This window comes from Neofelis nebulosa, chromosome 10, assembly GCF_028018385.1.
Source record: "Neofelis nebulosa isolate mNeoNeb1 chromosome 10, mNeoNeb1.pri, whole genome shotgun sequence".
Taxonomy (NCBI): Eukaryota; Metazoa; Chordata; class Mammalia; order Carnivora; family Felidae; genus Neofelis; species Neofelis nebulosa.
The window spans coordinates 19,353,693-19,497,871 of NC_080791.1; the positions used below are offsets into that span (position 1 = coordinate 19,353,693).

Consider the following 144,179-nt stretch of genomic DNA (forward strand, 5'->3'; position numbering starts at 1 on the left):
TTGGATTGACTTTCATGCTTCTGGGTTTCTGCGGTTCCTTTAGCCCCTTCCACCCCAGTAATAGTTAATTTCAAAGGCTTCAGCATTGTATTGAGTCCAACCTATTCAGTGAGTTTCTGTCCTGTCCTTAAAGATCTATGGGAAAAATAAATTCTATAACCTTCTTCTACGCCTAACAACTTTTACAGTGAGTAAATTCTGTACAATCTGAATTCCTTGATTGTGAAAAAATGTCCCCGGGGCCACCCATTGGGAGGCCTCCCATACACTTACTAATCCAACACAGCTTAGAGGCCTTGACAGATCCAGCAGGGCTGGTTAGACACCCCCCTTATGAATATGCAAAGACAATCTTTCACTTACAAAAGAAACTGATATAGCCATTATGGCCTGTGGTTAATCAAACCTCCATTCACTTCCCTCTGCTTTGAGAACCGTCATCAAGAAAACGTGTTGCTAAGCAAACTTAGCAGTAAGGACCTGGTTCCCGTAAAAATGATTGCCCAGAGGCCAGCCTGCTTAGAAGTAAGGATCCTGGGTTTGTTTCTTTTTTCTTTTTCTTTTTTTTTTTTTTTTTCAGCCTCTAATTTGATTTCCTATAAAATCTAAGCTCATCATTCAGTTAAAGAAAGATTTGAAAGTTGCTCACACATTCTTCATTTTAACAAGTTAGAGTTTACACACACACCAATTCACATGCACACACACACTCACTCACACCAGGTCCTTCCACTTGCTTCTGTAACTGCTTCTTGGAAAACATCCAAGCTGAGGCCAAGGAAATGCATAATAGAGAAGCTGCTGACTTTCCAAGCATCTGGTGAATTCACAACTTTCATTGAGCCTTACATAATGTATCATCAATATTCATTCTTTCATAGACATCTATCTTAGTCATTCCCACCTCCCCCGGGGAAACACGGTCAAGAGAAAACATACAGGACACTCTATCACAAATCCTTAACGAACAGCACACAGGAGCAGAAACTCACTTCTTAGTTTTGCAACTCATTTTCAGTGTAACCTTAAAATATCACTTAAAACTACGTTTTGCCATGGGTTCCGTAGCCCCAGACCAGAGAATAACACTTTCTGTGACACCGAGGTGAATCTTTTAAGCCTACCCACGCAATAGTGTAGTATCTTGGGTACTGGATTATCGGGTTCTCCCTAGGTTAGTCAAAACCTCTGTCTTGTGGCGTCTAGGTACTTATTTCCTCTACGAGGTGGTGGACCGGTGGTCTCAACTTCCTATTCCAGGCAGCAATTGCACGTTTCTGCTTGCACAAGGATTCAGAGAGACGTGATGGAGCCCACGCATTTGGAAATGAGATTCTGCCAAAATTGTCTTGGGAAAAATTGGTACAGTGGAGGCTGGGTCCGTTATAGAGTATGTCATATGATGCTCACATTTAATTGCTTATCCCAAATAACACTGCTTCTACCCTTCCCAGGCTTTTCCATATAATAAACGAATAAGAATGATATGTCTGCCCTCAAATTCATTTGTTGGGGCATTAGTGTTATTCGTGCATTAGATTATTTATAAGCGATAACGACAACTAGACTGCCCTCTAAGACTTTTAGGCTCCGCTCAACTCTGACCTTCTGTGTAATACGGGTGTCTGTATCCCTGGCATAGCATTTGGCACATGCGAGGTTCAGATTAATCAGTTTTGAGTAAATAAATAAGAAAATGGCTAATGTAGTATTTTCTATTAGTTGGATGGTGGCCATAGGTCAGGGTTTCTCAGAATATAGTCCTGCATCATCCAAAGAACTCGTCAAAACATGAGATCCCCAGCCCTACTTGAGGCTTACTGAATCCTCCCCTCTCTTGGTGGGGCCCAGGACTCTGCAATTTTAATAAACTTCCACATGATTCTTAGGCACAGGTTGGTTAGGGAGCCTCTGCTTTGCTTTTGTTGTCTCAAAAACATCATTTTTGGCTTTGCTGGAACTCTTCAGTCAACCGGAAGCAACGATGGTTCTAATGTATGAGGAAGTCTTATTCCCAAGGCTTCATGTTCCTACTTGGTTTGAAGACTCATATTTTTGATATTCCAAACACCTCTCCGGTGTTCAATCCATCTCTGATGTCAGATGCATGAAACCAGTTTCTCTTTTAATCTGTTTTGCCATCTGATTGGCATGGATTGATTAGTTAAATTTTTCCAATAAAGAGAAGCTAATGGATCTTTGACTTAAGTGATGTGTGTGTGTATGTGTGTGTGTTTTTATGTGTGTGCATTGAAATGCTGTGATTTTCTTTTGTTTTGACTTGACTCAATTAATTCATCAGCTTGCAACTAGTCAAGTGTGACTTCTTAATAGCATGGGTCATGCTTACTCCTTCAATCAACTCTCTACCTGCTTTGTCTATGTCTTATGGAAAGGGTTCTTTGGGGGGGGGGGTTATTTGTGGATTTTTATGTTCAGTCAGGGGTAAAACATGCAAAAGTACACTCTAATAAATATCTAGGTCTACATTCCGGAAGGTCATGCTCCTTGGGGGTGCCATGGCATAGCTTTATGAAGGAGCCCCGTCTAACAGTAGTTGATGGGAGTCAGAATCTCATGCAAGCCTTCAGAGCAGTTTTTCATCCAGTCTCCTCTCGCAGAATTGACACGTTTTGCACTTCTGTCAACACTGTACTTACGGCTTCCGTGACATGACTGAAACCCCCCGAGGGAAGTGAATGATGATATGTCTTTTTTTCCTTCATTCTATCCTCTGTCTCTCCCAAAAGCATTGGGAAAAAAAATCCAAGATGAGATGCTCAGTTCTATGCAGGTGACAATGCAGTCATGTGAATTACTAATTAAGTATAACTCAATTTCTCAGACCTCAAGGTCCAGAGAGTTAAAAATCAAACATGGGGAGAGGAGTACACTGAGTCCCTCTGGTGAATCTGCTGGAGCCTCAGCTCCTCCAGGACCACCTCAGGGCCTCTGGATAGTTCACTCTTCCCCCTGAAAGTCTGAGGGTCCCCTCCAATGGTGCTGATCAAGTCTCTCCCCTGCTTGATGGCCTCCATTCTGGCTGCCCTGGGATCCGTTGATTTCATTGCTGAACACCACTGTCATTGATCTTCTCTCCTCCATGAAGTCCCTGATTCTGAGTTACTTTGGTCCTTACATGGTCTGGAATACTTCAAAACTTGTACAGGGAAAGATTGGGGTGGAAAGGAAAGAGAAAAGGTAGAAGAAAGGTTCTTCCTCCCCTAGCAGTAGAATGGCTTCAATACGTCCAAACAAAATGTCTTAGAAAGCCAAGTCTCTCATTGTGCCTCTGATGTGAACATTATTTCATGTGATCGATTTTTCAGTTACTTTCATGAAACTACATCCCTCAAAGGACAAAAATTAAAATGTTGGCCACTGGTTGTCTGTCTCTCGCTTGGGGTCAGACAGCAATGTGAATTTCACCACACCCAAGGTCAGGGCTCTCTGCTTCCCATCTACTGGGGACCCTGGGCAAGAAGAGGGCAGTGACCGCCCCCTCCTAGCTGTCCTGGTTTCAGGGCCAGCCATTGGCATGACAGCACTAGCCTGTCCACTCCCTGCTTCTCCTCTATGAGACCCTGAGGGAGTAGGAGTCCAGCAGCCTGCCCAATGAGGCTCAAGTGGCCCGGAGCAGCTCCCTTCCAGACCCTTTGCTATGTACAACTTAGCCAGATGTGCCAGGGATGAAGGCAAGCCCCCTCCAGCTACCCAGCAAAATTGCCAATTAAATCAGAGAAAGTAAATTGGATCTAGTGGATGTCTCTGACTCAGCTGGCCCTAGGGAAACAGTGACTGCCAGCAGGTGGTTCAGAGCAACTCTCTGTAATATTCATTTCACGTTGCTTCAAGATATGAAAAAGACCAAGTCTACCAGCTTCTGGTGTTTGACAAAGCAGGCTGCTGTTGGATAATATTTGAACAGACAGCTGTGTCTGAGTGTGCCAGGGGAAACCTTCCCAGGCAATCGAGTAAGGTCAGCATAAATTCCTCAGACTAGCTAAGAACTGGGATGTGCCTAACCCCACGAAAACCGAGGGGCAACTTACGTGCACTGTTGGTTCTTTCATACACACGCTGGTTCATTCACTCGTCATTCATTCACTAGTCACCCGACAATTATTTATGGAACTCTCATCTGTGCCCATCTCTGTCCTCAGTGCTGGGCACACACTGTCCCCAGCACCACAAAGCCTGAAGGCCGGGCCCAATTCTGACAATGCTTGTACTTCCTCATGCATCAGTCAGAACCTTTCCTGAAAAACCTGCAGGACACAGTTCTTGCTAATATGCATCAAGATTGTGAAAAGTACTTAACTTTTTAACGGCACAATAAAGTGGCCCAACGAATGAAGCATGTATCCTCTGTATTCAACGTCAAATAGAAGCTTTGTCTAAGCCAGCAAGAGGGCCAATATCGCCTAATACTCAATCTAGTCCTTACTTCATCCCTTTGCAAAGAAGGCCTGTACAAAGTGCAAGGTGCCTGTAGCTAGAAAGAACCCAACTTGGACGGTGCCTAGAAATAACACAAAACGACAAAATCACAACCACACACAAGGCCCTCTGGATGAAGCCTTAGCCCAGCAGTAAATAAGGGCCAACAATGTCTGAATTCTGAATTAAATGTCACAAGAATGCCTTCCTGACCTCTGTCCCCTCTGGATACAGAGACACATGTCTTCGCGTATGTCTTGCTCATACGCAGTGGGTCGGCTGGAGCCTTCCCGACACTCAGCGACTGGCATATAATTCTTATCAGCTTCTTTCCGTGGTTGTTCAGAACATATCAGATTGTAAACAAACTAGAAGGGAAGGGAGGGAGAGGGGCTCTCAAGTTAAGCAGGAGATGACAGGAGAAGCTGAAAGTTGATAATGTGGTAAGAAGAACTGACATCAGACACACAACTATTCCCAGTAGTTAATGCTCTTAAAAATAGTCAAAGTTCAACCTGCTTATACTCCCCTGCTCAAATGATAAAATACTTGGGATCCAAGTTAAAAGCTTTAAGAAGATAACAAAGTGTTTTCTCCATTTTAATATATTTCCATCCAAAAATGATAAATTAAGTTCGCTTGTGTGCAAATTTCGCAAGTAGTGCTTGAAATACCACCTTCCTCTAGAATGGCAGCTTGAAAAGTTTGTTAAAGTTCTTAGATGTATATTAAACCCTTTGACCCTCATAGTAACCCCGTGAGGCAAGTAGACCAATCTTGATTGTTCCACTGTTCATCTGTCCTTTCACTGATTCTGACAGCCAATGACCATTTGTTGATTACCTCTGTTCCGGGTAGTGCGCTCCCCTAGGATCCTGTACTCCCCAGTATGGCAGCCCCCAGCCCCATGGGGCGATCAAATTAATTCAAACTACAATCCCAAGTCGGTATATGCTGGACACAAGGGTAAAGGAGAGGAGGAAAATGAGATTATGTGCTTGTCCTGGTCCAGCAGATGCTCAACATGGCTCCGTATCTTCGTGTGGGAGGTGTCCTATGACTTCCCTTCTCCTGTCGGCTGTTCTTTGTTCTATCTCCAATGTATCCCATCCACCTGCCTGTAAGGCAGCACACTGCCAAAACCAGTTAGGCAGGTGACCCTCTCTCCCTTTTCTCAATGATTTCCAAGAACCCCGCACCCACAATGGTAAGCTACTCTAATGACTCGTAAGCGGTCTACCGTTTTTATTGCCAATAACCGAAAATGTTTCCACTGAAACAATCCAGCTCTCTCCTTTCTTTGCCTTCGCCTCTAATTTTCAGACGGAAGAAGCTCAAGACAGTAAAACTCCCTTTTCTCAAAGACGAGCTACATCAACCTCCACCTCCTGCTGTGCACCTCTCTGCCGTCCACCTCCAGAACGAGATCTGTCCCTTGAAGAATGTCTGACGCACCTTCCAGGGACTACCCATGTCTTTCTTTCCACCAGGAAATCAGAGGTTGAAAACGAATGGTCTTCGGTGCCTCGGGGTTTTGAGAGGCTTGATTTCTTTTTTTAAGCAGAAAACAGGGAATCAGAATGCAGACGGAAGCATTACCAGATCCCAGCAAGAAAACACATGAAGCAATGCAGAAACTAGGACGGGTCCGATCTCACGAGGGTGCCGGAGGCAAATCCTACGAAGAATGCGGCTCATGAAAGAAATACAAAGGAAGTGACAGAAATGCGAAGAGGTGACTGTAGAGGCCAACTGTGGAGATGCTTAAAGAAATTATGGGACAGGTTGCATTAAGCCCAAAGGGAAATGTAGGCTCTGTTGTCACCATCAAAGGCTTAGCAAACATCTTCACCAGACATCAAACATTGGGGAAGCCCTGCAGCCTTAGCCAAAAAATTAAAATTAAACAGGATAAAATAAAATAAAATAAAATAAAAATCACTAAGTGTTCCCCCGTGAAGACTGGCACAGTGAATGGATGAAGGGACAGTTGTGGGTCAGCACAGCTTTTCATTTTAAAAACCCTCTTCTGGCTCGGACCTTTCCCCCTGAATGTCAAGTACTGACTGAACACTATGGCAGAACAGGCCACAGTGAAAGAGGCAAGTGGGTCCCCGCTCAGAGGGAAAGAGGATGATCTGAGGCTCAAAGCGAGGCCTGGATTCCAGAGGCCCCCATCCAGCCACAGGTGTTGAAAACCATCAAGCACGGGGCTTCTCTCTGCCTGACCCCGAATTAATACGAGCCCTGTGATGCTCCATAGCAGATGCGGCCCACAGGGGCTCATTCCGCCCTGAGTATACTTCAGTCTACCAAGATCTAACCTTCCTTCTTCCTCCCTACTTCCCAACCACTGGATTCCAGAATGCAAACCAGCTCCCTCCTGGACTGGAGTCCTGTTTGGAGCACAGGTGATTTGCTGGCTGTCGCTGGGGAGCTGGAACCCGCGAGGCAGCACTCTGACCTTAACAGGCCTGGAAGCGTCAGCCTGGGGAGTAGTGTCACTGCTTTGAGAGCCTTATTGCAATGCCCGGCTCCCAGACCGACCCCCTAAGAATACTGAGCCCAGCCTGTGTTGGACCCAAATCTGCCACCTGCCTTGATGCTGTGACTGGGTACGTTCCTACAGCTGTGTTTATTCTCCTAGACCTGGTCTACCCTCTCCCAGCCAGCTGATAACTAAGACTCTAGGAAGCTTCCCATTTTAACTGTGTGCAGATCTGAGATACCAGCACCCAATCATACACACGAATGCGGTGAAGCCTTGTAGGCCCAAGTAAAGAATTTGGATTTTATTCTAAGCGTGACTGGAGAATTTTAGGCAGACGAATGATAAGCTTTGCCACGCCTTCTAAAAACGTAACTCTGGCGGGGCGCCTGGGTGGCTCCCTCGGCGGAGCGTCCGGCTCTTGCTCTCATTCAGCTCAGGTCACGATCTCACAGTTCATGAGTTCGAGTCCCGCATCAGGCTCTGCGCCGACGGTGCGGAGACCGATTGGAATTCTCCCTCTCTCCCTCTCTCTCTGTTCCTCCCCCTTCTCTCTCTCTCTCTCTCTCTCTCTCTCTCAGAATAAATAAATAAACTTTTAAAAAAAGTAACTCTGGCTACCATGTGACGAATGGATCTTGAAGCGGTAAGAGAAGATGCGAGGTTATAAGTTAGAGGTCCAGCTAGCCCTCCAGTACTTAACTAGTATTCACATGACAGCCCAGGTGAGAAAGAGTGGTGACTGGGAGTGTGGTAGAGTGGAAACAGAAACAAAAAGGTTAGAGATGTGTTTTCAAGGCAGCTGATTAACATTCTTAAAGTTTTTTTTTAATATACTTATTTTTGAGAGAGAGAGGCAGAGAGCGAGCGCAAGAAGGGGCAGGGCAGAGAGAGGGAGACCCAGAATCCGAAGCAGGCTCCAGGCTCTGAGTTGTCGGCACAGAGCCCGACGCGGGGCTCGAACTCACGGACCATGAGATCATGACCTGAGCTGAAGTCGGACGCTCAACTGACTGAGCCACCCAGGCACCCTGATTAACATTCTTTTTTTTTTTTTTAATTTTATTTTTTATTTTTTAAAATTTACATCCAAATTAGTTAGCATATAGTGAAACAATGATTTCAGGAGTAGATTGCTTAATGCCCCTGACCCATTTAGCCCATCCCCCCTCCCACACCCCCTCCAGTAACCCTCAGTTTGTTCTCCATATTTATGAGTCTCTTCTGTTCTGTCGCCCTCCCTGTTTTTATATTATTTTTGTTTCCCTTCCCTTATGTTCCTCTGTTTTGTCTCTTAAAGTCCTCATATGAGTGAAGTCATATGATTTTTGTCTTTCTCTGACTGACTAATTTCACTTGGCATAATACCCTCCAGTTCCATCCACGTAGTTGCAAATGGCAAGATTTCATTCTTTTGGATTGCTGAGTAATACTCCATTGTATATATGTATACCACACTTTCCTTATCCATTCATCCATCGATGATTCACATCCTTATACAGATAAAAATGATGGCTGCTACCTTTGTCCATGTCAGGGGCACATGGGTTTAAACTGGAACACAGCGAGGAACTCAGTAAGACATAAGTAAACCTCATGTTCATTCAGGACTAATTAGCACCAACATATTTATCCATACGTAGACGCTGGGATTTTCTAGGGCGACTCCTCGGGAATAAAACAATTATCTAAAGTAACCTCAAAGATGTAAACTTTATCAATCCTTTCTTCCTGGGACCTAATGGTGTTCTGCTCTAGAAAGTCCTCCTTCCCTAAAGAAAACTTTCCCAGCATTAAGTGCAACAATAGAAAACTAACACACAAACCAATGCTGTGCAATGGAAGTAAGAGCATCGCAAAACATTTTGAGGGAGTCTGCCGGAGTGTGTTTCAAAAATGTATCTTGAGTGCCTACCACGAGCACATTCAAGAAGTTCCACAAAACAATATGGGTCACTGACAAAGATTCCTCCATCCATTCCCCTGAAGGAACAACCTTCGGGATAATAGGCCATATAGCCCGGAATACGTTACACTCATCGACAATATTTCCAACGTCATCACCAATTATACATCAACACAGAAGGCACCTATTAATGCTCTCATTTGAGTTCATTCAACTGCATGCAAATGGCTCAGCCAATGGAAGGATGGGTTGCCTTCTAATATGACAGTGCAGTTTCTACACCACGGGCAGAAAAATCATTCTCCTTGCTGAGGAGTTCTTCACAGAATTGTTCATTTGCCTACCCCCTTTTTCAGGGTCAATCAATCTTATATCCTTTAAAATATGGAAATATGTCATACGATTTTATCAACTGGAAGAGGTGAGTCAGGAATGGTCTGGTGGTGGCAAGCCTCATCATAGGCCCAAAGTATGTAGTTTATGTGTTACATACATGAAACGCACCAAAACCTAGAGCAGCACCCAAGACTCAGGGCACTGGTCTTACAGTGCTCCCAGATGTGTAGGGAAGTGTGTGGCCACATGTACTAATTAAAGTCTTGAAACGCAAAGTTGATTTTATACATGCGATGAAAACCCATCGTTGAATGACACTCCCAAAGAAGACTGTAAAGTAATACAAATGTGTAGCCATTGCTGCCACAGCATACGCGGAATTTCTTCAGTCCTATAATAAGAGCAAAGATCCCTTCTCGATTTGGATTGTGATTCTGTATTTATATAGGTATTTATACAAAGTATTCTTCAGGAGGAAACAATCGGGGCCCCGGCGCTATCTGCTATCTCGTGGTCCTGTCCCATTCCAACATTTTATCATTCTATCACCTTATACCATGTGTTTTGAAGATTTCGCCAAGAAATGCCACCCTTTCCCCACAACAAAATCTAAAAGAAATTCCCAAATTTGCAGTTTGAGACAGATGGCTTAGTTATGCAGTATAAGCAGCAACATCCTAACGAGATTGTTGATTTCACTTATGAAATTTGCCTCCGAACAAAGACTGATGGTCCTTGGAATTAAAAAAACAACAAAACAGTGCTACAGTAATCCCACCCGTGTATCAAATTATCAAAGGTCTTAGAAGAACAATGACAGGTACAATTGTTACATGTGTTCTTATCCCAGAGACCATCAGAGGCGAAGCCACCCTTGTGGCCTCAGATCTTTTATTTTATTTGCTTCAAGACAAAATGAAAGCAGTCTATCACCACATAGATTCCAGAAATGGGGCTTAAAAAAAAAAAAAATGTCCAGCAGGCTCCCGGAGTAGTTTCAAACACAGGAGCTACTCAGTTTCCAGGCTGGAAGCAGCATTTGTTTGCTCTTGTGGTACCCGAGAGAGGATTTATACTACCAGACCCTGCCAGCTCTCTCTTAAAAAGGTTTTCTTCTGGTCGCCGGATGATCCCCTGCTAAAAAGTAGGTAAGGGCCACGAGGTCTTCTGCCAGCATCACTTACTGGAGCCAGATACTCCAAACTAAAACTCTAATAGGTAACAGCATCAACTCCACGATCTCAAAATAAACAGAGTCTCTACAGTGACCCAGAATATATGTGACATATATAATGCCTGCAGTCTATGGAGGGGCAGCAAGCACCTGGTCCCTTTAGGTTCTATCTAGCTGGTCCAATAGATGTTTGGTACTTTTGAGGTTGATATCTAGTAAATTGATTTCTTTCTATACGTTTTTCTTTCAATAGTCCTTTCAGAGATAATGTATGCAAAATCACTGTTCTTGAAATGCCTTTATACATGCTTACTTTAGCAAGTTTTAAAATTATGCGATATGAAATTTTTTTTTAACTTTTTAATGTTTATCTATTCTTGAGAGAGAGAGGGAGAGACAAAGTGTGAGCAGGGAAGGGGCACAGAGAGAGGGAAACAGAATCTGAAAGGTTAAAAGCTTTTCCTTGCATTTCAGAAACAAGACAAGAGTGCCCATTCTCACCACTCTTTTTTTAACGTTTATTTATTTTTGAGAGATAGAGAGACAGAGTACAAGCAGCGGAGGGGCAGAGAGAGAGAGAGAGAGAGACAGAATCTGAAGCAGGCTCCAGGTTCTGAGCTGTCAGCACAGAGCCCAACATGGGGCTTGAACCCATGAACTGTGAGATCATGACCTGAGCTGAAGTCGGATGTTTAACTGACTGAGCCACCCAGGCACCCCTCCTTCTTACCACTCTTATTCAGGATAATACTAGCTAAAGCAATCAGGCAAGAAAAATAAAAAGTACCAGAATTACAAAGGAAGAAGTAAAATTATCTCTATTTGCAGATGACATAATTTTATATATAGAAAATTCTAAAGACTTACCCAAAATCTGTTAGAGCTAATCAATGAATTCAGTAAAGTTTCAGCATACAAAATTAACTCAACAAAAATTAGTAGCATCCCTCTACAATAACAATGAAATTTCTGAAAAAGCAATGGGTTCCATTTACAATAGCATAAAAAACAATAAAATATTGATGGCTTCCTGTCTTACATTGAAGTCTTTCATCCATTTTGAGTTTATTTTTGTGTATGGTGGAGAACAAACTGAGGGTTGCTGGAGGGGTTGCAGGAGGGGGGATGGGCTAAATGGGTAAGAGGCATTAAGGAATCTACTCCTGAAAGCATTGTTTCAGTATATGCTAACTAATTTGGATGTAAATTAAAAAAAAATTAAAAATAAAATTTTAAAAAACAATAAAATATTTAGTAATAAACTCAACTAAGGAGGTAAAAGATCTCTATGCTAAAAACTATAAGACATTCATGAAAGAAGTTGAAGAGTCATATAAATGGAAAAACAACCCGTGTTCATGGATTGAAAGAATTAATATTATTAAGATGTCAATAAAACCAAAAGTCATCTATAGATTCAATGCAAACCCCATCAAGATCCCAATGGCATTTTTTTCATAAGTAGAAAAAACACTCGTGAAATTTATATGGATACACAATGGCCCGAAATAGCCAAAGAAATCCTGAAAAAGAAGGGCAAAGCAGGAGATATCACACCTCCTGATTTCAAGCTATGCTATAACGCTATAGTCATCAAAACAGTATGGTACCGGCATAAAAACAAACACATAGACCAACAGAACAAAATCGAGAGCCCAGAAATAAACCCAAGCATATATGGTCAACTAATATTTGACAAAGGATCCAAGAATACTCGGTGGAGAAAAGATAATCTCCTCAATAAATGGTACTTGGATAATTGGATGTAAAAGAATGAGACTGTACCCATATCTTACATCACTCACAAAAATTAACTTGAAATGCATTAAAGACTTAAGTGTATGTCCTGAAACCATGAAACTCCTAGAAGAAAACAGGAATAAAATTCCTTGTCATTGGTCTAGGTAGTGACTTTTTAAATAGTGACACCCAAAGCACAAGCAACAAAATAAAAAATAAACAGGCGGGGCTACATCCAACTGAGAAGCTTCTACGCAGCAAAAGCAGCCATCAACAAAGTGAAAAGACAACCGATAGAATGAGAAATACTATTTGCAAACCACATACCTGGTAACAGGTTAATATCCAAAACATATAAAGAACCCATACAACTCAACAGCATAGTAACTCAATTACAAATTGGGCAAAGGACCTAAATGGACGTTTCTCCAAAGAATATACATGAAAGGCCAACAGGTACATGAAAAGCTGCTCAACATCACTAGCCCTTAGGGAAACGCAAAACCACAATGAGAATTCACCTCACACGCGTTGGAATGGCCATCGTCAAAAAGACAAGAGATAAGACATTACGGCAAAGATGTGGAAAAAAGGAAACCCTTGTACCCCACTGGTGGGAATGTAGATTGGTACAGCCACTATGGAAAACAGTATGGAGAATCTTCATCAGATTAATATCATCCAGCAACTCCACTTTGGGGAATATATCCAAAGGAAATGAGAACACTAATTTGAAAAGATATCTACACCCTCACGTTCACATAACATTATTTACAAAGCCAGGATGTGGAAACAACCTAAGTGTCCATCAATGGTTGAACAGATACAGAAGCTATGGTAGACATATACAATGGGATATTATTCAGCTATAAAAAAAAAAAAAAAAAAGGAAAGGAATCCTACCATTTGCAACAACATGGATGGACCTTGAAGGCGTTATGCTAAGTGAAACAAGTCAGACAAAGACGAATCCTCTATGATCTCATACGTGGAATTTTAAAAACAAAACCAAACTCAGAAAAAGAGTTCAAGTTTATAGTGACCAGAGGGGGAGGGGGAGTGGGAAGAGAGAGGAATGGAGGAAGGGGGTCAGAAGATACAAGCTTCTAGTTTTCAGATGAGTAAGTCCTAGGGATGTGATGCATGATGCCTATAGCTAGTGATGCTGTACTGTATACAGGAAAGTTGATAAAGACTAAAGAGGTCACCTGACAAGGAGGGTTTTGCCCCCTTTTTTCTTTTTCTTTTCTTTTTATCGTATCTATACAGAAAGGTGAATGTTAGCTGAACCTATTGTAGTAATCATTCCATAATATATGGACATCAAACCATCACGCTGTATGCCTTCAACTGATACAGTGAAGTGTGCCAATTGTTTCTTGGTAAAACTCGGGGGAGAATCCATGCTTGTGATGACTGTTTAGATGATCTCCTACAGAGCTGTGAATTCTTAACCCAGCACCTTCCAGGGCAGCCTCCTCACCCTCCTCCCCATTCCACATCCGCTCACCGGTTGTCTGCAGCTCTGGGCTGTTACTCCTGTTCTCTCTTCCTGAATTCGTCTCCTCTCACTTGCTGAATCCTCTGCAGCCTGTCAGACTCACCAAGAGCCTTGGCCTGAGCATATGTGTCTCTAACAAAATCCCATTTCATACTGATCACTGTCTATTGTTGCGTTAATTTGTCAATCACGTCTTAGATGTGTCCTCCAGCTTGGCTCTTCTGTGAAGGCATCAGATGTGTCTCCCGTCTCCCCCCACCAGTGCCTAAGCCTATACTTGGTTGATAGAACATTCCTTTCTTTTTTTTTTTTTTTTTAAGTTTATTTATTTAGTTTGAGAGAGACAGAAAAAACGAGAGCACAGGTGGGGTAGGGTCAGAGAGAGGGGAAGACGGAATCCCAAGCAAGCTCCGCACCATCACCGCAGAGCCCGATGTGGGGCTTGAACTCATGAACCGCCAGATCATGACCCGAGCCAAGATCGAGACTCCGCCCCTTGACTGACCGCACCGCCCAGGCGCCCCTAACAGACCACTTCTTAAACAACTGCTTGCAGACATGAACAAGGCTTTTATTGGCCTTACTCAAGTCCAGCCTGGCTTTCCCATTCCTGACGCCACTCCAGGCAAATACGCCCAAACGACATGCTGTGCACGAGTGAACAAGACCAACCTCTTCACGTGATTGGGAACGCAGACAAACGAGCAAAATGTGTGAGGCGAAAGACGTGTTAGGCACCCGGGGGCACAGCCACCCCAACCTCTGGGGCCACAAGAAGGTTATTTGGCAAGTCTGATGCTGACACTGAACTTTTTTTTTTTTAATTTTTTTTTTTACCGTTTTATTTATTTTTGAGACAGAGAGAGACAGAGCATGAACGGGGGAGGGGCAGAGAGAGAGGGAGACACAGAATCGGAAGCAGGCTCTAGGCTCCGAGCCGTCAGCCCAGAGCCCGACGCGACGCGGGGCTCGACCTCACGGACCGCGAGATCGTGACCTGAGCTGAAGTCGGACGCTTAACCGACTGCGCCACCCAGGCGCCCCGACACTGAACTTTTAAGGATTGTGTAGTGGTAACAACAACAAATGCTTATGGAATGTGTCCCCCCCTTCCTGGCACTTCAAACGTGCCACCTCGCGTAACCCTCTCGATAATTCTGTGAGGAAGATGCTATCGTTATCCCATTTTGCTGACAAGAAAACTGGGGGCTGAGGTAGAATAATTAAGCCCAGGGTTTTCGGTAAGCGGGACGAGGAAGACTGAAGCCCAGGCAGGCTGGCTCCCAGAGCCCACTGCTTTAACCGGTATTCCCACCTTCCTCTCAGGGAGGTTAGTCACTGAGGAGGGAGAGAAAGGACGGTCCGGGCCGAAGGCCCTGCACACGTAAAGGACACGTGAGAAGCTCAAGCAGCCTGCATAGCGAAGCTGAAGGAGCTTTCTACAAGCCTCTGACAGTTCCAGGTGAGGCTCTGGTTTCTCTGAGATGGACATTTCGTCATTTTCCAATGAAGGAACAGTGTAGCCACTCAGCCCTGGGCTGGGCCGTACAGAGGCCTTTTGTGAGCGGTGTCCGCCCTGCCCGCCTGTCCTCGTGGCCCAGTGTGGTCCCTGCTGTGCATCAGCAAGCAGATCTCTGACCTTGCCTCAGCCCCGTGGAATGAAGGGATCCAGAAAGATCCCAAGAGCTACCCTAGCTCATCTCTCTGCTTCCAGAAAGGACTTTTCTGTACTGTCAGACTCCTAGGGAAGATACCACAACTCCCTTGACCTTGACCTCCCCCTGCCATGTCAAACGACCCTTTCTATGAAGACACACTTCCTTGGGTCTAATATAATTCCTTCTTGCTCAAAAAGCCTGGCTTCTCAGCTCTGTCTTCGTGTGTGGCAGAACAGTAGGTGACCTCTGAAAAGACTGCCTCAAACACCTGTGACACGGCCACCCTTGGACCCCGGGATCTGGATTTTCCTCCTGGCCCGACCCCTTGCGAGCCGAGTGACATCTGACAAATCACTCAACCTTTCAGTGATTCACGTTCTCATCTGTAAAATGGGCACAGTCCTACTTGTCTCTGAGGACGAAATATAGACAAAAGACTTCACACAGTGCCTAACTCATCATAAACGCTTATCAAATTGGAGCCTAAAAAGTGAAAAAGCTAATCTCTTGGGCACCTGCAGGTCCGTACACAATTTGGGGACTAACAAAGCTCTGGTCAGCTTTTCCAGAAAGAACAACAACAACAACAACAACAAACAACAACAAATCAAAGGCCTGAAAATAGTGAGTACACCTGTAGCCTTCTTTTCTACCAGTATGCAGAAATATTTGTAAGGAGCAGTTACCTATCAGTTACGTGTCAGTTATAAAAGTGTTAAATAAATCCATGAAGGCAAAGAAAAAAAGAGAAAGACACAAGCACCATCCTGCTGTTGCCATGACAACGAGGCAGGTTACCTGGACAAAGATTTTGGAAGTCTCTTAAAAGAAGAGCCAGAGATGTTTCCATCTCTTTGGGGAGGGACAGAGTCTTTCTTTATCTTCCACTAAAATGCACTTGTATGCTGAATGTGTCCCAATTAACACAGGGCAACATCTGAGAGGAGCGAGGACAGGACGTTGTGAGCAAGCAGGTGGTGGGATGGAAAGAGAGTTGGCAGGGGGCTGCGAGGTAGAGGCAATATCAGTGGAAAACGCCAAGATCAAACTGCCAGGATCTGCATTGTTTCATTTAAAATGCCCAAAGAGCATTCACTCAAAAGCATCGTCCTCACCCACAAAGACCCCCAACCGCCGCAGATTAACTTTATAAGAAATTGAATCTTCACCGAGAACACTCTCGTTTCTATTAACAGTAGCGACACGAAGAAAGTGATTAAAAACTGTGGTGGGCAAGATTTTTCCCTGAAAGTCATTTTTTTCATACGTAAAGGAATAAAGAGCTTGGGACTCATGACGCGCGTCCCCCCCTCCCATCTCCTCGGGTGTTGCATACAGGTCGTGTGTCTGTGTATGTATGTGTTTCCCTCCTACGATCCGCAGTTTACACGTAACATAATAATCTTGCACACCTCTCTCTCATTTTTGAGTTAATCGATAGCATTTTTAAAGCAGCAAATAGGGGCTATTTGTAATAGTATTTCCTTTAATTGCATATTTTTCAAACACAAGACTATTAAAGTAGCTGTCCATGAAAGCACCCATTCAACTCTCCTCTGAGGTGCCCCTTCATTCTGAAAGGGCTCACTCGTCAAGCTCAATAGCATCTCTTGGCTGCCTGAGAAAAAGCACTGGAGGGAAAAAAAAAAAAAAAAAGGCAACCTATTTTCCAGATCAAAGTAATCCCTACTCCATTGCCATGGCTGCAGACGTCTCTTTCTTCTTTTCATTGACCAGACAAGGTCCTTCTCAGCGCCCTGCTTCTTTTTTTTTTTTTTTCTTTTTCTTTTTTTTTTTTTTTTTTTTTTTTTGCCTGAATTTGTTTTCTCGTTGGGAAAAGTGGTCATTAAGGTATTAGTTTAGGTTGATTGGTTCTTCAGCAACAGAAGAGGCTTCTGATGCTTTGTTATCTCTGACACGATCTCAAAACAGTGGCCTGATTATTATACAATATAGAAATCATAACTCAAGGCAGCAGGCTTCCCATTGAAACCCATGCAGTGAATGTGGGTTTGTGATTACACGCCTAACCTACTGGACTTTTCGCGGCTGCCTTTTGGGCCTGAGTGTCTGGCCACATCCCCGGACATTGCGTGGGACTTCACCTCCCTGCCCTGGCCGTTGAGCCCCCCTCCCGTGGACCCGAATCCCACCCCCCCCCCTCTAGTCGTTGAGGCCACTGAGCACTTGCCTCCATTTACTCCAACCAGTGGCGCATTCAGTAGAAAGAATGGGGAGAGGGAGAGGGATGGCTTTGATGTGTCCCAGGGCAGGAAATCACTTGGATGATTCTTCCAGGGCCACTTGGCAGCAGGTAGAGGGTGGGACAGCTGGTGGGAAGGTCGGTGGCTGGGATGTGACTGCTCAACCGTAGCGGGTTGACTGTGCTGCCCCTGCAAACTTAGAAGTTTATTCCTATCGTCTGGTAGGGGGGTAGGGATAAGGCAGAAAGATCAAAGGGCTTGGCACATACACCTGGGAAAAGGAGAATTCCAAACTATCAAATAACATGCCGGAAGCTTTCATGGACTTTTCAAGACCAACTGACCCAAGTCTTCAAGCCCAATCTGATAAGGACGTATGACTGCCAACACCCAAGAGGTGGGATGCATGGTAGTTAGCCCCACGGAGCCTGAATCCAGACTTCAAGCCTCTTTCTACTCATCTGCCAAAATACAGTTGGTAACAGGTTCGCTGTGGGGATTAATAATAATAATAATAATAATAATATGTGCCATACTCACTATGTGCCAAACACTGGGCTTGGAACCTGATACATGGTGTCTCATCTCCTGCTTATCACAAGCCTATGGAATATTTCCTATCCAACGCCCCCTCTTTCTTACAGGGAAACAGGCGTAGGAACCTGAAGTAAGTTATCCAGAGTCCTGCAGCTGGAAAGTGAAGCGGGATTCAAACCCAGTCGGCCCAAACTCCAGGGAACTATCAGCCAGTGAAGTCCTATACAAAGTATTGATTCTGGTACAAGACACTCAGCAATATTACTGAGCGTTCATTTTGCATCGCCAACATCAATTGTCAACCTCCCTCTGTGGCTTCGTCCAAATGAAGAAAAGTACGCGACGGGGCTTCGGTCAGTGAAGGCTTTACGAAAGCAAACGTAGCAAAGTTAATTACGGTGACTGGAACTGGCACACAGGATAACGGACAACATTTCTTGACTCGAAAGTTCCGTGGAGATCAATAGCGCTTGAGGCCTCCCTGGGGGAGGCGGGGGGGGGGGGGCGGGGGCGGGTCGGGAACGGGAGCTCATTTCTAAAGGCGGCGCAGCCAAGAGGTATGGCCAAAAGGTCTACAGACACTGGCGTCACGGCCGCCTCAGCTGGGTGCAGGTGGTGATGTGGACGGTGCTTCTGCATTAGCCGCAGGGAGAGGGCGAGCAGAGCCGAGGGACACAACCCAGTTAGCCATACCAGAGAACGCCTGACCACACACTCCCTGCCTCCCATACTCAGAAAATACGTTCACAGAGGCTCTAAATCTTTCCCTGTTCCTAGGTGAAGACGCCCGCAAGGAATCCGGTGTTCCTGCAATCTACAAACTCTTAGGGAAACCCAGAAAGTTTATTTAGAAGCCTCCTTTGTTCCCTTATTGGATTAGTATTTACTGAGACCCCTCTAAGTGCCAGGCACAAAGAATATAAAAAGGATCGACTAGGTCCCTGACCTGTGGCAGGAGGAGGAGTTAAGTGGTCAACACTGAAGCGGACCGTATTATGTCATTTGAGGGACCGGTGTCCAGAGAGCCCTGGGAAAGACGGCAAAGGCCAGGGGTGCCTAATTCTGATGTGAAGGTAGAAGAAAGTGGGGTGGTGGCAGGGGGTGGGATCCTGGAAGGCTTCTCAGAGGAGGTGCCGGGTAAAGACGAGGGTGAGGCAGTATGTGACTGTGGTCCTGACGACTAAATCTGGCTCCGTCCAACGTTCTTGCCTGTTGTGCGTATCAGTAAGAATCATGGGAACCCAGAGCTCCCTCAGAGGCTGTGGAGGACACACAAAATAAGTAAGAGATAGGTCCCCCCTCCCTCCGGACACTTAAGATGTGATAGCGATACAATCCCAACTTTGGCTTTACCACTCTGCAAAGCCTTCTAACGTTTCACACGCTACAGAGTAAGAGGAAGCCAAGCGTTAGCGGGAGGCCGGGAACACTCCTGAATGTGACCGCCAGCTGGCACCACGGGAACGCCTACAAAGAGCCCGGTCGCGAACATGGTTCTTAACCATCGCCTTGGAGTCAGGTCAGCTCCCCCACACGCTGTTTGAACTTGGCCAAGCCACCTAACCTCTCGGAGACTGTGTCACCTCATCTTCAAAATGGAGATCCTAACGGCTCCCCTTTCTAAGGTAGTTGTGAGGATAGTTGAGATAAAGCAAGAAAAGTGCCTGCGTCAAGGTCTACCAAGAGTAAGCTCTCAATAATAACAATAAAGTTACGGGATGCTTATGATTTATAGCTATTTACTTTTTAAATAAATGCGTTTAAGTAATATTATTCCTGAGCTGGGTGACACGGTGGATACAAATACAGCTAACGGCCACGTTTAGACTCTTAGCACGTGCCAGTCACTGTTCCGGACACTTTACGTGTTTCATTTTAATTCACTGGATTCTCACGACACCAGGAAAGGTGTTATCATCCCCAGTTTACAGGTAAGATACCTTGGCCACAGAGAAGTTAAGTAATTTGCCCAAGGCCACACGGCAAAGCCAGGATTCCAACAGATGGGAGGGTGGCTCAAGCTGTACTCCCAACCACCCTGGGGTGCTGCTTCTTGTCACAACGAATCAGACACGACCCTCGAAAAGAATGCTGGAAGGCAACCTGACGTATGGTAAGTCTCCGGAGAAGTAAAAATCATCAAAGTACCCAAAGAAGAGCTGATGAGATTGACCCAACCCAAATGGGGACATCAAGGAAAGGGAACCGTGAAGGAAAGCAGGGGCGTGCTGCGTCGTGGAAGCAAGAGGAAAAGAGTTCGGAAAGAAGCGGGTAGGCGGTGGCCGGCCACGCCAGGTACTACAGTGATGGAAAGGTGGAGGAACCTTCAGAACAACTAAGATGTAGCACAGCGAGGAGCGCAGTTAAGGGAGAGAGCAGATACCACGGAGGGCGGAGGGTAAAGCCAAATGACAAGGGACGGTAGGGAAGCGCCACCAGTCGCTGTAGACTTCCCTTTTGAAAAGGTTAGTAACAAAAGGGAGGCGAGAGAGGAATGCCAGTTCAAAGGATTTTTCCCCTCCCAGACGAGGGTCCTTTGTTTGTTATCAGAATGGAACTTACGCGTAGAGAAAGAGCGAAGGTGCGGGAGACAGTTGTGGGCAATTTATGAATGAGCGGAGAACGTGCACTGCTTCTGTGGGGTGGCTCCAGCGGGGGCTCTGGCCTCGGCCAAGAGGGACGTGCTCCTGCCTCTGATTCAAGAGGGAAGACGAGACGGAAGGAGACAGAGAGACATTTTGATATGGAGGGGCGGTGAGACAGCTCCCAGGAGCTGGTTCTAACCTTCTCGGCACGGACAGTTCTGGGGAAAGGAAGCAAGGATGTTGCTGGACGCTGTCTGGACAGCTCACGATGGAGATGCCATTTCCCCTTTTGGGCCGGCTGGCAAACTCTTACTAACCCTTCAGAACTCTGACCACCTCCTCGGGCCTCCTAGGTGCCAAGGCAGAGCCGGGGCTCGGTCACCTGCACTCATTCACTTATCCCTCCCTTACTACATTAGTCGCGCCGTCTTGTAATCAGTTTCATTTACGTCTCTCTTTTCTTTCAGTCTGAAGTCCTGGATGGTGGAGACCACATTACACTTACCTTAATTTCTCTCCCACCTAACTAGTATTAGAAGATACGCAGTAAATGGCATGTCGAACGAATAAAGACATCAGTCCATAAGCCATACATAAAAGGACTCCAATTTGGACCCAGAAAGGGAGTAACGTTTTCGAACTAGCATCCTAAATGTCTAGGTTCGTTTCAGATAGAAAACAGTCTGCTCTTGGGCAATTACCCTAACCTCTCTGCATCTAATAACCCAAGCTCTGAAAAATGGGAGCACGATACATGGAACTGTGGGCTTCATTAGTGAATGCCAGGAAAGGGCTTTTTAAGTGGCAAAGCAGATAATTACAGAAAATGCCTCTGAGGGAGAAAGATGACAAAAATGCGTCTGAGGGACAATGGAGGAGCTTTCTTCCAGGATTTCCCCCACATCTCGCTCTGACATAAGCAGCTACAGAGGACTCAGAGCCCTCTCAAAGGCCCTGCGCCCCTAGGTCCCAAGGTTATGTGTTCACCAAGCTCACGAACGGCTGTGAAAGACTATCTGTTAGAAAGCACAAGAGTCCTGCTACTCAGCACCTCCCAGCTCAGGGCCGATCTGCTCCCTACTTAACTTCCAGCTTTTTCTATTGTTCTGTCTTGTGGCTCCCGATTTCTGCCTTTCTAGAGCAGCAACAGAAGCCACTCAATGTGCTTGACCCTTGGAAACACACTCGTGCTCCCAGGAAGTATACGATCATTTATCACTGCCGTTTTCCAAGTGTTAGCTAGATAAAGAGATACCTAGGTAAGCCCTCAAAACAGCCACCAGCTTATTTGCCCAAGATGTGATACAGCCTACTCCAGGTAAGCTGCAAAAACAAGGTGACGCTGAGTAGTAAGACACGTTTGCATTCTGGGCTTTTTAAAAACAACAAATTTATGATTGACACATTTTACACTTATTTCTAAGGCCAGAGAAATAGAAGGCATAATGTATTCTGGATGGCTGGTCCTAAATGTAGAGGAACATTGCAATGGAAAAGTTTAGAGATGATAATTCTAAAACGTCTGTGTTTGAGTAATATTATAATTCCTCTCTACACACACAAAGAGGCACGTGGGCACACGCACACTCCTCTAAAATTGATTTTGCCGAAGATAAATTCATAATTAGTTTGCCCCCCAGATACCCACATTCCATATTCGTAATATGTGTGATAATAATGGGTAAAGATAGTCTAGAATTTTTAATTGTCACAGTTAATCAAAAGGTGACTATATATAGAACAGATCGGAGCTGGAAAGAATAGTAGAAGAAGAAAAAAAAAGAATGGGGGTTAGAAGTGAAGAAAAGAATGTGACACAAAAAAGAAAGATAAGAATAAGAATTTATTACGAGATTTCTGTGTCAGTCAGGGGTCCCAATTCTTTTCCAGACTGATTCTCAATCCACGTTCAGACATCTTCAGAATGGGGGCACTTCAGGTACTTCAGGTTTGAGAAAGGCCTTAAATTGGCTATGTATGTGACACCGAAGAAGGTTTTATTTCTTTTTTTTTTTTAATTTTTTTAACGTTTATTTATTTTTTTGAGACAGAGAGAGACAGAGCATGAACAGGGGAGGAGCAGAGAGAGAGGGAGACACAGAATCCGAAACAGGCTCCAGGCTCCGAGCTGTCAGCACAGAGCCCGACGCGGGGCTCGAACTCACGGACCGTGAGATCATGACCTGAGCCGAAGTCGGACGCTTAACCGACCGAGCCACCCAGGCGCCCCAGAAGGTTTTATTTCTAACACTGCAGGTTGCTTGCTTAGTATCAAAGCAGTTCACTGTCTGTAGTTCTGCAACACCAAATGTAGAAAATTTGCGACGGCTCTAATGAAAAGTCTGCTTGGTATCTACATCAGCTAGTTGATCTTAACGTTAGCCACTCAGAGCTCCTTTGGACACTTATAATTAGCTGGGAGAGAGAAAATGACGGCGTGTTCTTACTACCGACAGGACTTCAAGGTCCACACAGAAGCAGAAAGGCCCTTAGTCAAGGATACCATATGAGGAAGCCTTTCAGTTGTTGGAAAGTCAGGCTAAATGACTTCTAATATCCCTTCACAGCTGTGAACTTGTATGATTCAATGACCTCACAGGCAAATCGCGAGATTATTCTGTGATGTGGACATCACCGGGACATCGCATCCCTCCCGGAGAGACCTCCTGTTGAATGCATGGAGAAACTTCTGAAACAAGAGTCGACTGTACTCTGAGTGACCCACACACCTTGCAGTGACCCTCTGTGCTGCCTGAACCCTGAGGGCCTGCTCCGTGCACCCTGATGACCTGATGATAAATTCGCTCGGCCCCCATTCATCCAATGAAATATCTGTCCTTAGCGGAAACTCAGCTGGTGTCCTTCTCTGGGCAAAGTCGAGGTAAGTAATTTTAGAGCGCGCCATACCTTAGAAATTTGGGCTCACCTGTTCCATCAACCGTCAAAACAGAAACTAAAGCCTCACTCAGTAAAAAGGTTGTATTGTTCCACCAGTACGTCATTAGTGTTGAACGGACATAAATTAAAAGAGTGGAGGAGATCTTTGGTCTTTTTTTTGAGGTCTAGGACCTCAAATCTCCCTCCTTGATGTCTCCACACAGGTTTTACTCCAAGTACTGAATGTGGAAAGATTAAAGTCTAGGGAAGAAAAAGTAGGGTGGAAGGAAGTCGGGAGGGGGAGGGGCCGGAGGGGCCACATCATGATTCAAATTCTACCGTGCAAGTAATCAACTGTGAGGTATATCAAAAGCAATCATAATAAAAAGCATAAATCCTCAGTGCATACCCTTAGAATCCAAGACTTCCAGAAAACTGTGGGATACAGGACATCATTTCAGCTATGCACTTATAGGTTTATACAAAGGCTTCGGCTTTCAAGTGACTATTTTGGAGTAAAGAAGAAGCAAAGCCACAGCCAGAATCTAAGGGCCAAGATCTGAAAACCAAGCAAATATATAAAAATGTACAGTAATTCATAGGTAAGGGGTTTTGATCCAGTTGTCTGAATATCTGCCTCAATTTCTATTGTCTGTTTATTTGCATTCATATCTCTTGCCGTGCTCACCATGGTCGACTAGCATCCCATAGAATCACTAAAAATGTTTCACACGAATCCAAATTCTGCTTGTCCTTAGGTAAGAGAGATTGGTTGAAGCGCTTCATATAAATGTCACTAAGGAAAGTCTCCATTTAAAGTGTGGGTAACATGGGGCGCCTGGGTGGCTCAGTCGGTTAGGCGGCCGACTTCGGCTCAGGTCATGATCTCGCAGTCCATGAGTTCGAGCCCCGCGTCGGGCTCTGTGCTGACAGCTCAGAGCCTGGAGCCTGTTTCGGATTCTGTGTCTCCCTCTCTCTGACCCTCCCCCGTTCATGCTCTGTCTCTCTCTGTCTCAAAAATAAACAAACGTTAAAAAAAAAATTAAAAAAAAATAAAAATAAAAAAAAATAAAAATAAAGTGTGGGTAACAGGGGCGCCTGGGTGAGTCAGTCGGTTACACGTCCTACTCTTGATCTCAGCTCAGGTCAGGATCTCACGGTTCATGGGTTCACGTCCCACATCGGGCTCTGCGCTGATGGTACGGAGCCTGCTTGGGATTCTGTCTCTCCCTCTCTCTCTGCCCCTCACCCACGTGTGCTCATGCTCTCTCTCTCTCTCTCTCTCTCTCTCTCTCTCTCTGTCAAAATAAATAAATAAACTTAATAAAAAATAAAGTGTGAGTAATAATTACTCCGTATCGTCTTTCATGTGTATTTGAAGTCCCTGCAACTTTTCAAAGCGTTTTCACGGAGAGCATTTCATTGTGGTGTCTGCTTCGTGAACAGACTTCAAAGAACATTACAACCACAAACCTGCCAACCGCCCCGCTGAAAGTTATGCCTGGAGCCTGGTGCCTTTTGGTAAACTGTTAGCTGTAGGTCATTCCTACTCCAGGCAAGTAAACATCCATTGCAATTCACCTGGCTAGAGTACAACAGCAATCAGCGTTAGAGAAAGACAGTGCTCAAGTGACAAGTCGTATCAACTCAGGCTGTAGAAAGATCCAGAAGGTCAAAATACAGGTCTTCTTAGTCCTTGCAATGTCGAAGGAAGAGATCTGTGTCCTTCAATCACCCCCATAAGTAATGTGTCCACGGTGTTTATAGCTTCCTCCCATCCTGACATTTCCTCATAATTTAGCATTCCTGGTAAGGCTGCAATGAAAGCTGAATTTTTCACTGGAGCTAGGTCATGCTGACAGTGATAGCAACTGACAGGAGATTAAAAGGAACCAAAGATACTGTGCTGAAAATGTCTCATCAAGGTCACCCACTCGTGATAAGGCAAGTGGAGAGTGAGGGAGAAATACAGGCTTATCGCTTAAGAACCAACGGGGACAACGACATTATCTAATTATTCTTCTTCAGTCCCATCTCCTCCAGCCTCCCATTCGTACACACATGCTTTTAAGCAAGTCTATTATTTAAAAATTACCATAAGACGGTTCTCTTTATCCGCCCAAGGTACAGCTACTATAAAGGCAGTGACGCCAACTTTCCCAATCCTGCTGGGCAGAAGTCACCCCCGTGTCACTCAGCTCATGCCTTTACCACAGCACATACATGTTACATGACATTCTCCCCCCAAACTGTGACCCCTTCATGTGTTTGAAGCACGTCTCCCTCTTCTTTCTTTCTTTCTTTCTTTTTTTTTTTTTTTTTTTTTTAGTGTTCATTAATTTTTGAGAGAGAGAGAGAGAGAGAGAGAGAGTGAACAGAGGAGGAGCAGAGAGAGAGGGAGACACAGAATCCGAAGCAGGCTCCAGGCTCTGAGCTATCAGCACAGAGCCCCACGTGGGGCTCGAACTCACGAGCTGCGAGATCACGACCTGAGCCGAAGTCGGACGCTGAACCAGCTGAGCCACCCAGGCGCCCCCGTCCCCCGTTCTTTCTACTTAACTACAAGAGTCTACAAGAGGTCAGAGCTACCTAGCTATCTATTAAACCTCGTGATTCTCCCTCTCTAACACAGAGTTGCTGCTGAGAAGTTCCTGCCAAGCTAGGGACTACTTTTTTCCAGCTTCATTTACATCCAGATTGGCCACAGGACGAGATTCACTCAGTAGAATGTGAGCGGAAGGGACGTACTTGACCTTGAGGTGTTTGTAACGCACCACACAGCCACACTCTCTTTTGCCCGCTACCAGCGAGGTGTAAAACTTGATGAGGCGAGATGCTGCCTGCCTGATGAGGGCTCAGGAATCACTGCATGGAAGAAAGCTACTACGGACTAGAAGCAATATATTGGACCAGGACAAGAGGAAGAAATGGACTCCTATTTAAAAACAAATCTTTTGGGGCGCCTGGGTGGCGCCGTCGGTTAAGCGGCCGACTTCAGCCAGGTCACGATCTCGCGGTCCGTGAGTTCGAGCCCCGCGTCAGGCTCTGGGCTGATGGCTCGGAGCCTGGAGCCTGTTTCCGACTCTGTGTCTCCCTCTCTCTCTGCCCCTCCCCCGTTCATGCTCTGTCTCTCTCTGTCCCAAAAATAAATAAAAAAGGTTGAAAAAAAAATTAAAAAAAATAAAAATAAAAAAATAAAAACAAATCTTTACATACTGTAGGGTCTATTTGTTATCTGAGCACACCCTAACTAATACATTGAGCCTAATACAGTGGCATATATATCCATTCAAGAGCTAATGAAGAACTAAATAGGGCAGTCCGCCATTTTCCTATGAAAGAGCCTGATTATTTTGTACTTTGCAGGGGAAAGGTTAAGCAGGGATTGCATCTCACGAAACGACATCCAGTTCATCGTTATTACGGAAATCATCTCAGAACACTATATGGAACGGACTGATGCTAGCAGGGTTTTTATGTTCCTTCAGATTCATAGAGACATGTTTAAATTTTGCTACTGTGGGAGAATGTTGAGGTTGTCATGGCGACAAGTTAAAGCAACAGAGTGCATGTGATGTACTGGGATGCTTGGTGCTAGCCATGCCAGCAAAAACATAAAATGATTCTATCGTACGGAGAAAACTCTACTAAGGGTTATGGTGTGATAGCCAACTCTTTGTCTTTCGCCTTCTAGGAACGATAATGGAACGCACCGATTTGCTAACAATCTTGACGGTACTGCTAGTTCCACAACGAAATGGATTTTAGAGTAAAGATGAGACAATTGGTAGAGGATCACCACTGTATCTCCACCCTTCTGGAAAAATACATACATACACACACACACACACACACACACACACGCGTTGGGCCTACACAAGTAAAATCCGACTGAGTTGATGAATTGAATGGACAATAAATTGGAAGTAAGCAATCAAATTAAGCCCCTCCTGAGCAGAGGTTTTAGAGCAAATTTCTTAAGTAATTACCCCAACTCTTTGATTTACTTCACCATGCTCAGAGAGTCTTTATTGATCCCTTCTCTGTGGACCAGGAGCCTAATTCTCTGCAATATACTTGCTCCTTATTCAAGTTATCATCACTCTCTTATGAAAATTAAATGTTTCAAGCAGGGCTGGTCTACCTTCCCCCGGGATATTACTCTCCTCTCTGAGTGACCTTAGGGCTTCAAAATGTCTGGAAGCAATAATCGTGAGACAGCACAAAGGGCAGGTGGCTCGGATCCAAATTAAAAGAGAAAAGAAACAGGTTTGGGCTCATGAAATGTGGCAAGCTGGAGTAGAGATGTTTGATGGGCAAGCACACTTTGGGGAGACCAATATTGCTAGCTGTTCTTTGAATGGTAAAGGTAAAGAAAAAACTCTCCTGACATCTTTTCTCATTAATGCCCTAGAAAGTAATTCAGGAAAACTTTCAACTCTAAGAAGAAACACGGAAGGGGCGCCTGGGTGGCTCAGTCGGTTGAGCGTCTGACTTCAGCTCAGGTCACGATCTTGCAGTCCGTGAGTTCGAGCCCCGCATCAGGCCCTGGGCTGATGGCTCAGAGCCTGGAGCCTGCTTCCGATTCTGTGTCTCCCTCTCTCTCTGCCCCTCCCCCGTTCATGCTCTGTCTCTCTCTGTCTCAAAAATAAATAAATGTTAAAAAAAAATGTTTTTTTAAATAAAAAAAAAAAGAAGAAACACAGAAAACAATATGGCATCCCTACTTTTGGTCTAGACTCCCCTTTCCCTCTTTCTCTCACCCTATCATTTCGGTTTCTATGTGCTGATCAACGAATGTCTTCTCCAGCCCCTCCTAGTTTCATTCCGAAAGCATACTGGCAACTTCCTGGAGAAGAAATGCAAGCTTTGAGAGCCCTTCCCTCCCTGGGACAGTAGAAGCCATGCAGGAAAGCGATTCCAACCCAGAGAAGCCATTACTATAGTGAAAAGCATGACGCAAAGTCATGTGCACTTTGGACCCCACCTGCAATGGCATAAACCATTTCAAGGCAGAACAAAACGGCATAGGCAAACATAAAGAGGAACTGGATTCAATCACAATGCCAGATGGTCTCAGGCGGCCCTTTGACTGCTCCTGGTGCAAACCAGGGTCAAAGACATCTGACGTGGCTCAGTAGACACAGGAGATCAATAATGCTAAATAGCAGTGTCTGCAGTGAGAAACAAATCATTGCAAATTTAGATAAAACGCTCTCCGTGCTCAGGGCTCCTGATGGAAGCCCTACATCTACCATACTGGCATTGCCCCTATGACACCCTCTCCCTGGGAGGGGAGAATGAGGAAGAGAGGCAGGGAGAGAAAGAGCAGGAGCCAGGGGTGGTCCTCTAGTTGCTGTGTTGTCTCCCACTGAGAAGCCCCAAATAGTTTAGCGCCCATCTGGCCAATTCAAGGAGAAAACACGGAGAGTGTGAGCTATTTTGAGAATGATGAGGACAAACCATACCTCCGTCTCAGAAGAGACTGGGAGGTAGCTAAATGAAGTCAGGAACAGTAGGATCAACAGAAAGCAAATTCTATTTAATGACTTAAACTTACTGAGGACTTATCACATGAGCCGGGTCCATTTTACTACCAAGGAAACTAAGACTTGATGAAGTTAAGCCACATTCCCCACATCCCAGGATTGTAAGCAGTAAACCCAGGACTCATGCCAGCGCTGACTCACTACGAAGTCAGAGAGTGGTCTTAACTCAATGCCACACAGCTCTACATACGGCTCGCTTGTAAATGCCACTAAATGGGTTTCTCAAAGCCCCTCTCTTCCTCATGGTCTTCATCATGTCGGGGTCAGTGGTGGTGTCCTTGACCTATCTTGGTGCACAGAAACAAGGACAAAATGTCTCCAAAGGCCACTGAGCTGTCTGGGCAGAGGGTAGAGGCAGAGAACAATGGCTTACAGGGAAATGCACAGGGCACGGAGGTTGAAGCGTGGCACTAAGCCATTTGCTTCCCTTGGCCAAGTCTCCTCAGAGAAGCTTGGGTGGTTGAACTAAGGATAAACTGGCAAATTCTATTGTGGCTTGCTCAAACCGCCACATTTTCATTGTTATCGTATGACACATTGTTGTAAGAACCCGCGCTAACAGAAATACACAGGATACAGGAGGCAGTGTCGATTTCCAAGACTTCAACTCCACGTTGGGAGCACACTTCTCAGGACCCTTCTGCTGAGGCCAGCGGTCTGTGTCTCCCCAACCCTCCTGACCCATTTCACAGATGCTGCACTCATAGAAAAAAGAAAAAAAAAAAGGGAAAAAAAATCATACGGCCAATATCGACTTTGTTTTACTTGCGATTAAAAAATTACTCTTCGGCCTTCGGAAGGAAACTAGGATTTACTCAGCAGGTCCGATGCATAAGCCTCTATGCAAGGTGATTTAGCCACATGCTAGCTTATCAATTTCTCACAACCACCTTTTGAGGTACCCCACACCCACCTTCCATGGAGGCTGATGGAACTGAAGTTTTCAGTGATCAGTCTGCCCGGAGCCAGGACCTACGTGGCTGCTCGGGGACTCAAGCCTATATTCTTAAGACATTCAAAATCAGTACTCTTCCTTCTTTAAAAAATTTTTTTTTTACATTTATTCATTTCTGAGACAGAGAGAGAGGCCAATCGTGAGTGAGGGAGAGGCAGAGAGAGGGGGAGACAGAATCTGAAGAAGGCTCCAGGCTCTGAGCTGTCAGCACAGAGCCTGACGCAGGGCTTGAACTCATGAACCGGGAGATCATGACCTGAGCGGAAGTCGGACGCTTAACTAACTGACTGAGCCACCCAGGCGCCCCAGTACTCTTCCTTCTATGCGCTTCTCTGGTCCTCTTTAACGATTTAGGTCCTTGCCACCCCTCTGGGTCATCATTCTCAACTTTAGCCATCGTAAGTCACTTAAGTAGAAGGTAGAGCATATCGAACTGAAAAACTGTACTGAGATAAATGTAAAGTCAAGAAGTTAAGGCTCCTGTCTACAATCCTACATTCAGTGGTTTGCCTCTCCTCTGTCTCTCTCCCCTAAAACCACAATACAGAAGGATCATTCCAATTACTTGAAAGTTGATTAGTTGATTGGTTAGTTGATTCCAGATTCCCAGAGACTTAAAGAGACGCATTTCCCGTCCACAGAAACTTTCATGGATAATGTCTATTTGGAAAAAGATCTCCGATGAGCAGACGTAACTCACTTACGGACTGTTCCACCTCTGAGAAACAGGGGTGGTAGCAGCAAGAGCGGGGACCTGAGAGTCGTCCAGACCCAAATGAGAATCCTGGCTCCCCCCACCCAGGTCAAGACGGGCAAGTCATTTTCCTTCTCTGAGGCTCAGTGCCTTCCTGTTTCATATCGGAACGATGCCACCAACCTCAAAGTGGCGCTCTGTGGACCAAATGGGATCATCCACACAAAATGCCAGCCATCACGCCTGGCACATACACGCGTTCATTCAGTAAAGTGGAGTTTCCTTCTCAATCCCTCCGATCTACCTGTTTATTGTCCCTGAAGGACACGGCGTGAGAGCATGTGCTGTGCCCACTGCTGGTCGAGCCCAGAGTCCACCTGGCGAAGGGAGGAGGCATCGATCTTTTGGCTTCTCGCTTTCCGCAATTTTAATTGGCCGAAGGAGGCGGCAATTTATAACCTTGCCATTTATCCGCGGCTACCCTGGCGCTGGTGGCCAGGAAGGTGGCGTTTCAAAGAGTGCCTGACAATTGTTAAGGCCAGATGATTACTTTACTACTATTTTGTGTGTTGTGTAACAGATCTCCATATTGTGTCATTCAGAGTCTCTCACAACTGCTTGGATCCCACAGATGGCGTCTCCGCTTTTATACCGCCCTACTTTCCCGGAATTTCTACATCTCCAGGGCCATTACCGCCTCCTGACTCTCTCACACTTATCCTATTATGCTATTATCCTGCACCCAGCACTGGCTGTTTTATTTTCTACTTTCTGCCACAATATTATGGGCCCTGAGTTGCAGCCTAATCTTAGATAGTGTCTGTCTGTTTGTGCACTCCACTGGGGAAAAGGGAGGTGTGGAACATTCATTTGTGTACATACCAGGCGAGAGACAATGCCAAAGCCTTTCAGTGAGCAGGAAGCAGCATCCTAACGGGATGCTGCAGGCAGAGGAAAAGGTAGCGTGCCCCAGCTAAAATAACTAAAACCCATAGTTGAAAGTCACCACACACCCTGATATGTATACAATCCACACTGAAAGGGAAGATTAGCAATTAGCTGGTAAATTATCTTTACATGCGTTCCCCTCTAAAAGTCACTTTGGAGCCTTAACTCTTTAAAGGGACTCCCTACGCAGCATTCTCTGCCTCCATCGCAGCTGGCTTTCTGTGTAGATGGAAGAGGCTCGAACCCGAGGGTTGTTCAGATCTAGGGCCGGGTTCAAATCACACCTGGATTTCCGAGTAGTGGTTGCATCAGCCAGGCTATAGTCTTAGCTCTGTAACCAACTTAGCAAGTTGCTCAATGCCTTTGGGCTTCTATGTCCTCATCTATAATATGGGGTTGACACTGTTTATCTGGCATGGTTTGGGGAAGGTAACTGAAATATGTGTGAGCTTGTGATATTGTGCCCGTGACCAGAAGAACTGATATTTATTTATCCCGCCCCCTTCTTTAATACTCAAATAAGCCACCAACCCACACATGGCTCTAGCATGTTAATTCCAATGGCCTAGCTTCCTAGGTAAACTGGTTTCCATGGGGCTGGGTTCATCCCCCTCTTACTCAGCCCAGGGACTTAGAATAAGGGCTTAACAAATATTAGTGGAATTAGGGACAAGTGGAATTACAAACCTGCAGAACAATTGGTGAGTTCAAAGGAAGAGAGGATCACAGCTTTTTAAATTAGATTCTTTTCAGCCATACCCTTACAGATTACCATTCATAGCACCCTCGTCGAAAATGGTCTATGCCTCCATTTTATATACAAAAAATAGAGAGGGGGGAAGAGGGAGGGAGGGATGGGGATAAGGGAGGGAGGGGGAAGGGAGGAGAGAGGGAAGGAAGGAAGGAAGGAAGGAAGGAAGGAAGGAAGGAAGGAAAGGAAGGAGGAAGGAAAGAAAGCAAGAAGGCAAACACCTGAGAGTTTCCTATGTCAAACAACAGTCCCTGACTGCCCATCTTAAGCAGAATGCTCATAGAATACAAATCAACTTCACTACTAGCTACTTCTAAAGGGTAATTAAGAAGGACAATGTGATTTGGGAAAGGTGGGAGGAAAGAATCCCTAACTCCCAAGGCTGACCAGAAATGACTTGAATTCTCTGACGTGTTATATTATCAGCGTTACTATCGCATCCGGGCGATGTAGCAGATGGAAAGCTCACAGCGTTTCGTGGAGTCCCAGGCAGATCATAACCAGACGGCATCTTTATTTACTGAGCACCTACTATGCGTTCACAGCTCAGCAGCCCAGAAACTAATTCAGATCAGCTTAGCCCCGGTGGGATAAAGTTTGAGCCATGCATGATAAAGCTTGAATTAAATGCTTATTTAGAAGGAAGGAACAAGCAAGCTGCCTCGAAAAGAAGGGAAAAGGGCACCGGCCCCCATCCTGGGAGGGGCAACGTCTAGACCTCCCCTCAAAGAAAGTCTTATGTGTGGACCCAGGTGCTGCTGAGGGGGGCCTGGTGGGGCGGTGGGGGATAAAAGGCTTTCTGGAGGCCCTCTGACCCCAGCCGTCCCACGGGAAATGAGCGAGGAGGCTGCTGGCTCGCAGACAAGCAGGTGTGCCCTTAAGAAGCCACGGAGATTAGCTGAGGCTTATCCAAACCTCTGCAGGAGGCAAATCTCTCCTGGCTCTCTCAGGGGACCTCAGCACTCTTCTGGAATCAAATAAGCCAGATGCAGAATGGACGTCAACTTGGCCTTTGTGAATCCAGGGCCCCAGAGCAGGAATCTGGACCCCATAACACTCACCAGGGCCCCCGGTGAAAACGCATTTGCGAAGAATATGTTCAGAAAAAGGAAGAGAGAGCAAAAGAAATGACTGTGAGTTGGAATCACAGATAAATGAAGCCTTGCTTACACTTGGATCTTTGTCTTTGGGGCAATTTTGACACAGCCCCCCTCGACACTCCGCATTTGGCAATTTGACCAAAAGTTTCTTCTTTCTCCGGAAAATGTGGCTTTGGGGGAACGTAGGCGGCATCTGCTCTTCAGCAAAGGTAAAAGCCAGAAGGCTCAGGAGGTTGCGATCCTCCTTCTGAGGAGCCCTAAGAGGAGAAAATGTGCACTAGGTGTGCACAAGAATCCTGATTCTGCTGCATACAAGCTGTGTGACTCTGAACAAGTCCCCTAACCTCTCTGAGCATCAATTCTCCCATCCTAAGATGAGTCTAACAAGGGCTCCTTCATGGAACTGTTTTGAGTATTGAACAGAATAATAGCTTGTACACGCAGTTGGCAGAGGACCTTGTATACAGAAGGTGCTCGATAAAGGTAGTTCCTTCTACTCTTCCCTCTTTCGACAACCCAATTCCCTGCTTAAAACAGTAGATAAAATCCCTTCTGTTTGACACTTGTCAACAGCCATTCCCAGTGAGGGGTAATTCACTTGCCCAGAGCTCACGCAGAGGGAAGAGTGGAGATCAGAATCCAGATTTCCCCAATGCCCTCGGTAGTCCTTGCTGTTTGATTGGCACCATCAAGAAGCCCCAGTGCCCAGTCTCAGAAAGGTCCAGGAAGGGCTGTGGCAGAAGGGAGACCTCAGAATCAGATGCTAGTATACACAGGGTACCTCACAGAGGAGCCCACGAGGGGGCCAGCGTCGAAACCGTCTCTGAAACGTGGCTGAAACTCACCAGAAGACACGTGGGATGTGTGGGGTTAGAGGTGGGGTGACCTTCACAGCTGTAACTAACATTGTGACCCAGAGGCCCCTTATCTTTTAAATTGGTCGCGCCGCACGCGTGCCCACGTACAAGACCATTGGCTCCGGAGTCTCTGAGACGTGGAGACGTCCCCGGTGCAAGGATAACAATGGTATGACTGTTTCCACAAACCGTCCCCTTCCCTGGAGCACATGTGGCATGAGCAGGAACGTAACGCCAGTGATAGGGTCCCGCCTTCTCTCTTCCTGGCTCTCAGGTCCTCTCTGCCAGCCAGACTGTGGTGAAGCTTATCTTTGTTTCTTCCCAGAGGAGGCTGAGTTCCTACTTCGGTTTGAAATACTGGATGATTTTCGAACTAGAAGGACTCTCCTATGTGTTTCTTCCTCATTTCATAAATGAAGGAACTGAAGGAGGCTCTGAGATGGGGAAATAACTTGCCCAAGGTCACGAAGCTAACTTATCACCTCCTCCACCGACCCACCCAGGGTGTTGGGGACCCACGCGGACGGGAGAAACAATCTCTTTGCACGGTTTCATCATGGTAGAGCTAACTGCTCGCAGAGCGCATGAAAAAGGCGGTCAAGGTCAAGTGTGATAAGAACACAACCAGGATGCCAAACGTGCGGATATTCCGTTATACATCTTCAGGAAAAAGTAAATACGTAAAATGCCAAAAAGCCCTCGCCAGTAGTATTACTGTCTTAATTCAGAGATTTCTTTACGGGTCCCCAGGGCAGTCTGCCATAATTACTATGGACCTGGAAAGTCACTATACATACATTCTTTGCTTTAGTCTCATCACGTCTGATAAAGTTGTTTCATTCAGCTGTGATTTACTGATCACCTACCACGTGTCCAGGTATGTCCTATGTGCCAAGAATACGTAGGCGGACAGCCGCGGCCTCTATGCTCAAGAAACTCGCTGTCTAAGGAAGGGCAAAAACAGGTGCTACATAAAATAAATCGAAGACCCACATGTAAGGCCTCCAACTATAAAACATTTTAAGAGAAAATATAGGGGGAAAGTTTTAGGACATTGGATTTGGCGATGATTTCTTGAATATAACATCAAAAGCCAAGCAGAAAAAGAAAAAAAAAAATAGATAAATCACCCTACATATAAATTTAAAACTTCTGGGCATTGCATGACATGATCGGCAGAGTGGAAAAACAACCTACTGAATGGAAGGAAATATTTGCAAATCATCTATCCGACAAGGGATCCCAAATACACAAAAAAAATTCCTATAACTCAGCAATGAAAACAAACAACTCGATTCCAAAACGGGCAGAGGACTTGAACAGACATTTTTGGCAGAGGAGGCATACGAATGGCCAAAAAGTACACGAAAACATCACCACTCCTCAGGGAGATGCAAACTAAGAGTACAGTGAAATACTACCTCGTGATGCTTAAGATGGTTTGCTACCCCCCCCAAAAACAGAAGATAAGCACTGGAGAAGGCATGGAGAGGTCAGAAGCCTCGCGCACTGTTGGCCGAATGGAAAACGGTGCAGCCAGTGTGGAAAAGAGCGTGGTGATATCTCCAACACTTAAAAATAGAACTACCCGTGATTCCGCAATCTCACTTCCGGGTGCACATCCAAAAGAACTGAAAGCAGGGTACTGAAGAGATATTTGTACATCCATGTTTATAGCAGGATTAGTCAAGGTAGCCAAAAGGTAGAAGTGACCCACGTGTCCATCAACGGATGAATGGATGAGTGGAATGGAATATTACTCAGCCTTAAAAAAGAAGGAATTCCTAACGCATGTTACACTACGGATGAACCTTGAGGACCTTATGTTAAGTGACAGCAGCCAGCCACGAACAACAAGCTGTGAGGACAAATGGTATGTGAATCTAAAAAACAAAATAAACAAACAAGCAAGACAGAAATAGATCCGGAAGCACGGAGAACAAACTGGTAGTCTTCTTTTTTTTTTTTTAATTTTTTAAGCATTTATTTATTTTTGAGACAGAGAGAGACAGACCATGAACGGGGGAGGGGCAGAGAGAGAGGGAGACACAGAATCTGAAACGGGCTCCAGGCTCTGAGCTGTCAGCACAGAGCCCCACGGGGGGCTTGAACTCACGAACCGCGAGATCGTGACCTGAGCCGAAGTCGGACGCTTAACCGACTGAGCCACCCAGGCGCCCCCAGACTGGTAGTTTTCAAAGGGAAGGAAAGTCACGAGGGGGAGAGGGTGATATCAGGGAAGGTGGATTAGGAGACACAAACTTCCAATTCTAAGTCACAGGGATTAAAAGTACAGCCCAGGAAATAGAGTCAATGATATCGTAATAGCCTCATTTTAAATGGTTAAAGGTAGTAATTTTTATGTTGTGTATATTTTACCAAAAATTAAAAAAATAGGGGGACCCTGGGTGGCTCAGTCGGTGAAGCATCTGACGACGGCTCAGGTCATGATCTCACGGTCCGTGAGTTCGAGCCCCGCGCCGGGCTCTGTGCTGACCGCTCAGAGCCTGGAACCTGCTTCGGATTCTGTGTCTCCCTCTCTCTCTGCCCCTCCCCAGCTTGCCGTCTGTCTCTCTCTCTCAAAAATAAATAAACATTAAACATTTTTTTTAACAATTTAAAAAAATAGAAATACAGACACTGCCATTAGTGAACTTACCAGGGGCCAACGTAAGTCTCTAGGGCCCCAGCAAAGCCCATGCTATAGGTGAAGCCCCTATAAAACCACTCACAGGGAAACATCAAGATTCTCTGTGAAAGCATGTTATCCTGAGAGGAGAAGAGGGAAAGCCTTGCTGAAGAAAGCTGGTACACGGCAGAGCCCTACCTACTCTCTCGCAAACCATAAGCCTCACCTGATGATCATACAACCAATAACGTTAAACTTCTGCTTCAACAGTGAGAAACCCCTTGAAGGCGCCATCTTGCTAGACGAGACCTCCCCGGATGGCCTAAAAGTTCTAAACCATTAACTTCTGCTTTTGACCGTTACAAGGTTTTGCTTCTTGTCTTTGGGCCGGGGCGCTAGGGACTGAGGAAATCTTTGTAGGCATCCGGCACGGCTTTTGAAACAAAACATTCAACTTGCAGAGAAGGACTTACCAGTTTATTTCATCTGACGGTATTCCAGATCTTATAGGGCAGATCTCCTGGAGCACCACAGTCGTGGAAAGACGGGAACGACTGAATGCGGAACGCCAGCATCTTTATGGAGAGGGAATTCAAGAAAGACAAATTAACTGAGGGAAAAGGAAAATAATTTCCCCATGGTCCCAACATTCATATATCTCACCCAGCTTATGGGTGCCTTGAAAACATCACGCCTCTCTCTTCAGCATTTAAGGTTGTTTTTTTTTTTAATGTTTACTTTTGAGAGAGAGAGAGAGAGAGAGAGCGCTCGAGCAAGGGAGGGGCAGAGAGAGAGGGAGACAGAATCCGAAGCAGGCTCCAGGCTCTGAGCTGTCAGGACAGGGCCCAATACAGGGCTTGAACTCACAAACTGCGAGATCACGACCTGAGCCGAAGTCAGCCGCTCAACCTACTAGGCCACCCAGGCACCCCTTAAATTTTTTTAACTTTTATTTATTTTTGAGGAGGGGGGGAGCGCAAGCCCGTGGGGGAGGGGCAGAGAGAAGGGGACAGAGGATCCAAAGTGGGCTCCACACTGACAGCAGCAAGCCTGATGCGGGCCTTAAACTCAACAACCATGAGATCATGACCTGAGCCGAAGTCAGCCGCTCAACCTACTGGGCCACCAAGGTGCCCCTCTCCTCAGCATTTAGTAAGGTCCCTTTTCATGTGTTGGGTGGGCTCAATGCTGTGCTAAGGCTGGGGATACGCAGAGAAGAGACGCAGCCCCTTGCACTCAAGTTTACATCCGACGGAGTGAAAAAGCATGAATTACCCTGTCATCTTGGACGACATATTGTGGCTCTGTCTACGGAAACTAAAGGAAGCCAACGTGCCCCCCACCCCTTTCTGCCGCCGTCAGACAAGAAAACGAAAGCCCAGAGGAACAAGAGGTTAGACAGGGAGCGTCTCTTCACGAGCTTGGCCAGATGAGGTGGCGGTCTCAAAGCCATGCTCCCTGGTGCACAGCGTCCCTCTCCCTACATGCCCAGTCTCTGCCGGGACTTGGTCAGAACCCGTGGCTGAGGCTGAGAGTACAGGACTCCATCCCTATCCAAGCCCGGTAGCCTCCCAGCAAGGAGACGCTCCCTGTCCCTTGGCCACAGAACATGCAGTCATAATACCTCGGGTCAAAAGGCGAGCAGCCAGCCAGTGCGCAAGGCGAGCCCATCAGCACCACTGTCCCAAATGCAAGGCTGTCTTCGCGAATTAAATATGACACATCCCCATGATCCCACGGCTCTGATAGACCTCGCCGCCTGACATGCTGGGTCAGCCTAATTCCCACCCGTTTCAGACACCCAAACAAATTAACACATGCTCCCCGATGACGCAAAACTCTGTGTGTGTGTGTGTGCGTGTGTGCGTGCGTGTGTGTGTGTGTGTGTGTTGAAGCCTCCGTGCAACTCCATGATCATCAGTGAAATATTCATTAGACTGGCACTGACCTATAAGAGGGAGGCGACATCAGCCGGCCCTCGAGCCTCCGCTATTTCGAAAGTCAGCTTCTCGCCTCGGTCAGGGGAACGTATTTAAACCTCAGTGCGGGGCCCTCACTCTCTTTTGCACGGGCTCCATCCACCAGGCTGAATGAAGCTTTTAGAACCAGCAAGGACCAGATGGCCCTCCAAGATCATTTCTGAATGTTTGCATCTGAGTCATTTGTATGCGGAAGTCTTCACAAAATCGCAATCTGGGTAGCAGGCTCCAGGCTGAGTCCAGCTTTCCAGACAGCCCATCTTTGCCTACAATGGAGAAGACAAGCACAATATTGTAAAGCTCCACAAAAATATTACAGCGTTTATCTATATGTGTAGCATCAAATACATGAAGTGTCCCTGTCAGGCTGTCACTACAACGGTAGCGCGCCACAGCCTCCCTCCCCACCCACCCCCCACCCCCACTCCCACCCCCGGTGATTTTCCTTTTTTTCCACTGCACCTACCATTTCTCCCCCCCCCCCCCCCCCCCCCGCCCCGGCACAGGCTGAAAGCCAGCTTTGTGGATCCGCCAGCAGAGGGAACTAAGGTACCGGTGCAATAAGCCGAATCCCAGCAAAGAAGTCAGAGCCCAGAGAGATTTAGACTAATGGCAACGGGCTCCAGTCTCAGCACATGCTGGGAGCTCTCTCGCCCGAAAGTGGCGTGGGATGTTGCCAGAAGCGCTTTGGCAGACGGGGCTGCTCAACGGAGGGAGAGGGAAGGCAGCGAGGCGAGCAGGGCGTCAGAAGCCCCGGGAGCGGCAAACAGGCTCGTTAGTGGGAGGCAATCAATATAAAGGGGGTCCACCCAGCACTCCCCATCCTGGGCATTCACCCTGGAGAAGAGAAAGCTTACGCTCGTGCAAACGCTTGTGCATAGATGTTTATGGCAGCTCTATTCATCATCACCCCAAACTGGGAACGAGCCAAATGTCCTGCGAGCAGTGAATGAATAAACCAAATGTGGTATATCCATACAACGGAAAACCACCCAGCATTCAAAAAAAAAAAAGAAAGAAAAAGAAAAAAAAGAACAGGGGCGCCTGGGTGGCTCAGTCGGTTGAACATCCGACTTCAGCTCAGGTCATGATCTCACGGTTCATGAGTTCGAGCCCCGCGTCGGGCTCTGTGCTGACAGCTCAGAGCCTGGAACCTGCTTGGGATTCTGTGTCTCCCTCTCTCTCTGCCCCTCCCCCACTCACGCTCTGTCTCTCTCTCTCTCTCAAAAATGAACAAACGTTAAAAAAATTGTTTCAGGGGCGCCTGGGTGGCTCAGTCGGTTAAGCGGCCGACTTCGGCCCAGGTCATGATCTCGCGGTCCGTGAGTTCGAGCCCCGCGTCGGGCTCTGTGCTGACAGCTCAGAGCCTGGAGCCTGTTTCGGATTCTGTGTCTCCCTCTCTCTGACCCTCCCCCGTTCATGCTTTGTCTCTCTCTGTCTCAAAAATAAATAAACGCTAAAAAAAAAAAAATAAAAAAAACTGTTTTAAAAATCAAAGGTGTAAAACATGAGGGGAAGGACGGGACAAGCAGACAGCGAGATCAATGAATCATGGGCATCACGGATGTAGAGCTGAGGTAAAGCACAGAAGACCAGAAGCAGAGTCAAGCCAGGAGGACGGGCTGATGGGGACAGGCTCAGAAGATCAGGCTGAAGGGACCAGATCGGCCGTCTGGACCCTCGCGGGGTTGGTTGAGCAAAGAGCCCACCAATCAATGTTCACGTGGCCCCAAGGGACTCTGTTCACCCTTAGGAACCATTCCTGGTAGCGTAGAGCAGTCTCAAGCTCTTTCTTCCCCTCACTGGCTGGGAAGGAGGAGCTCATCCGCTTTGGGCAGGGGTTTAGCCGAGAAGGCAAGTGACAAACAAAAGCTAGACAAATCTAATCTAATCCTCTGATTTCCAGATGAGGAACCTAAGAGAGCCCCCACATCTCACAACCTGTTGGTGCCCCCAGAGGTCCTAAATCCCAGCTCTGGACCCTTTCCACCATGGCTCACGTTACTCTCTCATCAGTTCTCTACCCTGGGATGGTATTTCTTCTCATCTGACCTGGGCAGGCGGGACTATGCTTTTCCATTTAAAAAACAGCAAAACAAAGGTGACTCCTTCTACATCCTATCCATGTTTCTCCTTTCCAACTAACTCTGTAGAGCTCAGAGGACAGAGGACGGCCTCACACTTTGCACCCATGACTCTCTTGGACTGAATGGTATGCAAGACAAGCCCTAGCTGAAGAAACAACGGAGATCAAGGTACTGATTCACTCTGATGATATGAGACGTGAGATTTCACAATAGGAGCTGCGATATGCAGGTGAAATCCCGGTCAAGTTACTTCCTCTCCCGAGACGTAACTTGCTGCCCTGTAAAGTGAGCTGATTGGGTTTGAAAAGCATCACGGTGCTTTCCAGTCCTACAATGTTATGTTCCATGTTTAGTCTTAAGTATAGACGGCAAACATTTAAACCACCGCACACACAAAAATGAGAAGTTTAATTCAACAGATAGTTATTGACAGCCGCCCTATTTTCAGGCAACACGCTAGTGAGGAGGTATTTAAGGATATGTAAGAGATGAATCCTACCTTTAAGCACACACAACCTAATGGATCAGAATAAGGCTCTAGATTAAAGGCTCTAGAGTGAAGGCACACTGTTTCCCTTGGAACCTTTTGGGTCAGTTGTTTAACCTCTCTGAACCTACTTCGTAATGTGTAAATTGTGAATGATAATGGCTCCAGCTAGGAGTGAGACATAAATGAGGGTATATGAAGTTTTGTTACTAAGCCATTTATATTACCGTTCTGCCCTCCTGAAACAGCATTTTTCTTTCTCAGCCCGGACCGTTTTGCAAACCGTCTCCATTTTTAATCGCCTCATTTCTTGAACTTGAATTTTCTATCAATGCTTTGAGATGCATCTCAAGTTCCGCTTCTCCAGGCCGACTTATCTGTCTGTTTCAGCCAATACAAATCTCCCTTGTCTCTGGGTTTTTTGGTGCCTTGTTAAAACCTTTGTATGGTCTTTTCTATTGCTTCATAATTGACTCAGGTGTGTATGGTTGTAAGTATTCTTGAACCCCAGCTTCTTATGCTACTAACTGCCTACAGGGACCTTGAATTCTACAGGTGTCAAGTCGAATCTATCCCAAAGATGCTGTTCCTCTTCTAGGGCTCATTTCAGTTAATAGTTTCTCACTTGCTTCCACTAGCTACCTAAGTACTTATCATGTTTCCTCTCCATCACACCCCCCTCCAGTCCATGCTATTAATCCCAATTTACATGCATCACTCAAATCATCCTTTCTCAACTCCATTGTCTCGGGCTTACAGGAGCATTTCTCGACTGGGTTAATGGCATGGCAGAGGGCAGGATGTCTCAGTATCACCGAGCCAAGCTTTTCAAAATATCCTTATTTACCTTCCAGTCACCCCATATCAGATCAGAAACTTGGTTGAGGGAAAAGACAGAAGACCAGGGAGGGGAAAAAACAGCCTGTGTCCTCTGCACAAAGCTTCCCTGGTTATTCCGATGTATTGCTCATCACTGCTGAGAACCAGCGATTCAACCCTCCTCCTCCCCAATCCTTTCTCCCTCTATTGCCCAACTTACTTTTCAAAACTTCCAATAACAACGGCGCCTCATTGCCTTTCAGGAACAAACAAACAGACAACAGATTCCTGAACCTGGCTTTCACATGGCCCCAGGCCGCTTTCCTGACCTGGTGTCCTCCAATTTCTTCCATGCCCCGGAAGTTCCAGACAAACCAACCAGACCTCGTTCTCCTAGACACAGCATACCCTCGATTCACGCCATTTCCCCTTGGAATCGCCTTCTGTTCTCAGCTCACTCACCTCGCTGAAAAAAAACCCACTTAACTTTCGATGTCCAAGCCAACGCCAGCTCCTCCAATGCCGACCCTCTTTCAGGCAGAATTAGCTGTTCCCTCTTCTACACCTTCCCAGCATTCTATTCACGGGGCTAACCTACTGACCAACAGTTTGGGTAAGCTACCTTTCTTGCCTCCCTCCAAAAAGATATAGGCCCTTCTTTTTGGTCTCCTACGTAACCAAGTAACTCTGTTACACTTACACCCTATTCCACTGTGTGTGCTTGAGTGGGTGCGTGTGAGTGGGCACTGAGTTTCATAACCTGTCTGTCTACTACATTAAGCCACGATCTCCTCAAAGATCAATACTGTCTTATCTTTCTTTGAATCCCTCTCGCCAAGAGAGAGCACAGAGTTTTAGTAGCCACTAAATAATTCTTCAGTCAAAATTAAAATTAGACATCATCCCCTAGTCAGCCTCTCCCAGCCCTAAGAAGTGGGCTTCGGTCACCACAGCACACTGTGCATACCAACTTTAACTGAGACTATCTGCCGATGAGTCCATGTCCTTGACTAAGCCTGGAGACCAATGTTCGAGAACAGCAGAACAGAGTTTCCCGTTGTTTCTTTTCAGGCATACGCACCGCATCTTTCCCCACTCTTACGTTTTGACATCTCCTCCAGCCCTGGACTGAGAGCAAGCATTTAGCAAGTATCTGTCAAGTGGCAGACCCTTCTTGAATGTTCCAGAATAAGTTGAGAGGACTCCATGTCCCTCTCAGCTGTGTTTCCAGGAAAGGACGGATTGAGCCTTTTTCAGGGCTACACCCCCCCCCCAACCTTAAGTGATGTCCTGTATCTATCCTGGTATTTCAGTGTGATTAGTCAAGTCACCACAAACGAGAATCTGTCACTGTCCTCATTTCCGGCTCATTTACATGGTCCGACACCAGCCACTTTGCTCCTCTCCAGTTGTCCCAATATGTTCACCAGATTGGCATGTATCATACTAACCTTTCCCAGGAGTAAAAATAAAATAAAATAAAATTAGATGAGACACAGAAATAAAATTCTCAGATAAATTAAAAGTAATGCCTACTTATGTGACAAGTTCTATTCGAAACTGAGGGTTGGGTCACTGTTCAATGCAATCAGAGTACACAGGCCTACTGAGTAATGAAAACTTTTAACATTACTTTCCCCACAACTGAAGAATTTTTGAAATTTTGTTTTTAAAAAATACACCACAAATACCAGGCCGTTTATAAGCATAAACTCAATCTCACCTTATTATTAAAAGTTATGGAGACACTGCATGGTATGTTTTATTTTACGCAGTAATAACTACCTTGTTTTTTAAAAGCATAAACATGATAAAACCTCCCTTTTTCTCCATATTTAAATAAAATCATACACATAACCTTATACAAGTTTATAAACGGCTCCACCATTTTGAATGCTGAGGCACAACTTAGTGGCCACCATCATTCAAAACATCGTTAGCTCCCGAGCAACCAAGGAGATCATTTTTCTAGAAGTTGGGAAATCGCATTAACTTGTGTTAAATAAAAAGGAAAAGCTCACCATGAGTCACAGCACACAGACAGGGAGGAGGGCAGAAAGCACGGTAGCCATCATAATATATCACAATAGCAGAGATGTCAAAAAATTTTAGAGTTTCCTTCCAGATAGGTCTAGGTGTGAAATTACTTGGAGGCAGAAAATAATGACCCTGAACTTCTTATTTAAGATAAAGGACATGGGATATTGGTGAACTTTAATTCACATTTTATGACTGTATTTAAAAGTCCCCAGAGTCATGATTACTCTCAATTTCTAGGATCTAGGACAGATGATTGTCTTTCTGCAGTGAAGTCATTTGTGTGATTAGCTGCAGTGCTGTATTTTAAGGCCCCATTGAGAAGAACAAAATGAAGTCAAGAATTGAGGCACTAGTCCAGATTAGTCTTATAAAATCTGATACTAGAAAGAAAGATTAGTCTTGGCTTATGGGATCGTAACTGACCATCTTCACCACCAACATTCACTGGTATAAAATAAAGTGACATGGAATATCCAACCAACCAGTCCTAATCAGGGAAGGACAGGCCCCAGTTCAGATCCCCATGCTGAGTTGCCATTTTAGGTCATTTCTCAGATTAGCAACGAGTGGGCAAGAAGAACCATTTTTAGAAGTTTTCTTTAATCCATCCTAATGTTCCTAGATGTTCCACTTTGTCCAGGCTTTACATGAAAAGAAAGTTCAAAATTATCTTAAATGTCTCTCCAATGTGCAAAAAGATTGATCCTCTTTACCAGGGAATAGGTCTCTGAAACCAATAAAGTGCATCTTACTGAAACAACCTTCCTCTTCGACTGTGAATTTTTAAAAAATGGTTTCATGTTGATTTATTCTGAGAGAGAGCAGGCGAGCAGGGGAGGGGCAGAGGGAGAGAGAGAGAGGGAGACAGAGAATCCCAAGTAGGCTCCATGCTGTCAGCACAGAGCCCAATGCAGAGCTCCATCCCACAAACCATGAGATCATGACCCGAGCTGAGATCAAGAGTTGGACGTGTAACTGACTGAGCCACCCAGGCATTCCTCGATCGTGAGTTTTTAAGGGCAGGCCAGGTCTTGGGTCCTACTTATGTATGTGAGGTGGGGGGAAGTCACTCCTGTCAAGAGTATAAAGACACATCAGACTGTGGTCATCAAATGACTTCAGCTTTTTGAGACATAAGCTTTGCCAACAGTGACAATAATTGGTTTCCTTCGAAAGGCTAAACAAAGTGAATAAATTACATTCACTCTAGGGGTTCTTGGATGCTTGGATGACCTGGTTTCACTGGGCAAATGGCACCGGTATTTCCTGGCAGGCTTTATTTTAGTCCTACCTTGCCAGTCATTGGAGCGAGGAGGGAAGGACAAGAGGGCCCAAGGGGATGGGGACTTGTAAAAGGGATCGGGGAATACTGGAGAGGCATTACAAAATGGCTAACTTTTGGAAGGATGGCTAGCTTGAGACATCCCTTTTGTTTTTTTAATTTATTTTTTAAGTTTACATCCAAGTTAGTTGGCACCTAGTGCAACACTGATTTCAGGAGTAACTTCCTTAATGCCCCTTACCCATTTAGCCCCCCACCCTCCCACAACCCTCCAGGAACCCTCTGTTTGGTCTCCATATTTAAGAGCGAGATATCCCTTTTTAATGGCCTCCCACAAACTTTCTAGACAGCACTGCCGGAGTAAGCATTTTCTGGATTACATACTCATGCATATGCATAGGTAATATTACATTTCCTGTTCTCATCGTTCCAGATCTACTCTCAGAGAAGCTGGTAGAGGAGGGATTTTCTCCAAATCATCAGTGTTTCTTTTACATAGAATTCCACATTAAATGAATAAAAAATAAAAAAAATAAAGCCTTGGAGTGCCACATTAACTTCTCCTAGAATACTGTTGGGAGCCTTATGCTGTGCTTAAAATGTCAACTGTCAAAATAATATAGTTATTTTTCCAGGAAATCCCAAATATCTGCAGTGACCCTAGCAAGTCTATATAAATGAAATAGTACCTACATCCCTCCTACCCTAGAAAAATAAATCTGGGGAGAAAAGAGAGCTTAGTCAAAGCATCCTTTGTCCATGGAAACCTCGTTTTCCATATTTGCTTATTTTTAAACCCAACTCCTGAACATAAAACATCATATCCAAGTACCACCTCTTTGCTAATTTAACAAGCCATTAGAAGCTTTCGGTTTGCCTCCCAAAAGAGGACAAGAACAGTTTGTTGTCCTGGTAGATGATCCCGGTAGAAAGTCCTCATTTTACGCTTCTTGTGAGTACAAGGAACCCTATGTCACAAAGGAAGTTAAATGAGGGACTTTATCTCCGAAGGCTTCATACAGTTGAGTAGGAGGTGTACTATTCATTCGGAAGGGGATAACACAGCTCACCTACAAATTTAGAAAAGAAAAAAGAAATCCAAAAGGGTTTAAAAGGTGGTAACCCTGAAAGGTGTGTCTGGTACTTAACTGCAGAGTCTCAAAAACTATATGCTTTTGGGGGGGAAAGATGTTTTCAGTTGAATGAACGCGTTTGGAATTAATGAGGGGACTGAGCATGAGTTTCCTTAGCATTTTGGACCAAACCCTGCCATTTTGGTGGCTATAGTAAATCAGCCTGAGGGCATGTGGACAAACAGAAATAGAACAGCTACGTCCTTCTTTTATCTTCCACACACACACACTCATACGTGTGATCTTTTGCTTGATTCTTGGCAAGGTATTCTTCTAAAATGCCAACAGATAACTATTCTTCCCTTTGATTTTTAAAGAGGTTTGTATTTTCAGCGCCCAGAAGATACAACGCACAAATAATATTCCAACCACGTTGTGTTCAATACGTACGATAATAGAGGTGGGCGGTCCATTTTTCGGAAATGCCCAGGTTAAGTCTTCTGTTTGATTTGTAAGTTCTACGTCTACTGAAACAGCTAGAGCCAGCTGTGTAAAATATTTGGATTACTGCTTGAACTTGTGCCTTTAAAATGTCTGGGGACTGACCGTGGCCACAAGAGCAGTTGCTCCTTTTAAGTAGATCCAGCAGAAATTAAATACCTGCAGGGGGGCACAGGCTAAGAGATGGGGCTCCCTCCAAGTCTGTTCTCCCATGGCTCTGAACATCCCTTCCAGTTCCTTGGAGAACCACGCTGTTTGGAGTGCAGCAAGAACTTGTTTACAGCACTTCAACCAGAGGGAGACCCTGAGCCTGTCATTAATCTCTTTGCCGTCAGCATTTTAAAGTGGAAATACTAGCCAGCCTTGTAATATTTCAGCCATTTTCCCCTCACTTCACAATGTTGCCAAAGTAGACGGGTCAGAAGATGGGACTCTCCATTTCTCTCGGCTCAAAACGCTCAGAAGAAGTTAGCAATACCAACTTCTCCATACACAAAAGGCCTTGGGAACATTTGTTTAAATTTGACTTTTGAATCCACCCCAAGCAACTGTTCCTTGGCAAGGGATATGTAACTTTATCACAGATAAATTTTCCTTGCTCACAATTCCTGGCCTGGAGTTGATGTGGGGATCATGCAGATGTGTGTTGGAAATTAAACAGGGTACTACCAGGGTGGCCGCAATTAAATTCAGACTTGCATTCAAACCATGCCCTGTGCTGCATTTCCTCGAGAACTTTGCTTTCTATAGACATTTCGAAATGTTCCTTCACAAAAGGAGGAGGCAGGGTGGCTGGGCCCAAGTCCCCTAAATCAAGGCAGTGAGAAGAGAAAGGGGGGAGTGTAGTTGTGGGGTGTCAAAGTAGCTGTTCAAATACATGGATACTCAGACTTCTAATTTAGGGTGTTTTCTCGGGGAGCCCAAAAGTTATTCTCTCCTACATTCGCAGACAGGCTACAATCATTATTTGGAAAAGAAAGAAATTATGAGCTCATATGGAACATCAACCCACCAGCATGTGTTACAAAATGGAATGGTTCCTTGAAAGAAAAAAATGTCTTCCTCTGCTTAACATACATTTTAGGATGGAAAGGCTGAATGTTAGCAAATCCTGATAATAGTAGAGTCCTGGGCTCCTGTAAGAAGTTGTCACATGGCTTGAGAAGAAAAAAAAAAAAAAATGACCGATTTGGAATAATTTTCTACAGAATTACAGATAGTACAATATTTAGAAGGAAGAAAACTATGGAGAATCAATGTTAGACGTGATTTTTCCAGGCTACAACTAAGTTTCTAAGAATCTGGAAGTTTGTTTGCTTTTTGGCAAAATCGCTTGAACGTGGAGTTCAAATTTAATCTGCTTTCTGATTCTAGGCAGAATCGGTTTAATCGCTTTTATGCATTTGAAGAAATATGGATTACATTAAGTTAAAGTGGCTGAAAACAATTCCCAGCATTTTCATGCCTATGCCAAATGGCCATTTGAAATTCTATGCTAAAAATCTACTTGAGAGTATACTTCTATAACCTTCGAAAAGTTTGGGAGTTATCAGAGGAGTTGGCCTGCTCAAAGCAGATAATCACTTTTGCATAAATGTCGCCCAAAAGAACAGCTCTCTGATTAAGGTGCAAAATAACATAATCCCAAGATTCGTAACCACACCCGGGATGGTCAAAAGCATTTTTTTTTTTTTATAATATACATTGGCAAGTTATCACACACATTTCACATGCAAGCTTAAATGATCTGAAAAAGACAATCACTGGCTCAGGCTGAACTGATTTCAACATTTGAGCAAATCACAAACAGCAGATCTGGCCTTACTTAAAATTTCCATCTAGTTGTTGAACGGAACAAAAATAAACAAATGGAAACCTTGACAGATGAATAAGACTCTTCTCATGATTTTTTTAAACCCGAAAATGCAGCAGGAAACAAATCCCACCACGGAAGTCCTTGCAGACAAACTGCCTTTGGCATCTAGTCTGGAGCAAACAATCTCCAAAGACCACCCCCTCGCTCTCCCACCAGAACCCTCCACTCTTGCTTTATTTCCTAATTCCGTGGACTGGATTGCTGAGCTGTTTATCAAACAGTGTGCAATAAAATCGGCTTCACTCTACTACTCTATGAACTCTTGCAATTTTCTCCCTCCTCCTGGACAGAGGCCACTAGTCAGGGAAAGCCTCAGGAAAAAAAAAAAAAAAAAAAAGGCAGATCAGGGAAAGCGAAGAAACAATAGACAACCATGGCTTTGACAATGCCTTCCCTCAACCCTCTTTCTGCTCCTGCTGTGACACTTGCATTCAAGAGCAAGGGTGGCTGCCATCGGATGCGTGGACAATGGACTGAGGAATACAAGGCAGGGGGGAAAAAAGGAGATCAGATGAATTCTGAGCTACGATGGCAGGGCTCTCACCTTTTCCGTGTGTTTGCGAATAGTCTGGATGGAGGCGTCCCGCAGAGAAGAAATAAAAAGGGTGTCTGAATTGTTGGATGGTTCTGAAGGCTTCTGCATGTTGCAAACGCATTTTAGAACTATTTGCAGGGGTATACTTGCTGCCAGCCATCTCCCTCTCCCTCTCTCTCTCTCTCCCTCTCTCTCTCTCTCTCTCTCTCTCTCTCTCTCTCCTGTTTTATGTCCTGCTATCTCCATCACACCTCTATTAGTATGAAGACTTTCTGCCTGTGTAAGTAAGTGAGAGTGTGCGTTCCTTGGTGTTTGAATCAAGACCCACGTCCGCATGCATTTCTAATCTAAGGAGCCTATAGCGGTTACTAGAACTACCAATTAGTCAGCAATAGCAGAGACCCTCAACGCCTCTGAAGGAACAAAGGTGGAAAGACATGCAAATACCCTGGCACCTGGATCACGCAACTTGCTGGCTACAAATAGGGGCATCTTTTCCTGTTTTTTTTTTTTTTCTGTTTAACTCTCAAATCTATGTGATATTACAGGTTACTAATGTATCCAGCTGCATAATTAGGTATGGGAGCGCCTCTAGGTATATATGTTTCTTTGGCATCATTGAAATGCATTAAGCTGAACTGAAAGGAAATACCCAGTGACAAATCAGAGTTTATGACATATTTGATCCATGCTCCATTTTAACAACTGTAAGTAGACCTTCAATTAAGTATACGGTAGAGTTCTTTGTCCATTTCAGTGGCTTTTATGAAAGAAGCTAATAAAATAGTGACACAAAGAGGAGGGGGAGAGATTCAGCTATAGAAAAGCGTACGTGAAAGATCAATTCTCCCCCATAACAGATAAAATTACTTTGATTAAAATGCAGGTCTGGGTGTTAACACTGAGTGGTCTGCTCTGGGGTGTGTGTGCATGTGTATTTTTTTTTTTTAATTGTACGTGTTGGGAGTCCCAGCGTACAGTGGAAAGTTCGCTGGTAACTTTCTCCGGATATATTCTGTGCTAACAATCTGAAGCCACATCAAGAATTCTTTTATCTCATTTTGCAGAAGCCTCAAAAAAAAAAAAAAGAAAGAAAGAAAAGAAAGAGAAGAAAAGCCAACCCTTTTGAAAAACAATGCTTTGCCTTACAGTTTTCAAGGACATCAAAATATTGCTAACTTGAATACACAGGCAGAAGAGAGGTCTAAGTAACAGTTGATCTTACTCACTTTTGAATATGGATAATTTCAAAGGGAAGGGTGTGCTCTGTGTGCTCTGTGATTTTTCCCTCTTGTCTGGGCCATGAAGAGCTGCATTTTTCCCCCAGCACTTCTTGCCAGAATCGAAACTATTTGCAGACAAGGTATGGTAAACATCCTGGAAGTTACGCATGTTCTCTAACTCCATAAACAAGACAGAAAAGTCTCGCCTGAAGGCATGCATTTACAGCCAAGCGGTGGCAGGGGTTGCAAAAACAGTGTCACCTTATTTCCATCTGCTATTTACCCCTCTTCTGGGGTCTGCCACCCTAAAGAGCAATTTCTGTTTTCTTGCTTCCTATAGACAAAATGGCTCAAGCAGTCATTTTTTTCCCCCTTTTAATCTGGCAGGTAACTACGCAAGCCGTGCAATTTGGAAATAACCCTGGAAGAGAACACCGCAACGACGGAGCCTAAAAGCGGAGTCGCAGGGAAGGGCAGTGAGCCCAGCAAGCTTCCTTCCACAAGGAGGAGACGTGTTAGAAAGGAGGGTGCACCGGGTCCCCAGCAAGATAAAGCCGGGGTAGACAGGGAGGCTCAGGACCCCCCCTCCCCTCCCCCAGCACACCCCGTCACTTAAGAAAGAAAGAAACCCTCGCGAGGTTGAGAGGGAGAAGGGAAATAGTGCTAAATAGCTGGCGAGGTAACCCACCGTCCTGTTTGCTCCTTGGCGCTTGCGGAGGGGGATAACAGCCACAGCAGTGACAAACGGAGCTGCCATGTGCCAAGTGCAACCTCTGCCCAGTGCTCTCTGCCTCCCAAAAAGGAAAGAAAAGCATGCCTCGGACAGAACACACAACGGGAACGAGCAGGCGCCATCGGCAAGTCACGGACCCCAGCAGCACCGGCTGGTCTCTGAAAGCCCTGTATCAAGGGTCCCATTCAAAGGCAACGAAGAAGCAGAGACAATGGCAAATCAAACCTGGCAGGGCTTCCGGAATAATTTAACTCCTCACTCCAGAATTTAGATGGGTATAGCAAGAAACACAGGCGAGAGAGAGAGAGAGAGAGAGAGAGAGAGCTCCTTCACACCAAGGCGCGAGCATATGCCTGCCTCTCTGTGGATGTATTTTTAGACATAATATCAGGGGTAAGGCAGCCTGTGCATTCATCAATAGCATCCGCTTCTCTTTTTCACTCTCAGAGTAGCTGATGATCATTGGAAGCAGCCCGCGTTTCTTCCCAAGCCGAAGGTCAGTGAGGAGCACCCCAAGCCCTGACCCATTGTCTCTGAGCTCAGAGAGCGTTAAATCCATTTTCAAGATGCGTTCCCAAATGAGGTCATTCCATGTGGCAATTGGTTCACTTCCTATCTTTCCACAAATGACTTATGCTACCATCCAAAAGCACAACCAGGATCAGAGATCGCACCTTGAGAAAGGCGATTCAAACAGCATAGGCTAAGGATAAAAAAATAAATACATGCAAAATAAATATGTAGTAGGACATGTATTATTAGGAACGTGCACGAAACTTCTAAACTTCTCCAAACAAAAATGTTTATTAAAAGCAAGGAATGGATATGACTTAGATGTGCTTTTACATCCGAGTATTCTACGCATTCACTTGAAGCTTCAAATACTTAAAGATAATAAACACAACAGAAAAATAGAATGAGTGGAAAGTAAAGGAGACATGCTCAGCCTTCGTGAACAAATCAGATATAATGTAGTATATGCTCTGGTCCAAGCCTAAGAATTTTCCCTTCACGTGGAGGATTACGGTATTTAAAAACATTCCTTTGAATTTTCCATATTAGAGTACACTTGTGAAATATACATGTGCGCATATCTACACGTATACAAAATTCTCAAGTTAATTTAAATTTATGGGAGAAATTCAAGGGATACTAGGTCAAACAATCCAAAAAGAAAATAGCCATAAAAAACAATCCCTAACCACAGAGCCTCTCTCTCAAGTTTCACACAGCACTTGAATGAGATGGACGCAATGGTGATGAATGAAAATAATGGTTCACAACCACAATCTTCCAAATGAAATTACTTCAGCTAAAGAGCAAAATGCCCACTTCCTTGTTTTTGAGTCAGAATTTGTTTCTGCCAGAATTGGTTTGTTTTTTTTTTTTCAATGTCATATACATGCAAGATGGATGATTTCCAACTCCACAAATAAGCATTCTGAGTTTTGATTTGCCTTTTAAGAGTAGAAACAGTTTATAATTTCACATTGTAAATCTCACTAGGACTGAATGCTCTTACAAGGATTTACAGAGAAAGAATAATTCATGTCGGACCAAAAGGCTTCTTTCAGTCAGTTTCATGCAGCTTTCTTTCCAACAGCTCTGGGCCAAAACGAATGTAGAATCTTGAGCTGAACTATCCATCACATTTCCCAGGTCTTTCAATTAATGACACTGCAATCAGATCGATAGAATGTAATAAGAAAAGAGCTTTGCATTTCTATACCTATTAATTCGTTGAGTAACTCCAGCCGTAAAACGTGACTTGAAAGGAAAAACACTCAAGGAAAATGAATTCTCTTAGCATATTGAGCAATGACACCCTGACCCAAAAGTGAACGCTGGAGTTTCTATCTTCCAGCCAGGGTTATTAGGATCTAAAGATCAGACTGTTTGGAAGGAGCAAACTTAACTTTGTTTTTTGTTTTTTACAAAATTTTACAAAATCGGTCAATTTCTGGAATTTTGGAACAAACATCCTTGAAAGGCAAGTCAGAGTATAGGCTGAGGTAGCCATTGCTCTCTACCTCCCAGGACAGCCCAACTGCCCAATTTGTGATCTTAGTTTTCTAGGGCATTGTGCATAGAGGAATTAGATTTAGAAAGAGCGGGACGGGGAAAGAACGGTGAGAAGGCTAATGGAGCTCGGCCACCTCCCCAATCGCTAGCCTTGGTCCCAGACCATGCGGACAGAGACAGACAAGGATACAACAGTGTCTGCACTCTCCATGTTTACCACGAGTGACAGAGGATGGGGCAAGTAGGAATTCTCTGTGGGAAGGATGAGGCAAAAAAAAAAAAGGCTGTCCTCCGATGTCCTCTAGAATCATGGGCACTTCCAGACCCTGATGTCATTAGAGATGAGCACACAGTGACTTCATGAACTCAGAAGCAGAGAGAAGAGAGGCAGTTGCCAGGGGCAGGGGGATGGGGGAAATGGGGAGATGTCAGTCAGGATACGATCTTCCAGTTACAGGATGAGCAAGTTCTGAGAACCTAGTATACAGTGTAGTGACTATAATTAATGAGACTATATTGTGCACTTGAAATCTGCTAACACACACACGCACGCATAAACAGTATGTGAGGTGATGGACGTATTAATTAGCTTGATTATAGTGACCATTTCATAATGCATACATATATCAAACCACGATGTTTTATACCTTAAATATATACAGTTGTTACTTGTCAATTACACCTCATAAAGTTGGGGAAAACCCCAGTAACTTCAGTGGTAAGAAGCAGACTCAAGTAAATGAAGGTTCTGATATGGTCCAATCAACCACTGGTATAGTTAAAAGACCTTAGGTTTTGCTGCCAAACTAGGGTTTGAATCTCAATTGTATCATATACTCTGAACCTTAGATTTATGTTAGTGAAATAGAGATATTATGGCTTAATTCAAGGGCTACTATGAGCTTGAACGACATCGTGTGTGTCAAGCACGTGCACGTACTAGCTAAATTTTTTTTAACTTCTTTAAAATTTACTTATTTTGAGGGGCACCTGAGTGGCTCTGTCAATTAAGCGTCCGACTTCAGCTCAGGTCACGGTCTCACGGTTCAGGAGTTCAAGCCCCGCATCAGGCTCTGTGTTGACAGCATGGAGCCTGGAGCCTGCTTTGGAGCCTGTGTCTCCCTCTCTCTCTGCCCCTCCTCTGCGTGCTCTCTCTCTCTCTCTCTCAAAAACATTAAAAAAATTTTCGATTTACTTATTTTGAGAGAGAGAGAAACAGAGCACACGAGTGGGGGAGGGGCAGGGAGAGAGGGAGGGAGAGAGAATCCCAAGCAACATGAGGCTTGAATTCACCAACTGTGAGATCATGACCCGAGCCAGAGTCAAGGGCTGGATGCTTAGCTGACTGAGACACCTCAACTCCCCTCTTGCCAATATTCAAATTTCCACATGTAACACGGCAATAAAAATCCAAGCTTATTGCACAGATTAAATGAGATAATGTCTAGGATGCTCTCTAAAGTGCCCAGCACTACATAACAAAAGTGTATTATTATTATTATTGTTATTAGTATTATTATAAAATAACAATCAGGCTTTTTTAAAACTGCACACCTTATTCATCTCTGCCCCTCTCCTACTCGCTCTCGGTCTCTCTCTCAAAAATATTAAATTCTTTTTAGAGAAAGGATCTAATTATTCATTTGTTAATATTGGCATGACAATAAAATATTCACAGAGAGCAGTCTGTGTGGGAGGTATAGGAAGAAAGATTTGGCCCACGAAGAGCTTGAAGTCCAGGGAAAAAAATTTTAAATCATAAAACGAAAATAATTTACGAAGTGTTAAGTAAGAAAAATACTACACGTCTTGGCATAAAGTTTTGTGGCAATTGATACTTGGCATCGGCAGTATTGGAAATATTTTTAAAGGACCCTTTCTATCACTTTGTCATGACAGTTATTAACTAATGAAATGAGACAATAGATGAGGGAGCTTAAAATAGTTGCTACAAAATATCCAGCTTTATAAAGACATCAAGTTCATTATCTATGCATGGTTGGATGGAAAACATCGGGAGGTTTAGAGACACTGGAAACTATAGCAATGGTTAACTGAAGAGAACGCCTGCTGCTTGTTAGGAAAAAATTAATAATAAGAAAAGCTTCTACTTAAGTAGCATTTAAGCAGTGCCAGGCAATGTGCTAAGCGTTTGAGGCCTAAAAACCCACCTAATGCCCACAACATCCCTGGGAGGTACATCCTATTGCTATCATCATTGTTACACGGATGAGGAAACTAAAGCACAGAGAAGTCAAGTGACCTGCCCCCCGTCACACAGCTAGCACACGGCGGTGCCACATTTCACACCCACGCAACGGAATGCCTGAGCCCACGCTCTTGACCGCTGCACTCAGCCATCCCTCAGATTTCTTTTCTCCTCTCCTTAGACTCCCACCAATTCTAATGTGCAGCACAAGGTGGGACTGAATGGCCAGCAAGCCAAGCCTACTGTGGGTGAGCTCTGAGAGAAAAAGAGAAATAGTACACACGGTCAAATAAAATGTAGGGCCAGAAGCAAAATACAACACTGTGAAGCTGCTGGAAAGCCCGTCTTCTTTCCTCTAGTTTAGTTTCCAAGCACATGCATTTGTGCATTTATTCAGCAAATGCTCACTACCTGCCAGACCAAGCAGGTTCCCCCCCCCCCCCATCAAATCCTACAGGCTAATGGAAGAGACCGCCACTAAAACAAGTATAATGTAAGTGCTTGGTTAGAAAAACTAGAATTGAAAAATCAGAATATTTGTTTTCCACCCAGGATAACTTCCAGGAAATCAGCAATGTGTGCATCCAGAAACTTCTCAGAGAGGAACACATCTCAATAGAACTTTCATCTGGTGGTGTTCTAACCACAGTCCCTTCTTTTAATTTGTCTTTATTGTCTCTGTACCCGCGTGCTATGGGTTCCTCAGCTGGAGTCCCTGCTGACTATCTTGAAGATACGGGTCGTCTGCTTCTTAACCTACCCCAGCCCAGATACTACAAGTGAAGGAAGGAAGACTCCTTCCTCTCTGCCTCTCTCCCTTGATGTTTAACAGATGCTCAAAAAAAAAAAAAAAAAAAAAAAAACCCAAAAATTCAAATAATGCAGGTATACGCTTTTTAATATTTATTACTTTTCCTGATTACAACAGCAACACACGCTTGCTACCAAACTTTGAAAAGAAAAATAACAAAAATCTAAAGATTATAATTAAAATTATCCATAATAATAGCAATTAAAGGTAGCCATGTCTGCTATTTCAATACATTTCCCTCTACTCTCTTATATAGGTGGATGTTCATGTTTTCATATGTTTATGTATGTTTTACAGCATTTGGGTCATCACGTGAATAACTCTGCCTCCTACCCTTTTAGTGCGACATCATTTTAAGAGCGTTTTTTGGCGTTTAGTATCTTTCAAAACATTGTAACACATTATCTAATATTCTATTCTCTGGATATAAGTTATTTAACTATTTTCCCAATACTGGAAATTTAGGATGCATCTAGGATCTGTATTATGTATAAGGTTGTAACACATCTTTTTACATAGCTATCTGACCTCTTTCCTTAGGACAGACTGGGAGTGGATCAGATTGGACCGAAGTGGTTTTTTTTTTTTAATGTCTTGCAAAACTGCTTTCCAAAACCTTTTTGCCAATTCACATACTTAGTTACTGGAGGAAATTCTCATTTCACTGCAGTATCATAAGCCTTGAGTTTTATTTACTTTAATAGCTACTAGTTATTTAGCAGAGCTGTTTAATTTTTATTTCTTTGACTCTAGTAAGTTTGGACTGATATTTTAAGAACTCATTAATCATCTCGAAAATTTTATTAATTACCTGTTTGTGTCATATATATACATACATATATATGTATACCTTATACACACATATATATGTATATTTATATATGTATACCTTATACACATCTTATATATATACACCTTTACCTTATATACACAAATATATATGTATTATATGTATACTTATACACACAGACACATATATATATATATGTATACCTTATACATACCTTATATATACATACCTTATATATACACATCTTTTATATATATATATATATATATATATATATATATATATATACACACACACACACATATACATATATATATACACCTTATACACCTGTATATATACACATATATATGTGTATATACATACATATATACATACATATATATGTATATATATATATATATATATATATATACACCTTATACACACACATATTGTCAACTATTGAGAATACATTTTCCAAGTTGCTTATGACTTTTTTAGTTTACCAAACTTTTGGATTCTATATATGCAAATGTATTGATATTTTCCTTTGTGGGATCATCAGATGCTTTTACATTTTGAAGTACTTTTCACTCAAAATTAAATATTCACCTACGCTGTCTTCAAGTTATTTTATATGAAGACGTTTTACACGTAATCTGCCCCAAATATATTTTGGTGCATTTTGTAAGATACGGATATAACTTGAGGGTTTGTTTCCCTTCAACTGGCAATTTTCCAATATCCGTCCCCATCTCCATGATATTTTAAGTGTCCTATAGTGTATATGTTTGAACCTGTTTCAGGGCTACCTATTCCATTCAGATGCTTATATTTAAATTCTTTCCAATAAATGAACCGTCAAAGCAGTTTTCTATGTCATCATCTCTCAGACTGGAAGACTTCTATCAGGGTGAGAGACAAAAATAACCTACTATTAAGGACTGGGCTGAGTTGTATTGCTGATTTTAGGTGTGATAAGACAGCTGCTAAAGCTAGCTGGGTCTCAGGATTGGCCTCGATGGCTAAAGGGCTGAAATTGAATTCATAGGAGCTGAGATTAGGGCAGAAGATTCCACCTTAAGGCAACAGGGAGAGGCAACAGTCAAAGGGGTTAATCAAATAAACATCTGCAGGAGAGAGTCAAGACTCGGGTACTGACAAGACCACTTACAAATTCAAGTTTGAAGGGACCAGACCGGACTTGAGCTCATCCTCACAGAACTCGATGAAGACAGGAGCCAAAGCAGCTCCAAGAGAGGAAGACAGAATAGGAAAGTAGTGTTGGAACGGTTTGGGGGTAGGGGGGGTGAGGGGTATCCAAGCTCACCTCCTGAGCTGGCATAGGGACTCTGCATGGATAGACAGAGTGAGTCAAGGCCCAGAAGCACAAATTCATTTGGGTGCCCTTGCTAAGTTTATACTTCTCCCAGACAAATACATGACGAATGTATTATAGAGAACCGACGTGGGTCATTTAGAGTCCCCTCTTTTTCTCTGGTACAAAGATTGAGTTTTGACTGCAATGAACGGAGGGGAGACCTGCCTCAGTTCACCTTCTCCCAGGCAGCGGCAGAATCAATTCAAGTGGAAAGCATGAACAGCGAAGCAGCTCACTGAAGTGTGCTTAGTCCTGCAAAAGAGAAGAGGTGCCAAGGGAGGGTACGGGTCAATCTGACGATGCATGGCTGTCAAAAGAAAGAACACTTCCCCTTTCGAAGGTGCAGGGAGCGAAAGGCTGTGGCGTAATTGTGGAAAAACCTGTCAGCTTTCTCCTGCAGTTTTGATGGACCATCTGCACGGCACACAACTGACTAGTCCCCCGCTGCCACCACTCTGAATGGTCACACAAGCGCATTTCTGGGAGCGCGTAGGAAGCAACGCACTGTGGCTGGAAACATGGCCTTTCGAGGAAGCTGATCAGAGCGTGAGTCTTGCTACACCAACAGCTTGCTGTGTGATCTGGAGTAAGTTCCCTGACCTCTCTGAGCCTCAGTGCCATCCCCTGAAATGTGGGCACAGTAATTGTATTGACCTCACAGCGTTGTTCTAACGCTATGTAAGAAAGCCCCTGTGGTCTATACATACGATACGTGAGTCTGACGACGTCGCGGCATTCAAATAAATATCGGGCTGTGTTAGGAGGCGATATAAGGAATGCCAGCCAGAGAACTAACCCCGAGTTCAAATGGTAGCTCTCTTACTTGTTTGTTCGGATACATCCCTCTATGTCTCGTCTACCAAATGGGCATACGCGTACCGCGACCCACACTCCATAGTGCCGCAGCGAAGGTTTAATGAAATGATACATCCACAGAGGCACTTAGAACAGCGCCTGTCTCTGTAAAAGTTAGCTGTTGTTCTTACTCTTGTTTTAGTAGCCAGGACGTGCGGCTGAAATCCCCGGGTCAAAAGTCAGTAAGAAACTGAAAACATGAAATCAGGGGAAACTGCTTCTCCTCCGGAAATACACTATAACCGAATCTGATGTTCCGAGTTGATTTTCCCACCCCTAATGGGAAATCCACATTGCAATAAAACGGATTCCTGTGGCAATGCTAGAGGCCTCCAGCATGTAATCACAGACAAGGCAGCACCCTCTACAACAGCTGGGATGACGGTTCCGAGGGTCTAGTGAGTTCATTCGGAGGGCACAGGGATCTTTTCTCTAGACTGTGACAGCAGGCATTCTCTCTCAACTGCTCTCTTGGAGGTCCTATGGGTGGTTTCCCAGCCAGGAGCCGGGAAACCTCGCTGCCTATTATAATCATCCCGAGGAGACCCTGAGTGTCCTGATTCCCAAGACCATGCATCTCTACCCACACTCTTATGTTTATTGTTAAAACATTTTTTAGTGTTTATTCATTTTTGAGAGACACTGAGAGACAGAGCATGAGTGGGGGGAGGGGCAGAGAGAGAGAGGGAGACCCAGAATCCAAAGCAGGCTCCAGGCTCGGAGCTGTCAGCACAGAGCCCGATGTGGGGCTCGAACTCAGGAGCTGAGATCGTGTGAGATTATGACCTGAGCCGAAGTCGGACGCTTAGCCGGCTGAGTCACCCAGGCGTCCCACGCTTTTATTTTTAAACTCATTCACCCAACTATCAAACATTTATTTCTGTGCCTAGGCCAGGGGCTAAGCAAATCGGATTCCTGACTCATGGAGCTTACATTCTAGAGGGAGAGCCAATCGCTAATGTAGTAACCACACAGGTAAACATATAATTACAAATTGTGATCAAAGTACAAGATCATGTGGATCTGCAGGGGAAGATCGCCCCAGGCAAGTGGCGCCTAAGCTTATGTGAAGCATGAAGCAACACCAGCTTTGAGAATAAAATTTTTATAAACATTGGCTTGAAGTGGGGAGCCTGGGTGGCTCAGTCGGTTGAGCGTCCGACTTCGGCTCAGGTCATGATCTCGCAGTGTGAGTTCAAGCCCCGCGTCGGGCTCTGTGCTAACAGCTCAGAGCCTGGAGCCTGCTTCGGATTCTGTGTCTCCCTCTCTCTCTGCCCCTCCCCCACTCACGCTCTGTCTGTGTGTGTGTGTCTCTCTCTGCCAAAAATAAAAATAGACATTAAAAAAAAATCCATTGGCTTGAAGGAAGCAATCCACAAGGTTGAGGAAATTACTGATCGTGCCCTCCAGAAGTTATGCTGTTCTTAGTGAGCACGTGTCTAGCAATGCAAGAAGCCTTACTACCTACGCTTACCAGCCCTCGGTTAAAAGATACAAAGGTAAAAGCACATGCCAGTCCAGGACTGCCTACGACGAGGAAGGGAAAACAAGATGGCCAGTCACAGAGGAAACAAGATGGCCAGTCACAGAGACTTTTCCACGGAGCCAGTTCCCCCTACAGCCCCTATTCTGCATCTCATAGACAGGGTCCTCTCTGGAGACCGGGCAGCCCAAAGCTCCGTCAACATGAATAACAGAGGCCTTGGTGGTTGGGGAAGGGTGGAGACTATTGACCATAACATAGATGGGATGGTCCCTGCAGCTTGGATAGGAGGAGCCTCTGAAGAAGAAAGGAATGGAATCTTAAACTCCCAGATAGTCTACACAGAAGTTAAGATGTTCCTTCCAAACCCTTTTTCATCCTACCGAGAGCCAATTCAAGACTGGCCTGGTTCCATGCGACTTCCCTACCTCCCAGAGCACGTATCGTCTCCCCTGCGGTCTCCTACTTCCACGGCGCTGTGCTGCATTGTTCTCCAGTCACTTAATGAATTATTTTCTTACCCGCTCAGTATGATAGACTCCTCAAGGACAAGTACTATCCCTTTCCTTCCTTTGTATTCCACGAGGTGCTCAGTTTAGCATCGTGCCCAATCTAGGCATTTAACATATCAATGCCTGTTGGAGAACTGAATGGTTTAATTAATCCATATAGCTGTAAGGTTTCAATAGGTTAAAAAAAGAAGAAGGTGCTCTGAGTATAACAAAACCGAGCCACCCCTGGCTAGGGCTAGAGAGTCACTTTAGGAGAGTGTGTAACATTGCGGATTGGTTATTTAAATGGAGGGCATAACGTCCTAGATGTGGAGATTGACATCTATCTAGGGCAGTTAGAGGGCCTCTTCACCTAGCAACATGTGATGGACAAGAAAGACCTTTGTAAGCCCTTCCATTTCTAATTCTGAGTCTGTAGGTTCGGACTTGTTGCCCTCTCAATCCCAACAGTCCATGGTGTGAATGTTAGCCAAACCCTGGAACAGGGTCCCGAACCGTCTCACTCAAAAGATGCTCTGAACACATCAGATCCCTCTAGGCTCTGGAAGAGCCTCCACCACCGCCACCAGCACCCCCAAGCACCAAACCAAAGCATATTCTCAGAAACCATCAGGGTGCGGCCAGGGGGGTAATTTCACCGGCGCGGGGCTTACATGGGGGGGGGGGGGAGTGAGGAGAAAGAGAAACTGGTTGCCCAAAACAATTTGTTTGAAAGCAAAACAAGGAAGATTCAGGCCGAGGTACACGTGTTGTTTTACTCTCTTCCTGTCTTAATAGAAGTACTGTAGCAGGTGACCAGTTTTTTTTTTTTTTAATTCTGTTTTTTTTTTTTTTTTTTTTTTTTAACATTTTTTATTTATTTTTGGGACAGAGAGAGACAGAGCATGAACGGGGGAGGGGCAGAGAGAGAGGGAGACACAGAATCGGAAACAGGCTCCAGGCTCCGAGCCGTCAGCCCAGAGCCTGACGCGGGGCTCGAACTCACGGACCGCGAGATCGTGACCTGGCTGAAGTCGGACGCTTAACCGACTGCGCCACCCAGGCGCCCCTAAATTCTGTTTTTTTAATGTTTGTTCATTTTTAAGAGACGGGGCGGGCGCCGGGGGGCGGAGATAGAGGGAGACGCGGAATCTGAAGCAGGCTCCAGGCTCTGAGCTGTCAGCACAGAGCCCGATGTGGGGCCTGAACCCACGAACCGGGAGATCATGACCTGAGCCGAAGTGGGACGCCCAACCGACTGAGCCACCCAGGCGCCCCCATCAGGTAACCTCTTGAGACAGTTTGGGGGAGCTGATTATTCTCATTTAAAAGTCCTAGCTCTTTCATTCCCAGGTAGGATTAAAGGACTCCTTTCTACCTAGTTCTAACAAGCTTTAGGAAGACACACAGGAGCATAAAACTTGCCTCTCTGAAGGCGCCGATAGCCATCAAATACGATGTCACTGCCTCGGAAGCCGCTGAAACAAAGGGCCAGTCCTGTCCCAGGGTCCGGCAGCGGCCAGGCTGCGGGACAGAAAGGTCTGAGCCTCCGTACAGAAAGCATCCATCACTCCCTGGACTCGTGCCCCAGCACAAAGGGCTTGGTTTTCTCTCGTTAGGCAGCGCAGTATGCCTCTTACACACCCCTGGTCACACTCCGTGACCTCCTCAGTTGGTGTGTTCTTTGTTTCCTCCCCTCCCTTCAGAGTAACTCAGCCAGGACAGAACTGAAGCCCAGCTAAGTTTTCATTTTAAATGGTGGCCCCTCTCTTGGGAGTCTCAGATGAGTTTTCTGCCAGGCAGGTCACAGGCTTTCAAGTCAGAGAAAGTCACGGCTTTCCTACCTATTGTCTACCTGCAGGCAGGGAAAAAAAAAAAAATACACGCAGCCTCCCCACAAAGAAATGGGAATGTGCTTTCCCGGGATGACTCCTACTGGTCCACCAGTTTGGAATTATTTTGCTCCCTTGGACTGTTCTAGTCCTGCTTAGTACCTACCCCTGTGCTCACGGTGCCCCTTCCCCCTTTCACCCCACCCCCCCACCCCAGCCTAAACTCCATCCAGTCGGAGTTCAATGAAATCAATTCACAGATGAAGGAAGAAAAGTAAGTATTCAGAGAGACAGATTTCCCCTACGCAGCAAAAACTGGCAGCATAAATCACAGGAAATGATACGAAGGGGCAGGAAAAAGCCCAGTGGGCTTCTTAGTCCATTTCGCATTCAGCCTGGAAAAATGACCCCCTGATTTATTTTAGCCACATTACTCTCTGGTCGGGATGCCCTTAACCTCACTCGGAAGATTTCCGAGTACTTCTCGGTTGTGCTTCTTGTCTTTAAACCGGGGAATCTGGCTCATTCTCTAGCTGTTGAGTAGTCCATATACTCAGACGTTTCCCCCTACATAACCATCTGTTCTAGCTTGCTTTTTTTTTTTTTTTTTTTTTTTTTTACCTCTTCCTCCCACTAGCTCTGCCTGGGCCTGCTCTTCTGGCTGATTCACTGATCTTTAACTTCTCCTCTGCCTTTATGTCTGGTTGCTTCTGTTTTGAGGCAGACAATAGAAGTGATATAGGCCATTATTCATGAGCACTTTCAAGGGGAACTGTGAGAAGTGCCTCCTCTCCTGACCCCTCTTAGCATAAGAATTACTGGTAAAATTCTGAACTGGAAAGAGAAGTGCGGAGAAACATATCAGAGCACGACTCCCTCTTGGAGCAGCTTTCTAGAGAAAGAACCTTGGGGAGAAGGGGTCCTTAAAAACAAACTTTTTGAAGCGAAATTTTAAAAAGCATGCCCCACGCAAAGTTGAATGTTGGCCGTAATCAAGACCGTCAATTCTCCACCATCCCCCACGGCGTGGGTATGGCAACACAAATTCAAAAATAACCCTACAACATCATGATAGCCAATCGCTCAAATGGGGTCATCTCCAGTCCTAATCAACTATGGGTCTTTCACCTGTAGCCAAGGGGCCTCTTCCGTTTTCTCCCCTCCTCACCTTTACTTGATTCAGCCTCAGAGGAATAGTGACGAGGCAGAAGGGGAGTAGTGGGGAGGAGAAAGCCTAAATCACCCGCTGGCTACCTAATCACTTCCTAATTACTGAGGAGTTGCCAGTCAGAGAAGTGTGGGGACCCTGTGAAAGGCCTGGAACTGTGGTTCTCAGAGAGGTTTCATTCAACAATTATCATTCATGTGCTAAACGCCCTGGTCTCTGTAAACACAGGCAAAACAAAGCAGCTCCTCACTACCCATTCTCCCTGGGCCATCTTTTCCAGAGCAGAAGCTTCAACTCCCCGTCTCTCTCTCACTGATACGGCTCATTCGCATTCCCTTTGCCATCGAGATCTCTCTCCAGAACACCAGACAGATACTGTGGAAGTCCCACTAGACTTCTCCCGGTGCTAATAATGGCCAGCAATCCACCCTGCGACCCAATCCAGAAACCTGGGAGTCACCCCGGCTTCCTCCTCTAAATTACCCACTCCCAACAAGTCCTCCCAAATATCTCCAAACACATCACTGACCTAGGTCACTTTTCCCGTCCCCTGCTGTAGTCTTAATCCATCTCTGCAGTTTCTCTTGCTTAGACAATAGCAACTCTGCTTCTGATAATCATATTCTCTAATCCTTCTCCACGTGAACACCAGAGTGTTCGCTTTCAAAAAATGAGCCTGCCATTTTGTTGTTGTTTCAAATCATGCACTATGCCTTGGGCACGTTTAAGATAAATGTCCATCCCCTTCGCATGGCATAAAATCCCTTTGCAATCTGACTCCTACTCGCTTCCTCAGACTCAGTTTCTGTCAACCCCTCAGACCCTCACGGAGGTCCAACCATACGGAAGTACTTGCATTGTCTGAGTGTGCCGTGTTCTCCCACGATTCTTTCCTGTCTATACACCATTCCCTCTATTCATAATGTCCTCTCTTCCTTTGGCTTTTTGTCTAGCTAACACCCGCTCATTAGTCAGGACTCAGCTCACGCATAACTACCAAACTCCCCTGCCACTTAGGTGCTTTCTTCCTTGTACCTTCTTTCATTATTCAACCAACATTTTTTATGAAATGCCTGACACATTGTTTCCTACACATCTGTCTCACCCACTAGATGTGAGCTGTCTCGGCACAAAGGTTGTACCACTCTTGTATTTTAGCATCCTCAACGCCTGGCACAGTGCCTAACCCAGAGCAGGTGGCTCTAAGAGCATATTGAGTGAATATACTGGGCACGTAGAGACCAGGAGTAAAGCCAACGGTCCACCCTTTCCCCTGAAGAAATGCTCCTTCTGGTTTTCTCACGGACCTTGATGAACAGTACAGTTATTAGCAAGAGCACTCCTCTCTGAGTTAGAACACCCAGGTTCTAGGCCAGCTCCATTATCAGGAGGGTATGAGATCTGGAGCAAGCCCCCAAAAAACAGCCGACACTCATTCAACACTGACGATGCGGTGGACTCCCAGCCAAGCATGTGATGTGCATGATTTTATTGTTTCCTCACAGCCAACCCGGGAGACAGATATTACCATCATGCACATTTTACAGATGAAGCATTTAAGTAACTCAAACCCACGTTTGATATCGCCCCCCCTTCAGCTAGACTACCGAGAGACAAAATTGAGACATGGCATATACAGGAGCTTTATAAATTGTTGAGGGTTATACAAACGTTACGTCGCCATAGTCACAGAGAGCGATGAAGTTTGTCTAAGTGTCATGGATATTGTGTGATTATCATGAAAAGTAAGAAATAAAGTTTTTTTTTTTTTTACAAGATGAAGATCCAGCTTACACGCCCAAATTAAGAAGATTCAACTGAGGAGCGTCTGGATGGCTCAGTCGGTTAAGCTCAGCCGACTTCGGCTCAGGTCATGATCTCACGGCTCGGGAGTTTGAGCCCCGTGTCGGGCTCTGTGCTGACAGCTCAGAGCCTGGAGCCTGCTTTGGACTCTGTGCTTGTGTCTCTCCCTCTCTGCCCCTCCCCCACTTGTGCTCTATCTCTGTCTCTCAAAAATAAATAAATGTTTTTTAAAAATTATATATATATATATATATATAAAGACTCAGCTGAAGCACACTCCCAAATCAGAAGCGTATTATAAAATCGGAAGCCAAGGAACACAATGTGTCCAACCCCTTCTCATTTTGTAATGGTAGAAAACCAACGTCCAAAGCTGCAGAAAGCCACACAGCTCAACTGTACATAGGCTAGGACTCCTGAGTCAATACTACACTATCTATAGCCCACCTTGTGTAGACGGAAGTTTATGGATATGAATATGAAGCTTAGAAAATAGAAATATTGGATCTGAGTGTTCCCTTTAGAGATCACCTGAGTATTTCAGAGCCAACATTCAGCTCACAACATGCTCCTGACATCTCTCCTCAGAGGCATTTTTCATGACCATGTCTCGGGGCGCCTGGGTGGCTCAGTCGGTTAAGCGGCCGACTTCGGCTCAGGTCATGATCTCACAGTCTGTGAGTTCGAGCCCCGCGTCGGGCTCTGTGCTGACAGCTCAGAGCCTGGAGCCTGCTTCGGATTCTGTGTCTCCCTCTCTCTCTGACCCTCCCTCATTCATGCTCTGTCTCTCTCTGTCTCAAAAATAAATAAACATTAAAAAAATTTAATAAAAAAATGACCATGTCTCTCTGTCCTAGGCATCCAACGAGTACCACATTCAACAGGGCCAACATACAAAAGGCAAAAATAACATTTATCTGGGAAACTGAGCTTAATAAGAAGCATTAAGACGTAGTAGAATGAGTAAAGGCTTTTGCACCAAACAGATGTGAGTGGAAATCCTAACTCAACCACTTCCCGGCTCCTTAGTGACCGAGAAAACCACTTTTCTGAGCTTTGGTTTTTCTCACCTCTGAAAATGAACAAATGATGCGTCATTCCTGCAGGAATAAAATCTTTGCCACAATGTGCCATCAATGTTGGCTTCTCTTTGATTCATTCGAGGTGCTCGTGCACAAGATGAGCCTTGGCCGCCTTGCCTACTCATAACTCTACTTCTCTACTTTTAAGAAGTGACAGCGTGCGTCTGCTATAACCACATGTAAATACAGGTGCATCAGGGGCGCCTGGGTGGCGCAGTCGGTTAAGCGTCCGACTTCAGCCAGGTCACGATCTCGCGGTCCGTGAGTTCGAGCCCCGCGTCAGGCTCTGGGCTGATGGCTCGGAGCCTGGAGCCTGTTTCCGATTCTGTGTCTCCCTCTCTCTCTGCCCCTCCCCCGTTCATGCTCTGTCTCTCTCTGTCCCAAAAATAAATAAAAAAATGTTGAAAAAAAAAATTAAAAAAAAAAAAATACAGGTGCATCAGAGGCATCAAACATATTTCTCCTTTCCTTATCGCAACCACCAAGTCTACATCCGGGCAACTTGAGGGTACTTAGACCATCCTTAGTGAAGAACGGATGTGGGGTATGTGTGGTGATACTGAGTTCTCCTGCATGACACATTTCAGAAGTCTAAAGAGGATGATCCAATGTGGTGAAGAAAATTCACATCAGTTGAATACAGAGTCTACTGACTGCAGTGAAGAGTCTGGGCTCTGAAATCAGACCATCGTGGGTTCAAATTTCACTCCAGCATATACTGGCCGCCTAGTGTTGGGCAAGTTACTTCTCGTTAGACATGGAACTTCCTTGTCTGTAGAATGGGCAGAACGATGGAGCCTATTTTATAGACACGTGGTGACAAATCATTGCATATGACATAGCACCAAGCCTTACACATAGTTAAGGATTTAATAGATGCAACCTGTGGTCATACCTACTTCACATGCGTTGTTAAGTGGGAGAGAAAAATAGCAAGAGAAACATACACTTGATTCTGCTGAAAGAGCTGAGTTTTAGTCGTATTGTTTGGCAGCTGGTATCTAAGGCTATACTACTTTGCGTGGGGAGTTTTTCAAGAAGTCCACTTGTCCACAGGTCCTTCCATGTTTCTCAAATTACATCATTTGTCTGGGAAATTCCCAGGCCCAGTCCACCCTTTCGTCCATTAAGAAGCCTTTAAAGTGTCTCTTGAGGACTCCTCACCCCACGAAACGTGCCAGGAATCACCAAAGGAAAATGGCGGCCGGTCCCACTTGTGTCTTACCTAAAAATGAAGTTCTAAAGACTGCTCCCTTCCCTCAAGACCCCATCAATGCACTTTCCTTTGGTATCCATTTATACGTGAACTGCCCATTACTTTCTTACCTGAAGGAACTGAGATTCACAGAAATAGCATTTGAAATGGCATCAAAAGATGTGGAGCTCAAACCCTGGCTGTGTGTTCACGTGGGCTTTTGTGTAGGTGCTTTATCTCACTGACCCTTGTTGTCCTCATACGAAAACGGACGTAACAACATCCAGACAATGGAATATCACTCAAGACAAAAAAGAAAGATGCTATCAAGTCATGAAAAGACAGAGAGGAAACTTAAATACATATAACTAAGACAGAGAAGCCAATCTGAAAAGGCTACACACTATACGGGTCCAACTATGAGATATGCCAGAAAAGGCAATACTGTCGGGGCACGTGGGTGACTCAGTCGACTGTCCGACTTCGACTCAGGTCATGAGCTCACAGTTCAGGAGTTCGAGCCCCGCGTCAGGCTCTGTGCTGACAGCTCAGAGCCTGGAGCCTGCTTCGGATTCTCTCGCTCTCTCTCTCTCTCTCTCTCTCCCTCTCTCCCCCACTCAAGCTCTGTCTCTCTCTCTCTCAAAACTAAACATAAAAAAAAGATTGTGTTTAAAAAGAAAGAAAAGGCAATACTATGCAGACAGTAAGAAGATCAGTAGTTGCGTAGCTTGAGGACAGAGGAAGGAAGAGGCAGAGCACAGATTTTAAGGGCAGTGAAACCACTCTGTATGATACTATCCATAATGGTGGAGACATGTCATTATACATTTGTCCAGACCCTTAGAATGCACAACACCAAGAGTGATCCCGGATGTAAACCACACACTCTGGGTAGTGTCAGTGGGGGTTCACCGATTGTAACAAATGTCCCACTCTGGTGGGGGATGTTGACAGTGGGGGCAGCCAAGCTTGGGGGTAGGGAGGTCCATGGGAACTCTCTGTACTTTCTGCTCAATCTTGCTGTGAACCAGAAAGTACTCTAAAAAACAAAGTTAATTTTTCAAAAATGGCTATAATATTATCACATGCGGTTGCTGTGAAAAAGATCAAAGGAATAAAGCACGTACACCTGCTTCCCAAAGCATCCAGAACGTTGTGCGTGCTCACTAAATGTCAGCTGCATCTAAATGTTCCCTTATATATCCTGCTCGATTGTAAATTCCAAGAAGGAAGGCACAAGCGACCACAGCATTCTAGAAAATATCTAGCAGAAATCTAAAAACAACTAGTCACGAAATGTTGATAGAAATGAGGATAATAATTATTCTATGACTCTGCAGGCTATGTCGTATACATTCATTAACTCCTTCGTCTGTACTTCCTTAAGGAAGCATGAGCTTTTTCTACGACTGAGACAATTTTTTTTTTAATTTCACTCATTAGCAGTGCACACACAGATCCGCACATTAAAATCAAATGAATGAGGGCTGAGACTAGGATCAGATGGGTGAGGCCAGGGCACCGATTGAAGGTAGATACAAAAATCCCAATCATCAAGATATATAATATATTTAATTTTTTAATGTTTATTTATTTTTGAGAGAAAGAGAGAGAGAGACAGAGCGTGAGCAGGGGAGGGTCAGAGAGAGAGGGAGACACAGAATCCGAAGCAGGCTCCAGGCTCCGAGCTGTCAGCACAGAGTCCAACACGGGGCTCGAACTTACGCAAGATCATGACCTGAGCTGAAGTTGGACGCTTAACTGACCGAGCCACCCAGGCGCCCCAAGACATGGAATATATTAATGCAACATTATAAAAAAAAATCAATACAAAATATCCTTTTAAAAAAGACAGGATCAGTATGAGTGATTTGTCTTTTTGACTTAGGTCCTAATATGTCTTGGCACAGATCTGAGGCGATCCTTGGACACCTGCCACAGGTATGCCACAAAGTTAAACCTTAACGAGCTCTTATTCAGGCACCTCCTCTGCACCGATGGTACCAGATGTATCATTGGTCCTTTATTTTGAGGAGCAATTCACTTTCATAATCATGCCCAGAACTACTCTTTAATTTTTGCACCGGTGTTCCTTAGAGGGTATGTTTTAGATGGTGATTTTAACACCATCTTACTAAACATCTTACTTTAACATCTTACTAAAAAGTAAGAGCCACAGAGGGGCACCTTGGTGGCTCAGTCAGCTGAGTGTCCGACTTCAGCTCAGGCCACGATCTCACGGTCCGTGGGTTCGAGCCCCGCGTCGGGCTCTGTGCGGACAGCTCAGAGCCTGGCGCCTGCTTCGGATTCTGCGTCTCCCTCCCTCTCCGCCCTTCCCCTGCTCATGCTGTCTCACTCTTTCAAAAATAAGTACATTTTAAAAATTAGAAAAAAAAGTAAGAGCCACGGAGCTATCTGTTTCCAATATCTAACTCCAGCTCTCTTATTCTCTCTCCATAACACCGTGGAATAGTTCACTGGTCTTTGTCACTTGGTTATGGTAAACCAAGAAAACATGCTCAGTCCCACGGCACGTCCCAGTTCTTTGGCTTGAGCAAAGGGTCCGGCAGTTTATCCACACACAAGAACTGAAGTACAATGAATGGCAGATGTTCCTGGTCCTGCTCTCCCCTTGCTAAAACACAGTGAAAGCCAGGAAGAACAGGGAAAAGGGAAGTGTGAGTATATTAGGGAGGCTGAGGGACGAGAAGCTTGGGAGGAGAGTGTCAGCAAATCTCCACGATCTCTCACGTTCCCAGGTGATACCTGGTCTCATTTGTCAACAGACAAACCCTACAAAGACAATGAGCTGGCTCACTCTCTTCCTCGTGGAGATGATTCATCATTCATTCCATAGATATTTCCTGAGCACCTGTTAGAAGCAAAGCATCATGCTTTAAACTGTTCAGGATACCAAAGGAAAATGTCAGCCTACAAGCTGCAGGTTTGGCTTTCATAAGACTGGCCAACCGGTATAAAAGAGAAAGTTCACCAAGAGCCTTGTTACGATCTATGCTACTTTAACATAAATGCCATTTCCGTATTTGATCTTTGTCACACTATAACAAAAGACAGGTAGGCATCTATCACCATTCCCAGTTCAAGGGTGAATACGCCACCTTTGCTTATAAATGGCGGAGCTAGAATGAGAACCCAAACGTTCTGGCTTCTGCAAGATAATGCAGTGTGTGAGGAGGTTCAAGGAGGGAGGATAAATCACCTAAGGGTTGCAGGAGAAGACTAGAAATGGCAGAATTACTTCTGAGTGGTGGGGCACAAAAAGTGGTTGTGAAAAAGAAGAGTAAAAATGGGTGAAAGGATATGGGGAAACATCTGTACCTCGGAGGATGCAAACGAAAGACATTCCAGGCAAAAGAGGATGGTGTGGGCAAAGAATACAGGTAGGCAATCAAGGTGTCCATTGGCCAAAGCAAGCAGCACAGAGGGCTGCAGCAGGAAGTTTTTGCTTGGGAAGAAGTATCAGCCAGGGGCGCCTGGGTGGCTCAGTTGTTGGTAAGTGTCTGACTTCGAGTCAGGTCATGATCTCACAGTTCGTGAGTTCAAGCCCCACATTGGGCTCTCTGCTGTTGGTGCGGAGCCGGCCTCCCTCGGATCCTCTGCCCACCCCCACCCCCGCCCTTGCCCCTCCCCTGCTTGCCCTCTCTCTCTCCCTCTCTCTCTTAACAATAAATAAACATTTTTTTTTTAATCTTAAAAAAAAAAAAAAGAAATATCAGCCAACGTGGGAAAATCAGGTCATGGGTAGCTTGTGAAGCCTTACATATATGGCTCAGGAGTTTGCGCTTTATTAGGTAGGAGGCAGAGAGATTAGAGCTCTACACAGAAAAGTGGTATAAATATTAATTTTAGGAAGGTTAATCTGTTTGTGGATTGGATGCAGGGTGGTCTGGTGGAGAGAAACTCTGGACCAAGGAAACCCATAAGGAGGCCATTTCAGGGGTCTACGTAATAAGATCCTCAGCTAGTGATGGAAAGGGAGAAAAATCAAAGGGAGTTGTTGTCAGAAAATCTGGTTTCAATTCTTTTACTGTATTCATTTCCAAATGGACTGGGGAAAACTAATACGGCCATGTCATTTGATGTATATTTTTATTAATCAAATTTCATAATGGAATACATGCCAGACATTGTATTAAGCATCAGGACACCGGGGTGAAAAAGACAAGTCCTTGCCTCTGAAAGGCCAGGGGAAAGTTCCAGAAAAGGCAAGCAGCTGTCCTGGGGAAGTCAGGGAAGGCTTTATAGGATTGATGCTTGAACTAAGCCTTGAAGCATGCGTAGAAAGTTTGACAGAAAAAAAGGAGTGAGTATGTTTTGTAAAGAAGGAGAGAGTATATGGGAAGACATTAAAGCAGAAACAGCATAGGGAGTTTTAAGAATTCCAAGTAATTTGGTGGGGCTAGAAGAATGGCAAATTTGGTTGGGTTTTTTTTTTTTTTCAGCTTTATTGAGATATAATGATATAAAACATTGTGCAAGTGTAAGGTGTACAACGTGATGATTTGATGTATGTATATCGTAAAATGATCACCGCCATAAGGTTAATTAACATATCCATCACCCTTTACAGTTACCTTTTCTGTGTGTGGTGAAAACATTTAAAATCTGCTCTCTTAGCACCTTTCAAGTACACAATAAAGTATTGCTAATTATAGTCACCATGCTGTCTGAACGTTATATCCCCAGAACTTAATCATCTTATACTGGCGTTTCATACCGTCTGACTAGTATCCCCCCCATTTCCTGCCCTTCACCCCCAGTCCTTCAACCACCACACTACTCTGTTTCTATGAGTCCAGCTTTTTCAGATTCTCCGTAGAAGTATGATCACACGGTTCCAACGGTGAATTTGGGCAAATGAGAGCAAGCAGGAGGAAAATGAGAAGTGGCCTTAGCGTCCACACAAAATTATTGAGACCTGCTTCTGAAAAGGAAGTGGGGCCATCACAGCATCCTAGCTGGGTGATGGCATGATCAGGGTGGTGGTATAGAAGGGTAATTCGGACGAGGCTGTGAAGAAAGGACAAGAGAGGATCAAGGTTGGAGACGGGAAGGCTGTTAGGGGAAATTTACCAGTTTTCCGGGGATAAACAAATGAGAAGGCAGGGCAATAGAACCAACAGCGATGGGTTGATATTTAGGAGGAAGAACCTTAAGAATGTTCCTTAAGGGACATTCCAAAAGCCACTCATCCATTCATAGAGGACAAACAGCTTCTAACTTGTATGCTACCTTCGGTTGTTTGCAGTCTCCTGGAATTTCCTGCAATACTGTCTTAAATATCTGGGACCAGACCAGGGTGATCAGTCAGCGCTGCCTGCCGCAGGTAGGACATGGGGGACAGGTGACAGGCATACTGTGTATTTGTCATTTCTGATAGCCAGCACACTCTCTTGGAACAAGATTAACCTAAAGCAAGACAGATAACACACTATGTATGAGCTTGTTTAAAGGATCCCCCAGACAAGGAAACCATGGCATCTCATAAAAACTCATTCTACAGTCTCACAATTTTGATTATTAAAAAAAAAAATTAATCTCTGAAAATTGTTTTCTCCCCTCAGTCCTCTTCTCCAAAATGAATAATTCTCATTAATTTCATCTTTCCTCTGGGGCCTTATTCTTCTCACATCTGCCCTGGATGTTTACATCTACGACCTGAATCCTTCCTTGCTTCCTAAATCTATCACAATAACCTATGACCAAGATTTATGCTCTGTCACTATCTGTCCTACTCAATATTGACAATAAGCGTATCAAGACCCTCTATCTCCTTGCTGCCAGCAGCCTCCTTACTCTGTGCTCACCACACATTATTGTGTCCTCTTGCAGTGCTGGCCAATTCCTGTCGAGAATTGGCCCTCTTGCCTTCCCCCTGTAAAATATCTCCTTCCCCAATTTCCAAGCTGTATTCAAGATGGCGGGAAGACTTTCTGTTGTGATACCTTGCTCAAAAACAGGAGCGCACATGCACACATTAACACACACACACACACACACACACACACACACCTTTCGGGTGTAGAAAGTAATGGCACTACATTATTAAAGCCACACCCCTTCTGCATTTATGCATACAATAAAGGACAGGATAGCTTAATGGTTAAGAGCTTGACATCTAGAGCCAGACTGCCTGGACTATAATCCCAGATCTGCCATTTATGGGGCCAATGATTTACAATTGCCATGATTCCGTTTCTTCAGGTGTATAAGGGAGATCATAAAAGTATAGTACCTACCCCATTGGCTTATTGTGAAAATTGAATGAGTTAATATATGCGAAATGCTTGGAACAGTGCCGGGCACATGACGAGCTCTATATAAATGTTAGCTACTATTTATTATTGTTGGTGTTACAGTGCAGTGGTTAAGAGCAGAGTGCTGGAGCTTTCTGAATCTCAGTTTCTTTATTTAAAAAAATGGGTGAGATGGGGCATCTGGGTGGCTAAGTCGGTTGAGCGTTTGACTTCGGCTCAGGTCATGATCTCGCAGTTCGTGGGTTTCAGCCCTGCATTGGGCTCTGGACTGACAGCTCAAAGCCCGGAGCCTGCTTTGGATTCTACGTCTTCCTCTGGCTCTGCCCCTCCCCTGCTCATGTCCTGTCTCTCTCAAAAATAAATAAACATCAAAAAAATCTTTTAACTTAAAAAAAAGGGTGGGAAAATACCTATTTTATAAGATTGCATGAGGAGGCACTGAAAATGCATAAAGACTTAGCATGTAATAAATTAATAGGCTATAACAACAATCATGTTGTTATTATAACTCAATGCTCTCTAGGAACTAAATGAACTTGTATTTATTTTGTAAAGAGTCTGGAACGTCAGAGACCCTCTACTCCAGTGTCTTCACTTTACGGAGGGTCTGCCGGAGAGAAGGTTGACGTGACCCCGGAAGGCAGATCCTCTTTCCACCTAGATCCTCTTTCCATCAGATCCCACAGCATTTGCTGTTTGCTTTTCTTCTCCTCTGCATACCACGTAGTCCCTTCCAAACCATACAGTGCACCGAAAACAAGAACTAATTCTCCATACCTTTGAAGTTCTTGGGGTCCCTGTCCATATCCCAAACTCTCTGGCCACCCCCCAAAAGACCCAGAACCGCACTGAGTGGACAGCATAAGCCCAAGCCGTGCGATCACCTGTCTAAAGTTTTCAAGTTCTTCACCTCTGAAGTCTTGCCATACAGGGGTGGCTATCTGTAATGAAAATGTCTCGTTTATCTATGATGAAAACAATTGACTCAGCTCTTAGTGCAGCGTTTGGCATTCTCTATGTTCCGGCTACTATTTTTCCATGAGCCTCATACCCTATCAGGTCTGAAGCCATGAAAAGACACAGACAATGATGTTAAGGGCAAGTGAGGGCTGGTTTCATGTCTTACTTATCCCAAAGAGTTTCCCTGGATGGCTATAAATTGAGTGGAAGTAGCAAAGATCCATTTCAGTCATTGAATAGTGAGTCCAAACAAACTTTGCAGGTCACAGCCTTTGAGCCTAATGAGATCCTTCTTGAGCAGACTTTCCATTTCTTCCAGTGCCCCCTCCATACCTTGGCATTATGCAGAGACCGCATTTTATTCTTCTCTTCCATTCCCTTCCCCTCTCAGTCTCTCTCCATTCTATCTTTTGCTTTTTTCCTTCCCTCCTTCCCTTCCTTCTCCCATGCCTGCCTTCACGATGTCATGTTTTTCCCAAATGACAGTGAATAATGGCATCTCCTTACGAGTGTGAAGTTTTTTCAAGTATTTGACATATTTTGACATGTTTCCTTGGTTTTCTCACTGGATCTTTCACATCAGCCCCCATGAAATAAGGCCGAGTGTCCATTTTTACAACTACTAAAAGGAAACCCAAGGAGGTCACACAATGAGTTAGTAACAAAGCTAGGAAAAGGACCCATGTCATTGATTCATTGGTTCGCCCATTCATTCACTTATCCATATTGAGATCTGTGATGTAAAATTATGGATCTTCATAGGAAGCCAGACTCTGTCCAGGTCGGATTTCTACACCAGCGGTGCCCACCAGGAGTGGATGCTTCTAGACCCCCAGCACCAGGAAGTCAGCTAGGTGGGATGGGGCCTTTTCGTCCCAGTTACTAGAAAACACTAAGAGAATGTCTAGGGAAGCACAAAGTGCTTCCGAGAGAACACCAGACTTTCCATTTCTATCTTCATCCCTTGGTGTGACCAGCCATAAGAAATGCTAAGTGCACCTTACATCAAGCCCGTCCTCCATTTCTCCCCATCATTCCTACATATGTTCAACTATAGTATGTATGACACCTCAGTCCATTTTCTTGTGTACATGTTTATCCGGAACAGCTAAACTCTTAGCTCTTGAATATGAAGACTTAGCTCAGTACCCCACACACTATGAGCACCTAGACAGTGTATTCGATGAGTAAGTGGGTTAATTGATGAATTAATGCACTGCGGTACTGTACCATACTTCCTCCAGGACACAATGGGAACCTGGAAGCCAAAATGATAGCTCACTGACTGCGGTATCCTCTTTCCTTCTGGCCCTGAAGTCTAGACTGAATGACAATGGGGCTGATTTTCATCATCCGACTTAGTAAGGGACTCGTTGCGGCAATAGCAGAGGAGGGTTTGATGTTTGGCTCTTTGCTGATGCGGAGACAAAGAGGCAAAGGGAAATAGTTCTTATCAGAGTATTTAATTATCTAGACTTTGTCAGGACATGCATTATTCTTCCACATATCTCTGCATGCTTCCAAAATGTTCAGAGTAACAGATTTCCACTTAGGAAATTTGAGAATGCTTAATGACTTTCTTTGGTCTGAAAGAATTAGCATTGCTTCTAAAGGAAATTAACTTCCTCTAAAAAGAACATCTTTTACACCGGGGGAATCTGTCCCCACACTTAGGCCAATGTTTATGAAAAATCATCAAGCTAGAAATAACTTCTGGACCAGAGAGAAGGGAGGATGGTACGTGGGACTTGGGACTGAGGCTTTGCCAGTGAACCCTTCAGCCTCCTTCCATTTCTTCTGGCTCTCAATTCAATAATTTGAAATGTGGGCAAAGAGGCTGGTGGATGTACAGAAAGACACCTTACATGTCAGCCGGTGCAGCTTTCCTCCACTCTGAACACAATGAAATATGTGACTTACCACAGACACAGGCTGCAGGGCTGAAGAGAAAGGATGTTATAACTCCCTAAGACAGTCCCGAGACGAGCAGGAAGCAGGGAGATAAATGCTAGAGAATGCAAATAAGATCGCCTGTGTGTTGAAGCCCTGGGAGAACAGGAAGGGATATGAATTATAATTTTTTTTGGCTTAATGCACAAATCTCTCCAGATGAGGCAGCCCTGAGACATTTCCACAAGCTAGTGAAGGGGAAAATAAAAAAAGCAACTTTTGCGGAAACCCACAAGCGAATACTTGATCTTGCTCAATTTCAATCTGTTTCTTTAGGAACTTTTTCCCATAAACACAGGCCTGGGAGCTGAGCAGTACGTGCACAGGGCCCATCTTCCAAGGGCTCAGAGACAGACCTCCATGTTCCATACTCAAGCCAAGGAAAACAGACTGAGAAAATGATCACCTCCAAGGAGCTGCTTTCCATCATCTGCACTTTATATAAGGGGGAAACATGCATTCACAAAACCCCAGGGACCCCGATTGTATATTGACATCTTCCTTTGCTGAGTCTAGGAAGAGTTAATCAGGTTTTGTTGAGCCACAATTGGACTTCAGGCCCAGGTAGAGATGCATGAAAGTTCTAGGCACTCCCTATATTCAAAAAGATTGTCTTGTTGTATGCGTACGTTGGCACAGAGTTCCCATCAGCCCAAGGCCCGAAGATGACATCCCTACAACAGATTATTCAAAGTGCAAACAACGTTGCCAGCTGAAATGCCAGAATCCTTGAAATTGAGGAGTAATGGATCGTAGAGACAATTCCAGAGCTGGAAAGGGCTTTAGGAAACGATCTAATGACACCTAAAGCACAAGCAACAAAATAACAAACGAGTGGGGCTACATCAACTGCAAAGCTTCTGCACAGCAAAGGAAACCATCCACAAAGCAAAAAGACAACCTACAAAGTGGGAAAGAATATTTGCAAGCCATATATCTGATAAAGGGTTAATACCCAAAATATATAAAGAACTACACCACAATAGCCAAACAAACAACGAATTACAAAATGGACAAAGGACCTTTGTGTGACTTCTCCAAAGAAGACACACAAAAGGCCAACAGGTACATAAAGATATTCAAGATGACTAGTCTTTAGGGAAACGCAAATCACCATGAGATCTCACCTCACACATGCTACAATGGCCATCATCAAAAAGACAAGAGATAAAAAATGCTGGTGTGAACGTGGAGAAAAGAAAACCCTGTGTGCTATTGGTGGGAATGCCAATTGTTACAGCCCCTGTGGAAAGCAGTATGGAGGTTCCTCAAAAAATTAAAAATAGAACTACCGTATAATCTAGCCATTCTACTTTTGGAAATATATCCAAAGGAAACAAAAACACTCACTCAAAAAGATATCTGCACCGCCATAGCAGCATTTACCCACAACATGGAAACCTAAATGTCCATCGATGGATGAATAAAGAAATTGTGATGTGTGTGTGTGTGTATATGTATATACACACATATATATGTACATATATATGCGTGTATATACATATACATGTACATATATACATGCATAGGTACACATATACATATACATGTACATATATACGTATACGTGTATATACATGTACATATATGCACATATATGTATATACACATATGTGTATATGTATATATACATATACACATATATATGTACATATATATACATATATATGTATATATATGTATATATATACACACACATTATTATACATATAGTGTACATATAGTGTACATATAGTGTATATTATACATATAGTGTACATATAATTATACTATTATATGTACATATACATGTACATATATACATATATGTATATACATGTACACATATGCATATATGTATATACATATATGTACACATATGTATATGTGTGTGTATACACACACATATGTATATGTGTGTATGTATGTATATATATGTACATATATGTGTACATATATATGTATACACACACTATTATATATGAAATATACATATGGAATGGATTTATATAATATATATGGAATATATATGGAATGATATATATATTACTATATATAATATATACTATATAATATATATGGAATGTAATTATATATACAATGGAATGGATAAAGTTGTTATACACACACACACACACACACACACACACACGTATATGGAACTTGAAGGCATTACACTAAGTGAAATAAGTCAGGCAAAGACAAATACTGTGTGATCTCACTTATATGTAGAATAAAAAAAAGCTCATAGAAAAATAAATCAGACTTGTGTTTCCCAGAGGTGACAGTGGGGGAAGGGGGAATTGGAGGAAGGTGGCCAAAAGGTACAAAGTTCCAGTTATAAGATAAATAAGTACTGGGGATGTCATGTACGACAAACAAGACAAGTTCAGGTAACACTGCTATGTGACATACAGAACGGCTGGTAAGAGAGTAAAACCTGAGCGTTGTCATCACAAGGAGAATCTTTTTCCTTTAGTATTTGTTTCTTACTTTTTGTTTCTGTTGCACCTATATAAGAAGATGGAAGTTAACTGAATCTACTGTGGTAATCTCTTCAAAATATATATAAATCAAATTATCATGCTGCACACCTTACACTTATACAGTGATGTATGTCAATTATTTCTCAGCAAAACTGGGGCATGGGGAGGGGGGCGAAGGAAAAACAAATGAAATGTTCCAGGTCAGCACACGGCATTTTGCTGACATCATATGTAAGCAATGCCCACCCAAGAACTGGCAGTGGTCTAATTTTAATTGTCCTTCACAGTGTGAAATTAAGACTTAGAAAGTCACTTTCTTTACTACTATCTTAGGCGCAATGTGCATCTTTCCTTAGATAAGCATAGCTTTAAAAAGTTCACACAACTGAGGGGCACCTGGGTAGCTCAGTCAGTTAAGCATCAGACTTTGGCTCAGGTCATGATCTCACAGTTCGTAGGTTTGAGCCCGACGTCGGGCTCTGTGCTGACAGCTCAGAGCCTGGAGCCTGCTTCGGATTCTGTGTCTCCCCCCTTCTCTGCCCCTCCCCTGCTCATGCTCTGTCTCTCTCTGCCTCTCAGTAATAAATAAATGGTAAAAAAAAAAAAAAAAAAAAATTAAGACAGTTCACACAATTCAGATTGTTCAACTCAACTGAATAGGTTTTGATACAAAGTTACAGTTATAGCTATTAACCCTTTTTTTTTTGATTTCATACAGAATAGTTCAAATAAGACCCAATAGAAAAGTTTTAAAAATAAATAAATAAAATGATGTTTGCTGTAAATGAATACTCCATTCTGTAAGAAAACACTAAGTAAATGTTCTTTAGAAGGTCATAGTATACACAAGTAATAAAAGAGAAGGGAACAATTTTATAAGAGACATGGAAAATTGATTGTCAAAGTATATTTGAAACCTTCCTTAACTTTAGGATAATATCAAACAGAACATCTCCTCCATGGTGATACTAATCTCTTTTTAAAAGAATCAAAGTAAAATCCCATTAATTTGGGTCACACTAATTCAAATTGAGGATGATTCAAACCAGACAGCTAAACTTACTTTTATATACAAATCTCTTGAAAAGTCAATTAGAAGCTTCTGCACAGCAAAGGAAACCATCAACAAAAGAGCAAACAGAACCTAAGGAGTGGGAAAAAATATTTGCAAACCATACCCAGAAAGGGGTTAATCATGGAATACACACGGAAATCATACAACTCAATAGTAAAAACCCAAGTAAACCAATTAAAAAATGGTCAAAGGAACTGAATAGTAGTTCTTCCAAAGAAGACAAACAAACAGGCAACAGATACATGAAAAGGTACTCGACGCCATTAGTCTGGAGGGAAATGCAAGCCAAAAGCTAATGAAATGTCATCTTTCACCTGTTGGAATGACTACCATCAAAAAGACAGAAGATAACAAATGCTATGAGAGTGTGGAGAAAAAGGAACCTTGTGCACTGTTGGTGGGAGTAAATGGGTACGGCCATTATGGAAAACAATATGGAGTTTCCCTAGGAAATTAAAACTCGGGGGGGCCTGGGTGGCTCATTCGGTTAAGCATCCAACTCTTGGTTTTAGTTCAGGTCACGATCTCTTTCATAGTTGGTGGGTTCGAGCCCTGCGTCAGGCTCTATGTTGACGGCTCAGAGCCTGGAGCCTGCTTCGGATTCTGTGTTTCCTCCTCCCTGCCCCTCCCCTGCTCTTGCTCTGTCTCTATCTCTCAAAAATAAATATATGTTAAAAAGATTTTTAAATAAAAAGGAGGAGGCCCTGCTGTTTGCAACAACCATGATGAACCTGGAGGGTAGTGGAATCTAAAAACAAAAAACAAGCCAAAAAACCCCAAAAAACAAAACACTCAAAGAAACAGAGTAGAATGGTGTCGTGAAGGACTGGGGGAGGTGAGGGAAATAGGGAAATACTGTATTATAGAACTGAGATTTGCAAAGAGATTACAACCTAAGTGTTCTCAATACTCACACTAATAAGGTAAATATGTGAGGTAACGTGTTACTCAGCTCGATGGTGGGAACCTTTTCACGATGTATGTTTATCAAATCATCAGGTTACATACTTTGAGGATGTTATCGTTTCTATTGGTCAAAAGTCAATTAGTACAAAGAAGAAAAAAACAAAACCCTAATCGGGTTAAGGCACTTTAGCAGCACCAATTACACACAAATAAATGTCGTGTCATACATTTCCTTATCCATTCATGAAAAGTGACATGAAACTTGCAAATGGCGGTGCTTTGCTAATTCTAAATAACAGCACAGAGGGGAGCAGACAGCTTTGTTCTAGGAAGACCAGATTCCGGCATTTCTTGGGCCATGTACCAGCTGCACACTCTTGGAGAAAATTCCTTGATGTCCCCGGGTCTCCATTTCTCTGGGAAAAGACACTTTAGTCTTATGTTACCCAGGGACCTGAGACCTTCTTGAGCCTTTCAGCTTTTAGGTCTCTGGTACAAATTTCCTGCGAATACCAAAAATGTATTTCTTTTACATCCCTCCTTTGGGTCAAATTTCATATTCGTTTCGATTGACCTTCCCACCAATTAATTCAACCTAACAAGATTTTGTTGTAATAACATACACATCTTTCAGGCTGCAAATTGAGGCATACATTGACGAAAAGAATGTATTTATCTTTGGTGCTGCTCTGAGCGCAAACAGATCGGCAAAGCAAACACAGTTTGATGAGGATGACGTTCTTTCTTCCCCCCCTTCTTCATTTCTGTGGCAATCTCTGCCATTTGGAATCGAGCGGGTCCTCATAGTCGCGGGATGACATTTCTTCCTGGTTAGTACTCGCCTCTTTGCTATTTCATAACCAACTTACAGTTTACATTTGAGAAACGTCTTCATAACTCAGTGCCCATATGAATAATTCAAGTGCAACTTTATGCTCCAAAAGCTCATATACCAGAGTAAGATTTACTATAGGTTAAAGCAGGTTTCCTGTGTATATAAATGGTATATGGTGATAGTCTCACTTGAACCAGGAAAATTGATGCCATAATATCACTTACTTCTCAGAGAGGAGAGCCTCTACATCCAGTGAATTATAGTGTAAATAAGGGAAAAAATGGGATTTGAACCATAAAAATATTTTTGAGATCTAGTTGCCAACTACTACCTGAATTTGGTAACTCTATGGCTTTGGGCTAATTACTTAAACTCTCTGAGCTTCGGCTTCTTTAACTATGAAGTGGGCATAATTATACCCAACTCACAATGAAATTAGGGACTAAATGAGATAATAGATCAGACAGTGCTTAGCACATGATCTATCCCAGAGGAACCCAGAAACCCAAAGAATACACAGATATTCATCTTTACCTATGATGGGCAGGACATGAACCTCAAGTAAGCGTTTCTATGAAGAGAGATATTTTTAGAAAGTTTTTCTTTAATGGAATCAGAAGAATTGAAAACACACAAAGCATAGAGACGAGAAAACAAGTTTTCTGTTTTTAGCCCTGGCTGTTGGTATTTGTTTATTCCCTCTACTTGATTGTTGGCTTTAAAAGGGCAGTCACAGAGTGTTATCTTTGTCCCCTGGTGCACCTTGCAAAATCCTTATATATAATATGTGCTATGTGAATATTTGTTGAGCGGAATTTATCTTAGAAATCTTCTGTCCATCGAGACTTAGATTGCTTTTAACCGATAACGGTATTTAGATACAAAATAGTCAACTTCCATGACCCTAGATGGGTCAGCAGACCAGACACTGCACAAGAAAAGTACTGGACGTCTGTGAATCCCAACTAGAATATTCCTATATCTTGGCCCTGTAAAAATACCTGTCCCTACACAGAAAGAAAGGCTAGAGTTCTGAGGGCATGTGGAGGTTTGCTATTTGGTCTCCCCCCAGCTCACAGTGGGCACTCCATTCGCTGGTGACAAAAGACTGAAACTAATTTATTACAGAATTCTGAGCTACCAACCACTTTAAAGAGTCACGAAACCCATATCTTCCCTTGGCCTATCAAGCACCCACTTCCCGGGGGAAGAGCTTCCACCCTTAGCCAACCAAGTACCCTTTCTTCTTCAAGTGTCATCAGAACTGATTTTAACGAAATTTTGATGATGTTGGAAGATCACGCATTGATTCAATATAGATTGGAGTGACTACTGCATGCCAGGCAATGTTCTAGATGCTGGGGATTGTTGTAGTATGAACACACACACACACACACACACACACACACACACACACACATCCATCAGGCCCTCTTGTATTGTACATTCTAGCAGAGCAGGGACAAACAGTGAACAAATAAGTTGAATATGTAGTAAGTCTGATGGTGAGAAGTATTTGGAGAAAAATAAAGAAGGGAAGAGGGACCAGAAAAGCCAATGGGAAATGAACTCTTGCAAATGGCAAAATTATAGCAAGAAATAACAAAAACACTGGACCTCTAAGCATATGTGTTACATATATATATGCATATATTCATATATATATATGTATATTCATATATATTCATATATATGTATATATACGTATATACATATATGTATATATGTATGTATATACACATATATTTACATATATATGTACACATATACATATATACATATATATGTATATATTCATATATTCATATATATACATGTGTCTGGTGTATGGACTGGACACACACACATACACACACACACATATGTATATACACACACACACATATATATACACAATGTTATATATGTATAAAGGTCCAGTCTATACACCATACACATGTATATATATGAATTTATATGGACTATTCTTTGTATACATATATATTTATAAAATAAGCCCATGGTGATTATTGTAATAATAGTTACTATTTCTATTAAAATCTTTCCAGAAGGTGTAACAACTAAGCGTAGATACAATGACAAGCAGAACCCAGGCTAATGGCAACACCTAACACTTGCCGAGTATCAGGCATTCTACCAAGCAATTCCGTGTTTCCATGTTAATCTTCACAAGACTAAGAAAGAATTCGTGTTCTCTTTTAACCAATAAGGATAAGAGAACAGCACCATGAAGCCATCGGCCTGAAGTCACAGAATTAGTGGCACAGTTAGATGTGACTCTAGGCCCCAGACTCTTGATACCAAACTGCCCTTTGCCCCAAAATCATCCTTATTTGAGAGATTTAAATACCCATCTCCAAGAAATATGAGAAACCCCCAATTTTCCACAAGATAGAGTATACCTTTGATGTTCCACTTACGGAGAAAATCCCATCACTTCACTCTAAATTACAGTAAATCACAAGTGTATCTTTCTGGGGTGAAAGCATGCAGCATGGCACTGTTTTGAATTCTTCCTTAAGCTTCTCTGTTCAGAAAAACCAAAAATCTGTTGTAATTTATGAAGATGAGACAAGACAGACCGGAAGAGTAAATGAACAGTGGGCTCAAGAGGAAAGAAACACAAGGTGGATTAGATGAAGGTCACTGGCAAAGATTTGGGGAAGACTGTAAGCCAACACTGTCCTCTGCTCCCTGCAGCGGACACCCTAAATTCTGGACCAACCACTTGGAAATGAGAGTTGGGGTCCTAGGGAAGACGGAGTGAAAGTATGTGGGCTGGTACAAATTCACCCCTATTTGTAGCGGCAAATACAAAAGTGAAACGCTTAAATTCCATGCTATGGCCAGGTACTTTAATTACATTTTAATTATTGAGATCTTGCTTTGTTCCAGAAATGATAAGACAAGCTAGATGTAGAAGAGAAAAAAGGAGAAAAATAAGGATGCTACCATAAAACGGAGACAGGAATAAAGCCAATGCAAAAAGACATACGTGAAAGATCTCTACATCTGCAGGGGACACGGTGGGGGAGGCGGGGTTCAAGTTTTGCTCTAAACTGGCTGGCTGTCAATCAAAGAGGAAAACCTGATCAGCTATACAACTCACAGTATCCAGAAGATAGAATATCTTGGTAGTCTTCATATACAAGGAATTGTTATTAAAGATGCCTCTTCTCCCCACAGAGCGAACCTCTCCAGCTGCAACAGAAGGCGGAAGAGGGTGAGCCCTGTTCTTCACGAAAAGGAAGACAGGATGGGGTGAAAAGAACGTGTGTTCCTTCCCTTCCAGATGATTCTGTTTGTTACCAGGATTAAATGGCGCCATGTTTGTGGGTGGTATCTGACCCATGGGAGAGGCTCAACAAAATGGTGTCCTTGATCACGAGGATGAAGCTAGAGAATATGAGATAGGTCAGGGGGGACTACTCGGGAGGCTCCTAGCTCACTCGTCGTTAAGTAATCTTGGCAAAGCCGCCCTATCCCTGAGCCTCATCTATAATAGTGGGACAACGTGATCGACTTCACGGGCTTAACGTAAAGATTAAATGCGTCCAAAAACATTTTAAGTGAAGGTATGTTCCACAAGGAGGGAACCATTGGCCGGCAATCACGCTAAGGCAGCGAGGACAGAGCCACACACAACTGGTCCCTAGGGAATGCTTTCTTCCCATGGTGATGAAGAGCGGTTGAGGTAAGACCTCTCTCCCTTTGCACTCTCTGCCCTGTCACCTGAAGACCTTCATCCATACGTCTCCCCCTGCTTTAAATAATCTTCCTCCACCGCCACCCTTCACCTGAAACCACCTACTCACCGCTCAGGGCTCAGCCTCAGACTCCCTTTTCCCAGAAGTCTTCCCTGCCTTTCCCAACTGGGCTCCATGAATCCCGATCCAGCTGCCCTACTTGTGTCTGGTGAGAACACGGTCTTATACTATTCAGTTTTCTTGTGCAGACCCATCCACGGGGCTGCAAACTCCTCGAAAGGAGGGACCCATCTCTTCCCTCTCAACTGTGGCTGGAGCCCTGTTCCAGCACATAGAAGGCACTCGGCAAACACTGAGTTGTGAGATAACGAATGTGGATTCAGCACCTAGAAGGCTGGTCACGTGGCACTCGTTTTTCTTGGGGGGCTACGATGCTTAGCTGATTGTCATCCTTTCTTGCACTAACACGGTAGCGTCCAGGGCCTCTACTCGAATTATCAAGTGCTGGAAATTAATGGCTAAACCTACACTCGTTCAAGATTCAAAGCCCTCTTCTAGAAAGCTTAGCAACATAAAAAAAAAAAAAAAAAAGGAATTTAGATTTGAATTTTTCATCCCAGAGCATTTAGAAGGGATCGATAAATCAGTTCAACAAACATTTACCTTGAATCAAGTCCTTTTGCTTCAAGTTTTTTACATCTTTGTACAGTTCAAAAGAAATGTAATCCCTTATAGTCTCCCTTCATTTGTTCATAAAGCATTCATATGCTGGTTTGAATGAGCTTTTTAAGATGAAAAAAATTGCCCTTTCATTGAAGAAGTTGAAAGCAGTTTTTCCTCTTAAATATGGAGGTCGTTTTTTACTGACTGGAAACGTTAACACACCAAGATATTGCTGCCTCCTAATGCCAATATTGTTGCCTATGAATTGGGAGTATCAGATTTGACTAAATTCATTTTCCTATTATCTATCTATATTTTTAGGATACATCTAAGACTGCGGTGGGCCATTCCAAGCTACTCAGCAAGTCAGCTATGTAAGCTGTCGGACAACAGTGAAGTTTTCAGCAAATAGTGAAAAGCGAGTCAAGTTTTGGTCATTTACAGCAACAAAGAGCCGCTGAATGGAAAAATAAAATCATTTGGGCTACTCAGTGCAGCTAACACCCAACATATGACCTTTCTTCACAGCCTTATAAATATCTTCTGCATCACAAGGACTGCCAGAATTGACGAGACTTTAAAACAAAGCTCTTTATAGACAATGAGCTATTATCCTCTAGGACTTAGCAAACTGGCTATCAGCCAACCTTATATTTGGATACTCCTGGAAGGATAAAATATGACAGTTAATTGGTTTATGTGAGAAGAGTAAAACATCTTAAACAAAAATATAGCCCATGCCAGTCAAATGTTATAGAAAGAGTATTTTCTCAGGAAGTCATGTCCACAGTATCAGACAGATAGAAACAGAATATCTTACATAATGGCTAGTAATGTATTTCCTTTGGTATTATGTCTCTCTCTCTCTCTCTCTCTCTCTCTCTCTCTCTCTCTTTCTCTCTCTCTCTCCCTTTACTTACTAGCTATGAACATGTACAATTCCTTCAACTGAACCAATCTTTCAGGGATCCCCAAACCACAGCAGTTGATAGATAAGAGATCCAATCTCATATATTCCTAGAATAAATTCCCTAAGGACTCTGTCCACTACCGCCACTGAGACTTCCATGCCTATTTCTTATGAATCAGGAGCTAAATTACTATTCTGCAGTTGTGTTTGAACACACACACACACACGCGGACACGCACATGCACGCGCGCACACACACACACACACACACACACACACACCTCAAAAGAGTATCAACAGTTTACTTGATTAAGGAATAACTTGTATAGTTTCCTGAATCTGCCCTAAAGGAGTGGAGTAAAATATCACTTGAATGAGCAGTGCCATGGAAAAGGTTCTAGAAGCCAAAGAAGGATTACCCGGAAGCTTAGTGATCAAACTGAACAAGAGAAACAAAAGAAAAGCCAGAAGGAAACCCTACTTACAGAAGGTGAATAGTGTGCTCGCTCAGTAGAGGAAGAGCACAGATATGGGTAACAAGGTCAATGGGGAAGATGAGGCAAGGGTTAGGAAGTGTTGAATTGTCAATCCTAGAATGGCCAGTTGTGGACATGTGGTGAGGTGTTCCTTGGAGGAAAGTCCCATACCTCTCACTGGGCATTGGTGGAGAACAGTATTCCTAAGGCAGGCCATCTAGTTAGAACATCCTCCTTGGTCCCTGACACAGGGAGGACTCCGTGTGTGGTCACCTGTTGTCACTGTGATTCTGTGCTGGATGGCATGGTCCTTGCATCACGTTCCAACTGGAAAAGTTCTCTTCCACTTGCAAGTTCAGACTTGCTGCTCTTCTCATTCAGCCCTCGCTTCCTCATCCGGCAAACAGATCAATATCTAACCTCCCTAGAGACCAAGGCCAAACACCAGGTTGAGGAACCATAGGAGGCAGGGAGTGCAAGGCTGCCATGCCCCCTTTGTCGAGGGACTGGGATCAAACCAGAACAAAACCCAGCTGAAAGCAGCTAATAATGTGTTTCCGGTGGGTGTTAAGCCTGGATGAAGAGGCAGAGGCAAGGAAGGTCTATAGTGGGGGATACGGAGTGTTCAGTAGGGTAGGCAGGGTAAGGATGTCAAGAGAAAGACATTTTTTACTTCCAATCATTCTACTGTACGCTTTCAAAAAACCTGAACATCACAGAGTTATCGATTATGGATAGGTATCTTCTGATTTGCAATCTGCTACAGGATAATGTTTTCCTAATTTGAAGAATATCCTTATTGGCTCAGAGAAACAAGACAATGGGTTTAATTTTCTGTACTTCCAATGGCCCCAGTTATTTCCAGTAAGGAATCCTAAATTAACCCAGGAGACATTCCAGGGTTTCTTTCATTGGTAGCTATTCCCTTCCACAGGCATTTGTTTCCCCAATAAGCCATGAGCTCTCTAACACCCAGGCACTTTACTGCTCTAAGCCCTTCTGGACTCCAAGACTTCTCAGATCCCTCCCCTCCGGCAAGCCATACATCTGGGAATATACTCTGTGTTTGGCCCGAGTATGTCTTTACGTAGGTATTTTATCTATCTTACTACAATAACAAGCACACGCCCCAGATGGGAAAACTATGCTGTGAAAAAACAAGGCTCTGTCAGCACAATGTCTGGGTGTGGCGAACACAGGCAACCAGATTGTGTGCAAGTCAAAAAAAAAATTAGAAAAAAAAAAAGCGTTTTCTGATAAATAGCTCAAGCTAATGGAACACAGTTAAGAAAGAGAGCGTATCAGATATTCCATCGATTCAAACCTGCTATCACGTGGCTCAGACAGGGTAGAAAATATAAAATAAAATAAGATGCTCTCAGAGTGACTCCGTAGTAAAGCCTCGCTGATGTTACGGAGCCCACATTCTCGTGTAGGTGGCTTTTAAATTTTCTCAACCCAGTAACATGTGGTCAAAACACTTCACTGCTTAGTCCTCTCACTCCAAAATGAAATTCTGCATTATTCTGGAATGTGTTGTTTGCATTTGAGGAAATTCTGAGCCATCAAACGATTAGATTTGGATAAAATAAGAAGGGAAAAGAAACATTCCTCCTAATTATTTCCACTCTAGATGTGTCAAAAAGATAGTTGCAAAGAACATGGAAAATTTCATAATCCCCACTGTTACATAAACATTTTCTCATAGCTTGTTTCAGAGTTTGGAAGTGAACAGAAACTACTTCTCAGCCCCATTACATGATGAAAGAATCGCAGGCCCAAAGAAGTCAAGTAACTTGACCATCGTCCCGCAGCTCAAAATAGGGGCTTGGTTCTCTGGCTCTAGGTTTCTCTAAGACTATTCTGTCTGGCTTGACTCTTGTTTGGAATAAAATGCTAGGCAACAGAGCCCCCACAGGCAGCCTGTTGGCAGAAACCTGCTCCTGTTGGGGGTGAAAGTGTTGAACCCCAATTGCTAAGAATAGCTCAAAGCACCTTGGAAGGAGTGCTGGTTTCTAAAGAAATCCCCGCTTGGAGAATGTTCCTCCTTCTCCCCGGCCCATCTGTCGTTATGTGTCTCAGGCTATGCATCAGAGATCGTGCAATATATGGAAACATATTGAAGGTATTATATATGTCAGAGTCGTCTTCTCTCATATTTCCATTAAAAGCTCTCAGCTATGCCAAAACTTTCTTATTCCCAAATGAGGTACATTTCAGTAAATGAGATGATGGATAGAACTTAAAGAATCCTCTAAGGAAGAGACAGAGCTACAAAAAAGACAGGGAGAACTTGCCAAAAAAGAAAAAAAAATTACAGGCAATCTTAGAAGAATGGCTTTATTTCTCTGGTGATATACGGTCTTTTAAGGCATAAAAAAAAAACCCTGCGATGTACAATTTCAATTCATGTCACTTTCCTCGCTTCTTTTTCTAAACTAGACCACGAAGATCAGAGGACCAAAGGGTGGACGGAAGTGAGTCTATGTGGGCACGTGGGAGTGTGGCCATAACGTGCATGGACGCTTTCATGATGGTGGGATCCCGTCTCTTGGAAGGAATGTAAAGATTCAACAAACGTTCACTTCCAAATCTTTTGCAGCCTTAACTAACGGCCTCAGAGTTTTACGATATACATTTAAGCTTCAAAGAAAGTTTTTGCTTCGGGGAAGACCACTCTCCAACAAATACAGAGTTTTTTATTCACTGAATTCCCACTCGATTTGGGACGCAACGTGAGGGACTGGAAAATCAGTTGTGACCGAGAGAGACCCAGTCCTGCCCTCATGGGGATTACATTCTACTAAGAAAGCCTCCTGGAGATCCTGTCTTCAGGCCAGTTTGTAACATATCTGTCAACGAGATCCTGTCCTGGAGACGGGATGTAGTAGCTGGCCTCCTCACATCTCTCGGTCTCTAGATCACCTCAACACCCACCACGTGGAACCTTCCCGAGGCCTGAGTCTCTCTGTGACAACCCAACTGCCAGAAAAGAGCAGCATAAACTATGTGGGTCCTTCCTCTTGCCATTCACCCGAAATGGCTCTTGCCACCAATGCCTTAGTAATTACTAACCCCTGGTTACTGTGCAGTTTTTCTCTGGCTTGATCTTACCCCGTCATCCTCTAATGACCCCTTCCTTTGCATACACCCAGCACTGTGGTGTACCTCCACTTAGTACATGCTCAGTAAATACAATGTAGGATCCAAACAGTAGATGACACAAAGAAACAGAAACGGCAGCTTTTATATTCGAGATGTGAGATGTGCTCCATTTTTTAAACCGTCCCTTATTCTGGATGGTACAACTAACACTATTAAAACAAACGCATGAGGGGCGCCTGGGTGGCGCAGTCGGTTAAGCGTCCGACTTCAGCCAGGTCACGATCTCGCGGTCCGTGAGTTCGAGCCCCGCGTCGGGCTCTGGGCTGACGGCTCGGAGCCTGGAGCCTGCTTCCGATTCTGTGTCTCCCTCTCTCTCTGCCCCTCCCCCATTCATGCTCTGTCTCTCTCTGTCCCAAAAATAAATAAAAAACGTTGAAAAAAATAAAAATTTAAAAAAATAAAAATAAAAAATAAAAATGAGACACGCTGTTACACGAGCAATCGCTTTGTTACTCTGGAACTCGCCACTCTGCTCATTTGATGACTCTTTACCCTCCACCTTGATCCTCGAATTCAATGGCTTTCTACTGGAGACGTCACCAGTGCTCCTTTGAGCATATCAACGTGCGTGTGGTTTGTTTACCGACCCTCCAAGGATGCTTAGAACGCACCCATAGACAGAGCACCCGAAATGCTAACAAAAACAAAATTGGTCCTCCCAGTTTAGTTTGAAGGCACCAGAAGATATTTGCTGGTTGTATTCATACTTTTCAAACCTTCCTCTGGTTCTAGAATCTGTCTTCCTCTCACACCTTCCTGAAGTGTTCTGACCTCTCCCCCGGGTGTGTGAAGGTCAGATACCTAATCTCCCCTTCTCTCTCTCACTAGCCTTTATGACACGACTTTTGTGCAAATAATCGACTGACCGCAGAACCCGAAATTCAGTGCCCTCTGTACTTGATGGAAGGGCCAGTAGTCTATCCAATTCATACCTATCTTCAATAAACCAACTTCTCACCATCATAACCCTATTTTATATTGAAGCAGAAGTTGTCCTAATTGACACTACCGCTGGATGAATTTAGCCTGACTCAGGGTCTGTAAGTTTAATTTATTTTTTTTCTTGCTACTACACTAATAGAGATAGAGACAAAGTTACATCATTTAAAAAATGCCTCAGTATCCCTTTCATTTTTCATTTTGGAAATAAGTAAATGGTTTTAAACCATTCTTCATTCTGAGTTCCAAAGACCTTGGCTGACCATTCTCAGATCCACACAGCACCCTCCTAGCTGTTCGTTCTTCCAAAGAATTCAGACAGGTTTCTTCCTCCTAAGACAGCAGTAACAACATTCCTTTCCTACCTGGGGGTGGGGAGAAGGAGGGGGCTGCAAATTCTAAAAAGTTTCAAAACCATCATCTTTCATATGGAAAAGTCATCATTACACCCATTTTATAGATAAGAAAGCTGATTTCAAGTTCAAAGACGTGCTCAAATTAAAGTCGCCGGAAAGTGACGTACAAGGAGGCAATCCCAGGTCTTTCCACATCTCAGTCCAGAGACCTTCCCACCCCACACAGTCCTCTCTCCACGCTCTCTTGGTCCGCCTCTGGTGTTCAGAACAGGCTTTCTCCCTAACACACAGGATCCTGAGGAAAAGAAAGCATCTTCCTTTCTTCCCTGTAGACTGACCAACCTCTAGGAATTCCTTTCAAATTTGGAGGAAGAAGACATATCTAAGGCAAAGACCTAAGGGGAATTTTTCTTTTCCTACACGTGCCTTCTTAAGAATTCTACTTCCTGAGGGGCGCCTGGGTGGCGCAGTCGGTTAAGCGTCCGACTTCAGCCAGGTCACGATCTCGCGGTCCGTGAGTTCGAGCCCCGCGTCAGGCTCTGGGCTGATGGCTCGGAGCCTGGAGCCTGTTTCCAATTCTGTGTCTCCCTCTCTCTCTGCCCCTCCCCCGTTCATGCTCTGTCTCTCTCTGTCCCAAAAATAAATAAAAAACGTTGAAAAAAAAAAAATTAAAAAAAAAAAAAAAAAGAATTCTACTTCCTGGGAAATAGTAACCATTTCTCAAATGCTATCCAGTGCTTGGCATAGGTGTAAAGGTTCGACATAATTTATACTCACTGAGGAATAAAACCTCAGACACTATGTTGCTAGGGGAGATGGTGTTAGGATGGAAGGCAGACCCCAGAATCTCCTGTCTCATCACTAGGCACCTGCCCAACTGGGCTACAAAATTTCCAGCATTCTCAGCTGTCTGATGCACTCCCACACTGGAAAGAAAAGCCCCGAGCCAGAGTCTGTAGCACCTGCACACTGATGGCTTCCCTGGAAGCAGCCACACTCCCCACTCGACCTCAAGATCTCTCCCTCTGACAGGTCACACAGCAGAAACACTCCTGATCAAAGAGCGGAAACTCTGATTCGTGATTGCGTCTCATTCATTTCTGGGTCTTTAGTGCCTTGCTCAGTGCCTCAATACATAGAATTGAAATTAAACCTTGTGGGAAGAACATTACAATTTAACTTTCTTGGCCAAAAGTTTTCTGCCTCAGGTGAATTAGGCCACCACCTACTACCTGGCCAGTACAGGGCTTCCTTCGGTCTGAGACCCTGAGCCCATCACATAATAAAACCCTCTCAAACCAACATAGGGACACAGTCCATCCTAGATGATGAGAAACATAAGAGTTCTGATGACCAAATGCACCGGGTAGACTTTGTTTGTATCTTGATTCAAACAAATTAACTGAAAAAGCCACTTGGGGACAAATGGGAAAATTTGAATATGGATGGGATATGTCAAAGAAAGATTATTGTGGGTGGGATGGCTTTGTGTTATGTAAAAAAAAAAAAAATACACTTTCTAAATTTTTTTAACATTTATTTATTTTTGAGAGAGAGAGAGAGAGCACAAGCAGGAGAGGGGCAGAGAGAGACACACACACAGAATCCGAAGCAGGCTCCAGGCTCCAGGCTATCAGCATAGAGCCTGACGCGGGGCTCGAACCCACGAACTGTGAGATCATGACCTGAGCCGAAGTCAGATGTTTAAGTGACTGGGCCAGCCAGACGCCCCAAGAAAATACACTTTGTAAATGCTATGATATCTGGGATTTCCTTCAAAATACTTTAACCAAAAAAAAAAAAAAAGGTTAAAATCTAAATGATTGATAGATTATGGATATACGGTAGACTATTCTCTTTACTTTTAAGCCTGTTTGGGATTTTTCTTAATAAGCAACTTTTAGGGGCGCCTGGGTGGCTCAGTTGGTTGAGCATCCGACTTCAGCTCAGGTCATGATCTCACAGTTCGTGAGTTCGAGCCCCGCGTCAGGCTCTGTGCTGACAGCTCAGAGCCTGGAGCCTGCTTCTGCTTCTGTGTCTCCCTCTCTCTCTGCCCCTCCCCTGTTCATGCTCTGTCTCTCTCTGTCTCAAAAATAAATAAACGTTAAAAAAAAATTAAAAAAAATTAAAAAAAAATTAAAAAATAAGCAACTTTTACAGGAATGCAAAGCAGTCACTCATTACAACGTGACAATATTCTGCCTTTACTGACAAAAGCATAACTTTCATATATGATCCAACATGAATGCACACATATTCTCACATACTCTCTTGGAAGTAACTGGTGTTTCTAGATATTTCACATGCAAGTTCACTGAAGTGGAAATTTCGATAGCAAGAGCAATTAAATGTGTTTTTAGGGGCGCCTGGGTGGCTCGGTCGGTTGAGCATCCGACCGGCTCAGGTCACGATCTGGCGGTTTGTGAGTTCGAGCCCCACGTCGGGCTCTGTGCTGACAGCTCAGAGCCTGGAGCCTGCTTCGGACTCTGGGTCTCTCCATCTCTCGGCCCCTCCCCTGTTCATGCTCTGTGTCTCTCTGTCTCTCAATAATAAATAAACGTTAAAAAAAAAATTTAATGTGTTTTTGGTATGTACTGAAATAAAATAGAAAGCTTGTATCATTCTACTGCAAGAATGTCTCCTCCAATCTGCTTTAATCAATCAGTGTATACCACTGACCGATTTCAGACCAGCTAGACTGCAAACAAATTCACTCCCTCAAAAAAAAAAAAAACAAAAAAACCCAGTCAACAATTCCCCGATCACATGCCAGTCACACAGACAGCTGGTTTGCCATTGCAGAACCACTGGAACTCTAAATATTGCTTTCATTAGATTTAGGAAACATTTAGGGTTCCTCCCGTGAATCAGACACTATTCTATGCCCTTCCCATATCATAACTTGTTGCATTACTAACAGTAACCCTTGAGGTAAATGCTATTTTGATCTCCCAGTTTACAGATGAGCAAACTGAAGTACCGAGAGGCTAAATATCAGAGATTTTAGCGGAAGAGTTGGGATTTGAAGCCAGGTAGTCTGCCTTCCAGAGTCAGCACTTAAGCACGGTGGCATGGTGCCTCTCATTAGAGTGATTAATAGTCACTGATGGGCTAGTTTTTAAATAAAAGTGAAAGATCACCCAATCTTAGCAACCTACGGTATTTTCTTAAACATCCACGAATTGTAGGGAACACAACAGAGGCAGAATCGGAATCGGGTATCCTAAGATAGAATCCACTGTCTTTTAGAGAACTGAACTTCCTCAAGTATACGACTTCTCTCCAGGGCTCCCCAGCCCTAGAACCACATTTACCTTCACTCTTGTCCCCTTCTCTCCAGGCTGTTTTCCTCTCCCTGTCTGGCCAGCGAACTCCTATTTGGAAAACCAGCCCTATCAGCATTGCCCCTCAAGATCTGACCCCAACTTTGGACTGGAGGCATTGGTCTCACCTTCCTCTGCATTTCTGTAGTCCTAGCTCCCCATTATATCATAGCTCGCATGGCGTTTCAGGTGGCTGTTTTTCACCCCATCTCACAGTAGTTTAGGGGATCCTCAGAAAGAGAAGCCGTCTTCACCTTCATTGTTACTGGCATCTGGTAAACCTCCTGGCTTGGAGTAGGGCCTTGGCAAATATTTATTTGTTCACTCTGTCTCGTCGTACATCAGGGTCATCTGACTACCCTGCGGATATTTCTGCCCTAACGCTTTAAGAACCTTGACCATGACTCTGTGTATCGAGCTTATTTTCACCATCAGGCTAAGCTCCTTGGGGACAGCGGAGGGTGGCACTCCTTTCTTGGGTCTCTCACAGCACCTACCACAGTGCCTTGCTCATGGTCACTGTTCAAAGATAACCAATTACCAACATTAATTATTGTTCCCCTATAGATATCGGAAGTGCCAACGGCTAAAGGTCCAGTCGGTGGAATGATAGACCAAATTTTTGTGACATTTTTCTAAAGAAAAAAGGAGGTCTTTAGCCCAAGAATGGGACGTCAAGCCTCTGGAAGGGGATTTGCAGCCATCTTGACACTTGTCTCCTTCGGTCATGGCTGCCGCCCTTTAGAATTTTTTCAGTTGAACTGAGATGAGAGGCCACAGGTATAAGCAGGAGCCTTTTTCTTCGTGAGAACACCACCACATAAAAACAAGCACAAAAGATTATCTTGGGAGATGATGATACCAAAAAACTAAGAGTATGTGGAAAAACCACTTACAGCGCAGCTGCTCTAGGACTGGGCTCAAATGAAACCCGGTCAAATCCTAACCACTATCTGACATCAACAGTCTTGTCATTTCTTGGTGCTCGAGATACAGCAAAACAGAAAGCAAAATGGGGAGGGGGAGAGATCATAATTCATTCATGCCGTGGTTCATTTCCGCACCGAACGTAACCACCAGAGTGAACTGTAGTTTTGAGAAAATATGTATTAACCCATCCATTTCGCTTACTTGGTCTTACTTTTTTTTAATGTGGTTACCATAAAATTTAACAAAACGCACATGGCTCACGTTAGTTGCTTGTGTTATATGCCTATTGGGTAAGGCTACTATAAACTACAAGCCAGCAGAAACCCAATCAGACGTAGCTTATGCCGTAAATTGTCTTCCCTGAACCCCTTCCCCCACCCACGTGCAGCTACAATGGTCTAGGAGCTGCTTTAAGTAGGCGGAATGCAATTCACCGCAGCAGAAACTGGGAAAGTCATAGCTAGCCCAGGCTAAATGGAACGAAGTTGCTACAGCGCGGAGAACGCAAACAGAACAGAAAATTCTGAAGCCGTTCCCTTCTGACCCTGGAAACCAGAGACGCGACGGCCACTGAAGACCCATGCTCAGACAAAGACCACCTCTTCTCAGCTCAACTCTACCATATTTAACTCACTGACGAAGAACCCCCCGCCCCCTCCAAGGCATCCTTCGAGCTCCCTGTCCTCAGGAGACACTAAAGCGTTCCAGAGCTTGGTAATGGGAGACAGACATTCCTTCTGTTACCACACTTGGGTAGTTGCTAAAGGTCATTGATATCTGCAGTAAATTTCCACTGGCTCTGTATGGAACGAATGGTAGTCTTTGGTCCTTTCAAACGAGGAGGTATCATTTATTTCTTATGTTTCCATTAAAAGCACAAGAGGGGGAAGTCCCGGAGGGAATCATACTTACGAAATAGAAAGCGATTATCTTTCTTTTTACTCCAACTTCCAAGACGAGGAGGAAAATTCATTGATGAGTGTTTATGAACTAATGAGGAAAGAGCACTTCAAAAAGGAAAATGGCTCTGAAAAGCACTACATTATTCTGATTGCAGAAAATGGAGACTGAAGAGAAAGGGCACACTATAAAATGTCCTCTGCAATTGGATCCGTCTCTCATGGGCCTCTCAGATTCCTTTGTCCCTCCCACGATAATAACTTGTCTTCATGGCCATAGCCAAGAACACATTCTTTGTTTGGTTACATAAGCGTCTAAAAATAGCAATTTATCATGGAAATGCTAAATGACCCTTGAAGATAGTGTTTTGATGGGCTATTAAGTTATTGCAGTGCGTATTTTTTGATACGTATGATAATTAAAGATAAAAATCATTTTTGAGGCTTTTCCAACCTTAAAAGTACATCAATTTCACGCTTTGGGCATTTTTCTCTTAAAAAACACGAAGCAAAGTTTCCCCGTGGTCAAAAGTAGTTTGACCATAGATATGGAAATGAATGTTTTCCTCATTAATGAGATTTAATGGGAAAAAAAAAAAAAGAAGGCTAATTCAAAGTATAATTTTTTTTTCTGTCTGCCTAGCAAGGTTTGATAAATGAATTCAAAGTAAAAGAACCAGAGGAATGAGCTGGCAGAATATTTAAAGGGAACCCAACAATGCACTGCTCATTTCTTAAATCTAGCACCGTAAAACTCCGAGTCCCAAGAGATAATCTAACTGGTGTCTCGCTAAGACCAGAGAGGTTAAGATGCCTGCCAAAGTTGCACAGCCAGGTTGCAGTCCTCTGTCCGGGATCACACATTCATTATCATTCTCCGGGACACCAAGTGAATAAATGAAAAGAGCACCTACAACAGAACTTGAGGACTCGTGGAGGTACAGAAAACCAAGACGACGCCACTGCCTTCAGAAAAAAATGTACAGAAGTCGAGGAGACGTTTCTTCACAAAACTCAGCCAATGATCAAGACCATGTAAAGAGTCAGAAAGCTTTCCTATATAGTAAACTTATTCAGGTGTGGGTTTTCTGCAGAATTCTTTTCACTGAGGTGAAAGGCACAGAAAATGCACATAAAATTAACCACTTTCTTTCTGGTTGTTTATTTTATTTGTGTGTGTGTGGTTTTTTTTAAGTTTATTTTTGAGAGAGAGAATGCGGGGGCTGCCGAGAGAGAAGGAGAGAAAACCCCAAGCAGGCTCTACAGTTTCAGCCCAGAGCCTGATGTGGGGCTTGATCGTATGAACCATGACATCATGACCTGAGCCAAACTCGGATGCTTAACCGACTGAGCCACCCAGGCGCCCCTGAAATTTACCATATGCAAGTGAATGCTTCTGTGATATTTAGTACATTCTCCATGTGGTGCTGTATCGGATTCGAATACATTTTGATCATCCCCAAAGAAAGCCCCATGCCCATTATGCTGCTACTCCCTGTTTCCCACTGCCCCCCAGCCCCTGGCAACCACCAATCCACTCTCTGTTTCTATGGATTTACCTATTCTGGATACTTTATATAAACAGAACCATACAATACATGATCTTTTGGGACTGGTTTCTTTTACTCAGCAGAATGCCCTGGACGTTCATCCACACCGTTCCCTGTGTTAGTGCTTCACTCCTTTTTACGGCTGAATAATATTCCATTGTGTGTCTGTAGCACAGTTTTGCCAACTCCTGATCCGTACGTAAAGTATCTGTGGGAATTTTTGATCTCCAGTGCTCTCTGAGCATCCCACCCTCAATTAACACTCAAAAGAGGTCACAGCCTGGGGAGCCCGGGTGGCTCAGTCGGTTGAACATTCAACTTTGGCTCAGGTCATGATCTCACGGTTCATGAGTCTGAGCCCCACAACAGGCTCTCTGCGGTCAGTGAAGAGCCTGGTTAGGATCCTCTGTCCCCCCACCCCTCTCTCTGTCCCTCCCCTATTCACTCTCTCTCTCTCTCCAAAATAAATAAGCATTAAAAAAAAAAAATGGGAAGCTGTGTTTATACTGCACTAAGTCAGTGTCACAACTTTCTTTGTCTAACCTGTTCTATTCCACAAACCACTTCTAACAACGACCCTGTGCACGGAGTATTATCATCACCGTCTTTATTTTGTAAGTGAGGAATCCACTGTCACAGCCGGTAAGTGGCAGAACCAGGACGGGACCCCCTCTGTCTCCAGCCACCCAGCACTGGAGGTCCTCCAGCGACCCACACTAACCAAGTCTTAACTCACTCCATTGATGATACAATGTTTCTATAAAACTAAAATTGGAAGAAGGGTCTGCACATTCAGAGCCAAGAAAAGCCTCGGGGTACCTGGGTGGCTCGGTCGGTTAGGCATCTGACTTCGGCTCAGGTCATGATCTTACAGTTCGTGTGTTCGAGCCCCGCGTCGGGCTCTGCGCTGACAGCCCAGAGCCTGAAGCCTGCTTCGGATTCTGTGTCTCCCTCTCTACTCCTCCCCTGCTCATGCTCTGTCTCTGTCTCTCTCAAAAATAAACATTAAAAAAAATTAAAAAAGAAAAGAGAAGAAAAGCCTCAAGTCCTAACCAAGCTGAACTGTAAATATATGTTCGTAAGTCAGCCCCCTACAGTTCATAAGGCAATTTCCCCAACAAAGCTTTTCCCAATTGTATAAAGGGTTTGTAGGTTTTCGTATTAGCCCAGCAAAAACCTAACCCATCATGTAGCAGATCTTCATCACCATTGCATCATCAGACTCAAAATTCACATGGTCTGTTGTCTTTATGACACGCTACGTTCCGACCCGAGAGTGGAGGTATTTGCAACTCAGAGCCCGGTTGCTGTCTGCACACAGGCCAGCCCCTCCCCATGTCGCTTTGTGCCAACAGTTGTGGAAACTCCAGGAGCGGTGAGATGAGGAGGCTTCCCTCAAAGAGGTTCCCAGGCACATCTCCAAAGAAGAACAGGACCCGATACGGGAGCTGGACGTACTCTCAGAGCACAGAGGCAGGACGTTCAGGAAGGGTTAGGGCGAGGGGAGACAGAGCAGAGACAAGGTGTGTATCTGGCATTTTCGTGGTGAGCTGTAGGTGAGTTCCAAATCATAGCCCCCAGTAAGTTTTGATGGTAAGTGGAAACACGCTGGAACATTCTATCATTCTGATATCATAGATCGTTGAGAGAACACCAGTTGTCCCCACGTCCGAAGAGCTCAAAAGAATACAGGGCACATTCTTTCCCGGACAGTATGCTTGAGTTCACAAAACACCTTTCCGCCCACCGTCTCTCAAGGTTCAACACGACAACTCCGTGAGTTAGGACAGATGCTAACAGACCCATTTTACAGATGCAGAAATCGATTGTTAACAGTTACACGTTGTAGCCGCACAGCTCATAAGCTGTGGAACCCGTACGCAAATTCAGGCTTTCTTAAAAAACAATCTGTGTTGGGGTGCCTGGGTGGTTCAGTCGGTTAAGCGGCCGACTTCGGCTCAGGTCATGATCTCGCGGTCCGTGAGTTCGAGCCCCGCGTCCAGGCTCTGTGCTGACAGCTCAGAGCCTGGAGCCTGTTTCGAATTCTGTGTCTCCCTCTCTCTGCCCCTCCCCCATTCATGCTCTGTCTCTCTCTGTCTCAAAAATAAATAAACATTAAAAAAAAAAAAAAACAATCTGTGAGTCCTGAGTTCTCTCTGGAACAACATGCTACTTCAGGCCAACTTCAAGGGAGGTGTCGGTATCCTAAACCTGCTTGCAGAAAGGAAAGGAGCAGAGAAATAAAATTTGCCCCTGGCGAGGGAAACAGCGAAACGCAGCCTCGCACACTGTTGATGCGGAAGCGACTATGACTTTCTCTGGAGCGTTTATTTTGTAGCGCATCCCTCCCCTCTCAAAAATCCTAAGTCCCGAGACAAAGGTTACCTCACAGGTGGCGGGAATGCAGTCTGCCACATATAAAGGAAGAGAAGAAGATTCTTTTCAAAGGCCAGATCTTCTCAAACCAAACCAACTTCAGCTATCCCAGGGATATTTACAGTTACTCTTAGTCCTATGCACTGGACTTTTTTAATTTGGCTCCAAGATTATCCCTTCTTTTTTTTTTTTAAGTTTATTTATTTATTTTTTTTTTTTGAGAGAGAGAAAGGGAGAGAGAACGAGCGGGAGAGGGGCAAAGAGGGAGAGAGAGAGGGAGAATCCCAAGCAGGCTCCACACGTGCAGAGCCCAACATGGGGCTCAATCTCCCAAACCATGAGATCACAAACCTGAGCCAAAACCAAGAGTCGGACGCTTAACCGACTGAGCCACCCAGGCACCCCATCCCTTCTTCTTTAACTGTAAGTACTTACCCAGGACCGAAGCCTTTCCATGGTACTGTCATGCCATACGTTTCTAAAAATGGAGTGACTCAAGTTGGCACCTCTACACCGAGGCTCTGAGGTTCCTTCAGGCTCTGAGGTGGGTGCTGAGATTACCTGTCTGGCCAGCAGGCGAGATGAAGTGGGCTCCTCTTCCCCAGAGTTGGACGGTTACAGGTAGTCTGGGTTCCAGTTGTGAAAACTGGAACCAGCCTCCCATACCCGCCATCTTGTTTTCCTACTGACATCACAGAAGCCCCTTATACACCACACACTGTGGAAAAAAGAAAGGTTCTTGGACTGTCTGGAGTTTATAGACATGAACTCCATTAGCCAGCCTCACAGCAAACTGCTATTCTAATGCCCAGCCCAAGGTATATTATAATTGATGATAACACATGTGGAGATAGTTGATTTTATTCCCTCCAAAGAGTGACAGAGAAGCTGCATGCGCGTTGGGGTGGGGTTGGAGGCTAGTATATGAGATGAATGGTTTACCCTTCTTCCCAAGGCTTTATCACACCTCAGACAGACTGATGGTAGGCAAGAATCATACGAGTGGATGTTTCGTAACCTGCATGTTTGGTTCAGCTCTGATTCATCCCCTTAGTGACTTTCTAAGTGTTTGGGCAAATTTTGGCCCTCATGCCACTTACTGCCCAGCTTCCACTACTCAGTGGGTGATCCTGGTAACATATCGTGGCCCCTGCACTCCTGAGGTATCGTGGAATCCCAGCGGAACCTAGAAGCAGACACCCTGGACTTGAATCCTGTATTTGCTATTGATGAGCCACGTGACCTCAGCGAGGCAACAGGCTGGCCCGTGAGCCAGCATTTCTTTTTTTTCAACGTTTTTTTTTTTTTTTTTTTTTTTTTTTTGGGACAGAGAGAGACAGAGCATGAACGGGGGAGGGGCAGAGAGAGAGGGAGACACAGAATCGGAAACAGGCTCCAGGCTCTGAGCCATCAGCCCAGAGCCCGACGCGGGGCTCTAACTCACGGACCGTGAGATCGTGACCGAGCCAGCATTTCTTCAAGCATGCACGGAAAAGAACAATACCTCCTTCTTAGCTTTGTTCTGGAAATGAAATAAAATAACGTATATGAAAAAGATCTTGAAAACTTCTCTTTCTTAATTTTTTTTTTAATCTTTATTTGGAAAGAGAGAGAGACAGAGTGTGAGCAGGGAAGGAAAGACACAGAATCCGAAGCAGGCTCCAGGCCCCGAGCTGTCCGCACAGAGCCCGACGCGGGGTTCGAACTCACCAACCGTGAGATCGTGACCTGGGCCGAAGTCGGACGCTTAACCGACGGAGCCACCCAGGCGCCCCGATCTTGAAAACGTTAAAGTGCTCTTCAGATATGACCTCTCCACTCACTCAACAAATGTGAGTCCCCATCCAGGCCAACATGAGAAATAATCTACATCCTTCCTTGCGGAAGGTTATCACCAGTTTTTCTTAAGAAGACAGAAGTTGTCTCCACGGGCGGCAACAACGAAGTGGACATTCGAATCGTGATCTGATAAAATCAGACCACGGAAAGGGTCACCGGGTGCATCGTGGGCATGGAGGGCAAGGGGGGTGCTTATGTTCAAGTGGTTCGATTTAATATCTCACATGTAGGTCTGTGCGATCCCAGTTCCAGGGACTGAGACATGGATGCCCTGTTGTTGAAAAATCCCATGAAGAAGAGAATATGACTTCGCTGTTCGCCTCCCTGACCCCAGTAGCAGTTTTCCATCATTTCATTAAAAAAGAAAAAAAAAAAAAAAAAAGACCACATACTGCTCAATATGGTGACTGGCTCCTGGACAGTCAAGACGTTATTTTCAAACACATTCTTTCGTTGCTATTCCATCCCCATGGGGCCCTGCTCTAATTCCTGGCCTCCTGAAACCCCGTGGTTGGGCTTCCATCCTGCCGAGCAGATTTCCAAACAAAGTCCCCTTGCTGGGTGCATAGAACTGCCCTCCAGAGCCGCGGGCAGGCCTGCCGGGGGCTCCAATGCCGAATTCACTTCCCACATCTTGGACACATCACTCTCTCCCCACTCCCCCTCTCTCCCCTCCCCCCTTCATTCCTAAATCCTACAGCCATGACAGAAATAAATTAGCCAGAGGTACAGGTCACACCTTGGAGAGCAGTAAACGTTCTGTGGGAAATCAATAGAGAAGATGGGATTCTCAAACAGCTGAAGCAGAAGGAATGATGCATTGATGGCTATACATAAACCAAACAAAGGAGCCTGAGAACAGCCTTCCAGGGAGGGGCCGGTGCACTCCGGGTTCATTTATTCCAACACCTGAGCCCGAGAGAGCACCGCAGAAAAGATGTTCCCCGGGCACCTCTGCTCCTGGAGCTTCCCCCCACCCCACCCCCCGCCCCAGAAAGGTTAAATGTTGCTATGCGAATATTTGTGAAAATTAAAAATGATGTTCAGATTGTGGATGCTAATGCTGCCCCCCAGCACCCCCACCCCGGCCCCCGCCCCCCGGAAGCCCCCTGGGAGGGTCCGAAGCTGTGTGTGTGAGACATATATCTGGTTCCAGAAAAACTTCCCTCTGTGGCTGCTGACAGCAAAGGCAGGGAAGGATGGTTTTACACAGTTAACTGAGGCCATGTAATGCCTAAAGCCTGAAGTGTGATGAAACAGAATAAGCTTCAGGCTCTCACTTAGACCCGGGGTTCTAGTCCCGGCCTCGCCACTCTGCAGCCAAAGGACCTTGGGAAGGCTCCCTTTAGAAAACGGACCGAGAGGCAACTGAGAGGGTTGAAAGGATTGAAACACGTGCTCCTTGCTTTCTTTCCCCTCCTCTACCTGATTATGAGTAGCTGTTTAATTTCTGTTGAGCTCCACAGTTTTACTCACCACAGACCTTTCACAGAGGTAGCCTCTGGTAAAAATGTAATCCAATAGGAAATTCAAGGTCTAGCAAAAAGAGGTGGCTCATGGGCTTTCGGTACCCCCACATCTGTATCAGCACCTAAATGCCACCCCGAATGAATGATCTAAAGTAGCATGCTTGCTGCGTGAACACAGTGTCCAAGAAACCCCGCCCCTAAGAACCTCACACATAGAAATTCTGGAAATTGCATTTCTCTGTACCAAGAGCCCTCTTTTCTTCTCCCGTGTCCTTTTTTTTTTTTCCCCCGCTTCCACGAAGTGCGTTTGTTGAGTCATTTGGTTCTCTTTTCCTCCTCAGTTTGAGCCTCATCTTCCTCTCCCACCAGCTGAATTTCAGTAATGAAACAAATACTTCCAGTAGGTAAGCCCTTACAAACTATCTACTCCACTGTTTACATTCTCAGTGGCTTTTGGTCTTAATTGTGATAGAATATACATACTATAAAATTTACTATCCTTGCTCATTTTAAAATATGCAGTCCAGTGACATTAAGTACATTCGCATTTTGTGCAACCATTGCCAGCACCCATGCCCAGAACATTCTCATCCTCCCAAACTCAAACTCTGTACCCATTAAAAGAATAACTCCCCACTTCCCATTTTCCATATAAGTGGAATCTTACAGTAACTGTGTGCATGTGCCTGGTCTGCCTCCCATAGCGTGAGGTCCTCAAGGTTCATCCATGTTGTGGCACATGCGAGAATTCCTTTCCTTTTTAAGGCTGGATAATATTCCATTGCATGTATACGCCACGTTTTGTTTATCCATTCAGCCACTGATACACCCTTGGGTTGCCTCCATCATTTGGCTACGGTGAATAATGCAGCCATGAACATGGGTGTTCAAATCTCCCTTTGAGACCCTGCTTTCAATTATTGTGGGTCAGAAGTGGAATTGTTTGATCACAGGTAATCCCATGTTTACCTTTGTGAGGAACCGCCATATTGTTTTCCACAGCAGCCATACTATTTCACATTCTCACCGACAGGGTACGGGGTTCCAATTTTTCCACATCCTCACCAACTCTTGTTATTTTCTTTTAAGTAGCCATCCTAATGGGGCGGGGTGGGTGGGGGGGGGCGGTTCTCCCAACTTCTCAGGGAGTATGTGCAAATAGACGTGTGTCAACAATTCGTTTGGTACCCTTGGTTTGTTATCCATTTCTCATGGCATCTGGGAACTTCCTATGGTTGATCCAGTTCTGCTCTGGCTACATTTTCTGTCTGGTTCCCCTGTCTTTTCAAAGACGTCCACCTTCCAATAATCTGGCAAATACAAAGTTAACTTGGGCAAAAAAAGAAAAAAGAGTTTTCAATATTCTGATATAAACCAGTTTGCCCAGCACTGCCCGCAAGACCACCTCCCATCTAAGTAAGTGAAGGAGAAGCCTTTTTTTAGAACAGAAAAGCAGAAAGCACGAGAACTCTCCGGTAGCAGCTGAGGGGGAAGGAATAACCACAGGTAAAGCAGGCCACATGTTTAAAACTCACTTTAATGGTGATCCCACCTGAGGCAGTTCTCACTGGTCTTCCAGTCCTCAGGTGTGAAAACTGAGGTACAGGGGAGTGAAATTAATTTACTCGAAGTCACACAGCTTGGAAACTCCAGAGCCGGAACCCAAATCCCAGGCATTTCATTCCAAATTCTGTTTTTAAGTTACAGGATACTGCCTGATAATTACAGGGATTTTTGACTGCTGAAGCTGCAAAATTTTTAAGGACTGATTTGTGGGGGAACAAAAAGAGAATTTCGACTTGCTGTTCAAGTGGAGTGGCTCCCCCAAAGGCAGGTGGTGTGCAAAGAGCTAATCAAGCACTGTGGGAACGGACTTGCCCAACTCTGGACAATACACGGTGATGGATCCCAGATTGAGGCAAGGCCGGCATCTCCCATCGAAGGAACTCGCGGAAATACTACTCAACGGCTGAGAGGCTATCGGACCACCACTGCCTTTTTCCACCTAAAAATGCTTCCCGGATGTCTTCCTAACTCTACATGGTGTTGTATGCTCAGTTGGCCGATCCGGTGAACTCTCTTTGCCTCCGTGGCCATATACCCTCTTCCCTCCCAGAAGATTTCCTCCTCTTTAAACTCCCCACAGGGATACCGTGAACTTAAAGAAGCTAAGGTTGGTAAAGCATCAAACCTAGTGGAGGATACATAATAGATGCTCAAGAAACCAACACCCACCTACAGCCCCCAACCCCCCACGGTGACCTTCCCTTCCCAGCATGGACAAGCGACCGAAGGGTCGTGGCAAGGCACCGAAACTCTAAAGCGTTTAAGAATGTTAAATAGACATTTAAAATCTTGATTCGTCAGCCACAGTCCCTGAAATCGGCTTCATACTCGGGTACCATCACACCTGTTTTGACGCTTTGCCCTTCAATTCCTATGTACCATTTGTTCCGGCGAGTGCTCTGCCCTCTGTTTGGTTTTGCGGGGCTGTGACATGCACTGACAGCCCTCTATGGGGGGGAGGGGACCTCAATTACAAAGCTCTGATTTGGTCAGAAGTGGACCCTGGAGCTGTCTCTCTCTAAGGGGATCTTTCTAACATCATGCCACGTGTAAGCTCAGACACTCCATCAACCTCAAAGGCCCGTCACTGCTGGTCAGAAGGGCCAAGAAATACAAAATCGTGGCAGTTCTACAGCCTGTGTGCACAAGTGCCCCCATTTGCTTTTCCATGCCAACTGGATCTAGGAGCCCGGGATCTATAACCCCTGGCTAGCCACTCTTCCCTTCAGAGAGACATCTCACACGCCAACAGTCTGCTCAGCAGCAAGCGAAGGCCACCAGAGATGACTCAATTTGACTCAACGGTCCTGCTCACCCCAGACGCATCCGCCTGGGTAACCTCCTGCCAGCCTCTCCCTGGGCAGAGACGACGAACACCGCCTTTGCCCTCGCTACCTCCCTGCCAGTCAGCACCGTTTTTGTATTTTCAATAACAACGCCTTAAGCGCTACTCACAGGTTGATGGTCACTCACTTAGCACAACTGCCCTGAGAATCCGGGAGTTGAGCTGAAGAGCTGATTGGGGTTCACACTAAGAGTAACCTGCACTCACCTCGGGTGACACGGAACACAAAAAACGACAGGCGTCACTATTCGGAACACCATGGGGTTCGCCGCGCAAAGCACCATGCTGAATATTTTACAGACGTCATCTCACAGAATCCACCCGGCACCCCATGTTACCTACAAGGAAAACGAGACGCAGAGAAACCCAGCGAAGCGTGTGTGCTTGGTCACGATTCCACATGGCACGCACGTCGGGGTCCTACAGCTAGGATGCAGAGCCAGCTTCCCAGCTCCCTAAGTGTGACTGTGGGTGACATCCATAACTCTTCCAGCCCGGGTTTTCCCCTGCATCGTGGGACAAACGGTACGTAAAGCCCCTGACACACTTTCCCCCTTCATGAACCATGAGACTACTCGTACGTACCCTCCGTACGTCCGTAACCCCTACGTACATTCAAATTCCAAACCCTCAGTTGGGCAACCTGGACGCTCATCCAGCCTCTGACCCGGGGGCATCGAGTCAACCAGTCTCTCGGTTTTGTCTTTTGTCAGATGAAGACGTCAACACCGGTCCAGTCGATTTTAACAGGTGGCGGCAAAGATAAAAGGAAAGACGAGAAAGTTCCCTGAAAGGTCTGAAGGGCTTCTCAAATTTAAGAAACCGTTAAACTAACAGATCCAGTTGGAGAGGCTGTGGCACAAAATAACTGTCATTGTCCAAACCCTCCAAGTGAATGGGGAAACTGAGTTCAAGATGCAGAAACGCATCTCAAATCATTCCCGTGAGGGCGCAGGTGAAGTCTTAAACGGGAGCTTGAAGGCTCTGTGTGCTGGGTCTGACTCTGCTTTGGACGACCCGCTGCGCTCCGCTACAAAATATGGATAGATACTTGCCTGCCCCAAGCCCCGTGGGTAGGGTGTGGGCACGTCACAAAAACAGTCCGAAAACTCTAGGCAAGAAAACCTCTGGGATTCCGTTCTATGCATTTTTGAAACTGTGACGTCAGCCTTTTCTTCTCCCACCCACTTTCCCTTGTCACAATCTAAATTTTATCCAGATGCAAACAGAAAGAGGCCTTCGGGTTTCCTTTGTGCCTGGAAAAGGTTTCAGTGCCATTTTTCAAGACATGGGTCATGAAGGCGGAACAGCATTGGAGAGGGGGTGCATTGATAGGAAAGGGGAATCGGAGAAAAGAATGCTCCAGAATGTGTGCCTCCTCTTTTTCTATACAGACAGAGCCAAGGCAGTGAAAGGGTCCCTGACTCCAGACAAATGCCCTTGGCCGAGGAAAGCCTTCCAAGCTGCGCTGTCCCAGAGCCCAGACGGCACGCATGCGTGCTCGCGCGCGCGCGCGCACACACACACACACACACACACACACACACACACACACACACACTCACGGAGAACTGTGCTCTCCCATCCCCGAAAGGATTTGTTGTTTCAATTAAACTTATCAAGATCTATGCCACATGTTAGGGAAGAAAGGAAAAACCAAAACAAGCCTGAATTACTGTGGCTATCTCCTTGGGGATCAATCTATAACAGATAAACCACCACCTATGTGTGGGAGCTGCTATTACTTATGAAAACCAGAGGCAGGGGCGCCTGGGTGGCGCAGTCGGTTAAGCGTCCGACTTCAGCCAGGTCACGATCTCGCGGTCCGTGAGTTCGAGCCCCGCGTCAGGCTCTGGGCCGATGGCTCGGAGCCTGGAGCCTGTTTCCGATTCTGTGTCTCCCTCTCTCTCTGCCCCTCCCCCGTTCATGCTCTGTCTCTCTCTGTCCCAAAAATAAATAAAAAACGTTGAAAAAAAAAAATTTAAAAAAAAAGAAAACCAGAGGCAGGTGCAGAATTGCAACAACTGGTACTAAATCAAAGCTCTGGGAGCAGAAGGCAGTGGATTTAGATGCATCCACTTAGCTTCTCTTCTTAGGTCTAAATCACAGGACGGGGAGCAGATCACAGGCCTGGCGGGGTCTGGCCTCTTCTTCCTCGTCTCCCCTGAGGCCCCTTCCCACTCTGCTCACTGCTTCAGCTGCCCAGTAAGAACAGATGGACAGAAGTTAAAAAAGAGCAAGGTCAGCTCCTCAGTGCCGTCCTATTTCACACCCTGCCCCACCTCTATCATCCCTTTCGCCCACATAAAAATGGAGAATGACGGGCAGGGGGCTGCTACCTCTGATTCCGTCTGGAGCTATGGTATTTTCATTTACAGCCCCTGAATAGCTAGCTGGTCAGTCTGATTTACACATCGATAATATGTGATGCTTTGTAATCCAGCAAATATTTAATCCCTGGCTGATCAATAATCCTCGCCTGGCTGTTCTTATTTTGAAAAGAAATAAATCCCCTCTTACTCTTAAAAGTCTTGAATAAAACTGAACTGCTTAGCCCAGGATGCACCGTTCCTTCAAGAGGCCATGTGGCTTCATAACCTCAGCCCCCAGATGCTTTAAAGGGGCCGCCCTTGCTAACCTGCTTCTTCTGAGACCCTAACATCTCTCCAATCTGAGTTTTCTGTGCTATCACAATTGATATAGAAGACAGCACACTTCAAAGTCTGATGTACTTTCTGTTAATCCGAAAGGAAAATTATTAATCTAAACTAAACCAGGGAGTATATAGCATGCAATATTTTTTGCATTCACTGCTTACTATTCACCAAGAAGGTCTTGATTTAATTTCTGCATTACAAACCTTGTTTCTGCCTTTCTCCAGTACTGTTTCCCTCCAAAACTACATTTTTAAAAAGAAAACTCGACTCCTACACAGATTCTAAAAACACTGTAGCCCTTTCTCAGAGTTACAGCTGAACACCGTGAGAAATTCACATTACACACAGAAAGAGAGGACTCTCCTCTCCAGAAGGGGCTCACAACGCCGCCTCAAAGCCCACCAAAAGTTCCAAAAACAACAGCAGCAAAAAACAAACTCTCTTTCATCTTTGGCAGTCACAAAAGCAGTAACTTTCACCAAACTAACCCGCGCCAAGAATTAATGTAACACAGAACACATCCACATTCAGACCATTATGGCTACATCAGCTTACCACAATATTTGTTTGAAAAACACATAATTTGTGGCAGAGAGAGAGAACTTCTAATACGAAAAGAGGCCCTTTCAAATGCAAATTAACCCAAAGACATATTTTCCCTGGGTTTGGAAAATCACTCCAACATATGAAAAACATACACTTTGTGTGAAAAAAAAAATTGGTGTATACCCACTCAGTTGAAAAGGCAATTAAATTTGCTGTAGATTACCTTCACAGTTGAGAAAAGTTAACTCCTGGTTCCATGAGTCCTTAAGGACTTTATTAGCATTCACTGACCTAAGCAGTCTTCAGTTCCCAGGTAGCAAAGTTTCTTTTCTTCGCCACTGAAATGCTCAAGTGGACATTGAAGGACATTGTATTACTGAACTGATCAGAAATGAGCATTGTTTCCAATCTTCTGGCAGGAAGAAAAGAAAGAAAGAAAGAAAGAAAGAAAGAAAGAAAGAAAGAAAGAAAGAAAGAAAGAAAGAAAGAAAAGAAAAAAAGAAGGAAGGAAAAAAGAAAGAGAAGGAAAGAAAGAAAAAGAAGGAAGGAAAGAAAGAAAGAAAGAGAAGGAAAGAAAGAAAGAAAAAGGAAAGAAAGAAAGAAAAGAAAGAAAAGGCAAAATGCAGTCTAATCGAGCATTCTTTCTGGTGGAAAAAAAAAAAGTAAATCCAGCATTCTGGAACGAGTTCAAACATAGCTTGACAAGCTACAGGAGAATTTACACTGAGCATGCTTAGCCCCGCACGGCTTGCATGAGACACTCTTAATGAATATTACTTCCTTCCCACTGGCTATTCCTGCTGGAAGTCCACACCCACTCCTCTTTCAGAAGTCAGGAATTTCGCTTCAGCCAAAGTCCAGAAAACATGCTTATGCAGAGGCAAGGCCCCACCGATCCATAAACTTGCAGGTTGTGACCTGCGGGGTCAGTGTGACAAATAGAACACGGGGGTGAATTTTTTTCTGCCCTTGGTTATATTCTCAGCTTTGTGCCTCTCCTAAACTGCAGTTTCCCCAGAGAGAAGAAAAATGGACAGCTTTCTTGCTAAAGAACACCACGTCCTAAATGCCAGTTAAAGGCCTCTCGGATCAAGCCTCCAAACCCAGATTGGAATAAGAGTCATTTGCACACTAAAACAACATGAGGGTTTAGCTTCTGGATAAAACTGTTGGAAGATTTCTCCCCACGAGAAATTTCTGTATTCTTTCTGGTAACTTGTGCATCATGTCTCTCTAAAATGCTACACACCAGTGCACAACCTGAAAATATGTTCAAAATCCAGATTTGATCCGTCGTGCTGTGTCGGTGACACAAAAAAACAGTTTTATGTTTTAAGCAGTGCTGTCCCTTTGCCTTTTCTTAACTCTTTCTGTCATCTTTTTTGATAAGGGAACTGTAATTCTGGAAATTTAAAAATAGACGACACCTCAGACAGTCAGAAGGCAGGATTCTAACTCTGCAAATGAAAAAGATTAAGGAAGAGAAGGGAGAGGGGTAGGGACAGGGCCTAATATAGACAGCATAGGAATGGAAGGGCATTTTATATTTAAAGTAATGATAATAATAATAATAATAATAATAATAATAATAAAAAAAATATTTTTGTTGTCCTCGTATTTTCCGGGTGACATTTGCATGTTTCTACTCTCTATCAAATTGCAAACCATAAACATTATTAAATACTGTTTGGGAATTAAGGTGTGTATTTGCCTAGACACATACACAACACACACACACACACACACACACACACACACACACCAATTTGTGTTTGAAAAGAAGTGATGTCACAGAGAGTCAAAGGCAAGAGCAATGCTCTAAAGTGTACAAAGAAATACGGTGCACCCAGCCTTTGATGCAAAGCCTGCCTAGCCAGCATTGATTGCTTCGATTAATAAAAGGGACGTCGATGTTCCTTACGAGTAAACCCCTTGCCTGTCCGTACCTACAACCTTCTCCGCAGCTAGCTGCTCTGACATGGTCCCCTTATCTGAGATCCTTGCCTGCTGTTGAATAAATAAAATTTCCTCAGACATATTTTCCTTCCTGTAATTATACGGTTTTTGGAGAGTTTAGGCGTGGGGGTTGTTTGTTTTTATGCTTTGCCAAGGGGAAGAATAAAATTTAGCCCCCTCGTCCAACTGTGTTTATTTGTACTGTTACAGGGCAAACTAAGTTTTTCAGAAGCTAAAGCCCAACAAGCCCAAGAGAAACCGAGTTTTGAAAGGCTAAATAACCCTCATGACCTGGCATAAAGTACGCGTAAAATAGGAAGGATGTTTTATCACTTGACCTAAAGTGATCGCCTGGAGAGCAGAGAGGTCCCACAGCACGGAGGGGAGAGACCCTTGTTCAAGGCCGGTGCTCTGACCCAGAGACAGCCTTGCCTCTGGACCATCAGGCTACGCTGCCTTTTGGTCTTCTCCCATGAGGACGGGCACACATCCCTGAATCCAAGCGTGCTGTTGATGGAAACAGTCATGCTTTTTCCAGCTTGAATTGTAAGACGATGCCATGCGAAGCTGTGATGGTCTCTACAATGACATCTCACTTATCTATTCGAATGACAAATATTTGCTGAGCCCCTACCGAGGCACTTCCCTGGCACCGGTAAGATGGACATAGTTCCCATCCTCAGGGAGCTTACACTCTGGTAAAAATGTGAATGAATAAATAAATAAACAAACAAACAAACAAATAATAACAAATGTATTCACAAACTGGAGTAAGTGAAGAGAGGGAAGTAAAAGGGACATGAGACAGTAAGTCATGGAAACCAAGGCATGTGGGTCAGGGGCAAGGAGCCACGGAATCAGGAAAACGGGAGGCATGTCTGGGGAAATCATCATTGGCCAACGCAATAGGTACTAAAGGGAAAAATATGTGACATGTTTTGGTGAAGGCCCTGAATGCAAGATTATGGCATTTGGATTAAATATGGGTGTAATGGGAAGCCACTGAAGGATTTTTAGAGGAAAAATTCTACGTACACCTATTCATTTAAAAACCTGAAATGTTAGGGGTGCCTGGGTGGCTCAGTCAGCTAAACATCCGACTTCGGCTCAGGTCATGATCTCACGGCTCATGGGTTCGAGACCCTCTGTGCTGACAGCTCAGAGCCTGGAGCCCACTGCGGATTCTGTGTCTCCCTTTCTCTCTGTAACTCCACCGCTTGTTCCCTCTCTCTCTCTCTCTAAAATAAATAAACATTAAAAAAAATTGAAATGTTAGTAGAATATAGCCATTTGTAGGAGAGATTGGGGATTAACATGAAAAGACCAATTTTTTTGTAATAGCCTGGATGAGAGAGACGGAACCTCATCTAGGACAGTGCAATAGCGACAGAAGCTAATGTGAGAAGCAATACGGAAGCAGAATTGATAGGCTTTGACAATTTGACAGCTCACTGGGTCCGAGGTGAGGATGAAGGGGCATTTACAGGGAAATCCAGGAGTTCCCACCTCAGTAGCTCTGAGAATGGTGATACCTTGGGCAGAGATCAAGAAAATCGGGGAGGTGGGAGGGTCATGTCTGGCACATGGCAGCTGAGACGTTTACTGGATCGCGGTATATTGAGTTTAAGAGTTACAACGATATCCAGCCTACACTGGATAGTTGGGGGTTATGTTTTAGTTGGGAATTATGTTTCACTATTAATAGAATTAGTTGGGCTTTTAGTTGGGAATTATGTTTCGCTATTAATAGGAACCTGATTACAGTCTCTTCAACACCTACAGATTTATTTTTCTGTCATTTGAAAGAAATTCGGAGGCTGATCGTTGCGAAAGAATCTATGCTTCCTACGGGACCTACAGATAGCCACGGAGGTGATGAATAAAAGGTGCCTTTTATTAACCCTAAGGTAAAGGTGACGGGCAGCCAACAAGGAACTTGCTTAATTCATAGAACAAAAAAAGTCAAGGATGGATGATCCGGAAACTGAAGGTAACCACTCTACTAAAAAAAATCACAATCTTTTGAGCAGTTTCTGGAATAGATCCAGAACCCTTTGATTGAAGGAGAGGCTAAGTTCCCGTGAAGAAAACTTGTGGAACACAGCAAGCATATATGAAAGTAACTTTCCCAATTCTTCCCCAAAAGGCAAAGCGATAGGACGAAAGTCACTTATTGAGAAAAGGGGAGTGAGGAGGCATTTTGAGAACGCATTGAAAGCTCAGCCTTCATGGCTACCCTGTTGGAGTGGGGGCTTTGGGGAACAGGGAATAAATACACGGAGTCTTCTCCCAGGTCCAAGTTACAGTAACCCCATTTATTCACAGGCCCACCGAGAGAGTCAAATGTAAATCAGAACTTTAAAATTGGCAGGAGCCACACCTTAGCTCCTTGGACGGTGAAATAAGAGTTAGGGAGGAATCCAAGAGGAATCACAACTTCTGGCTAAGACAGTAAATCCAAACAGTACTTTATGTCGGGGGGCAATGGCAGAGAAAACACACCCTCAAGACCCAAAACTGCAGGGGTGATGATCCCCATCATATCCCATTTCATCCACCATTCTGGGCCCTTCAAAACCCAGATGGATTGTGATGGATGACACGATGTACAGAAAAGTTGACCAGGTAGCAAAAAATACCCCAACTGCAGCCATGTTGCCCGATGTGGGATCTTTGCTGGACGCAGAGCCTTAAGCACATGGGATTCAGAAAGCCACTTATCTGGCAAACGTGTTCCATTCCATCTCTATCAGAAGGTAGGATCAGAAGCAACTTGCATCCGTGTGCAATGGACAAAGTATATGTATACACATTTGCCCCAAGGCTACGCTTCCTCTTTAATATTGTCTGAAAGTACCGAACAGTTTGGACATTTCATAGAACACCACGTTGTTCCACTGTATTGATGACATCCTGTTAGTCTGGCTAGACGAACAAGAAAGGGAAGGTATTGGAAGTCTTAATGCAACACATGTGCTCCTGACAGCCGGAAATAAATATTACAGAGAATTAGGGGACCACCGTATCAGTGAGGTTTTTAGGGGAACACTGTTTTGGATCATGCTGGGACTCCCTCTCTGAATTAAAGTACGCATTATTGGGGTGCCTGGGTGGCTCAGTTGGTTAAGCATCCAACTTCGGCTCAGGTCATCATCTCACAGTTCGTGAGTTCAAGCTCTGCATCGGGCTCTGTGCTATCAGCTCAGAGCCTGGAGCCTGCTTCAGATTGTGTCCCCCCCCCTCTCTTTCTTCCCCTCCCGCATTCGTTCTCTCTCTCTCTCTCTCAAAAATAAACATGAAAAAATGTTTAATAAAGTACATATTATTGCACTGTATGCCTTCCACCACTAAAAAGAAGTATATGCCCAGTAAACCTTTCCATATTCCATAGGCAGCATATTCTACTTTTAGGATGCTGCTCTGACCCATTTGTCGGGTAACGTAAAAGTCTTCTAGCTTCAAGGAAGCCCTGGAACAGGAATCGAGACCACGCTGCAGGAAAAACCAACCACTTGGCCATATGTCCCAGAAGAGCCTATGATACTAGATGTTTTATCTACTATAAGAAAAGACATCATATGGACTTTATAGCAAACTTGGATGGGAGAATCACAACACAAACTCTCAGGGATCCACAGCAAGACTATGCTTTCCATAACAGACACCTCATTACTTTGACACAACACTCCTTGCATGGCTACTGGACCAAATGCAAACCAGCATGTTTTGGGCCAGCATGATCTGACACATTTGGGAGACAGACAATCTGACCACAGGATAGTAAGGGACCATATGGCCAGGACTACCCAGTAGGGACCGGATTCTATCAGCCAACTGTACGAACTGGGGGGAATCTATGTTTTGTAAGCTCGGGAGGGCCCAATAGCCCTTCACTGGAAGCCGGAAGCAGAAGACCAGGACCAGGCATCGACGGTATTGCAGGCACACACAAGGTGCCTGAGCAGGTGGCCGAGACCCCCGTGTCATCCGCCAGTGCTGCTAAGTTTGGTTCAGGACTGGGCTGGTTCAGTATGTGGCTGCAAGAAAAGCAGGGGCAGCTGTGGTGCTACAGCCCCACTCCAAGATGGCACCCAAGGACAGTGGTGGGTGGAAATTCTCCTAATAGACTTCAGGTGAAGAGCCTGTACATCTGCTTTGTGTAGAAAGAGACGTGGTCTGAGGTGAAAATATACACAGACTCTGGGGCAGTAATGACTGACGTGGCTTACTGGTTAGAACATCGAAAGTCTGGAAGATTCCGCACAGGAGGTTGGGGGGAAAGGGCACGCGAACGGGAGTATAGGGGAAAAAATCACCAAGTATGAAACTCTCTATTGCTGGCTGTGCCCACAAGAGGGCACTCACATGGAATAAACACTAAACAACCAAGTGGACAGAATAATGAATCCAGTCACCATAATCCAGAATAGGTTTATTAACAAAGTAGCAATCGTGCTCCTTGGATGCAGGCTCTTCATGGGCCCAGCGGCACGGAATACGACTCACTAGTGCTGGTCTAACTACCGATGCTGCCAAACACTAAGCCTGCCAGCCGCAGAGACAAACAGAGAGCCCTGGATGTAACCCTATCACTAGAGAAGACCAGCAAGATGTTAGCGGCAAGTTTATTACACCAAATCTCTTGCATGCTGCAAGGAGCGAAAATTCCTCTTTACAGGACACCCCGAAACCCAGTTATGGGTCTGCCTATCCTGCCCAAAAGGCCTTGGCCGGCACCGCCACCCAAGAGCATGCAAAACGTTTGATCCGCCAGCACAAAATGCCACGTAGCGTTGACCTGTACCAAGAAACGTGAGGTAAAAGGAGGTATGACAAAGAGCGCCTGACCATAGGAACCACTAGTCCTATCCGCTAATGTACCACGCCAGTCTATTAAACTGATAGAGCAGTAGAATGACCTTTCAAAAGTACAGCTAAGGCGTCAGCTTGGAGACGATATTCCGAAAGGATGGGGTGCTATCCCCCCAGGACACAGTATACACCATAATGTGAAGACTACTCTATGATCCCATGCCCCCAGTATGTAGAATGCATGGGTCTGGACACCAAGTGGCCCAGTGCTCCCAGGGACCCATGTGAGAATATGTGCTTCCTGTACCCACAGTTCTGCTCCACAATTTAAAGGTCCTCATTCGTGAATGGAAATCAACCAGGGGACACATTATAGCCCCATTAAACTTTAAGCTATGCCTGTCACCTGGACACTTCCAAGCTTTTTGTACCAAAATACCGGCAGTCGAGGAAGGGTGTCACCATACCGGCAGAAGAATTTGACCTTGAGCATCCGAAGGAGGTAAGACGGCTCTTCCTAAAGGGAAAAGTGAAGACTGTGTTTGGCAACTGGGTGATCCAAGCTGATCAGGTATCGTACCTCTTGGTACTTGTCTGCCCAATTTTGATGGTACATGGGCAAGCGCAGCAGCCAAATCCAGAGAATGGCTTGGTCGCCAGAAACTCAGACATGTCATATATGAAAACCTGGGTCATCCCACCAAGCAAGCCATCTAGACAGGCAGAGGTGCTAGCCAGGGGAGAAGAGCTTCTAGAATGGGTATAGATTAGGGAGATGATAAGTATGAGTGGCACTCTCTAGACCAGCTACAGAGGTGGGATTGGTCCCACTAGCCTTTTGATACGTTTGGCCAGGAAAAGAGATGAATCAGAACCCTGGAGAAGCTCTTTCCAGTAGTAAACTTAGTAACATAAACAGGGCAAAGGGTAAACTGTAGCGGATTCTGTGGTGTGCTATCTGTTATCTCCACTGAAATCTGAGGCACTCATTGCTGCCATTTCATAGCTAAGTCCCTCTTGGAGAATTCCCTTTACCCAAAGGAAGCCTCCTTGCCCAAGGCCGTGCCTCTTCCCCAGAGGAATTCTGGATCTAAGTATCCACAAAGGGGCACAGATGCCCGGACCCCTTGCCTCAATCTGGGAAAACTCCGAGAGTTCCTGGCTCCCCGTAGGACTGTCTGAGACCTCAGCTGCAACGGCATTTGCTGTTTAGCCTCTCCTCCTCCAAATCCTCCCACCTTCCCTCCTTCACAGATGTTTCTTCTGAAAGGAGTTACCACTCAACAAACTTCCCGCACACAGATCTCCATCTCAGAGTCTCCTTTCTTGGAACCCAATCTAATCTGGCAAAATCTAAAAACCCTGGCTAAATCCAATTCCTCACCCACTCCACGCCTGAACCCAGGCAACCAAAGATAGCTGGAGGAAAACACAGAAGCATGCCAACTCATGTCCTCTTACATTCACGTTCATGCGACTGCATATGGGTCCTTCACGCTCCCCAGAAATCGTCCTTTTTCTTCCCTAATCCATGCTTCTTTTCACTCTCCAGGACAACCATCTCAGAGTGTCTCCTTGAATTTTCAACCTCTCCTTTCCCACCCTCACTCTCAGCTAGTCAATCTCGCCTTTCTACTACAGTGGGGGGCGGGGGGGGGGGGGTAGGTAGGAATGAAGCAATTAGAAGAGAATTTACAAAACCTCCAACCCCAAATCTACCTACCTACCAGAATCAGTATGAATATATTCTACTTCCTCTGTTATCATTGTGGAAAATTATCCATACTCCCAGCAAGGCAAATCCCTCCACCTACGCACTAAATTTCCATTCTCTCTTGTCTACTCCCAGACACTGTTCCACTGGGTCCCCTCTCTCCTGTATCACCATTCCTCTTCCCCTTAGATCAACTGCCACATCATTAAATATACTGATCTTTCTCTGATCTTAAAGAAAAAAAAATTCCTTCCTTAATCCAGTTTCCCCATCCATCCTTATTGTTCTCCCTCTTCATACTACCGCTTTTTTAAAGAATTCTCGACTAGTTCTTCCTACTATCTCGCGCTTATTCTTTATCTTTACTGAGATATAATTTACTTAACATAAAACTCACCCATTTGAAGTATGAAGTTCAATGGTTTTAGCCTTCACAGAGTTGTGCAACCGTTAGCACAATCAAATTTTAGAACTTTTCTGTCACCCCAAAAGAAACCTCCTTATCAATTAGCTCTTATTCCCCGTTCATCCCTGTCTCCTATTCTCCAGACCCTAGTGACCACCAATCTACTTTTGCCTCTATAGATTTGACTATTTCGGCTCTACAGATCTGAGCCAAAATCAGTATGTGGTCTTTTAGGACTAGATTCTTTCACTTACCACGATGTGTTCAAGGTCCACACATATCATATCACGTATCAGAGGTGCATCCCTTTTCACTGTCCAAGCAATATCCCATGGTAAGGACATACCACATTTTGTTCATCCATCCATCAGATGATGGGCATTTAGGCTGTTTCTACTTTGGGGCTATTGTGAATAATACTGCTATGACCCTTCATGTACACGGCTTCGTGCCTCTCCTTTCCCACCCTCACTCTCGGCTAGTCAATCTTGCCAATCTTCATGCAGATGTATGGAGTTATTAGGTCATGTGATGACTCCATGATTAACTTTTCGAGGAACTGACAGGCCATTTCCCAAAGTAGCAGCACCAGCGGTGTATGAGGGTTCCAATTCTCCAGATCCCTTCCTTGCCAGTTCATGTTATTATCCGCCTTCTGTATTATATCCGTCCTAGTGGGTGTAAGGTGGGAGCTCATTGGGATTTTGACACATTTCCCTGATGGCCAGTGATGGCGGGCGTCTATCTTTTTACGTGCTCCCCTTCTTTCTGAAGCACACTCCATCGAGTTTTTGTCCCCATCACTCCCCTGAAAGGGCCCTTCCCAAGTCTACCGGTGACCTCCACACTGCTGGCTTCAAAGGTCATTTCTCAGTCCTCATCATTGTTTACCTATCAGTAGCTTTTGACGTAAGTGAAAAGTCTCCTTGAGACACTTCATATTCTTGGCTTCCAGGACAACATGTTATCTTTGTTTTCCTCCTCCGTTTCCAGCTGCATCTGTTTATTTTCTTTTCCTTGTTTGCCCTCATCGCTCTGACTTCTAAATGGTAGATTCCCCCGAGGACCTGTCTAGAATGTCTTCTTTCTTACCATCTGCACTTCATTCTTTACATAATCTCATCTGTGATGTACATATCCTCCTCTCGATTCATGACTTTAAATGCCATCTATACGGTTATGGTGACTCTCAGTATTATGCTGTCTTCAGCCTCTCCCCATATATCCAAAACTACCGGCTTAACACCACCACTTGGCTGTGGACGAGGCATCAAAACCTAACATGCCCCACACTGAGTTCCTGATGTTTTTCACAAGACCAGTTCCTTTCCTTTCTCAACTTACAGCGGCTGACTCAGGCTTAAAAACCGGGAGCTATTCTTGATTCCTTCTGCTCTTGTCCCTCATGTCCAAAGTACCGTGAACTTCTGTGGCTCACCTTCATGATCAGTCTCGAATTTGACCACTTGTCCCCCACTGCCACGACTCTGGTCGCGTCAGTATCATCTCTCACCTGGATTGTCGAAATAGCCTCCTAAATGGTCATCCTCTTCCGCCCTTGACTCCCTGCAGTCATTTATCAACACAATCGCCAGAGTGGTTCTGTTAAAACCTAAGTCAGAATGTATTTCTCCTCCGCTCAGACTCCTCTAATGGCTTCCCATCCTGCTCAGAGTAAAAGCCAAAATCCTTACTGTGACCCACAAAGCCCCAAATTATCTGCCTCCTCCTTATGTCCCTGATCTCATCGTCTATGAGTCCCCACTCGATCTTTCCATTCTGGTCATTCTGATCTCTTTTCTGTCCCTCAAAGACTCCACATCTGCCCCTAGCTCAGACCTTGGCTCTTTCTCTTTTACTCTGCTCAAAGCATTCTCATCCCTGACAGCCATATGATTAGTTCCCTAACTTCCTTCAGAGCTTTACTCAAAAGTTTACTGACCACCAGAGGTTTCCCGATGCCCCCCCATCTAAAATATCAGCCCCCATCCCAGTGTTTTCTATCTCTCATGCTTGCTTCATTCTTTGTCTTTACTAAACACTCACCATATGCAATTTACTATACCTTTTAATTATTCACATTATTTATTTTCTCCCCAACTAGAACCAAACTCCAGGAGCAGGGAATCCCACCTGTTCATTCACTGATATATCCCAAGCCACTAGAAAAGCACTGGGCACATAGCAGGTGCCCAATAAATACTTGCTGAGGAATGAATCCCTTTGCCACGTCTTTCCTCCCTGGGGTGCTCCTCCTCCTTTTCTCCACCTGGAAAACATATTTACCCATCCAGCCCGAAATCAAGTATTACCTTCTCTCTGCAGCTTCCCTCTTTTCCCTGTCAGTGGTAGCTGCTCCTTCCTCTGGACTCCAAGAGCATATTATATTTAACCTCTGCCATTGGACTTAAAATACTGCTTTGTGACTTTCAGTTTCTAATTTTCCCGCAAGATAATGAGTTCCTATAATGCAAAATCATCACCTTATTATTTATTTTTTGATCAGCCCTGGTGCCTGGCCTCTAGTAAAATTCAATAAATGTAGCGAATGAATCACCAAATGCGCTCGCTCTTTTTCCATTTCCTCCCTCCCTTTTACAGGACCCCTTAACACTGCCCAAAATGCCAGCTAACTGCTCTGCTCCCAAATCACCCAGGAACCCCACTCTGACCAGACTTCATAGACGGTGCCTGTTCCCTGTTCCTAGATCATTCCCCTGGACCCTCCTACCCCTGATCAGACAAGTATTTCTTCAGGGCTTTGCTAAGTATGGTAATATGACAAACTAATAAATGTCAGGATTCCCAGTAATATTTAATAGACTGGCTACTGAATATTACATTTTAAAGGTACTACAAGTTTTTTAATCCAGGCCATTAGAGCAACATGTCTCCGTAGGAAGAAATTTGAGGGTCAGAGACCCCAGTAGGCCATTTGAAGGTGCTGGCTGGTGGATTCCTGACTGCTGCAATTTGGAAGGTTCTAAAGGAACAAGTGCTTTGAGCATTGTTAATCATTCACCTCATGGTGAATTAACTTATCATAGGGGCGCCTGGGTGGCTCAGTCAGTTAAGCGTCCGACTTCAGCTCAGGTCATGATCTCGCAGTTCGTGAGTTTGAGCCCCGCATTGGGCTCTGTGCTGACAGCTCAGAGCCTGGAGCCAGCTTCGGATTCTGTGTCTCCCTCTCTGCTCCTCCTCCGCTCGTGCTCTAGCTCTGTCTCTCAAAAATAAATAAATGTTAAAAATTAAAAAAAAAAAAAAAACTTATCAGGTTATTTCCTGAGAACAGAAAGGTTACTCTTTGAGAAGAAAATAAAGAAGGGCAAGGACATACCGGACATCTAAGGAGAAGAAAGAGGAGCTCTACCAAGGAACTAAAATGGAGAGCTGGGTGATACTGTCACCAAAGATATACGTGGGGGAATTTTGGGTTCCTCTCCAGCCACTCCGCTTTGTCCTTCAGTAGGATCAATTCTAGGGCAAACCACGGTCCAAAAAAATCCAAAACAGGAATGGCCCACTGAAAAGAAGTGGCCACACACTATGAATGACGTAAAAATGCTTTGCAAACCAGAAAGCATATCAATTCATCAACACACATCCACTAAGCCCAGAAAGGTCAATGCGTCTCCAAATGTATATTGAGTATTGAGTGCTAGCGATGGGAAAGAATTAGGAATCAGGGCTACAAAGAGGAGTAAAACAAATCCTTGGTCCGAAAGGAACTCAAAGTCTAAGAAGGGGGAAATCATTTCAAACTGGTAGGGTAAGCACCAGATAACAGATGTAGAAACACATTCCAATATAGCGTCAGCGTTCGACTCTGGTTATATGAGACTGTCAGAAAGTAGCAAAAAGTTGAGCTAGGTCTTTAAGGATGTTTCCTGAGTAGGAGTTTCCTGAGCAAACAAGGGATAGTGGTACAAGGAACAGCATATAAAAGGCATAGAGTCATGAAAGCACCTGATGGGGGAAAATATTAGTAATAGACACCGCTGGATTATAGGCTCTGGAAAGGTGTGTAGTCGATGAAATTCAGAGAAAGTAAGGGATTAGGTTATGAAGGATCTTGAAGGCCATACCAAAACATTTGGATTTTATCTTTTTTAGACAATGGTAAGCCATTTAAGAATCCTACATGAGGGATTAAAATATTCAGAATTTCATTTCTGAAAGATAAGTCTGGCTGTAGTGTGGAGAATGGGTTGGAAAGCGAGAGAGACTGAGCTCCGGAAGACCAACCGACAACTGCATTAGTCAAGCGGAGAAGGGATGAGAGTCTGAGTTAGGCAATAACGTAGAGATGGACAAGAATAGACGTATACAAGATATATGTGGGCGACCGTCAAAAACACTTCACAACCAATTGGCTGAGATGGGGCGGAGTCATGAATGGCATGGTCAATTGTTTTGACTTATCTCGTGAATTTACTGATAAGGGTAATACCGAATGCAGAGAAAGTTTCGCATTGGACAGTCATATTTCTGAGTTGGGACATACTGAGTTTGATGTTTCTGTGAGATATCAAAGGTGGAAGACAAATGGAATATGGACAATCAAGAGATCGATCTGATTTGAAGACGTAAACTTCAGAATCACACCGACATACGGTGTAGGTGGAAACTGTGGTTATAGATAAATTGCTCTAAGGGATGTTTAGAGACAATCAAATATAGTATGCCCAAATGTGAACACTGATTGAAAAGAGGGAGCCATGCAAGAGACTAAGATTATCTGGAGACCTGGGGAAAACATGAAGAAAAGGGAAGAGAGTTTCAGTGAAGGAATGTCAAACACCCAAAGAGGCTGAGAAAGAGATTTTGAAAGCCTGAAAATATTTGTTGGATATAACAATATCCAGGTCATTGGTGAACTTCATGGGAACATATTTGGTGAAGGAATGGGGATGAGGTGAGGGAAGAGAGGCATCCAAGGTACAAGATTTAAGGTGAAACTGATTCTCAATGTTGTGCAAGGGCAGGATCAGCATCTGAGAGTGAGTGCAGCCTTAAATCTTGTACCTTAGGGGCACCTGGGTGGCTCAGTTGGTTAAGCATCCAACTTTGGCTTAGGTCATGATCTCATAGTTCGCGGGTTCGAGCTCTGCATCAGGCTCTGTGCTGATGGCTCAGAACCTGGAGCCTGCTTCGGATTCTGTGTCTCCCTCTCTCTGTGCCCCTCCCTTGCTCACACACTGTCTCTCTCTCTCTCTTTCTCTCTCTCTCTCAAAAATAAATAAACATTAAAAAAATCTTGTGTGTCTCATTTGCTTCACCCTAGTCCTGTCCATGCTGAAAAGTAAATGAGAAAGAAGGAAGTAGAATCAGCAAGTGTAGTTTCACTGCACCAACTCAGGATCTCCACCTAGAGATCACCCTGAAAGGGTAGGCTCCAGCTACCATTTTGTCTATATGAACCCCAACACAGGCTGCATTTGACTGGCCCAGGCATGGACATCTAATCCAAGGGCAATTAATCCTAACCTCTCAGAATGCCAGGCTAGTCATATTTCCTCTCCTGAGACTTTGAGCAAGGAACTATCATGAGCATTTATTAGTTATCAGTAGAAGAAAAGGTGAAGAAAACTCATCTTTTAGAGGCCAGAAGAGCCATAAGGGGCCACATAGAGGTCAAAGTTATGAGAAGACTTGAGTTCTAAGAAGACTAAAGAACCCATTGGTGGAGAAAGAAATGGAATCCAGTAGTAGAGAAGAGTGGGTCCACCACAAGAGGCAGAAGGAATCACCCATCTCCACAACGCCCTCAGTCCCACGGGGCTTTCTTTCCCTGTGCTTTGAAAAACACATTTACATTAAGCTCCCTTTCCCTCAAGTTATGTTGAGTTGAATATTTCTCTTCCTTGAAATCAACCAAGCCTAACTAAAGTTGCTTTTAAGGGAGCATCATCTGTGAAACAAGCAAACAAAACAAAGGTAAGGCGATAATAAAACCCGGTTATGTACAAAAAAAAAAGGGCCATTTGAGCTCTATATTCCGGAACAGGCTGAAATAAGCTTCCTTGATGAACGTGGCTAGTCGGTTTGTCTTACGGATTTACTCCTCAAGCTCTCTGGATTGGGAGGCAAAGGGTCTAAGGCTTGTCCAATTCATTTGATTATTCAATAGGTACCTTCCCTCGGGTCTTCGTTCCCTTACCTATAAAATGGGGGTGTAAGCATCTACCTACTTATCTCATAGAAGAGTTGGCTGTATTGAAAGACTAGGTGTGTCCTTGACAAGTGACTAATGTGAGTCCTGTCAATTACAGAAGCAAATGTTTACGTTTTCTCTTTGTAAGATCAGCCCAAAACTTACCGAACAGCACGGTGCCCACCCCGATCCACCTGCCCGCCTCTTGTTTCTATGTCTCTGATAATAGTGCTTGAAGCTCTCGATGGGCTCCATCACTGCTATCTTTCACTTCGGGCTGCATTTTTGCAAATTCCCAGGAACTGAATACTCAGTAACTCTCACCTGGAAAAGCTCTACCTTATTTGTTCACCTGAAAAGCATTCTAGAAATGATAAATGTTTGGCGATATGGGAGCTGTGGTCATTTTTGTCATGCCTATACTGTAGAAAATTGTATTTGGTAACCTGAAACTGAGCTTGACTCTTCCTTCTTTACATCTTACAAAGAAACCTATGTTGGTCCTATACGGGAGGAGATTTTGCTACCCCAAAATGTTTCTCTTTGGCAAAAGGATATTTTGAGCCAAAGGAAAATCAAAACCCAGCAGATTCAGGAAAAGCGCTTTACCTCCCCATCAACTGCCTCAATTTACATTGGAAAGGGGGCCTCTACCAAAAAGAAACTATTATCAGAGTTCTCTTTTTACCTAAAAACCGATCTGCATACTGGGGCAATTTGTTTTCCAAACATCTCTTCTCACCTTCCTATGGATGGTCTTCCCCCCACCTCTCCTTTGTCTGCTCACACTCCTGTCCCTTTCCTTACTCATGATGTCACATGAGTTTCAATTACCTGGCTGCCTTTGGGGTCTCATAATTTTATGGGGCTCTTGTATGTGTGAAATTAAATTTGTTTGTTTTCCTATTAATCTGTCTTATATCAATTTGATTATTAGACCAGACAAAGAACCTAAAGGAATAGAAGGAAAACTTTTCTATCCCTTCAGTTGACCACCATGAAGGGACCTACATTGGCTGGACACTCTTTGCTCTGCTTCTGCAGCTGAGACCCTGGGACGTCCAATAACAACCGGCAGAGGGTAATGGGAGGTGCCTGGGTGGCTCAGTTGGTTAAGCATCTGACTCTTGGTATTGGTTCGGGTCATGATCTCACTGTTTCATGAGTTCGAGTCCTGCATTGGTCTCTGTGCTGACAGTGAGGGGCCTGCTTGAGATTCTTTCTCTCTCCCTCTCTCTCTCTCTCACTGTCTCTTTCTCTCTCAAAATAAATAAATGAAATTTTAAAAAATCTCGCAGAAGGTAAGAATTCTTACTCTGTCGATCTCCCTGAGCTCTACCTGTAGGGTCTGGTGGAAGTAAGGGTGGTAGGGGTTCTTTTTCCCTTTCCTAGATTTAGATTCTCAGAAGAGTATTTGTGCGAGCTAGTTCCTTGGGTATACAGACTCTAATAACGATTTGTTAGGAGTATTTTTGCTTTCTGTTGATGACTACTGTTTTCCTTTGTCTCTGCCTTTTGTGTCACATGTCATGAGGAGGAAAACCATAGGGTATAATGCAGGCACTGGTCCTATAAGCCTATCATTCAAGCCAGCCTCACAGACTGGTGAGCTCATGGTTCTCACCAGACCCGTGTCTATTTAGACAAATTTTGCTGTGAGTTAATGTGCACATGAGGTAAAGGCTATTGCTAATGGGAATATCAGAAGCAAAACCACAAAATTGGTGGGCAAATGTCAAGCACTTAGAAGCTGACAGAATGCTCCCCATCTAACTCAAAGGCTCAAAAGGTAAGTTGGTCACAGAACAGGTTAGATTGACACTAGGTCACCTGCCAACCTCCAGAAAATCTCTGTGCAATGAGGTACACTCTAAAACACCACACAATCCCCACCCCGGGGCACACCCCTCTGAGGTATAAATTTGGCTCTGAAAGACCCAAGGCTTAGCTAACGCTGAGGATGTGCACATGAAATACAAAACCAGAAGAGATTTTCCTCTCCTCTTCAGTCTATGTCTTGAGAGCTTGGCTTTGTGTCTCTGGCCTCTGCCATCTGAAAGGTGCCTGTACCAGTGTGTGTTTGATGGCCAGTGGAACAGACTGGGATTCTTAGCAGCCTCAGCTGGTCGGTCAGAAGCACAGGTAGTAACTGGACTTATGTCACAGGGGTTCTAGACCTTTGAGATGCCTCTTGTATTCCAGGGTTAAGACATAAAAAGGCTTATTAGTTTGAGTCACTATTGAGATTAAGACAAGACTCCACCTTCCGTGAGTTCGAGCCCCGCGTCGGGCTCTGGGCTGATGGCTCAGAGCCTGGAGCCTGTTTCCGATTCTGTGTCTCCCTCTCTCTCTGCCCCTCCCCCGTTCATGCTCTGTCTCTCTCTGTCCCCAAAATAAATAAAAAACGTTGAAAAAAAAAAAAAATTAAAAAAAAAAAAAAAAAAAAAAAAAAAAGACAAGACTCCACTTGTCAATGACCACATAATGAGTCCTTTGAATTGGCTATATTTAAAAGAAAAAAAAAATTAGAGGGCTCTCATTCTTTGTTTTTAATGTTTGTATTTGAGAGAGAGAGAGAGACAGAGACAGAGAGACAGAGCATGAGTTGGGGAGGGGAAGGGAGAGAGGGAGACACAGAATCCAAAGCAGGCTCCAAGCTCTGAGCGCTCAGCACAGAGCCCGACGCGGGGCTCGAACCCACAAACCGTGAGATCATGACTTGAGCATAAGGCAGATGCTTAACCGACTGATCCACCCAGGCGCCCCTAGACGAGTCTCATTCTTAACAATTGTCGTCTTAGTACCTTGGAAAGACCAAGTTGAAAAATGGATACAAAGGAGTAAAACGGCTGGCCTTAGGAACTCCCTTAATAAAATGGAAGAACAGAAGTTAGACTTAAAACAAAAATAAGTCCATATCAAAAATAAATTCCCCTTTCGGGACACCTGGGTGGAAGATCTTTTGGATCTCTGGGTCCCATTTAACACCCCCTCGGAAGCCAGCCCCATCGACTCAGCAAATTCTCCTACTCCTCCAACTCTCCCCAGAAAATCCCTTAAATACCCAGCTGCCTGTTTGGACTTCTCTTTCTTTATGAGATTTACAGAAAGCACTCCAGCCTGATCTTCAGGCCCGGGGTTCACAAGGTACTCATGTAAATACGAATAGCCAGAAAGTGAATTTAGCAGAACTTGAGATACTCTATAGGGTTCACTCTCCTGACCCTCATAACTCCTCCTAATTTCCAGGGCTGTGCAGTCGAGGTCTGCCGGTTCAGAGCTTCCTAAATAATGTCATCTGCACACGTATTCTGGACCCTTACCACAAAGAAAGCATGTTTCTTGGAGAACAACAAATCTCCTAAATTATAAAGCCACTTTCAGAAGATCCTACCTCATTCAGAGAGGAGTTGGAAAACTTGTGGCCATTCACCACCCCAGGGACAGGGACCTAGATAGGCTGTTAAGAAGTGTTTTTCAGTCATGATGCTACTGTGGTCATCAGGTAAGCCAGGTGGTCCCTGGGGAGACCCCACCCCCACCCCCCATATCACAGAGGAAACAGATGGCCATAATTTCTCCCAGATCTTCCGTTAAATGACCAGGAGGTGGCTCAGCTGGAGGCTGACACTTAGGGGCTGAAAGAAGTCCTAAGATGAACTAGGTTAAAGCTTAATCGTGCACTCTAAAGAAAGAGAACAGCCAGACACATTTGTTGAACATCTCAGGTTCTCTAGAGGCACGTATACTAAACCCTGAAGCTTTAGAACATAGAAATACTTTAATTTTTACCTTAGTAAGAAATTCTCTCCCTGCTAGAAAAAGGCAAATCCAAAATAGTGTAGTTGAGTGGGCTAGGCAATCTCTTAAGCATTATAATGGAAGCAACTACCCAATCTGTAGAAAATAGCTTAAAACAAAAGCATAATTCTGAAAGCAACCCAATATCCACTTAGACCCTTTCCTATTTGCCTTAAACATTTGCAAATATTGTAAAAAAATAATAATAATAATAATAATAATAACCAGGACATTGGAAGTACAATTGTCCTACACTTAAGAAAAAAAAGGAAAAATTAAATAGTCATTACCCTAGACCTCTTATATAAGGCAAATATGCCCCCTCTTACAGGACCTAAGAGCCATTCTTTAAAATACAGACTTTAGGGTATGGAAAGAGCCCAAATGTCCATCGATGGATGAATGGGTAAAAAAGATGTGGTGTATATATATATGTATATAATATATATATGTATATTATATATATATATTATATACATATATATGTATTATATATATGTATATAATATATATATATTATATACATATATATGTATTATATATATGTATATAATATATATATATTATATACATATATTATATACATATATATGTATATGTATATATACATATGTATTATATATATGTATATAATATATATATATTATATACATATATATGTATTATATATATATGTATATAATATATATGTATATATACATACATACAATGGAGTATTACTCGGCAATCAAAAAGAATGAAATCTTGCCATTTGCAACTACGTGGATGGAACTGGAGGGTATGATGCTAAGCGAAATTAGTCAGTCAGAGAAGGACAAAAATCATACAGCTTCACTCATATGAGGACTTTAAGAGACAAAATAGATGAACATAAGGGAAGGGAAACAAAAATAATATAAAAACAGGGAGGGGGACAAAACAGAAGAGACTCATAAATATGGAGAACAAACTGAGGGTTACAGGAGGGGTTGTGGGAGGAGGGATGGGCTAAAGGGGTAAGAGGCATTAAGAAATCTACTCCTGAAATCATCGTTGTACTATATGCTAACTAACTTGGATGTAAATTATAAAAAAAAAATTAAAATTAAAAAAATAGAGACTTTAGGGAGATGTTTCTCATCACAAAAAAAAAAAAAAGACAGAGAGAGAGAGATTTGGAAGTTGCACAAATAAAAAGTCTTAAGTGTCATCTCCACAAATATTATTAAAAAGCTTTAGCAATCTGAGCAGAAAAATTTAACTTATCCCAACTGCCAAAACAAAACTGGAATACAACTGTTCTTTTATAAATTAGTGAGTTTTGTATTATTGTTCCTGACTCATGGCTAAAATTTTAGAACAAAGGATCTCAGTTTTCATCTGTCTGGATGTTTGTGTGTCTTTCTCCATATATATGTTGTAGATGTGATATTTTTTTACTTCCAGATGGTGTTGCCAAAATTAATTTGTAAAAGAGCTCTATTTGGTTCATTTAAAAGACAAACACTTGAGGGGCACCTGGGTGGCTCAGTTGGTTAAGCGTCGGACTTCAGCTCAGGTCATAATCTCACGGTTCATGAGTTTGAGCCCCACATTGGGCTCTGTGCTGACAGCTCGGAGCCTGGAGCCTGCTTCGGATTCTGTGTCTCCCTCTCTCTCTGCCCCTGCCCACCCAGGCCCTGGCTGTCTGTCTCTTTCTCAAAAATAAACATTAAAAAAAAAAAAAAAAAAAGACAAGCACTTGTAAGGACTGGGTTTTCCAAAATTCCAAATAACTAACCCAAATGTTTTTCAATTTCATATGATCTAAGATAAACTCTGGCAAATAAAAGCTAGTAGAAGTTTGCTGGTTTATTTAAAAATAGGCATGTCTTGGGGCGACTGGGTGGCTCAGTCAGTTGAGCATCCGACTTCGGCTCAGGTCACGATCTCGCCGTTGGTGGGTTCAGGCCCCATGTTGGGCTCTGAGCTTACAGCTCAGAGCCTGGAGCCTGCTTCGGATCCTGTGTCTGCCTCTCTTCTCTGCCCCAACCCCGCTCTTGCTCTGTCTCTGTCTCTCAAAAGTGAATAAATGTTGAAAAAAAAGAAAAGAAAAGAAAAGAAAAGAAAAGAAAAGAAAAGAAAAGAAAAGAAAAGAAAAGAAAAGAAAATAGGCATGTCTTTGGAGTTATCAAGATTAAATGCAGACATGCAACGTTTATTCAACCTGGGTTTAACTCTGATAAATTCATGTCATCTCTTAAAAATTTCCTGGGGCGCCTGGGTGGTTCAGTCAGTTGAGCGTCCGACTTCAGCTCAGGTCATGATCTCACAGCTCGTGGGTTCGAGCCCCGCGTCAGGCTCTGTGCTGACAGCTCGGAGCCCTGGGGCCTGCTTCAGATTCTGTGCCTCCCTCTCTCTCTCTCTGCCCCAACCCACTCGCATTCTGTCTCTGTCTCTCTCAAAAATAAATAAACATTGGGGCGCCTGGGTGGCGCAGTCGGTTAAGCGTCCGACTTCAGCCAGGTCACGATCTCGCGGTCCGTGAGTTCGAGCCCCGCGTCAGGCTCTGGGCCGATGGCTCGGAGCCTGGAGCCTGTTTCCAATTCTGTGTCTCCCTCTCTCTCTGCCCCTCCCCCGTTCATGCTCTGTCTCTCTCTGTCCCAAAAATAAATAAAAAACGTTGAAAAAAAAATTTAAAAAAAAAAATAAATAAATAAATAAATAAATAAACATTAAAAAAATTTAAAAAAAAATGTCCTTAGCAAGAAAAGTAGCTTGGGATGATGGCCAACTTTGCTTAACATATCATAGAGTTTTCCTGGGTACTCTAAACATTACTTTAAGGGGCAAGTGATTTAGATTGATGTAAGTGGGGTAACAGTTTTTTAAGTGAACCTTTTTCTAGCAATAATAATGTTTTGTAGCATGCATATTTAAAAATAGTTTCCTGGAGCACCTGCGTGGCTCAGTCAGTTGAGTGTCCAACTGTGGCTCAGGTCCTGATCTCGCGGGTTCGTAAGCTCAAGCCCTGCATTGGGCTCACCACTGTCAGCACAGAGCCTACTTCAGATCTTCTGTGCCCCCTCTCTCTACTCCTCCTCCACTTGTGCTCTTGCTCAAAAATAAATAAACGTTAGAAAAATAGTTTCCCAAATATTTCCAGTAGCCAGAAATCTTAACATTTCTTACAAAGTTAAGTTAAATGATGGAAATTCATTTAATATCTAGATCATTGTGACATAAAATAAAATGTTGAAATAATAATTACTGAATATAGGTTTATCTACTTTTGGTTTCCTATTACAGAGGAACTAAAAGATAAATTTGGGTCTGTTGGTAAACATGTCTTGTGCTGTTGAAAGACTGTACTCTGAAGAAGCATATGTCTCCAGAAATTATTAAATGTATTCATAAATTTGTCAATCTAAATGCCGGTGCAACAGTTCACAATTTCTTACTTCTTAGCTTTCACTAGAAATTGATGTTTCTAAGAGTTAAGCGTTCTAATTAATATATGTAATTGAAGCTACAAGAAATAAGAAGGGAGACAAATCTGCATGCAAGGAATATAGAATGCGTTTTTGACTAGGAAAAGATATGAGGTATGGAGATGAATTTTTGTTGAGGGAAATGAAAGTGATTTTGCCCTAAAGCAAAACTGGTTATTTCAGGACAGAAAAGAGAAAAATAAAGGGCAAAATGTTATACCGAGTTTGGAAGAAAGAAAGAGGAAAAAAAAGAATTTTACCTTGGATAATCAAGCTGGCTAAAATTGAATTGTTATTATAAAGATTTTAAAAATAAGCTTTAATATCAATAGTGAACTTACGTTGAATGGGAACTAATTTTCTTTCATGTGCTAAAACGACAAAGTTTTCTTGGACTGTTGGTCTGTTCCTGATAAAAGACTGTGAAAGTTTTTCTTTACCTTTTAAGTAATGTGCCTAAAAAGCAAAGATTTTTGTTTCATTAAAATAATTTCCTATACCAAATGTTATCTTCATTATCAGATCTTCAATTCCTTAAGAAAACCAAATCTTGAGTAATTTTGAATCTTAATATTAAAAGAGTTAAGTTTTGGGGCACCCAGGCAGCTCACTCAGTTAAGTGTCCAACTCTTGATTTTGGCTCAGGTCATGATCTCACAGTTTTTGAGTTCGAGCCCCATGTCAGGCTCCAAGCTGATGGTGTGGAGCCTGCTTGAGATTCTCTCTCTTCCTCTCTCTCTGCCTCACTCTCTCTCTCTCTCTCTCTCAAAAATAACCTTTAAATAAAGAAATAAATAAATAAATAAACAAATAAATAAATAAAAGAGTTAAGTTTTACTCAAAGCTATGTAACTTTCTGTATTTGCGTTTGAAACCTTTTATTGCCACTTTAGTAAAATAGATAAAATTAAGTATTGTTTCATAATGATCTAAGATCCTTTTTAGTCAAGTGTCTACATCTTTTGATATTTTTGACAAACTTCCCAAAATCAAATTCTAAATGAAGTTTTTTTGATCTCGAACTAGCTTTGGGATTTTGTAGAGGGTCCTTGGAACTTCTCAAAAGATTTGTTCTCTCTCTATAAAAGCAGAGCTATTAAAGTAATTGAGCTTATTTGGCATGTTAAATTACATAGAAAGTAGCAAAAGCGTGGACTGTGAGTAACTTGTTCTGCAAGTGTTCTGTAAAACGAGCAAATATTTCTAATAAATTTTACCTTGATCAACGAGCGATGTCTTGCAATATGAGTAGTACACGATGCCGAATGTCACATGATCAGAACTGAGCCAATGGTTCTTGAAATTCGCTTTGATATACAAGTGCTTTGGATTACAAGCATGGATTACAGAACAAACTGTGCTCACAAGCCAAGGTTTTACTGTATTGTCAAATAAGAAGTTAACACCAAGCCTTGCTTGTGTTGTATTTATATAGGTTTATTCATGTTCCAAAAACTCTATACAACTCTTAAATTCTGCTATGTCCTGGGATAATGTCAATCAGTCATAAATCTAGTCATTATCTTAAAATGTGTGTCAGAAGTAACCAAATTTGCTTATCAACTGCATTACGATGAACTCTCATCAGATATTTGACTACGGCCATTTTAAGTCTCGTCATTTACAGCTACTGTTCTATTCTGATCCTTTTGCAAAAGCATTCTGAAAAAGTGACTCATCTTCAAGGAGATTCATGTAAAGAACTCTGGCAGGAACAGGCTTCTGATGACTTTAAGATCAGGAAACTACACTGGGTAAAAATTTTCCAGAACTAATGGTAAAACTGGATTCAAGCAGAACAAGAATTAATTACATGAGACTGAATGAACTGATGAGGATGATTATAATTTTCATGATTTTTGTTTAAAACACTGTTAGTTCCTTAATGTTTTGTTTTTATAGACCTAACCTTTTTCTTTTAAACTACTTGTTTTAGTGTTTATTTATTGTTGAGAGAGAGAGGGGAGAGAGAGAGAGAGAGAGAGAGAGCACAAGTGGGGGAGGGGCAGAGAGAGAGGGAGACACAGAATCCGAAGCAGGTTCCGGGCTCCGAGCTGTCAGCACAGAGCCTGACGCGGGGCTCGAACTCACGGACCGCGAGATCGTGACCTGAGCTGAAGTCGGATGCTCAACCGACTGAGCCACCCAGGCGCCCCTAAACTACTTTTATCTTAGAGCAGTTGGGTAAGATATACCTTTGTGAATGGGAATAAAACAATTACTTTTTCCCCCTACCTAATCCCTCCGGAATTTAGACACTCGGTGAATATTTTTTATGCCAATATGTTTATTTGTATAAGTTCAGTAAAAATCTGTTCTCCTTGTAACAGAACACAATTGAAAACACTGATTATATTATCAAGGCTCTGACTGGAATGCTAGGTTCGAGAATGTACATAGGATCAGATAGATATGCCAGTCAGCGTTCAGGAACCAAGGTTGACTTTATGGAGCCAATAAAGCCCTTTGGGAAAACAGCCCGGTACCTTGCTTACAGGGTTCCCAACAGCCTTCCGGATGAAGAAGGAAGAGCCCCTCTTGAGCAGGCACAGGAAATTCGGGATATTTTGGGGAACCTCCAGAACAGACGAGTTCACCAAGCCTATATGTCTTGCAGGCAAAGTCTGATGGGGAGTCCTTGGCTTGGCTTCTCAGCCTTGAGAGGTTTTTAAAGGTTCAATCTGAGGTTCCTTACGAAAAGTTCCACCAAAGCAGATTTAAAAGAGACTATACGGTCCATCGCTATTCTTTCTGCGCTTAGGTAAATAATCAGGCCAAATTTGCTAAGACTAGACACATTCTCCAAATCAATTAGTCTTAATTTGGCCATCTCTGGTAGAAATGAGGGTGATTTTAAATTTTTTTTTTAATGTTTGTTTATTTTTGAGACAGAGAGAGACAGAGCATGAATGGGGGAGGGTCAGAGAGAGGGAGACACAGAATCTGAAACAGGCTCCAGGCTCCGAGCCATCAACCCAGAGCCCGACGCGGGGCTCGAACTCACGGACCGCGAGATCATGACCTGAGCTGAAGTCGGCCGCTTAACCGACTGAGCCACCCAGGCGCCCCGAAATGAGGGTGATTTTAGGGAGAAAACATTAGGTGCTGGTAGCTCACCTTTGTGGATATTAGATCCTAGTGCTGTTTATTATCTTTGAGATTTTGTTTTCTACCCGTAAATTGGCCTGGATCCTAAATTCTTCTAGTTTCCTCATATCTAGCTATGACCCTCCAAATTAACATTTCTAGTTTTTCTCCCATTTTGACTTGGAATCATGAAGAACAAAAGCTGCCCTCTTCCCCGAAGCCCTGCAAACTGAATGTGAGCTATTTGATAGAAATTTCAGAGAAACTGCCACCATGGCTCGTGTTTAAACAATATGCGTGCCTGTCGCTGTGTGGGCCACTCAGAAAGATCACCAGAGACATTCAGACTGCGAACCAAGAGGATTTGTCAGATTGCCACTGCCTGCCCTCACTCTAACTGAAGATGCTTTGAGCCTGACGTCTAGAAATTTCATTGACAGGCTACCTCCAGAACTCAGAAACTAAGATTATAGTCGCTCGGATCATTAAGCATTGTTTTTCTTGTTGTTAAAATAGATACGCTCTTATTAAATACCTGGTTACGAGGCACCTGGTTGGCTTAGTTGGTTAAGCGTCTGACTTCGGTGGGGTCATGATGTCACGGTCCGTGGGTTCAGGCCCCAGGGAGAAGCCTGCTTACGATTCTCTTTTTCCCTCCCTCTCTCTCTCTCTCTGCCCCTCCCCTGCTCACGCACACGTGCATGCTCCCTCTCACTCTCTCAAAAATAAATAAATATTTTTAATAAATAAATAAATGCCTGGTTGCTTCCTTACACAATATAGGCCTAACCCTGACTTACACCTACCTTACCGACCTCCCAAAATGAGACCCAACTGTTTAACTGAACTAACCTAGTCTCATGACCGAGGCTGATCCCATGAAGCAGGGGACGAAGCAAACTACCAGCTCAGCTTCCAAATTATGAAACTTCTTATCCGAAGTTTCAAAGATGGGACTGAAGGGAAACAGATCCTACTCCTACAAAATACGTCTACTGGGCGTAAGGATTCTTTCTTCTGCGCTGAAATCCAAACGCAACAGATTTGGGAGAAGCTCTTTACCTTGCCTCAAATGACTTCCCCTAAAGTTATATTGGAAAGGGGGTCTCTTCCAGGAAGACAGCTGCTACCAGGTATCTTTTTAATCTAAGAAACTGACCCGCCTACCTGGGCAAACTTTGTTTTCCAAACACTGTCTCTGCCTTCCTCTAAAAGGCCTGTCTCCCCTCTGTATTCCCTGACCCCTAACCCTTTCCTTAGGTCAGGACGATACAAAGTTTCAATTACCTGGCTGCCTTTTGGGGCCTCATAATTTTGTGGAACATTATATAGGAAATTCATTTTGGTGTTCTCCTTTTAGTCGCTCTTATCCTCGATCTGATTCTGAGACCAGCCAAAGAGCCGAGTAGAGTAGAACGAAAATGCTTCCCCCTCTTCAACCCTCTTGCATAATTTTTTTTAAACGTGAGTTTTTTCATGCCATGTCACCTTTCAGTAGAATTTGTTAACATCATAAATCTACTTCACTACCAGACAGATCAGAATAACCCTATCATAACACAGTCTCATGTACAGCATGGCCCCCTCTTCCCTGCCCACTGAGGCCGAGAACTGATTCAGAAGGGGGCTCAGGGTACTGTGACTCCCTCTGCAGTGCTAGCAGGGTTTACAGATTCTGTTAGAACAGTGGATACATTTTGCCACTTCATATGGAAAGGCACCGCATGAGTCAAAGATGGGGAGCCTTTTTTGAACCCTCCTCTTGGTCAACACTGAGAGGCAATCTGCTGATTTGGATGACTGGATGGCGCAGTCTGTGAAGCTCGTCCCAGGAAAGGCAGGGAACAGTCTTTTAGGTAATAGCTAAGAGGCCAGCCACCTTTGGCCTCCGATTGGCTGGCTATGGGGGTGCTCCACGCATTCCTAGGTCTTGTGACTGGCTGACAGCGACACCACGAAAGCCCTGACATTCAGCATCTAACGCAATGCTCTAAAAGAGCCTGGGAAGGGCCCAACACATTTTCCTCTGTGTCACTCTTGAAGAAATCTTTTATCCTAGCTTGTTGAGCCAGAGCCTCCCCGGCTAAGGCTGAGGTGGAGGGGAGCGAGGTATAAGGGACCCCCTTCTGCTCCATATTGATCTGCCAGGCGAGGCAAACAACTATAGAGAGAAAGCAACTGGGGTGATGGTAACATGGGGGCTCATTATACTAGTCTCCCTACTTTTGTCAACGTTTGAACTCTTGTCTAATAAAAAGTTAAACCAGAAAGAAGAGGCAAGGCAGCTCCTTCAGTATGCAAGCGTAGGGTTCGAGGGAAAGGGATCTGTCCCCCACCCCCCAAATATTTTCTACCACCTCCTGGTCAATGCTTTTCATTTCACAGTTGGCAGTCAGACTGGAAACACAAATACAAACAGAAGTGGCATTCTAGAATTCACATTCAGATGAAGACTACTGCAAGCACGTCCTTTCCCAAGAGGGAGAGCCAGCCACGGAGACAGAGCCACGGGAGACAGAATCTTAGAAGCCTCAGAGACGTATTTTATTGGCCTCACAGTGTGGCCATCTCACCGCCACAAAGGGCTCTGTGGTGGGGGCAATCTGGTGCTTCCTGAGCTCCCCTCTTCTCCCATGAGCGTGCAGTCCTGCCCCATCCCTGACACAGTGATCCTGGGCTTCAGAGACAAAGTCCCTCAGTGGCTTTTGACCCCTGCCCTCTTAATAATATTAGACCATAAAGTTGCTTAGCACAGAGGAGTTGCCATGACAACGACATCCATATCTCTGTAGTGGTGCCAGCACCGAGACCCCGGGGCTCGGGCACATGGCAAAAGGACAGCTTGCGAGGAACAATGGAGGGAGCTGACTGCAGATTCTTTTCATGCCTAATTACCCATAAGCACATGGCACAATGGCTTATTTAACTCTGCCTTGGCTCAGAATGGAGACAGGTTCTCATTCCAGTTGGAAAGCATTCCCGCCTCCATTTCAGGGAAGGGCATGGGGAGAAGGAAAGTGAGTTAGTGAAATGCATAGACCTTGTCTTCTTAATTATTTTACATTTGGCCATCCACCTTCCTGGCTTCTTTCTCACGGTTCCAGGAACCCTCGAAGAGAATTCAGACCTCACTCCGTGGAATTTTGCAGACTGTGGAGCAGTCTTGCCAGGCCCAGGCTGTAAGTTGAGCCCGGGTAGAAGAGACAGAATGGAGATAGAGGCATAGGGGATTCTCCACTCTGCAGCCAGCAGGGTCGGGACTCTGACGCTTCCTCCACATACATGGCGAGCTCACAACGCGCCCAAAGCGCTATTTAGTCACCAAAGATGGTGGGAGAGCAAATGAGGTTATTGTCTTATAGAAATTAGGAGGGTGAGTGGTTTTCAGAGATCCACGCCACTGGTTCTCTGCCAAGTTCTCTGTCATGGGGACCAAATAGACGCAGTAATTGATTACTATGACGTCCCCCCAGTTAACCCAGGTAACATTGCCTTGACCATCCATTTGGAGCCCCCACTCCAGCTCCGACCCTTATCACTTTCCCGCAATGTGATTTATCATTCATTATCTGATTCAAATAAAATCACAGGGAGAGGGTCAAAGGCTTTCCAACTCTCTTTCCTGGATCAAGAACACACAGTGGGCCCAGGTGCACTTCTTCTGCGTATTTCCACCTCAGCACGGAATGCACTAGAACACAAGAGTTTGAATCGATCGTTCTGAGAGTACCCAGAGCACACTCCAACATTCAACTACTGATAGATACTTGAATTGTTTCCAGCTTTTGACTATGTGAACGTTCTTGTAACTGTCCATGGATAGACATAAACACTCATTTCTCTTGGGTGTATATTCACTAGTGAATCACAGAAGACGTGTGTTCAGCTTTATTAGACACCGCCAGTTTCCTCAAAGCCATTGTATCGACTTACTTACCAACAGTGCCTCAGAGCTCCGTTTACTTGACATTCTCACTAAGTATTGTCATTTTGTTAATTTTAGCCATTTTGTGGAGGCAGAGTGGCATCTCCTTATGATTTTAACTTGTGCTTCTCAGTGAATAATAACGCAGAGCACTTTTTTCATATGCTTATCAATAGTCATTTGGATATTTTTTTGGTGAAGCCCCTACTGGCGGCTTTTGCTTTGAAGGGAACAGTTCAGCCAAGCTGAAGAAGCAGAAATGTGTCAAATCACGGAGGTAAGAAATGTGGTTTTCTCCATACTTATTTCACTTGGGGTCCACTGACCTTCTTGGAACTTCAGTTTGTATTTTTTTAACCACATTTGGACCATTTTTGGCCATCGTTATTTCAAATATTTTTTTCTAAACCAATCTCTCTCTACTTTCGGGTACACTTACAGGTGTTCGCTAGAGGTATATACAGAAGAAACGTTCAAGAAATGGCAACTTGGCCATGGGGGCTAAAGGACAGGCTATACGACAGTCTGCGGTCAGAGATGAGGACAGATATATGTAAGTTTGGGCCATATACCCAAAGATTCAATTACCTACATCTCTCACCGTTATTTCCCTGTTCTATTCAACTGATTTTTCCAATACTGTTTATTAAGCATTTCCTTTTTTTTTTCTTTTTTAATTTTTATTTTTGAGAGAGAGAGAGAGACAGAGCAGGAGTGGGGGGGGGGGGAGGGTGACCAGAGAGAGAGGGCAACACAGAATCCGAAGTAGGCTCCAGGCTCCGAGCTGTCAGCACAGAGTCCAATGTGGGGCTCGAACTCGCCAACGGCGAGATCATGACCTGAGCCAAAGTCAGACACTTAACCGACTGAGCCACCCAGGAGTCCCAAGTATTTTCTATAAGTAAGGCAATGTACCAGGATATGTAGGGAGTGTAAAGAATAAGGCAAGGACTTCTCCAGAAGGTCATAACCCAGATAGATGGTTTAGGATGTGCCACAGAGCTGATATATGAACCCATAAATAAAGCTCCACTAGACTAGACTCTTCTGCAAAAGGAACCCAATTCCTCATCAGTCCTGTGAGGACATATCAGGAACAAAGGCAGGTAAGCACACCCAAGGATGAGGGAATCAGAAGGGATGCTAGGATTTTTAAAAAGCAGAGTCTCTGCACATCTAATGCTCTACTCATGCCTTTGCTTTCTCAGAATAAAATGCTAGTAGAAATTAGTGGAAATTTTTAATCTGCCCCAACATCCCGACCTAGCAAAGAACAGGGTGCCTTTGCCTCAATCTCCAATCAGATGGAGAAAACTGTTTACCTAAATCATAGAAACACATCTTCTGCTGGAACACAGTGAAAATGAAGTAGTAACAAAAAAATCTAAACTCCGGGCTCCATTCTCTCAAAAGTTTACACAGATCTTTCCCTTGTGACGTGATTGTGTTGAAGTCTGCGTAATTAGAGAGTCCCAAGGCATAAGCCATTCAAATGCGACATCTGTATTTTAGCAAAGAGAGAAGGAGAGGGACTTTCAACAAAATCTACTAATTACCGTACTGCTTCGGAAAAGTAAACTTGGCAAATCCAGCCCTTCTTGGCATTAAACAGATGTTGCCTTCACAATGGTAAATGGCCTCCGTGACTCAGCCTTGAGTTGAAAGGCAGGCAAGGATTCACTAAAGCTGTCAGAGAGCTCACAAGGTCATTTGTGTCAACTCCCTGCCCCAGTCAGCACGTTACCTACTCTCCACCAAGAGATGGCCGGCTGGTTCCTCTTAAATAACGTTTCTCAGATCAAGTCCAACCATCTCCCCCAGGAGGCTTCGCCAGTCCTTTGTTGTTCCAGGATTCTACTTCCTAAACGGGAAGGTATTCCTACTTGTTGTGTTCTCTGCCCATGGCAAATACTCACTCGACATCTTCTTCATTGTAACAGAGGCCATGGTATCTCCACAAAGCATATTTCTGGAAAGACTGATCCTGCAAGAGCAGAATGTCTACACTCTCTCAGCATCCAAGCAAGCCTCTGAGCTATCCGTTCTGCTCTCATCCATTCAGGCAAGAAGATCTGCCCCAACAGATGAACAGAGCCCTTGATTCTATTCTTCCCCTTCTCTTTTCATCTTTGTTCTCCTAGTCTGGGCTTATTTTATACCTGGCGTCTAGGTGGATGCCACAGCCTCCTGGCAAGTCTTCCTGCTCCCAACCTCTCCTCCCAAGCCACCCTGCACGCATAAGCCACCTCTATCTTCTTAAAATCCTGTCTTTCCCTCAGTATGCTTTTAAAACAGAAGAAAAGATACATAAGAAGTAGACCCAAAATAATATCTTGGGATAAGCAAAGGTTTTAAACACAGGGACCAAAAAGGAAACGTATGGTAAGTTGAACAACCTTAAAATCGAGAACTTATGCCCATGAAAAGAAGCATTAAGAGAGTTTCTGAAAAGGCAAGTCACGGAGTGGCTACATACAAAACACACATAGCAGACAAAGGAATCAGAATCGGAATACAGAAAGAATTCCTCAACATTATGCTCAGCGAAATGAGCCAGACGCAGGAAGAAAAAGAATGCATGATCTCACTTATACCTGGTATCTAAAAAAGCCAAATACATAGAAGCAGAGAGTAGGAAAAAGAAAAAAAAAAAAAAAGGAGTAGAGAATAGAATGGTAGTTACCAGAGACAAGGAGGTGGAGAAAATGGGGAGATGTTGATCAAAGGCTACAAATTTGCGGTTACGCAGAATGAACACATCTAGAGATCTCACATACAGCGTGCTGACTATAGTTAGTAGCATAGCAGAAATTTGCTAAGAGAGTAGATTTCAGGTGCCCTCAACATACACACACATAAAACGGTAGCTATGGAAGAAGATATGTTCATTATATTTATGGTAGTAATCATTTAACTATGTACATGCATGTCAAATCATGGGGTACAACTTAAATATATACAATTTTAGTAAACAAATAAATAGCTCCTATTGATAACAATGGTAGCCAAAGCTGAGAATCAT

The 144,179-nt window shown here is 44.1% G+C and overlaps 2 long non-coding RNA genes across 2 annotated transcripts; one reads left to right on the forward strand and one right to left on the reverse strand.

Moving 5' to 3' along the window:
• Positions 1 to 36,818: 36,818 nt before the first annotated feature.
• On the reverse strand, positions 36,819 to 112,278 carry LOC131486962 (uncharacterized). Its single transcript, XR_009249542.1, has 3 exons — positions 112,077 to 112,278; positions 38,878 to 39,174; positions 36,819 to 37,504 (listed from the first exon to the last, which is right to left on the reverse strand). It is a non-coding gene; the product is annotated as an uncharacterized LOC131486962 (long non-coding RNA).
• On the forward strand, positions 40,403 to 44,424 carry LOC131486961 (uncharacterized). The gene is made up of 3 exons (XR_009249541.1): positions 40,403 to 41,163; positions 42,565 to 42,914; positions 43,373 to 44,424. It is a non-coding gene; the product is annotated as an uncharacterized LOC131486961 (long non-coding RNA).
• Positions 112,279 to 144,179: the final 31,901 nt, after the last annotated feature.